At 40.7% G+C, this 144179-nt stretch overlaps 4 protein-coding genes across 5 annotated transcripts; 3 read left to right on the top strand and 1 right to left on the bottom strand.

Moving 5' to 3' along the window:
* The first annotated feature begins 45273 nt into the window (after positions 1–45273).
* Positions 45274–53258, top strand: LOC133404636 (sodium channel and clathrin linker 1-like). 2 transcript variants are annotated; one of them, XM_061680712.1, is made up of 16 exons: positions 45274–45493; positions 45598–45733; positions 46056–46181; positions 46604–46674; positions 48005–48095; positions 48838–48929; positions 49045–49222; positions 49652–49750; positions 50305–50376; positions 50506–50580; positions 50708–50847; positions 51035–51227; positions 51473–51669; positions 51858–51936; positions 52341–52433; positions 53072–53258. In XM_061680712.1, the coding sequence occupies exons 1-16, from the start codon at positions 45450–45452 to the stop codon at positions 53108–53110; spliced, it is 1725 nt and encodes a 574-aa protein (XP_061536696.1). In that variant the 5' UTR covers positions 45274–45449; the 3' UTR covers positions 53111–53258. The 2 variants fall into 2 exon arrangements, with proteins under 2 accessions (XP_061536696.1, XP_061536697.1); XM_061680713.1 differs by lacking the exons at positions 52341–52433; positions 53072–53258 and having other exon boundaries at positions 51588–51669; positions 51858–51945.
* Positions 53259–53544: 286 nt separating this feature from the next.
* On the bottom strand, positions 53545–55208 carry c6h4orf33 (chromosome 6 C4orf33 homolog). Its single transcript, XM_061680384.1, has 6 exons — positions 55144–55208; positions 54882–55075; positions 54638–54698; positions 54470–54521; positions 54175–54374; positions 53545–53641 (listed from the first exon to the last, which is right to left on the bottom strand). The coding sequence occupies exons 1-6, from the start codon at positions 55206–55208 to the stop codon at positions 53545–53547; spliced, it is 669 nt and encodes a 222-aa protein (XP_061536368.1).
* Positions 55209–55728: 520 nt separating this feature from the next.
* LOC133403788 (sodium channel and clathrin linker 1-like) lies at positions 55729–78291 on the top strand. Its single transcript, XM_061679041.1, is given in 23 exon segments — positions 55729–55780; positions 56097–56144; positions 56308–56375; positions 56564–56616; positions 56770–56842; positions 57393–57448; positions 60023–60158; positions 60832–60873; positions 60875–60955; positions 61110–61175; positions 62034–62104; positions 62289–62379; positions 67410–67501; positions 67657–67834; positions 68628–68726; positions 69840–69911; positions 70045–70119; positions 70236–70378; positions 70535–70727; positions 70856–71052; positions 71413–71491; positions 75944–76039; positions 76240–78291. Coding segments are annotated over 22 exon segments (2055 nt in total). The 5' UTR covers positions 55729–55780; positions 56097–56110; the 3' UTR covers positions 76300–78291.
* Positions 78292–79612: 1321 nt separating this feature from the next.
* dnah6 (dynein, axonemal, heavy chain 6) lies at positions 79613–141782 on the top strand. Its single transcript, XM_061679043.1, has 81 exons — positions 79613–79662; positions 81093–81157; positions 81330–81509; positions 81853–82209; positions 83889–84023; positions 84842–84920; positions 85007–85079; positions 85169–85355; positions 87479–87580; positions 87668–87775; positions 87914–87994; positions 88070–88190; positions 88352–88503; positions 88626–88778; positions 88880–89128; positions 89701–89829; positions 91882–91995; positions 92104–92247; positions 92956–93111; positions 93305–93355; positions 93985–94077; positions 94160–94279; positions 94575–94755; positions 94872–94968; positions 95140–95365; positions 96145–96309; positions 96970–97080; positions 97174–97299; positions 97454–97609; positions 98290–98451; positions 100399–100536; positions 100625–100792; positions 100962–101110; positions 101983–102090; positions 103680–103806; positions 104077–104289; positions 104560–104781; positions 104902–105024; positions 107586–107768; positions 109458–109601; positions 110098–110319; positions 110580–110727; positions 111679–111836; positions 112410–112541; positions 112624–112795; positions 112998–113144; positions 113275–113348; positions 113766–113920; positions 116099–116330; positions 116403–116555; positions 118186–118326; positions 118764–119006; positions 119110–119277; positions 119385–119620; positions 120572–120716; positions 120942–121058; positions 121220–121343; positions 121507–121703; positions 122112–122315; positions 122739–122864; positions 123684–123848; positions 124111–124178; positions 124318–124498; positions 124975–125154; positions 125270–125503; positions 130127–130262; positions 130350–130526; positions 133487–133673; positions 133884–134044; positions 134186–134274; positions 134485–134631; positions 134729–134867; positions 136315–136434; positions 137592–137713; positions 138069–138198; positions 138336–138463; positions 139520–139705; positions 140466–140538; positions 140813–140964; positions 141326–141548; positions 141652–141782. Exons 1-81 carry the CDS (start codon positions 79653–79655, stop codon positions 141753–141755), a joined length of 12054 nt encoding a protein of 4017 aa, XP_061535027.1. The 5' UTR covers positions 79613–79652; the 3' UTR covers positions 141756–141782.
* The last annotated feature ends 2397 nt before the right edge of the window (positions 141783–144179 follow it).

The raw sequence follows: 144179 nt of genomic DNA, 5'->3' as shown, positions 1-144179 counted from the left end.
CAGCTGTTCAACAGTCCGGGGTCTCCATTGTCGTATTTTACGCTTCATAATGCGCCACACATTTTCAATGGGAGACAGGTCTGGACTGCAGGCAGGCCAGTCTAGTACCCGCACTCTTTTACTACGAAGCCACTCTGTTGTAACACGTGCAGAATGTGGTTTGGCATTGTCTTGCTGAAATAAGCAGGGGCGTCCATGAAAAAGACATTGCTTGGATGGCAGCATATGTTTCTCCAAAACCTGTATGTACCTTTCAGCATTAATGGTGCCTTCACAGATGTGTAAGTTACCCATGGCATTGGCACTAACACAGCCCCATACCATCACAGATGCTGGCTTTTGAACTTTGCGTCCATAACAGTTATTTTCCTCTTTGGCCCGGAGGACACAACGTCCACAATTTCCAAAGACAATTTGAAATGTGGACTCGTCGGACCGCAGAACACTTTTCTACTTTGTATCAGTTCATCTTAGATGAGCTCGGGCCCATAGAAGCCAGCGGAATTTCTGGGTGTTGTTGATAAATGGCTTTTGTTTTGCATAGTTGAGTTTCAAGTTGCACTTATGGATGTAGCGCCAAACTGTATTTACTGACATTGGTTTTCTGAAGTGTTCCTGAGCCCATGTGGTGATGTCCTTTACACATTGATGTCGATTTTTGATGCAGTGCCGCCAGAGGGATCAAAGGTCACGGGCATTCAATGTTGGTTTTCGGCCTTGCCGCTTACATGCATCTTTGCTTGTGAATGATTGAGCAATTCAGGGAAGCTCCTTTTATACCCAATCATGGCACCCACCTGTTCCCAATTCGCCTGTTCACCTGTGGGATGTTCTAAACAGGTGTTTGATGCGCATTCCTCAATTTCTCAGTCTTATTTGCCACCTGTCCCAGCTTTTTTGGAATGTGTTACAGCCATCAAATTCTAAGTTAATGATTATTTGATACAAACTATAAAGTTTATCAGTTTGACCATTAAATATCTTGTCTTTGTAGTGTATTCAATTTCAATATAGGTTGAACAGGTTGCAAATCACTGTGTCCTTTGGGGAGTCCTGTGGATGGAGGTAGGGCATTATGGGATACCAGACCCCCTCTGTCCCTATACGACCGGTGTCACAGTTATGTCCACATTGCCAGCAGTAAATCTTTTTTCATTTCCAGTGAGATTTGGACCCTGCCAAGGCTGCCTTTTGTCACCAATTCTGTAATCAACAGAATTTCTAGGTGCAGCCGAGGTGTCAACCAGGTCCGGTTTGGTTACGTCAGTATTTTGTCTTGCTTTTCACAGATGATGTGGTTCTGTTGGCCTCATCAAGCCGCCATCATGAACTCTTGCTGGAGCTGTTCACAGATGAGTGTGAAGCAGCTGGGATAAAAATCAACACTTCCAAATCTGAGACCATGGTACTAAGTCGGAAAAGGGTGTTCTCTGTGTCGAGGAAGAGATCGTGCAATATGTGGAGGAGTTCAAGTATTTTGGGTTCTTGTCCACAAGTGATAGAAGAATGGACTACTATTTGCTCCCTCAAATGCAGACTGTTTGTTCCTCGGGTCTACCAGTCCATTGCTTTGCCTTTGGAGCATCCAGCTCTTTTTCAGCAATGTGCTTAACAAGGTAAAACAAGTAATATCATAACACATCGTTGTTTTGTTTGTAGCAACTATCTTACTCTGGACCCCAATAAAGCCAGTTTTCCTTTTCCAAGGGACATTGGACTCTCAGAACCTGATGTTTCAGAAGTCAAACAAATGGGAACTCAACCTAAAATTTCAAGAAAGGTATGGACTCAAAGCATTTTTTTCAGTGTTTTTGCTTGTGTTTCTTTCTTTCTTTGTTGTTATTTTAAATATCATTCATTTAAGAGCACATCTAAAATGGCAGGAGCAGCCTCCTGGAAAAGGTTGTGTGTGGTGTGTCTGCCCAGGGTCCACTGTAAATATGATGCCATAAATATTGTTGATGTGACATATTTATTTGAAGCTTGACTATTGTCTTTGTCCCAAACAATAAAACAGGAGTGTGAAAAGCTACTCTGGCTTTCTTCCAATGGCTATAAAAAAAACAAGGCAGTCATCACAGGGCTGAGGGGTGTCACATTTTTTTTCACACAGTAGGGAATACAACACAAACAGTCTCTAACAAACATCTAGGTCGGGGTGGGTAAAAACAGATTTTGCCCTGAGGCTCAAGTGGAACCACAAAATTATTTTAGCAACTTCTAGCTTAGAGTGTAAAGGCTATGTGACCATAATGGAGACCAAAAAGGATTTGCAGCTCTTTAAGAAAAAAAATATTCTCACTGCACAGTTTTATTTTAATATACTTCAGCACAGTGGTTACAGTTTTTAGTTTAGTTTAGTTTGCAAAAGAGTCATAAAAATCCTTCTTGGTGTTAGGCCTTGTTCATATAAAAAAAAGCAACTTTGAGTTTCTATACTTCCATGACTGACTCTTATTATAATAAAGTCTCATAAGAAAAGTCACTACAAAACACTCAAGCTTTTTTTTCATACAATCTCATGGAATAATAGTTCGTAATCCATTATCATAAGCAAATATGACATGAACCTTGGAGTATGAGCTCTTCTTAGTGCTGTTTTGCACTTGTCTTCAAATGCAATTTTATTGTATTTTCTCTGCAAATGTAATATTTCAAGGGATCAGAAAAAAATCCTGATAAAATGACTGGTCAGTAGTGTTACTCAAAAGATTATGTGATTTAATATTTGATCACCTGCAAGGACTTTATTACCACAATGTGAGAAATGTTGCACATCATTTTCCACATATTTGTGCTGCTTGTTTTTTTATATACATTGAAATGTGCAGAATGGACCAACCAGGTGATACAGTAAATACTGTACTTTATATGGGACACCAACATTAAAAAGTTAACAAATTTTCTGTATAAGAACAAAGGATGAATGTCATTTAGTATGCTACATGATGAAAATAACATGAGCTGTGTGAAAAGATGTAATATCATGAACAATTTACAATGTACATACAATTTCTACCATGTGCCGGGGCTTTAGACATTGAAGTTGTTTAATGTTAGAGTTAAATGATACAATTTTACTTCCCACACATCCATTCATTGTACCATAGGTTAGATTTGAAGGGCCAATGGACGGGAAACTAATGCCAAATATTAGGAGCAGACCCTCATGATGGACCATATTCTCCTATTTGCAGAAGAGGGAATACAGTATGTGAGCAGTTGCACGCTTTTCTGTGAGCGCACATTATCCCACGTCATCTATGCACCACCATGACCGATACACACTCTGGATGGAGCAACCCTAAAATGTTGGCATTTCCTGTTAAATGTGGCCTTGCTCATATTCTCCTTACAACTTAAGCACTTTTCCTTTCCCTTGTGCTTCAGGGTCTGTAGTAAGTCAAGCACCCCGGGAAGGTTAAACTGTCAGTCTGTCAGCCAATCACATTCTAGCCAATCATGTTCTACTAGCCACAGTGATACGTCCCCTATTTAAGGCCTTGTGGATGATGCAATCATGACGCAGCAACACGAACCAGTGATAATTCGGCTTCATCACATTTGCCTGTTCCTGTCCCTGTGGCTCTGAGGAATTCTGTTACATGGTCAACAAGGTGTGAGCGTCCCTATTTCTCCTCTCTATGAAATAATTGAATCTCTGTGGATTAAGACAACAGTGAAATGTGAGCCTTTGCTGACCTGCTATCTGTGGATTGCGGAACATTGGCCCAAGACAGTGCTATCTTCAAAGCCTGACCCTCTCGACTGTGACATGAAATCCACTGTATCCTTGTTTTGAATTTACTTGTCACAGTTGATCTTACATTTATTATTAAAATTAATTAAAATGTTTTCCAAATTTTCTGATGGCTCTGTGTTTTTGCACTTAGGTCCTTCATCACACTCTCCCCATGTCATAAACATTATATTGCACATAGAGTTTGAATGCAATATACAGTACAATTTACATTGACATGAAGGCTCAATATTTTTCACGGCACTTTATTTTGCCTCAGGCCATTGTTTTAAATGAGCTGTCTCTCTCATTGCATCAACCATGTCTTGTATTGCCACAAAAACCATGACACTAACATCTGTCATATTACATGGAAAAATGTGGGAAAAAATGTTTTTGGTAGAGTTGCAAAGGAAATAATGACATTACAAGGATATAGATATGAAAACAGTCAGTATCAAAGGTGGACTTTTGCGATGAGGATTCTTCTGAAGTCCACAAGCCTGTTGAATGAGGAACTCCGGTCCTTCCCTACGGTGCTTCTTTTCTGTCCATCGCCAGTACAAAGGAAACTGTTCAACATGTCTCTGGCACATCCCAATTAAGCTGTCTCATTTTTGCTGCAGTAGCATCATTAGGATTTTTAATGAAGGAACAAAGTGCCCTTTGATGTGAGACGCAACAGGAAGGGCATTCTTGGACTGCTGCTGGAACACATTCTTCCTGCTCTCTGGGCACTATCCATTAAATCTTTAGTATGCCACGAGGTGGTTTTTCACTTTTTTGTGTTCTAAGTTGGCAAATTTCTGTTGACAATTTTGCAGTGTACGATAATTGAAAAGTGTGCACCTAGAGGTTTTTAATATTATTGGAACGTTAGTTAATTTATTTATTATGTGACACAAACTGCTGACTTGAGCAACAGATTGGAAAAAAGATTAGATTGAGCTGTCAGATGCTTTAGCCATTCATAGTAATTTCACATTGACTGAGATATTTAAACAAATTTTATTCAAACGAGACCTCTGAAGAGTTGATTGTTGTCTGCATTACATATGTGTCTTCTTAGAAACTAAAGCCAGGTCACTGTAGCTATCTCTTCTACAGTACAAATCTTAAATTTATTGGTTAGGTTCTTCACTATCAAACTTGCACAAAAAAAATGGCAGGGGGGCAGGGGGTGTTGAGTAGTGGAAAAACTAATGGAAAATATTAGTATAATTGATAGTACAAATTATGTCTAAATTAGTGTAGTTGACTATGAATTATGTCTAAAATTACAGATTGGGGACAGGCCCAGGAAGACCTTGTTATGGAAAACCAGATGTATCGTAAACGTCCACCGGATGGTGCCAAAGATCTAACAGGTCATGACGTGTCTTAAGCAGACATGCCGATACAGTTTTATACTCGCACACATCCAAATTCTTAAAAGGTTGTTTCGGCTACAATTTAAACAACAACGGGTCCTGACTGTCGTACAAAGACCTAAAGTGTCAGTGTCAAAGGTGGACTTTTGTCATGTTTTTGGGATGTGGGATTCTCACCGTGCCTGCGTGGGTTTTCTCCGGGCACTCCGGTTTCCTCCCAAAACAAAACATGCATGGTAGGTTAATTAAAAAACTCTAAATTGCCCGTTGGTGTGAATGTGAGTGCGAATGGTTGTTTGTTTGTATGTACCCTGCGATTGGCTGGCAACCAGTTCAGGGTGTACCCCGCCTCCTGCCCGATGATAGCTGGGATAGGCTTCAGCGCTTCCGCAACCCTAGTGAGGAGAAGCGGCTCAAAAATGGATGGATGGATAGTTCATGAGTAGGGACACAGCTTGTAACAAACTTGTCTTTTGGCTAACCAGAGTGCACATTAAAATTTTGAAATAGTCTCTCTTTCCCCAGCATAATTAAACCACCATTGCTCCTGCATTGGTTCACCACCTGAAGGTACCCACCCACCACCAGCTACCCTGCTAATAGGAGGTTTCTCTCATAAAGGCATTGCTACTTTGAGTTCCACTCCACATCATCAGCACCAGTGTGTCGGCTACGGGGGAAGTCTGCTTCTGCTTCAGTGGAAGCGCCTAATTCATAAAACTGCTTCCTAAGGCGCGTTGGGATCTAAGTGCTTAAGTCTTTTCCTCACCATTTTAAATATGAATTGCACTCCAAACCCCCTTTTTAACAATAATATTCTTATTTTGTTTTAATTGAAATACATGCATTAATTTCGCATATCTTATTCACCTTACAGCAACATTAGAATGTGTCACCAAATGCCTATTGCCAAGGGCTACTCCATCCCAGGCAGCCCAGCAGATGATGTACTTTCTGCAGCTGCTGAAGAGGCAAGGCCTGTTGCAGGAGCTTCTAAATAAGTTCTATACAATATCAGAGGGAAATGAGCAGTTCGTACTCTTGAGGACTTACACGCCACAAGGACTAAGAAGCAGGCAGGCAAAATTCTTTTGGATGCATCCCACCCAAGACACTACCTTTTCTACCGCCCAGTAATGGTGCTGGCTTGAATGACGCCCTCTGTGACATCCCTGCATGCCGCCCCAAATTATGTCAATTTAAGTACGGCACTTATGAAAAGCAGAGGTGTGAAGTAACGTGCTACGTTTACTCCATCACATTTACTCATGTAACATTTTGGATTAATTGTACTTGTCAGAGTAGTTTGAATGCATCATACTTTTTACCTTTACCTGAGTAGTTATGTTGAAAAGAAGAGGTACTTTTACTCTGTTACAATGATCTACACGCCGCTCGCTCCTTTTATTAACCAACTATTGCGTGCGCGATCTATTTTTCAGACTTTGACTTCCACTTCTGCGTTGGGTGCTGTTTGCACCAATCCACTGTTACCACTAGTCCATGATATTATTATTATTATTATTATTACCACATGTCCAGATGTTAATGAATTCATAATAGGAGTCAAACAAATGATATCATAATGAAAGGCTGAGGCTGTGGTTTTAATATGCTGTTTTCACAGATTATTATTGATATTTGTGTTGATATGTGTGTGTGTATTTGTATGTAGAACCCCAATTCCATTGAAGTTGGGATGTTGCGTTAAACATAAATAAAAACAAAATACAATGATTTGCAAATCATGTTCAACCTATATTTAATTGAATACACTACAAAGACAAGTTATGTAATGTTCAAACTGATAAACTTTATTGTTTTTAGCAAATAATCATTGACTTAGAATTTTATGGCTCCAACACATTCCAAAAAAGCTGGGACAGGTGGCAAATAAGACTGAGAAATTGAGGAATGCGCATCAAACACCTGTTTGGAACATCCCACAGGTGAACAGGCTAATTGGGAACAGGTGGGTGCCATGATTGGGTATAAATGGAGCTTCCCTGACTTGCTCAGTCATTCACAAGCAAAGATGGGGCGAGGTTCACCTCTTTGAGAACAAGTGTGTGAAAAAATAGTCAAACAGTTTAAGGACAATGTTCCTCAACGTACAATTGCAAGGAATCTCTTTCCACCTCTCCTTCGTCTTCGACCCATAATAGCTGAATTTCCACCGGCGCCCTGCAGGTTAACGATGCCGGGGGCGGACGTTGTTAACCCGGGCCACGACCGATCCAGTATGGAATTCTTTAGATGAACACTCATATTTCTTTGGCAAAGTTTTATGCCGGATATCCTTCCTGACGCAACCCTTTGCATTTATCCGGGCTTGGGACCGGCCTACAGTTTGCACTGGCTTGTGCCCCCGATAGGGCTGCATTATTTGTAAAATATACTATTATGTAGAATGTATAAATTGTGTATCCACGTTCAACATTCTGCTCTCCCAAAGCTTTGGGCGACTCCTTTTTTCTGTTAGACATTATTCAGTGTGGCACGGTGGCCGACTGGTTAGCACATCTGCCTCACAGTTCTGAGGACTCTGGTTCAAATCCGGCCTCGCCTGTTTGGAGTTTACATGTTCTTCCTCTGCCTGCGTGGGTTTCCTCCCACATCCCAGAAACATGCATGCTAGGTTATTTGAAAAACTCTAAATTGCCTGTAGGTGAGAATGGTTGTCTGTTTATATGTGCTCTGCGATTAGATGGCGACCAGTTCAGGGTGTACTCTGCCTCTTACCCAGAGTTAGCTGAGAAAGGCATCAACACACCCGCGACCCTCGTGAGGAAAAATGGATGGACTTTTTTGTTCCAGAAAAGGACGAGGGGTGCTGTTTAATGCTAAGTGCCAATTACTAGCACTTCAAGGTCAGCAGGCCAAGCTAGCCCACTCTCTGTCTGCACTCCAAGCACTTTGTCTCTGAGACTGCCAGCCCTCTGACACACACACGGACTCACACACACGCGCACATACACACACACACACACACGCGCACACACACGCACACACACATACACACACACACACTGCATAGCTGTCGCTTTGTTTTTTTTAACACTGTCATCCCCACGATGCTTTCTCTTCTTCTTTTTGCCTTCTCTTGGGCTTTAATCAGCTGGCTGGCTTTCGCTCCTTGATAAAATGCTTCTCCCCGCTTCCTTCAAAGATGAGGAGTGAGAGTCCTGTTAAGCACAAAGGAGCATTACTGTGATAAAACAGATCCAAAACCTGGCCTGTGTTCTTGCATATGTGCAAATAGGTATGTGTCTTTGTGTCTGCCTGGGTCTAATGTTGGTATTTGTGCACACTGCTGAGGTGTGTGCATTCAAGAGCATCTGACGTACTGCAGGAATAGCAAGTTTCCCTTTCAAATGTGTGCGTGTTTGTTTAATACGTTGAACCATCCCGCATACATCCCTTGGGCGATCCAAACTAATAGGCCCTCATCATCTCCCACTGTGCTCATTCAAAGACGACAAGCGGTGATTGACAGGTGCTGTAGGCACTGCAGACATACAAACAAAAAGCCAAAACTTTTTCTGTGAGGGCAAAAAAAGACAGTGGAACTGTTACTTAGATCCATACTCGTTTTCCATTATACATCTAAACGTGTAAACAAATCAGCGATAAAGATGACAGGAAAGGGAAGTGTGGCCTTTGTTTCCTGATTTTCATAAGAGTGTGTGTAACCTTGTTTAGAGCAAATTAAGAGCCCGAAACAGATAATAAAACAATCTGGTATGTTGGAATTAACATGCATCCATTTTCTGAGCCGCATCTCTTCACTAGGGTCGCGGGCGTGCTGGAGCCTATCCCAGCTATCATCGGGCAGGAGGCGGGGTACATCCTGAACTGGTTGCCAGCCAATCGCAGGGTACATACAAACAAACAACCATTCGCACTCACATTCACACCTAAGGGCAATTTAGAGTTGCCAATTAACCTACCATGCATGTTTTTGGGATGTGGGAAGAAACCGGAGTACCCGGAGAAAACCCACGCTGGCACAGGGAGAGCATGCAAACTCCGCTCAGGTTAGAACGGATTTGAACATGGGTCCTCAGAACTTTGAGGCAGATGTGCAAACCAGTCATCCAATGTGCCACCCCCAAGATATATATTAATCATATTTTTATCGGCATGTAGTTAAAAATAAATACAGTACAATACCGATAAAAATAAAAGCACTTTTATGAAGAAATAACAGTGTGTTCAATAGCGAATCACTGTACAATGTCTTTGCCTCTTTGCATAGTCCTGTTTACATTTACCGTAGATACCTCAAGCCCAAAACGGCCAACACGTGACACAAAGCAGTGCAGCTTTGCATTGCGGGATGTGGCGGCAATTTTGGACTGGGAATAGGTGAATACAAAAAATACAGAATCGAGGGTTAAGGTGTTTTTTTTTTTGTTTTTTTTTTAACTTACTAAGCATTTGAGAAAATAATTAAATAAATTTGATTTGCTTAATTACAATAAGGCGGAGCATCAGCCTCACAGTTCTGAGGACCGGGGTTCAATCCCCGGCCCCGCCTGTGTGGAGTTTGCATGTTCTCCCCGTGCCTGTGTGGGTTTTCTCCGGGTACTCCTCCCACATCCAAAAAACAATGAATGAAGTCTCTAAATTGCCTGTAAGTGTGAATGTGAGTGTGAATGGTTGTTTGTTTATGTGTGTCCTGCAATTGGCTGGCAACCAGTTCAGGGTGTACCCCGCCTCCTGCCCGAAGATAGCTGGGATAGGCTCCAGCACTCCCGCAACCCTTGTGAGGATAAGCGGCTTGGAAAATGGATGGATAATTACAATAATACAGATTGTATAGTTCACCAAATCAAACTGCACAGCAAGATCATAAATGAACATCATTCTCATGGATTAAAGGATTAAAGGAAGGAATAAACTAGGGTGCGACAGACACTCTTCAACCACTGTGCAGAGTCGGTCGGTCTCCCAGCGTATGTATTGAGAAAATACTGTCTTCTGGTAGTTAATGTTACTATAGCAGGCATTCAAGAAAAAGATCCAGTGGGAGTTTGATGGAACTTCACAGTATCTACTACCTTATTTACCCAGATGAGGTGGCTCAAGCATCTAGTTAGGGTGCCTCCTGGATACCTTTATGTTGAGGTGTACTGGGCACATCCCACTGGAAGGGGACCCCGGGGACAAACCAAGGCACGCTGGAGAGACTACGGGCTCTTTTTTCGCAGACGGTACATCTGTGATGCAAATGCGGGCGTATCCTGATTTTATGTAAGTGCAAGGCAATTTGGCAGACCGGTTTACACCAAAGTGGGCATTCCGGCGCAGAGAGTGTGTGTGCCTGGTGGAGCAACAATATGGTGGCAGAAAGTCCGTCTCAACTTATGCCTGGTGAGACCATGTCTAACTTGAGTTTGGTGAATTTATCGGGGGACAGGCAGACAGATACTCAGGTCCGTGAACGTATTTAAGCCACCAGTGGTTACCACCAGCTCATTGTGTATTTAATAAGGGTATCCGCTCACATTGTCTACTGCCACACCAGCCAAGAGAAGTGATAATGCTCCAATCACACACATATCGCTGCGATTACGCATCGTCCTCTTCCGCATCGAGATGTCTCCAGTTGAAACTGTCATTGCGGCACATTTAAAGGGAATGAAAGGAGCCGCTTTTATTGGCGTCATATGAAGTCGGCTCCAAACACACCCACAGTGGTATACTATCAGATCCGCCGGGCTGCACTGGTCAAACCCAAGTTGCACCACCGGCCGTGTCATTTTTACGCCGGTCATAAAAATAGGGCCATATGTCTCCATTTGTAGACATATGCCCAATTCATTACTTCCACAATCTGTACAAATAAAGCAATAAAACTATGTAATAATTTTTCCAAATGTTGGGGGTATTTTCCAAATGTTGGGGGTATCAACAATGTCACCATGACCAAGCACACCGGCGTGGTAAGTTTGGATAAGCTGTGAATGTTTCAAACATTTTCAAGCTTTTTTTGTATATATTTACAATAACTTTGTACTGTACTGGGCTAAAAAAAAAAAAAAAAAAATTGCTTCAATATAACGAAAAGTGCTTCAATGTAATGGATAATCGGAAAAAAAAACCTGCCCCTATTAATCCGTTCTATTCAGATTTCACTGTATGATTTCAGATCTTGCATTTTGTACATCTTTGGAGATATACTTTAGTAATCCCATGAAGGAAAATTAAAGCATCATTTATTTAAATTAATCAGTTTACAATAAAGTTGAATCTAATGTAATTTTTTTTTGCAGTTACCTGCTCAGCTGTTTAATGGCAAAATGGTAGGACTGTGGTTGTGCCAGCCCACCCTGCCATCAGCGATGACTACAAGGAGGACCATGATGATGTGGTGGACCCAAACTTTGTCCCACCCAGTACAAGTAACATGAACCCCTCTGCCAAGAGTAAGCGCATACAGCCTGCTGTGGAGTTGCTAGACCAGGATGATGATGAGGAGGAGGATGACGATGAAGATGGGCAGTCAGCACCATCAACAAAAAGGTACACCAGAACCAGAAAGACTCCAGACCTGCTAACACCTAGCGCAAAGATGACCTGAACAATGAAGCCCTGCTAGAGTAACAGCACTCGCCACTCAACTACAATGAATTCATCTTTGGGTACTTCAAGAGTTACTGAGGCCCTTAACTCATTCGGTGTATCACAAATCAAACAAACTTTTATGCAGCTCAAAGCCATCCTTTATGTGAATTTCTGAGTGCCCATCAATAGAAGACCACTGAGGTGTGGATACCAGGATGCCTCAAGTTGCAAAAAACTAATGTCATCAAAGCAGTTCAGGCTGCTGTAAAGGCTGGTTTACTTTATTGACAACACAGACATCCTTGATTTTCATGTCGGCTACGTCAAACTCCAGGCACTTTTTAGCATCTTAAGTACTGCTCCAGGCATGTCCCACAGACCCCCAAACATCAGGTGATGGTTGCCTACACAGTAAACACAGATGGCAACCTGAGCATCAAGAGCAAGCTAGACAAGTGGATTTTGAAATTGTAATCAAGGGCTGGAGTCCCACGCTATCCTTTGAGCCTGTTGTAGGGGTCAGCGGTTCCCAGTTTGGAGTGTGTCCGCCTCCCACTCTCTTGCATGTATGCCTGGCACTGGCTCAGGGTGGGGTGGGGTTGTGTCGCCTGTGTGTCATGGGTGTGGGGCTGCATGCGGCTGCTGCCTTCTAGCCTCCTATATTAACACATATCTGCAACCAACACTGCATACATTCCGCACTTGACACTCTGAGCCACATTCATATTCACAGTTCCCGGGAGGGCTGATGCGGGGGCATTGGGATGTGGCTGGCAGACCAGGTTGCAGTTTAAATGGTGCTTTGGTCCTCTACCCTGCCCATCCCCTGGTTATAATGTGTTACACACATCTGAGAGGATTGGAGACCTGCCCCTCCTGCCCCATGGCTCCCCTTGTGGTCCCCATCCTCATCTCTCCCTTAAGACACCCCCACCTGTCTTGTTTACCAACTGGCGCGGGTCACTGGTTGGGTGTTTACAGTGTCATGCCCCCTTGATGGGCGGGGGCCTCTTGTTGTCCTGGGGGGTTGATAGTTGATCCCCATGTCCTCCTCCTGGCTGGTCAGGTCACCTCTATGCGGCTGGTGGACTGCCCTGGGTTCCTGAGCGTGGGGGTGGACTCTTGACCAAGTGCGCACATAATGTGCGCCCTGGTGCGCCCTTCCCTCTCCAATGTGTGTGCCCGGATCCTCCTGTACCCTTCTGACTCAGCAACTAAAATGCAAGTGTGACGATATGAACTCGTAAATATATCTCCATAGACACGCCTGTGAGATGTAGTAGCTTGACACAGATTTTAACTTCCTGGAATGTCCTCTTCTTTGCACTCTAAAGTACCTACAGGATTTAGGCACTTCTTAGCCCTTCCCAACACAAACCGGTAGCACTGCCAGGGTCATTACCTGTGTCCTGTCATTCTTGGCATTTGGTGCAACCCTTCCTCACAGGGTGTGGCACTGCATTTACTCCACAGACTAATACGTCACCTTAAAGTCATTATATACTGTGTTAGTCTGCTATTGTTCTATTGTTGTTGTTTTTTTTATTATTAATTTTTCCTCTGTTCTCTCTTTTCTTTCTGTCTTTCCCTTCAAAAAACCTTGTTCTGTCAGACTGCATTCCCAATAAGTTTCACAAGGGAAACTACCACAGAGGGAGTATTTCAAATTCCTGTTGCACAGACAAACTGTTCCAACATAGAAAGGAATACAGAACCACCATTCTGCATGACCAAACAGCTGAACACAACAGGTTAAAAATATAATTAAATCAAGGGCTTTTGAGGATGGCTTCAACCTTGATATGGTGCTGTACCAAGACCATACTACTCAGGAGCCCTGCGATTGGCTGGCGACCAGTTCAGGGTGTACCCCACACCTCTCGCCCGGAGAGAACTGGGATAGGCTCCAGTGTGCCCGCGACCCTAGTGAGGATAAGCGGTACATAAAATGCATGGATGAATGAATAGTCACATCTGGGCACACACACATATCCAGGGTTGCTGGGGGACTGGTATGGGGTCTGGAGGGTGCGGGTGTCGGACCAGGTTTCAGTACGTCAGTGCTGTTTCCCGGTCCAGGCGCCCTGCCCCACCACCCTGCCTGCCCCCCAGGATTTTAATGCATCACACACACTCATCCCCATTTCTTTTAATACACCACATACACCCATCTTTGGGGGGTGCCTTAGAAGGCAAATAGTTATGTAAAAGACAGAAGGGTGAGTCAAGCTTTGTTTGTGTACTAGCACACTAGTGGCATATAGTATGAATGATGAGGCTTCAAAATGGCTTCTATACTGAATTGTTTATGAACTGATTGTAATCCTGAAAGCAGAGTGAGCAGGTGTGTGCATGTCAGATTTTTTTAAATTCATGACATAAAGGATTCTCAGCATATGAAAGCCTTCTTGCATATTCAATCAATACACCCCAAATCCCATCCATGACCAAGATGTGTTATGCTGTGACTATAAACCATAAAGCCAGGCTGAACTGGATGATTTCCTTACTATCCAGTGATGGTGGCCCATGTATTATAAAAATCTACGCCACTATTTCTTTTCTAAATAATGAATGTACAAACAGGATTGCGTTCGAATACTGCCACAAATGTTGATGGTGTTAAATATTTTTTGATTTGGTAAAAAAAACTTTAGATTGCTCCTTTCTTTCCCCCTCAGATCACCCTGTGAGCTGAGTTAAACCCTCAGTCTTACAATCCCATTACCAGATCATTGTCAGATATGAAAAAGCAAAGCAAATCTGCGAATAAGGAGTGTCTGATGGAGAATAAAATGAAGTATAAGTTTCTGTATTATTGTAAAAAGCATAAATCCTATTATCTGTGCTTCGCATTCTATAATGCTGCTGTCATTGTATCGTCACCATCCTCAGGGACACGCTCTCACCCAGACTGACACTTAATGTCCATCGTGCACACACAAACACCGCTGTCACTGTGATACACACCAGCAGCTGAGTATATACTCATATGCAAATTCACTTTGCTTACCGTTTCTCACCTCATCAAAATCACCATAACATATTTTCTCCTGTCCTTCCACGCAGCATGCCCACAGCGGGCCATCATTTCCTATTGTGTTTATTGCTATGGCCTGTGTCGTTCTTCCTCCTTGAACTGTCATCTCTCCATCATATTGTTTTTTTTGGGGTGTTCCTCATCTTGCAGCTTTGTACTTCCTATCTTTTTCTGTATTTTCTGCATTGTTCCTTTAATTCCATCCATTAACCCCACTCAACTAAATTTGTTCTTGTCCTGTCATTAAATCCAGCAATTTTTTTTTTATATTATTTTCCATTTCATTTTCCCTCTTTGTTTACATAGCCTAAATCCCCTCCGTTCTCAGCTCTCATCTCTCTTGCGTTAATTTTGGAACAACAGATCAAGCAGATTAACATTCAGCACCAGGGACAGATCCAACCATAGCGGAAACGTGGAGTGGCTTTGCCACCTGTTGGTCACCATAAGCACTACAGGGCACACATGAGATTGGAGTATATTTGGTGTTCTTTCTTCACGATGCGAGACAGATCGCCTCCACGTGACTATACATCAGTGGCTATGTCTTACGTAGAACATATGTAGGTGGATCTATGAGAAAGGTCAAGCTGGCAGGCCTCATGGCAATCTCACCCTATACTTTCATCTGACCACCTCTCAGTGTTCCTATATGCAGGGTTGGCTGAGCCAAAATAAGGATCGCATGTCTCATTCTAATCATGCCAGCAAAAGGGAGGGAACAAAAACATCTGCACTCCTCTGAGACCAAAAATTGAATCGCAACCACAGCCAACATAAGATTTGAATATAAAGTAGCCTATCTTGTGTTTGTGTGTGTCTAAAAGGCTAAAAGATATTTATGTTGACATTTAATAACCAAATATCAACAGTGCAAATGGATAATACAGATACCTGTGTTAAGTGTAAGAGATGTAGAAGTGTATCTGTTTATGCATATGTTGACAGTTATGATTAAAATGAACACACATACACACATTTCTCAACACAGAAACACACGTGGAAAGGTGATTTATTGCAGCGAATATCAGTGATCCATGACAAGGTTGTACACACATGCTTGTCTCAGGACTCAATCTTACTGGGAAGCCACATCTTATATTTTGTTTGTAAATAAGCAAGAAATAGAAGAAATCAGGAATCTGTAAAGAAGGGTAAAGTAATAAAAGCGAAGCCCTGGCAAAAAGGAATTAGGGATTGGCACATGTTTAAAAAAAATGCTATCTTTCTCCTAACCCATTAAGTGTGATGATTATAGAGAGGTGATTTCAAAGCTTCAACAGTTAAAAGGCAGTGAGCTGAAAGAGAACTACAAGAAAAACAGACGGAGAGCTTTGGTTAACTATCCTTCAGGTTTGCATGTTTATAGCTATAGAGCATTTTATTAATGAGCATGGCAGTCAATAACACAGATAAACACATCATTTGTAAATTTTTATTCAGTGTAGTTTACATCTTCATTTTTCATGCATTTTCTAATTTATTAAATTCACCAGTTGAATACCTTCTAAGCTAGTTAGACTTTGTCATTCATTAGGCATACCGCCGCAGAGGAATAAAATCAATGCTCATCTTCAGCTACATTTTATGCAATCATAATGCAACTAAGAAGAGGAAATTGCAGGTCATCCATATGTACATTGCTGTTGATCAATATGAAAAGAAAAAAAATAGAGGAATTCAGTTTGGTTCATTGCAAATGAATTAAATATGGAATAGAAAAGCTGTTAAATCAACAAGAATTATTATTTGCACATTTGGATGGGCCATGCAATCTGCATTGCTGTTTAAGGCATATCACCTACACATGCAGGCACATGGAGAACATGCTCACTTAAAATCTTTACTGCAAACATAGCCAGCTTCTCCTGTAAATGCATGTACTGTGTTGCATAGAAAGCAGATTTCCTACAGGATTTGGGGTTGGGGGGTGTTCCTGAAGAAAACGATAGAAGGAGCTAAATAGATGAGAAAATCCTTTAGCTGCTTACAACTGGTAAGGAAAATATGATAATATCATATCATTGGTAACTAATAACTAATAGTATTAGCTTGCCTTAACCTCACTGAATCTGAAATGCAGTATCAGAGTTGACACACCATAAAACGTTATTATTTAGTCCCAAAGTAAAAATCTAATAAGAATTGCACCCAAGTGCCACATACACCCATTAAGCCATCCATTTTCTTTCCTGCTTATCCTCACAAGGGTGAAGTGGTGAGCTTCAGCCTATCCTAGTTGACTGGGAAATTACAGGGCACACAACAACCATTCAGACTTACACTCACAATACCAGAAAAAGAATACTATCCAAACACCATTTTTTTAATTCTCGAATCTTGGTGAGGTGATTAGAATACTGAAATTTTTTTTAAGTGTTGTCATTGAAATAAATTTGGTGTCAAGTTCTTTGAACACTTTATAACTTCCATCCATCCATCCATATTCAGAGCCGCTTATCCTCACAAGGGTCGCGGGCGTGCTGGAGGCGGGGTACACCCTGAACTGGTTGCCAGCCAATCGCAGGGCACACATGAACAAACAACCATTCACACTCACATTCACTCCGGTCTCCTCCCACATCCCAAAAACATGCATGGTAGGTTAATTGACAACTCTAAATTGCCCGCAGGTGTGAACGTGAGTGCGAATGGTTGTTTCTTTGTATGTGCCCTGTGATTGGCTGGCAACCAGTTCAGGGTGTACCCCACCTCCTGCCCAATGATAGCTGGGATAGGCTCCAGCATGCCCTAGTGAGGAGAAGCGGCTCAGAAATTGGATGGATGGATGGCATTCACACTTGTATTCACACCTATGGGCAATTTAGAATCTTCAGTTAACCTACCATGAATGTTTTTGGGATGTTAGAGGAAACCGGAGTACCTGGAGAAAATCCACGCAGGGACGGAGAGAACATGGAAACGCCATACAGGTGATTTGAACCCGGGTCCTCAGAACTGCCAGGCAGATGTGCTAACCAGCCGCCCACTGTGCTGCTCCACACATACAATATTTTAAAATTTTGCATCAAAGAGTTAAACATTTTTTTCCTAAAACTTAGTTTATTTCATAGATTTTAGCTCCTTTCAGTGGCAAGTAGAGAACCTTCAGCAGAGACACCAAGAATATCATCAGGATGAGGGAAAAACTGTCTGAAAATCCATTTAGCCACCTTGGAACACAACCTACACACACAGATGTGCAAAGTGAAACCCGCTTTGAGGGCAAAGGAACGGTGTGAGTCTGTCACACAGTGTTGACCACAGTGGGCCTTGCTCTCTCTCTCTCTCTCTCTCTCTCTCTCTCTCTCTCTCTCTCTCTCACACACACACACACACACACACACACACACACACACACACACAGAGACGCACAGCTTGACTACCCATCACTGCCCACTGATTACCACCAGCTTCCACAGCCACCCGCACTCCTTCTCCCCGTCGCTCCTCCTCACCCCACTGATTCGCTCTATCCTCGCAGCACCCCCACATTCATCCACCTCCCACTATACCCCCTCCCTCTCCCTCTCCAGCATCCTCCCCCAACCAGCTTCCGCTTTTTGTCACCATAGCTTGCCTTCTTATTTCTTGTCACACCACATTCACTAGTACCTTTCCTCTCTCCCACATTAACATATAAAACACCTCAACCGCTTCTTAGGCTTTAAGTGCTTGGTAGCTTAATCAGTCAGATGCATAGTCACTTACTAGCTCATTTACTCACTTGATTAGTCAACTGCTAACTCATTTATTTCTTTACTTTCTTGTTACTTTGCTTCTGATTCTAAATCCCCTTTGAGCAGACATTGTCATTGCTATAAGTTTCTAACTGACTCTTGGCACAGCATCACTGTCAAACTGATTCCCCTGCAAGCTTAAAGAGTATTTTTTTCCCCCTAACCTTTTCAAAAACTGAACATCAAATGTTCCTAGGCTAGGTTTGACAACTTTCATGCTTTCACTATCTGATTTATTCTTTCATCTTGTCAAACATCATACCACCCAAACAACTCTCAGACTACTACTTTGCATCTGTAAAAAGAATATAATATTAAACCTGCAATCAGAGATGAACTGCCCCCTTGCATCCTTACACCAGACAGAGTTTAAAGGAATGTCAAGAGGTTGTAAATTATTGCCAGTGGATGCCATGTATCAATCTGTTACAATGACACCTTCATCACAAACTAAACTCTTGTGATCTGGTCAAGCTTTGACCACAAATTTGGTGGCAAGCAGAGAAAATCTCAATGCATTTTTGGCTCTTTGAAGAATCTATGGAAATGATCAAAATGACCATAAAATTGCTGCTTCAAATCAAAATGGCAGACCTCCTGTCTCTTTGCATGGGTTCTTGAAAATCTTTGTGGGTTTACTCAAGATACACCAGCCATCCATCATTTTTCTATACCTATTACCCTCATCAGGACTATCTCAGCTGACTGGAGGCAATAGCTGGGATACACTCGGGACTTGTCACAAGTCAGTGACAGAACACACATAGAAAGGCATGACATTAACCCCTATGAGCAATTTAGAGTCTTCAAATAATCTGAAAGACATGTTCTGGAATCTGGGAGGAAACGAGGATAGCATGCAAATTGTTGCAGATGTTCAATATATAGATATACTGTCACGATACTAATCGTATCAGCTTTGACTGGACCCAAAAGCAGACTGAAGCGGATAGAGTAGATTTAGAATGGTTTATTTGGGGTTGGCTCAAGGTAGGGACATCCAAGGCAAAATGGTGGACCATCGGGACAAGAAGCGTGCAAGAAGCGGGAGCGTGAGCAGGTGGGAGAGCTTGGCGGCATGGCTGGAGCGGAGAGCGAGGCGGCGGGCACGGAAGGAGCACTGGAGATGAAGGAGAACACAAGGAGCTAAGTACGATTTCAGCAAGTCGAGTAACTTACAAGAGTGATACTGTGTACCACAATAACGTGTTAATACTCCGGCAAAGGTTTCCTGGATCCGTCAGGCTTTTATGCAGGCAGTGATGAGTGTTGATAGAGGACAGGTGCACGGCCGAGGAGATGCTGATTGCTGGGAGAGAGAGAGAGGCGAGGCAAAAAGCGTCACCCAAGCTCCAAAAAAGGGGACTGCAGGAAACAACCATGAAAGTATCCACCTCCACCCCCAAACCCCCCCCCCCCCCCCCCCCCTCCCGGCATCCTCCCAGGCTTGTCAGGGTGTGCCTCATAAAAGTCCCTAATAAGAGAGTCATCCAAAATAAGCTTGCGTGAGATCCAGTAACGTTCTTCTGGACCATACCCCTCCCAATCCACCCAAAACCGAAAGCCCTGCCCCGAGGCTGCACATCAAGGATGCGTGACACTGTAAAGGCAGGGTGATCATCGGTGACATTGGGGGAGGGGGGGCTAAGGCTGAGGATACTGGTGGAGACAGGCTTAAGCAGGGAAACATGAAGAGATAGGGGAAGTTTAAACTGTACAGAGGTGGCATTGATGATTTTGGTGACCAATGAAACGTGGAGTGAGCTTACGGCATTCAGTTTGTAGAGTCAGTCACGGGAGGAGAGCCAAACCATCTGACCCACCTTGTATTCTGGCGTGGGAGAGCAATGAGGATCCACCAACCGCTTTTTCTTTTCAGCTGACCGAGTAAGAGCAGCCCTGACGTCCTTCCACATGGATTGGACTCATCAAAGGTACCGTATACTCCTGTTCCTTAAACAAACGAGGTTGGACACCGTAACATGCCAGGAAGGGAGAATTACCTGTGGCGGTGCTGGTGAGGGAGTTATGGGCATACTCCACCCAAGGAAGAAAGGTGATCAAAGAGGCAGGATTGCGGGCAGCAACGCAACGAAGAGCAGACTCCAGGTTTTGGTTTGCCCGCTCCGTCTGGCCGTTGTATTGGGGGTGGTAGCCGGAAGAGAGACTGGCCACGGCACCTACCGCGTTGCAGAACTCCTTCCAAATTTGGGAGGAGAACTGAGGACCCCGGTCTGAGACAATGTCAATAGGGATGCCATGAAGTCTGAACATGTGGAGGAAAAGAAGGTTAGCAGTTTCCAAACCGGCTGAGAGAAGACAGTGAGAGTGGCAGAATGGACTCCAACCAGTGATGGACAGCTGAGTCCAATCGATTGTGTTTCTGGAGCATGGGGATACCAAGGACTAACGGAGTCTCCAGGGAGGAAATGACAAACAGCTGGATGGTCTCACAGTGATTTCCGGAAATGAGCGGGGTGAACGGCGCGGTTTAGTGGGTGACAGGGAAGATGAAATGCTTTTGGTTTGAGGGTGCAGGTGGCAATGAAGTGACCTGGCTGTCCACAATAAATGCATAACCGCTGAGTAAGGCGGCGCTGACGTTCCAAGGGGTCTAAACGAGTCTTAATTCCTCGAGAGAGGTGGGCTCATCCCTGGCTCTGAGCTAGTCTTTGAGCTGTTCTGATAATTATTTTAAAGAAGTTCCTCTTAAAGTGGCGTCGTACCAACCACATTCACTTGCAAGTATTCTGAAATCGATGGAGTACGACGCCGCACAACATGAACCTTGGGTGAGGGCGAGGATGCACCGAGCGGCTTCCCTACCCTTGACAGGGTGAACGAAAACTTTATTAAGCTCATCCGAGAAGGAATTAAATGACGCGAGGACAAGAGAGGAATTCTGCCAAAGTGCAGTAGCCCATTTGGCAGCTCTTCTGCACAGGAGGTTAATGATAAATGCGGTTTTGGATTTGTTCATGGGGTAACTAAGCAGTTGTAGGTCAAATACTAATGAACAGTTTAATAGGAATTGGCAACATGAACCTAGGTCCACGGAGGATGGTTCGGGAGGAGGAACGTGAGGTTATTTGTGCGGGAGGTGGAGTGGGGGGGGTTGGCCGAGGCACAAAGCACCACCCAAGCTCCAAAAAAGAGGATTGCAGGAAACAACCATGACATATACAACTCTAATAGAAGTAGTGTCTCAATTAGTCACAAAGGCCCTTTTTTAAGGACCTGTACTTGTGCACTTTTCATATATGCTAATTCTCCCATCCAGACTTCTGACACACCCGCTGCACATAAGCCATGAATGAACTCAGAAACACCAAAAAGACGTAATTCATTGACATGGTCCTTCAAGTCATGGAAACATGGAGTTTTCCTGAGACTTTTGGATGTCATTGAAATCTTTGTAAAAGCTTTTTGTCACAACCTAACTGATTCACATGTATTATTTACAAAGTAACAACATTTTATTTTAAAAATAACAGAAAACTTTATCCCTTCATATTCAGCATAAGATTAAACCTTTATTGTGACTTTAAATGGTGTATTATGCTCTGTTCATGATTACAATTTCAAGAGAATTGTAAACAGAGGCATACGGGCAAATTCAGTGTTTTCCAGTTTGTCTCTGGTTAACACGGCTAACACGTTAAAACTTGATAGTGGAAACACCAATAAAAGTTTTAAATTTTTCATGAGATCAGTATGTTGAGCAGAAGTGGTGTACAGTTTGTCACAAATTGTGGTCAGCACACCATTGGGGGTGTGGTATGTGTTATGGGTACCGGCTAGCCAAGCGGAATGCAGCTTTGGTGGTCGCTGAAGCAAAAACTCGGGTATGGGAGGAGTTTGGTGAGGCCATGGAGAAAGACTTCTGGACGGCTTCGAGGAAATTCTGGTCGACCATCCGGCCTCTCAGGAGGGTGCACTACGAGTTCATGGCTTGACTCCTGGGGCCCATGCACATCCCTACTTATAGCTGGTGCATGGTACAGGCTCGCTGGTGGCAGGCTGTCGCCTTCCTGGGTGGTGGCTGGCCCCTACGTTGGGCCCTATTGACGGTTGGGGTCCCTGTGGTCTTCTGGGGGGTTTGTGGCAGTAGCCAGGCATGCTGAGTGGCAGGCGGGCGTGTGACTCAGACAGTGGCTTGTCAGGGAGGTTCGGTGGGGCTGGGAGAATGCCTGGGTCATGGGGTGTGGGTGATATTCCCCCTTATTGGACCCCCCCCCATGGGAGGGGCTCAGTGGCTCAAGTGTTTCTTTGTTACTTTGGTTATCTGTTGTGGGACTTTGTTTAGTTTGCTTTATCCATGTTCCTTGTTTGCCTTTTTTTGAAAATTAAATATAATTTTTTGAGAGTCCTGCACTCCTGCCGGGCACTCCGGTTTCCTCCCACATCCCAAAAACATGCATTAATTTGGGACTCTAAATTGCCCGTAGGTGTGACTGTGAGTGTGAATGGTTGTTTGTTTGTATGTGCCCTGCGATTGGCTGGCAACCAGTTCAGGGTGTACCCCGCCTCCTGCCCGGTGATAGCTGGGATAGGCTCCAGCACGCCCGCGACCCTAGTGAGGAGAAGCGGTTCAGAAAATGGATGGATGGATGGATGAAAAGATAAACAAGTTACCAATATCAACCAATGGCAAAATCTTTTCACAGAGTACGAAATGTGAGAAAACGTTCTGGGAAAACGTAATAACCACCTGGATAACTTTACACCTTCAATCAAAATGGTGAACTGAGAACCTTTTTTCTTGTCTGCCTGTGAAATAATGTCATCCAGAAATGTATAGTATAGGAATTAAAATGTATATTCTCACCTTGGACTCCTATGCATGCCAAAGGGTCACTTGCATGTATTGGTACTCCTATCCTGGTGACTCTGGACTTTGGGCATCTGAGGGGCTGGGCTTGTTTCTCCTCCTACTTGTGGTGGGGTGGTGCCTGTGTTGCCCACATGGTATGAACCCGTCTCGGATCTGCACACCTGCCTTCTGATCTTAATCCGCGGGCTTCTTCCTGGCCTCCAGGGAGTGGGGCCCTTTCTTACAGGTGATTGCACAATGTATAAGTACTTTCCCCATACATCAGTAGCACTGCCTTGCTCACTACCCCCGTCCTGTCCTGCCCTGTCGTTTGTTGTCCTCCCCACCTCCCGTCCGATTGGCTAGTTGTTGCATATTTTTCTCATAGTGTGTTTCTTCCGTTTACAGATAAGAACGTGACTCGTATCTAAAATTATTGTAGTCATATACAGTATCAGGATTATTCATCTTTTATTCTGATGTGTTTTTGTATCCATGTTTCCCACATCTGTTCTGTTCTCTCTGTCTGTGCCCTCAAACACTTTTCTGTCTGGCTGCATTTTCAATAAACATCACAATATAAACAACTACAGAGGAAGTATTTTAAACTCCCTTGTTGCACAGCAAAACTGTTCCATCATAAAATGTATACAGATCCACGATTCTGCCGGACCATGAAGCAGAACAGGACAGGTTGAAAAAAATAAATAAAATAACAGCAGGACAAAAGTAACAGGACACAGCTAGTGCTTATTTACTTTTACTCTCTTTTATATGCTTATTTTTTTATTATATATTGTTGCCCATCTTGTCTCATTTTATTTTTGTTCCTTCAACCCTCCTTTTAGAAAATCAAAATAAAAATCACAGGAAAGAGCAAAACACATCCAGAGTTATTCCTTTTGTATGAAAAGAGTTTGAGAGTAAGAGTTCTATGAGGTCGAATGATGTCTTCTATTCTATGGGGAAAACATACATTATGACAGTATGATGTCCAAACTTTTGTGTGATACAGTATTTAAAGGTGTCATATTTTACCAAACCAACTTTTTTTCTAGTATTTGGGATGTAATATTGGCTCTGTGGTGCCTCAGTAAACGTGAAATATTAATTAAAATCGTCCACACATTCCTGAGGTCCAGACGTTTTTCAGCCGAGAGGCCTGAAAACAAGTCATTTGAATTTCCCGAGCCTATCTACGTCACTAGCGAAGCTCTCCGCTTACCTCTCCCGAGCCAGCATTGTCAACATAAACACGTGTGCTCTCACAAGTGGGTCTTCTACACGGAGGCAACCAATCAGAGGAAGGGAGCTAAATATGGACAAAGCGGATACAAAAGTGGGAAAAACAGACAAACAAACAGAAGTAGATGTCAGAGGGACCTTTTCTGGACATTCGTATGACAAAACCAAGGTTTTTTTTTGTTGTTTTTTTTTAATGAAATTGACACTTTTATAGTAAGTCCATGTTAGAGAGTCACTTTATGGAGGTCTAAATAGCCAAAATATGGGATCTTTAGAGCACATTTGAACCCCAAATTTAACTGGGATAGTATAAGGCTACTCAATGCTTGGTCCAGTGACACTCTTGATGTAATTGGGGTCTGGGTATGATTCTTGACTCGTGCATTCTGTGGTTCTCTCTTCCTCTCACGGTGCAAAAAGATGTATTAATTTAATTGATTAATCCAAATAGGTGTGAATGTGGGTGTGAATTGTTGTTTGTCTATAAATTCCCTATGATTGACTGGTCCCGGTTATACCCGGCCCCCAGGTAAAACAGCTGGGATAGGTTCAGGGCTGACACACCTCAATCTAACGAAATAGTTAACCAACATTTTAGAAACATCTATCATTGTGATATTGTAATGCACAGTTGTGTGCGTCTTTGCAACCAGACACAATATTGCTAAAATAATATCTCCTTTGCAAGTGTAGCCTACCAAATTAATGTAAAGGTCTGGAAATTGATGTTCCAAATTAAGTCTGAGGCTCCATGTGAACACTTGACAACTGTGATCATAGCCTGTCATAGAGTATTCTATTTATTTATGGTGATATTTTCTTTTAATTTTAATTTTCAACAATTTCTGTTATAGCATAATTATTGACAGTCAAGCAGCCAATCGGATGGGCCAACAGCTTGAGCTTGGTCCAGATGGACAGTTTTTTTGGGCCGGATAACCTTGCTAGTCTGAGGTTGTCACTGATATGAACCCCTAACAAATGTTTGATCGACCTTTCTTTCTTTGATCTACACCACTGTGTCATCTCCGATGCTCTTTTCCCTGAAGCGCACACATTTGAAGCCTCCCAGCACAGCAGAAAACGCGCACACACACACACGCACACGCACGCACGCACGCACACACACACACACACACACACACACACACACACACAATTTCTACGTCATGAGGAAAAGGTTGTCTCACCTTTCAGCACATTTTCCCATCTTATTAATATGCCTCATTGCGAAAAGGCAAGAAGGGAAAATGTCTCATTTAAATTTGGAGCGACGATGAAAAAGATGTGGTGTTCCATTAAAGGTACGTCTCTCTTATCATGATACACACAAAGTACACGCTCACACTCATATCTACACACTTTTGCAGTATTCCGTGCTGGGTTACATGAGCCAGTGATTAAAAGGAATGGTGGTGAATTGCAATCTAAGCACGTTCATCCCAAACCTGACATTTCAACTTCTTGGTCTTCTCTAATCTAGTGTCTGCAACATAGTATTAACTAGCTAGTGGAATATTTTACGAATCTATTCTTTGCAAAGCCAGTTTATGAACTATAGTTTTTGATCTTTCATATCAAATTAATATTGGTTTGTGTTTTTCCCTACCTCATCTTTCATTTTACTCTAGAGGAAGTCCTCGAGTTACGATGTACTCGGCCTATGACGTTTCGACTTTACGACGCCCGTGCCTCGTCCGCCATTTTGTCCCCAGCACCATAGAGTTTCTGCTTAGCTAGTGCATAGTGATTGTCTGTGTCTGTGCACCAGGAGTATCTTTGCATTTTTCGCCCTCCTTTTTTCACACGCTCAGCAATAATGGTAAGTACAGCATCTTATTTTTTATTTTAATGTATTTTAATTTCTTTATACAAAGTGTTAACCTTTCCTGCTACGGTCACTTGACCGTGGTCGGGAGACGCCTTCTCCAGGGCCGAGGTTGTCCTCCTTGGGGTTAACTCCCTTCTCTCGTTTCACAACTGAGCTGGGTGGCGGCAACAATAAAGGCACGAAGCACCGATTTGCTGCTTTAATGGCTTAATTAGCTCCTCTGCACATTCAACGTCAACGGGTCCTCCGCTAATCGCTACTCTTCCCCGGTCGCCGTCACTACACTTGGCACACACTCGCACCTGTGCGCACTCCTTCCTCCTTCACAGTCCCGCCGGACGACGCCTGCGCAGTCCCGTCTCACTCACACATCGACACACACGCCCACAGACACTGAGCTTGCTGTCACATTCACGTGGGACAATACCCGTAACGGAAGTATTTCGACGTAAATTTCGACTTTAACGTTGAAATCCGACTTGCGCGGAAATTCGGGTTACGTCACCAACGTAGGAACGGAACTCGTTCATAAATCGAGGATTTCCTGTATTTAATTTTAATGTGCACAATACCTTCTTTTCTTTGTATCTCTGTACTTGCAGAGAATTATTCATTCCCCTATACTTATCTGGTCACATTGGTAATTTTAAGATAACTTAGATTTGTTTCAGTATTATTAACCTGAAACAAACAATGTGATAAGACAACACACTGTCTGGCAAGTTTGTTAAACTTTGGTCTGTATGACTCTTCAAAACTACAATAACAAGGTAATTTGTACCTCTCCCTCTTGATCCAGTTCATAGAAAGCACAGTTATGATTTCTTATAGTTAACAGTTCCTATACCTTCACTATTTTAGATTTTGCTAATATTGTCAGAAGAGCTTATGAAGTATCTTGTTTCAGATGTTCTATCTCATGCATTTGCAACAAATTACATTTGCAGTTTTTTTTTTCATTTTTGATAGCGTAAAGAGTTCCACTGCTCTGAGTCCTACACCCAAGAAGAGAAAAGCAATTCCTGATCCTATTGAAGTAGCAAATTGAAAGCACACACCCTTGCCAAGGATCCCTAGATTAAGTTATCAAAGTTCAAACAAAAATGTTGAAAAGACTCCCTAAATTCCCTAATGCTTAAAAATAATAATTAATTATTGGATATGATTTGTTCTCTGAATAAAGACTAAAATAGTAATAGTGGAATGTTTGTAGGCCATACCCGATCCCTTTGGGGACAAGGTACTTGGAGTAGTTGCTACGTAACTTAGTGCAAGACACACCATAGGCCCCCCTCCTTGAGCTGTCACCTTATCGTAGTAGAAGGTTTTGTGTGTCCCAGTTATGCTAGCAGCTAAGTTATCTGGGGGTTTATGCCCCTGCCAGGGTCACACATGGGGCCCGGCTGAGGGTCGTTGTGAGCCGGTGGGGAGAGTACCTCAAAGACCTCCTCAATGCCACCGACAAGCCTTCCCATGGGGAAGCAGAGTCTGTGTTCGACTGTGTCCCTCGGGGGGTCCTGTGGGGGGTGCTTCGGGAGTATGGGGTACCGATCCCCCTGATACAGGCATAGAGGGGGTCCTGTTTGGTGGCCTCAGTATTGCATCTCTGCTTTTTGCAGATGATGTGGTTCTGTTGGATTCATCAAGCCGCAATCTCCAACTCTCGCTGGAGCTGTTCGCAGCCGAGTGTGAAGCGGTTGGGATGAGAATCAGCACCTCCAAATCTGAGACCATGGTCCTCGGTCGGAAAAGGGTAGCGTACCCTCTCCAGGTCGGGGATGAGATCCTTCCCCAAGTGGAGGAGTTCAAGTATCTTGGGGTCTTGTTCACGAGTGAGGGAAGAATGGAACGGGAGATCGACAGGCGGATCGGTGCAGCGTATGCAGTGATGCGGACTTTGTATCGGTCCGTTGTGGTAAGGAAGGAGCTAAACCGAAAGAACAAGATCCCGCATACAAGCGGCCGAAATGAGTTCTTCCGCAGGGTATCCGGGCTCTCCCTTAGAGATAGGGTGAGAAGCTCGGTCATCCCGAAGGATCTCAGAGTAGATTCGCTGCTCCTCCACATTGAGAGGAGCCAGATGAGGTGGCTGGAGCATATGATTCGGATGTCTCCCGGACGCCTCCCTGGTGAGGTGTTCCGGGCACGTCCCGCCGGGAGGAGACCCAGGGGACGACGCAGGACACGCTGGAGAGACTACGTCTCTCGGCTGGCCTGGGAACGCCTCAGGATCACCTCGGAAGAGATGGAGGAAGTGGCTGGGGAGAAGGAAGTCTGGGCGTCCCTGCTGAAGCTACTTCCCCCGCGACCAGACCTCGGAAAAGCGGTAGAAAATGGATGGATGGATATTTTTTTACTTTTTTTTTTTTTTTTTTTTTTTTTTTTATATATATATATTTTTTTTGGGGGGGGTAAGTTGTAATTATCAGCAACCTATACATGACGATTTCGATCAGCCTCCTTTAACTTGCACATATACATGAGTTGACAGACTTGGCACTGGCTTGGGATTTGGGTGGAATTTGGGGAGGCGTTGTGATCAAACTTTGATTGCTCCTCAAGAGATAAGATGAATCTGCTGTAAAGCAAATGAAAATCAAAATGAATGAGCGTGAGGCAGAGAGGAGACAGATGATGTCAACTCCAGTAAAGTCTGTAAAAAGTAATTAAAAAAAAAAAAATGGAGGCGATCTGAGCACATAAATGCAATGACTGGTGTAATGATAGAAAACGTCAAGGTGCTAATAGTGCTAATAGTAAAAAATGGGAAGAAAATAACTTGGGAGATGTTTTTGTGACACTTTTTAACAGAAGGAATGATAAAATTGCATCCTTTTGCTGGCCAATCATTCATGTACATAACATTACCAACTATTGGCCCAACATGCATTTGAATGCTTTTTCTGTTGTGTTTGCAGATCAGTGTGCACTGTGATTGTTTTGACAATGGAGGTGACTGTGAGTAGAAGGTAAAAAATGCAAAGCAAAGATAAACTGTTGTTTTGGTGTAGAGGGGTTTAATCACAGTCCCAGCAGTGAGCTAATAGCATCACCATTTCTAACTTGCTTTGGTCTCGTTCTCCCCGATTCTGTGACACAGACTGTTGACTCCAAGCAGTTTCTATATCCACAAAGCTTCCTGCTGAATGGAAATACTAAAGGTGTTCCAGCCCATTCCACCTTCCATCTTAGTCTAATGTAGTAACCTTGTGAGACGTGTTTATTTTATTTATCCCTTGAGCGCTCAGATGAATGTGTGTTTTACTCCTAAAGTAAATGTTTTGTTTTTTTGTTACCCCAAGAACAGAGCCATCAAATGTCACAGTGTGAGGTTTTCACAGCCATAAAAAAAAAGTCAGTCACAGCAGGAAATCAGATTGGAGCAACACGTCAGACATCAATGCTCCTGACCTACTCCTGTAAAGTTTGAATAATGCATAAAAGCCCTGAGGGTGTGGCAATGTACATCCCGGTGTTGTGTGAAATGCTTTAAGCTTGATTAATAAATTGTAAAATCCAACAAACCTTGACTATGATCAGCAAAGAAAATGCCAAGTGTTGTGATCAGATATCTTATAGGGTCTTTTAACTCTTTTTTTTTTTTAACTCTCTACCCCTCAGTACTGTTTTGGTGTTCTTTTATTTTTTTAAAAATGTATCCAGTTCTGATATAACGGCCTATACCATCAATGGCAGCCTGTAGTCATTTCTGGACATTGCCCATAGCTGCCCCCTTTAGAAACTGTACATAAATTCCTTTACTAATTTAGATTTTCATCAATCATGTCAGCTTCATGATGAAGTGCGTGTTAGTTGTCATGGTCAAAACTGATCCTCCAAAAGTTCCAAGTTCAGTGGGAAAGTCTCTGCAGTGAAATACGCCAAATTAATTCCTCAACAGTTAACCATGAGGCTGAAGTTGATGTGTTATCCAGTATAGGTACCATCCCATGATCTATTCTTGTTGTGGTCATGTATAGAAATGTGATAGATGTGAGTACCTTGTAATAAAGATGATTAAAGGTGACAAATTCAGTTTCATTCGAGTCTCATCATGGTCAGGTGCTGACATCTTTGACCAATGTAAAGGCCTCTTCATACTCCCGCGGTCGTGCGGCCGACAACGCCTGCATTGCATCACGTGACCGTCGAATTGCCCCGCACGGCCCCTCTGTGTAGTTTGACGCGCACACGGCAAAAATTGTTGCTGCGCATAGAACACCGCGGAGATCATCTCTCGTGATTGGTACGTCACATGCTGTGATGATGTACTCAGCGTGCCCCTTGGTTCTGCATTCCATCTACACCGCCGCTTTCTCGATTGATTTTGCAGCATAATTAAACGTATCATCTGGTCATATAGTTCCATTTGTTTTAGCAGACACTGTTCCACGATCGCCATTGTTGTTGCTTTGTTCCTTGTTAATGAAAGGAAAGGAAAAACGGCCACCGGAAATGGCCAAAAGAATGAAGAGGAAACTCCACCCTGTGGTGTCCTAGCCAATACCAGCTGTAGCAACACCCCCGACTTGGAGGTGAACTGCAGTACATTTTCAAAACTGCGCGTATGGGTTGCGCTCGAGTATAAAGGCAAACTACGCGAGGGACAGCCGCAGTGACGTCAGCGCGGTTGCCGTCCGCGCAAGTATGAAGAAGCCTTAATATTTTATCAAAATTAACCTATCCTAAGATGAATGCACATTTGTAGATACTGTACTATTTAAAATAAATGTGCCAAATATGGCATACATGCAATGGTAATGATAAAAAGTGGTGAGGCTAGCCCTGTTCTGGGTGGGCTCAAGAGCAGTGATGTTCTGCTAGGGATCACTGCAGGTGAGGACCCTAGCATCTGAATTGTGGACGTATTGGAGCCTGTCCAGGGCTTTGATGGGAAGCCCGAACAGGACTCTGTTGCAGTAGTCTAGTCAAAATGTCTTTTCCTCTGGTATTAAATGCTCATATTGGTATTATTAGTTAAACTGAGGTTAAACTGTTACAAAAGGTCTGTGCTTTTCTGATAATAAACGCGGCTGTCAAAAGTGTACATTGATTTGGTTAAATAGATGGATAGATTATTATTATTATTATTATTATTATTATTATTATTATTATTTACCACCTATTAAGATTCCCACCATAATGACTTGAGGATCTCCACCAGATCACCCTAAAATGCAGCAGAATGTAGGAAATCACATCCATGATATTCAGTCCATGCCCCCCGTCCACCCCCACCCCCACCCCATGTTATATACCTCTGAGGCTTCCTGTGGACTGAGCCCCCCCAAAGGTCAGAACCAAGAGTCGCCCCGGGTGATATACATCATATTGCTTCACTGTGCTCAAATAAAGCACATAATAATACACTGTACTAAGATGTCAAACATTTCCTATTAATATATGACATTGTTTCAGGTTGATTATCACATCATACAAGTTCATTTTCAAATGTTTTATGTTCTACGTTTTGTAAATGCTGGAGAAAAAGATCTCCAGTAAATCCCTTTACTCGTCAACCAAAACACTGATCAGTACCTTTACATGAGAGCATTTATATAATATTCCCACTGCTTGGTACGGTTAAATTTATGGATTGAGAATGTTCCTCTGCTCTGCTTCCCCTTTCTTCTGTCCTCTTCCACAAGCAGAGCCTGTTTATCTGGAGGAAGATGAAAAGATGACTTTTTGCTCATTGATATAAATAAATGGAGCTAGAGAGAGGGATGAGATGAAGCCATGTAGGAGGGCAGATATCCTTGGGGCAACAGAACAAGTAGGAGAGAGCGATATGGACCTTACACAGGAAAGAGAGGTGGAGAGGGAATGTTGTTAAAAGAGATGAAAGAAATTGAGAGGGAGTAAAGAAGGGAAATAGGGATATGAAAATATCCCCCCCACCCAAAAAAAAAAAACACACACAAAAAAAACAAAGCCAACGGAGTAAAGTGTGGTGTTGAGAATGCTCATAAGAAATTCATTCCAATTTTGACCACATATTAGTATGTAAGCGATAGTGTATGCCTTTACTGTATGTGCAGACATGGATGTACAGGATTTGTTAAACGTTGATGATGATGACGATCTATCTCGCCTAACATGCATCTGAGAGTCTGCCTGAACTGTCCTTGATTGTTTTTTATGAGCTTGTCGGTCTAATTAACCCACGAATGTGCAAATGTTACTGATGTTTTGTGTGTACATTTTATATATTGTGAATTTATAGTGTGTGTATATTTGCACACTGAGGCTTCATCCCCTCCAACTGTGCTTGTTGAAATACAGTACATTTATTTGAAGCACCAGTTAACCTTTCTTCCCTCTGAAGCCAATGCGTCATGGCATTTTATTAACTGTGGCAGGTGATGTATTACCACACATCCCCCTTGGAAGATTACATTACCTCTTAACTTTCTCCTTCCTTTCTACCCTCCCTTATCTCTGCTCTCTCTGACTTGCTCCCCATACCCCTTTCTGGACTCTTACTCCCAGTAATAACATTAAAGGGTGGGGGAGGTGACAGCAAGAGAGAAACAGGAGCAGCGAAACGTGCTACAGAAGAGGGTTCTCAGTGTGAAAAGAGAAGATGTCCAAAGACAAACGGAATTAATTGAGCTTCACGAGGGGAAAGAAAGTGGAACTGGCACAGTTTAGCTTTGAAATGACAGGTTCTTAAAACAATCACTTTGCGGCCTGTGATGGATGCCGTGGTCTTAAAGACGGGCATTAACATTAGCTTCCAACACAGCACATGATTGGGGGTATGTGAGACTGTAAAAGGCAATGTTGCAAAAAAAAAAAAAAAAAAAAAAAAAAAAAAAAAGCTAAACACTGGTCTCTTTACATGTAATCTCTTACATTGCCAAAATATGTCTCAGCCGTTACCGGTTTTGAAACATTGCGTTACTCTACACCAGTGTTCGATCGAACCCCAGCGGTTCGGTGAGGCAGTCGCTGGGGTTCGACGGAGGACTCCACACGCACCGTGTGTGCGTGCGTGCTTTATCCGTAAAAGCCTGTACAACCCCTATTCCAATGAAGTTGGGACGTTGTGTTAAACATAAATAAAAACAGATTACAATGATTTGCAAATCATGTTCAACCTATATTTAATTGAATACACTACAAAGATATTATTTTATATTATAAGATATTAGTTTGATATTTAATGCGCAAACTGATAAATGTCATTGTTTTTAGCAAATAATCATTAACTTAGAATTTTACGGCTGCAACACGTTCCGAAAAAAGATGGAATTGGGCTTGTAAACAAGTAGCAACAGATGAGAAACACTGAATGGTTTCCAAATGAAATATTTTTATGTGTGTACTTTTGGGGTGATATGACATATGAGACTCTGTGCTACTTTGATTTATTCTCATTCTAATTCAAAAGCATTGCATCTGCTGCCTCCTACTATGTTTACTGGCTCACAGAGCAATGCAGTGGAGTCTGATAAGATCTGTAATGCAAGATGAATGCGGCGATGCATGTTAATAGCAAGTTTGAACAGCCTCTCACTGCAACTTCTGAGTACTGAGCCTTGAAGATGTCGGCAGTCTTCTGCATTTGAATGTGTTTTCATCCCTCCTCTTTCAAGAGAGAAAGTAAGGTGTCACAAGTGATGGAAGGTAGTGAAAGACATTATAGCCTTTTATCTGTTTATATTGCAGCATAAGGAGTCATGACACATAACCCAGATAAATACTATCATTAACAGTTCTGCCCCTCACAGTTCACCCGTCTGTCGATTGTCTGTCAAATCCATCATACCCATACTTTCACTCCTACACAACCACACACACTTTTTTTCTTTAGTCAAATCTGTATCCATCATAGCCTGTGTTATTAAGTCAAAGTGAGATTTAGTACCATGCCCGGGATGAGTAAGTGCACTGTGGGTGAGTTCATATTAAATTGTCGACAGATGTGGGCCAGATTGTGTTTGACCAGTCAATGCATTCATCTACGCTAATGCTCCGTTTGCATCCATCCATTTTAAGAACAGAGAACTATAAAAAGAGAGGAGGACAGGGCTCTGCTCAAGAATTGAGGGTGGGAGGGAACAAGAAGAAGCAGGGTGGAAATTATTTTTATATACAGGAAGTCCTCGATTTACGACATACTCGACCTACGACGTTTCGACTTTACGACGCCCGCGCCTCCTCCGCCATTTTGTCCCAGCACCATAGTGTTTCTGCTTAGCTAGTGCATAGTGCTTGTCTGTGTTTGTGCGGCGGGATTATCTTTGACTTTTTTCACACTCTCAGCAGTAATGGTAAATACAGCATCTTATTTTTTTATTTTAGTTTCTTTATACGAAGTGTTAACCTTTCCTGCTACGGTCACCTGACCGTGGACGGGAGACGCAGGGGTTAACTCCCTTCTCGCGTTGCACAGCTGAGCTGGATGGCGGCAACAATAAAGGCACGAAGCACCGATTTGCTTCTTTAATGGCTTTATTAGCTCCTCTGCACATTCAACGTCAACGGGTCCTCCGCTAATCGCTCCTCTTCCCCGGTCGCCGTCACTACACTTGCCACTGTACACACTCGCACCGCATGCGCACTCCTTCCTCCTTCGCAGTCCCGTCTCACTCACACATCGACGCACACGCCCACACACACTGAGCTCGCTGTCACAATCACGTGGGACAATACCCGTAACAGAAGTATTTCGCCGTAAATTTCGACTTTAACGGTGACATCTGACTTACGCGGAAAATCGTTTTACGTCGTCATCTTAGGAACGGAACTCGTTCGTAAATCGAGGACTTCCTGTAGTTGAAAAGATGTGGTTAAAGTGGCCAAGGGCAAAATATCAAATCAAGAAAAATCAACCTTGTACACTTTTGATAATTGAGACTCAAACATTTTCGCAATATGTAAATCAAATAGATTTTTAAAATAACAATTGTACAGGTGAGTATAATTGTGACAAAATGACAGAATGGAGCAATCTGCTATTCGTGCACTTTGCAGGGTTTGCATCGTTAGGGGCCCTAGGAAAAACAAGTTAGTGGACATAGAAGATTTGAATAATTGTTGCTGAGGCACACAGCATGATTAATTTCCCAATTCATTCCAAGTAAATGTATTCACTTGTAACCGGTTGTAAGAAGCTGCACATAAATTATTAGCATGTGTAGTGCAGTCTTTATACCATTCAAAACAAACAAATAATATCGCTTTGTATCCCACAGACCAAAAAATATTCATTTGTATTTTCATTTTACAGTACAAAATAAGTTGAATGTGGATTTATTTGCTACAAAGGATGAGATTAAACAAGTTTCTCATCCAATATCAACCTTTTTCATCCATCATAAATGAAGATAAACAATATTAGAATGGATGAGACTCCGTTGACAGGTGGGGAATTAAAAAGATATCAGTTTGTACACATGATTTATATTTTGTATTGACAGCAAATAATGCTATTCTTTCTTCCAGGTATCATTTGTTTTGTGCTGTTTGTGTTTATGCAAGGATAACATTAATCTCTCTCGCTTTGCGGCACATAAATGAATCAGTCATCTGTGTTTTGATTTCTACGTTCATGTACATTATGGATGCATGTTCATTGGATAAAAAGCCAAAGTGCAGTAACTGATTTTCTGTGTTATGTTTCTGCATAGGCGGCACGGTGGAAGACTGGTTAGCACATCTGCCTCACAGTTCTGAGGACCAGGGTTCAAATCCCAGCCCCGCCTGTGTGGAGTTTCCATGTTCTCCCCGTGCCTGGGTGGGTTTTCTCGGGGCACTCCGGTTTCCTCCCACATCCCAAAAACATGCGTGGTAGGTTGATTGATGACTCTAAATTGCCCAGTAGGTGTGAATCTGAGTGTGAATGGACTGTTTGTTTCTATGTGCCCTGCGATTGGCTGCCAACCATTTCAGGGTGTGCCACGCCTCCCGCCCGAAGATAGCTGGGAAAAGCTCCAGCAGCCCGCGACCCGAGTGAGGATAAGGGGTGAAGAAAATGGATAGATGGATGTTTCTGCATATATGGGGTATATATTTGTGATACTTTGATATCTTATAACTATAAGAATAGAAAGACAATTGTATTTAGACTCATTAATTTTGAATCAGTGCACTTGTGCTACATATGGAAAGATATACTAGAATTACAGAAAAACACATCATCTCGTGGGCATTGACCTCTGGCCCCAATGCAAAGTCGCCCCTATGGTCCAGTGGCTACAATAGTTCTCCCATCCTTCACTACTGCAGTTCTCTCAGTAGCAGCGCTCCATTTGACAAAATAAATCAGAGCTAATAGGCATTCAGTACATCGAAGGAAAATAGGGGTTGATGTATTCCTCACCGTTATCTCCTTTGCAGATAATATACTAGCACTGCGACCGTAGGTGAATTATCACTTTTGAGACTATTTTAGCCAGGGCTGTTTTGGCGATAATATCCTTAGTATGGCACTTTGTAAGATAAACTCTTACATAAACACTGATCAAAGTTTACTTTTGTTTGTTCAATATATCACATTGGAATCAAGCCAAGTTGGTTTTGTGTACTGCCCAGTGTTGATAAGTACAATCGCGATGTACAATCTGGCATTTTTCTGCAAAGGATACACATTGTCCCAGTATCTTACTAGTTTCAGCATAAAAATCATTCGTTTGGGTTTAGAGTGTATGACAGAATCTCAAAAATTAGGCAAAGCAGTTAGAAATTCCACATTTTCGATCGTTTGCTTGTTTCATGTTCCGAGACCACTCCTTTATCCCTCTTCATCACAAATTTATCCTCATTCATCGCTTCAAACACTCTTCAAACTTGAAGAAATGAGACCTCGAGCGCCTGAACAGAAGAGCTAGGTCTGGGTGAACACCAGAAAGTTTCTAACAAGCACAATCACCCCTAAGCTGATTCTGAATGTTTTAGAGGAGGCAGGTCTCTTTTCTGTGGGGGATGAGAAAATTCTTGTTCCTGCCTGTCTGCCAGGGATTTGGAATTAGACGAGAGGCAGCTACCTGTTCTTGCCCTCCCCTCTCATCTCTTCAAACTAATTAGATAGAACTAGCCTTGAATCATAGTCAGGACACAAATCTCATACCTTCACTTGGGTTTGCGTTCATGTGTTTCATAATCTGTGTGTGTGCGTGCATGCGTGTGTGTGGCAGGTCACCAAGGGATGATAGGAGTGGGATTTCTTAGCCTCACCACTGCACGTATTTCAAAGCTGAAAGTGCCAATTAAAACGGATCAGTCTCAATATGGGCTTTTGGGCTGTTACAGAGAATAACAACATATCCAGCATAAAAATCAACCAGTCCTTCCTTCCTGTTCAAGAGACATCATTTGCCAGTCCGTGATGCCAGAGGAGACCGAAACAAACAGGCTGTCTAACGGCCTAGCAAGGACAGGTGGGAGTGGATTTTCAGAGTGGTGAAAAGAAAAGGACAGAGATTTGTTGGTCTGTAATCCTAATCCTTTTTTAAACTGTTCTCCTAGCCTCCAGCTCCCCGAGTTGCATTGATGGAAGTCTGATTTAGTATGCTTCAAGCTCAACAATAAAAAAGAAATAAGAGTTATCCATCTTGCATTAAAACAAGCTACACAGCATTCAATAAAATTATTCAAAACAAAAAAATAATAATTTAGAAGTAAAATGACAGCAGATATGCACTTTTCACCCCTATACCTATAAACATATCTATCAGATGCCGTGGACAATTACCTTATTTTCCATTCGACGCAGACATTGACTTTTCAACTCCAGCAAGGAAAAGCCTCTTCTCATGGTGGCCAGGCTGGATTTTGCATCAGCAAGTATTTGCTGCTCTCTGCTGGACAACAATGAAGTATATCAAAACCATCCATTTGAAGACGTTATTTAACAACTGCTCTTATAAAAAGAAGCAAATGATGAGGGACTATGTCACTGTTTTCACCAAATTACTGATATTTTGATTAGAGGTTTTGCTTTTGGTCATTTCATGTGGATTCTAAAATGTCCCTCAAATTACACAAGAGCAGAATGTCAAAGTGATTTGTTCCCACATTATTACAAGATGTAACCAATGTCATAAGCTACAGGACAATTTAATATGTGCAAGTATCACGTGTTGGGGTCTCTGAATGGAGACAAGCTCATAACATTTTACTTGTCATATCACTTTGCCATCATTAATTAACAGAAATGGATTGCTCTTTGCTCTACGCCAATGAGCAATTTCAACTATTGTTTTGTAATCCGTGTGTGCGTGCGTGTGTGTGTGTGTGTGTGTGTGTGTGTGTGTGTGTGAGAGAGAGAGAGAGAGAGAGAGAACAAGAGAGAGGCAGAGTGAGTATTTTTGAATTGCTCATGCAATAGAGCTACTGTATTAACTGACCCAGGGCTCCAACACAGATCAACCCAGCTTTGCATAATAGCTTCTTCTGAATAGATGGACATTTTGGGAGGTGATTAAGGCTTTTCATTGTTTGATATTGTGCCGCATTTTCAGCTCCCTGGTCTCATTGCATAATTATGTGCACAGTAGATGCATTTCAATGTTTATATCTGTTCAACGTATTTGAATAAGAGTTGATTCAGGCAGTTGGGAATAGGTAATGTGCACAGTCAGTGCATCTGCCCCCTACTACTAGATGGAGAGGCAGATGTGCTAGCTGTGCTAAAAACAAGGCAATTACAGTTCTCCATAGGTTTGACTAATTTAGATAACACACAGGCACAGGAATTCCCAACCAATAACTACTTATCAGTGTTGGAAAGATTACTTTGGAAATGTAGTTGGTTACAAATTACAAGTTACCCTGTTGAAAATGTAATGGTAGTGTAACTATTTCAATATAAATCGATATATTTTGACAACTTTTCTTAATTTTAAATGTATGCATCAACAGGGAGGCATCCCTTGGATGTTTCCTCTAAAACAAAATGATTAAAACCATTATTATGGAATTAACTACTCATTTGTTATTTCAACTGATAACAAAACACAATGAAATGTAAATACATGTGCTTGTTGCATAATAAGTGTACGACATATGGAAAACCAGCATACCATACCATGGTGACCTAATGACGAATGTGCTCAATTCAGACAATACCTGACAACCCAGATAACTGAATGTTTCATGAAACAATCCAAAATTAGAAAGATGAAACTGTTAAAAAGTTATTTTATGTTTATAAGTATAACTATTGTTCTAACCTTTTCAAAATATCAGACAAACTAATATATTGCACCACAAGGTTATGCTTTGAGGTCGTATTTGGGAAAAAAGTCTGTCACATTTGAGACAATTGCAGAATGGCACATGGCCAGAGAGAGCCAGTCAAAAGCATTGGCTTCAGTAGGAGGACCTAATATGAAAACAAATCTGCGCTTTTCAAATGTAATTAAAATTGTAATCCTGGAAATTGCCAAAAGCAACTTTAATTTACTGGTAATTACAGATTTTCTCTAATGTAATGGATTACAATAATTGTTTTAATAAATTACATAATCTTCTTACATGTAATTAGATAATGTCCTCTCCAATAGCTGCTAGGTATTAACACTTTAAAGAGCCGTAGTTTGCTTATAATGAATGGGCAGTGTTGTTTACATAATGTATGTAGTAATGTATTTTAGTCATTTAACTTGTAGATTATATTTATGACATTTAAATTTTCAGTTTGACAGTAAGCTCGAACATCGGGTAACTCTGAAAGAGATACTGTTGGCATGGTAGTTTATCATTACAATGCATCACACGTACAGTTTATGTGTTTAATAGTTGTATGATACAGCTATACTAAAGAGCAAAATATTACAGCCAACTTAATTTCAGTCTGACACAGACCTCTTCAACCGCAATTCCACAAACTACAAGCACAATAATAAACACTTTGTTAAACTAATACTGCTCTGACAGTGAAAATCCAAACCAAGCAATGTCATCTTTGTAAGCAACATTGTACCACAGCTCTTGCATCCAATTTAATGGATCTAAGTGCTTTCCACTCAATGGACAATGGACACCACTTAGATCGTGCGCGTTACCACTAGACATGGCATTGATGCATGACCAGGCTGAGCTTAATGAACAAGGCTACATTATGATTTAAAATGGGCTTACATCTAACCATTTTACGACACAAAGTAAGAATTTCATTTGGTAGTTTTGCTTGGGTCACAGCACACCCTCCTTGTCGTGATTGTTAAGTGTAAGGTGGTGAGCTGAGCTATTTCGGATCAGGCTAAACCGAGTCTTGGCCTTGTAATAATACATTTCTGTTTGATATTGTCATAAGTCTGATATTTTAAAGGTTCCACATTTTGGCTATTTAGACCTATATAGAGTGACTCTCTAACATGGACTTATTATAGTATCAATTTCATTTCAAAGAACACCTTGATTTTGTCATATGAGTGTCCAGAAAAGATAGCTGCTTCTGTTTGACCCAGTTTTGCATCCGCTTTGTCCATATTTGGCTAAGACCACCCCCTTTCCTCTGATTGGTTGCCTCCGTACGAAGAGGTAGGCGGAGATCTTCGCTAGTGATGTAGATAAGCTTGGGAAAATTGGATCACCTGATTTCAGGCCTCTCGGCAGAAAAATGTCTGGTACTCAGGAATGCGTGGACGATTTACTGAGTACTGAGTTTACTGAGGCAGCATAGAGACAATATTACATCCCAAGTACTTGTACTTTGGTTTGGCAAAGTATGTCACCTTTAAAGTATTGAATGTAAAGGTGATAATATTAGGATTGTCAATGCTCCTACACACGCTTGCACCCTCACACATGCACGCACAACTCACTTTGTTATTGAAGTGCTAATACAAATGCAAACATTAAAATACTGTACAATACTTCATTTTGACTTCTCACAGGAGGACAACATATTTTATTTAGTGGAGATGATTCTGGTTGATAGGGGTCCAGTTAACAGCATCTAACAGCTAGGAACCATCCACCCATCCATTTTCTGAGCCGCTTCTCCTCACTCGGGTCGCGGGCGTGCTGGAGCCTATCCCAGCTATCATCGGGCAGGAGGCGGGGTACACCCTGAACTGGTTGCCAGCCAATCGCAGGGCACATACAAACAAACAACCATTCGCACTCACATTCACACCTACGGGCAATGTAGAGTCTCCAATTAATGCATGTTTTCGGGATGTGGGAGGAAACCGAAGTGCCCGGAGAAAACCCACGCAGGCACGAGGAGAACATGCAAACTCCACACAGGCGGGGCCAGGGATTGAACCCGGGTCCTCAGAACTGTGAGGCTGACGCTCTAACCAGTCGGTCACTGTGCCGCCCAGCTAGGAACCATTTAAGTTCATTTATAAAGCGAGATGTGTCTAACTTGCTGTCTCTTGAGAATTCATGACTCTTCTGGGTCAAGGGAGTGGACTAGTTTCTACTCTTAATAATGAGCTCACTGCGTATGGATTTTCCCTGAAAAGTGAGACAAAGCCAAGAGGGTCAGAGACACAATTTATTACCGTTACAACACCTCACAGAGTAAAGTGTTTGAGTACTCTGCTTCTTTGACGGTCAAAAAATTGAGTTCCCAAAGAAGAAAGTAAGTAAGCAAGTACTGTTATTTAATTATATAGCACATCTCAAAGAAATGAATCCAAGTGTGTCACAGACAAAATCCCACACATCATGGAGTTAAAGGTCCATTGTATTTTTAAATTCCTGCTGCATAAGTAATATAGACTACATATGTTCATTTTTATTTTGTTTTATATTTTACACTTTTTAATTTATATTCTAAACACTGTATTGTACCAAATGCAACAAAATGTTGTCTGTATACAGTCATGAATACCGGAATAACAAGAGTAAAACATTTTTTTTTTTTTATCAAAACAATTACATTTACTGGAATGCCTGCCTGAATAGTACATAGTGAGAAGAGTGATTTTTGGAAGACTGAGACTACATGGCATGGGCAATGAGTCTGCCTCAAGTTACACTGTGATCTTGGCTTTGAAAGATGTCCAGGACTTCTTTTCGGTTGGCTGTGATTTTGTGCAACCCCAGATTGAACTGTGGGAAAAATTCCCACAGTTCAGTCTTTTGAAGGAGGCTCACTGAAATTTCCCAAATAGGAAAAGATTTGAGACCATCATCCACATACAAATCTCAACTGTCACAAAGTGTTGCTTGGTTCAATGTTACTCTCACCAATCTGAACAGACTGATGCAATCCATGTATCCCTACTTTGGCAGAGGGTCCGTTCTTGAAGACATGAACAATACACTCTTAATTTATTTTTTTTGGGGGGGATGGGGGATTATTTTTCTTGAACCCACAGGAAACACAGACAATTTCTGTCCCTTCTTTCCACATAAAAGCAGTTAAATATCTGATGATGTCCGATTTTATGGCTACAGTGTGTGTAGTTTCTTGAAGCACAACAAGACACCAAGAAGTGAGTTATTGAGGCCAGGTCTCATTAAACAGAGTTCATTGAGTGAGTGCCCAGAAGACTACTCTGATATATTTTGATTTCCTGGGGTGGTAGATGCTGAACAGTGGAAGGGGGGGGGGGGGGGCAGATGTACCCTTTTGATAGAGTAGTCCAGGCACATCATATCCATTTTTGTCAATGGGGGGGCTTTCAGAGGGGGCCAAGCCATTGTTGATGCAAGGGCCCAGGCATTGTGGATTGTCTTGGAAAGGCAAGATAGGATTTAGCTGCTCCTGCTTTTGCTTTTTTTGAACCATTCATTCATGCATTCATCCAGCAGCTGAAAAACATTAGCCCAGCTTGAAGCACAGGACACTTCTGGTTTTGCACGAGGATGCTTTATGCTTTATCCATCATGATGGTGTGGAGTACGGATCATCCGTTAAGACTCTTCTTACCTCTTCTGCCGTCCTTTCCTGACGCGTCAGGACGCCTTCAGTAGTGTCTGTTGTCTGCCTGCACCAGCATATCTTTGTTAGAGGAGCATTTATTCTTTTACACATGCATGAAAATAGATCCATATGTTTTGAAAGCTCTGCACGTCCGTGCTCTCATACTTGCATGCGTTAATTGCATTGGAATGAACGTTGAGAATTTAATCTGCCAGAGGGCTCTGCTCTGAATGAATATGTCTCCAAATATAACAAAGCAAGTTTTTGACAAAAAAATATGGAGAAGATGTAGGTTTAAGTGTTTATTAGGAAGAAAGAAAAATCAGGGGCAGTGTAGCATGCAGGCACAAGTGTTCTGTGAGGTTGTTGTGCAGTGTGCGGCTCCAAAACTCTGGAATGTGAGGGTGCTGCGAGAGCGAGGGAGCAGTTGCACTTGTAGTAGTAGTTCTGTGCGCCGTGAACATACAGATAATTCCACAGAGGAAACCACAGCCGGAGTCTGTCTATTATTTCCTCACGGAGTGGAAAACAGGAATTAGCACCCCTGTCCAGACCAATGGAGCGCTGTGCATGCATCAAACAGGTACTGATAATGCCAATAAATCAAGGCATGTCGATGTGGGATTATTTCCAAAGTATTCACTTTGAATTGCAATTCAGCCCCCCAGTTGCTGTGGTGCTGCTACGTTCAGTTTGTATTTGTAAGGTTCCAGGTGATGGATGACAATACAAAGGGAATGCAGATTACACGAGTGGCTCCAAGCTGTAGCCATATGTAAATCGTGCATGCAGTTTAAATGAGCCTTTAGATGCTATCCTTACACTGTGACATCTTGGATACGTGTAACCCACTGACCAGCTACTTCCAGTGTCTTGGGAATGAGGAATGCTCCAAAATGTTGTGAAACTGCTCAGAAGAGGATGGCACTTACTGGCAGTAACTGAAATGTATTTTCTCTTGAAATAGACATTTTCCGGCTTTGCTATGAACAACCAACTCAAGCAGCTTAACCCTGACCTGGCAAACCTTGAAGCTTGGCCTCACAATTGCTGTCTCTTACAAGGAATACAGGGATGCTGTCCAGGCCTGCAACATTGAGAGACATTAATACGGATGGACTCTTATGAGTAATATGGCACTGTGGAGGTTATTCTTTGGTCCGCAGAGATCGAAGGATGCCACAATGCCGACTGGTACTTGAAACTGTTTTCTAAAAGAGATGAGACACATTTGTAAATATCTTTTCCATCCCATTCAGAAATGCACACACAGAACACCTCTATTCTATGTGGACGTCAGCATGGACAAATCAGAGGAATCGACTGGACATGGGCAGTGTTGAGGCAAAATTGTAGATCTGTGTCAAATTCATCCATCCATCCATCCATTTTCTTTTCTCTTCTCCTAATTAGTGTCAGCTACCTTGAGTGAGAGGCATACCCTGGATTGGTCGTCAGTCAATCGCAGGAAACATATATACTAACGACTATTCACACTCGCGTTAAAACCTATGGACTATTTTACAGTCTTCATTGAACCCAACATGCAACATGTTTTTTTGTTTACTTGTTTGTTTTGGTTTTTTTTGGGGGGGGTGGGCGTGGGAAGAAACCTGAGGTCCCATACAAGCACGACGAAATAATGTAAACTCTGTACAGAAAGGTCGGAGCCGAGATTCAAGCCTCAAACCTCAGAACTGTGAGGCAGACATGCGGGCACCTTAATTGTCAAATTATAGGTAGTGTCTGGAGGAGTCGGAAAAGTCGCAAAACGGCGGGAAAAGTCTGGCTATGGGTTGTTGACGTCGAGGTTTTTGTTGTTGTTGTTTTGTTTTTGTTTGTTTGTTTTTTCAAACCGAGTTATTGTATTTTTAACAATAGTCACGAAACACCAGCAGATGGCAGTGTCACTGTGGAAACAGTTTGCCAGTTTCTCGCCAAGCTTCACTGCCAGATGCATTTTGGGTCGATTTTAATCATATTCAACACATCATTCGGACAACGTTTAGCATCTATTTTGACCAATTAGCGCACCGAACAAAGATATAATCACGTGACCTCAAAGGTGCTCGTTTTAAATGGCCAAATTGATGTAACAAAGGAAGGACAGTCAAATGGAGCTATAAAGCCATTGTTTAATCTTTAATCTCCAATGTATGTATTTATTTTCGCGTGGACATACCCTGAAATTACTCACCACTATAATGTAAAAACAATGGTTGACTCTTTTTAAACACCTATTTGCGATTGTTGGGTGACAAGTGACCATGCGAGTGTCGAAGTTGGAAAGTGATGTCAAGGAGAATGATTGGTATGGTAACGTCTTCACTTCAAATCTTTTAGTTATGAATCAAAACAAGATTGTATTTTGTTTTTTGATAATATTTAAATATAATTTTCACATTACCTTTGCAGGCTGCACAGAGAGCTGATGGAGCCAGTCGCAAATCAGCTTCGGTTGCTACCATTAACTTTGGGAGCAGAGTGTGACATTGTTGAGGAGAATAAAATCATGAATAACTATGAAACTCAAGTCCAACTTTTTAAGCAGGTCTGCATGTGTTCAGATGTGATTTTACTTTCATCCTTTAGTGATTGCAATATATCGACATAAAATATTTGGTAGGGTTCAAAGACAGACATAACTTTAATGAAGCATCTTTTAAAATTAGAAAGGTTTCTTGTACTTTCAGTAATAACTTTGGACTTTCCGTGTTTAACTTAATCATGCATAATTTAAAATTTATGTTGGACGTTCTGCTTGTGCAAAACGTTTTTTTCTGAGCTGTGGATCGTAAAATATGTTTTGGTCTTTCACATCCACATAAATAAATGGCTTAGAATGTGTATCAGTGTCTTGTGTATTTGAATAGGAGCGGATGCAGGTCACTGAGTTGTGGCGTACAGCAGCGCAGGAGCTTGACCATCTACAGGAGTCCTACCGGAGAATGTTCACTAATGGACTCAATGCCAATGCTACAGGACAACAGCTCATACAAGTATTTCCATTTTAAGATGTACAGTATTGATCCAATAACTGTTTGACGATTGACTCTGGCAGAGTGCTCAAAAGAAAGATGCCCTTTCTAATATGAGTTTTGACTGTTGTTACATTTGTCAGATATCCTAAAAAAATATTTCACACAGAGTAAGCCTACATAGTCTGAGGATTTAGTGTGATGAAAAATGTCCGGATCTGGTTGATCGTGTGATGGAACGGAGACTTCTACCCCTATCTCTATCTCTGTTACGCTATTATTAAAATTTTTGCATTGCTTTAGAGGTGGCCCTATAACATATGATTGTACTTTGCCAACAGCTCTCATACAAACACCAAGAGACAAATAAGGAACTGCAGTCAGAAGTAGTGGGTGTCATCATACCACACTAATGGCAATCATGTGTCTTTTGTCACTCACAGACTAACTGCAATTTCTTTAAGACAATGATGGGGCACAGCGCAGAGGTGGAGGACCTACAAATCCAGCTCAGGTAGCTAAACCTGGAATATACTGTAGCTTTTGCAACATCCATCCATTTTCCGTACCCTTTATCCTGACTAGGGTTACGGGTTTCCTAGAGCCCTCATAACTGTTTGGCAGATGTGCTAACCAGTCATGCACCATGCTGCTGCGTTTGCAACATTTATTTTGAAACCAGACAACCCTTTTTATGTTGCCAGCATAGCCACATTAATTACTGTTTCCCTGCGATTGCCCAATCTCTCGCTCAGAGTCAGCAGACTCCAGGTTATCTGCAACCATAATGAGAACGTTTATTTATTTATTCATTCCTTGATTCATTCATTCATTGTCTATATTACTTGTTCTCATTACAAACAATTGGGAAAACAATTGTTGTTGAGTTAGGTCTGACAGATGTTTTTCACTCATTTTAGGGTGCGGAATCCAAAACTGATCTCAGTTTTTCTCTAACACGTCAAACTTTGTGAACTATTGAGCCCAGTTTTCTTAAAATAAATATGATATATACTGTGCTTAACAGATATGTGCTTGCTTTATAAAACTTTTCAAATATGGACATACAATGAAATATGAAAGAAAAAGGCATAACTGCAATGTTTATTTAACACTATTATGTTTTACAAAGGATATGGCACAAATCTTCTTAATTCCTACTATGTTAGCTATCTGTTTGCAGATATTGATGTTACTGACCTATTGGGAGATGCACACACCTATCAACGCAATGTCTCAATTGTGACTGCAAAAACAAGTTGCCACGTAGCTGTAGATGAGTCCAATCGTAATCAGCTGGCAAGTTTTACTACAGCTCATCAGTGGAATTTTGCTTATCTGGAGGGTAAGCTGTGGAGAAAAAACTTGATGTGCTAGAAAAAAACTGACTGCAATTTTGGAATCAGTATGTCAATTTTAGTTTTAATCAGCATAAAAATCTAACTCAACAGATTTTTTGTTTTTTTTTCAAATTGTTCCCCAGTCTTATGGTTGCAGATGACCTGGAGTCTATCCCAGCTGAATATACAACAAATACAATAATGATTGACTATAAAACCTCACAATTGGAACGTTTCTCATCCTTTTTCCTGGTAATGTTGCAAATTTACCCAGCCACTTGTTTCTTGGCAGAATTCATAGAGCATGATCATTAGTGCGCCCTGACAATAATTTGGTTTATGCTAGCCACACCCATGGAATGTTATGATGGCAAACGGTGTCATAGCCCTGGAATGAAAGCTATCAAGAACAGGAAGTCAGATAGACTCACACATAGTAAATGACTTAAAAGTAGTCACCAAATAAAACCAGGCTACTATTGATGTGTGTGTGTTGTGTTGTAGAACAACCAAGACTGAGCTGAGAACAGCCATAGCCAAAGTGGATGAGATGACCCAACAGCTCCAGTCTGTTCAGCAGCAGCTAAAGAGACAGGTGAACAAGGAAATTGTAGACAGTGTTGAGTAGGATAGGATAGTCACGGAGAATTTCACATTATCAGAGTAGAAGTTAAAACAACCATTTCGTAATTAGGTTTTTTATCCTTAACATTAACAAGACAGTTGCTCAAACACATTTTTTAAAAAGTATTTCAATTTTAGACAAATGAATGTGATTTCCAGGACAAAAGTAGTTGTTACGGTGTTCTTCATATTCCACATTTCTGTCAACTCTTTTTGCAAGAGTAGCCTTCCATAGGTTTTTGGTGACAAATTTAGTTCATTTATTATAGAAGCACTTTGCGTCGTCAGAGGTCACTGGTGTTGGATGAGAGGGGCTGGCTCACGCTTTGTTGTAGTTCTTACTGAAGATATTTGGTGATATTCAAATCAGTGCTGGCCTGTCAAGTTTATATCTTATCTTATCACTTCTGCTTTGTGCAGCGGGGATCAGTCATGCTGGAACAGAAAATGGGCCGTCGTATCCTGTTCTCACACACAAAGTTGAAAGTATAACACTGTTCAAAATACTCTTGGGGGCTAGGAGCATGAGTGAGGACTAAGTCTTGTTCAAACCCTGATTGATTGGTGACGATCCCAGGAAAGTGCCAATATTATAATATTCAATAACATTTCAATAATATTGAAATCTATGTGAATAAAAAGCTCAACATAAAATTTTGCACCATGCAGATTTGGCTTTTGTTGTTGTTGTTGTAAATGCCATGCATCTTTAGGAGGAAAAGGAGACAGAGGCCCAGAGTCGAGAGGAAGCAGCACACAGACAAATTCAACAGCTTCAGACAACCATCAGTCATCAAGAGACCAAGTGATTATGACAAAAACTGTTGTATCCTTACTTATATTGTTATTTTATTTGTGAAATGTATGTGAAGGTCATTCTGGGATTTTCTCAACAGCTGTTGATGTTTACATTCACTCAGAATAAAAGGTGCATCTCAGGAGACAGAGACTGCATTCAAAGATCTAACTATGTGGGAGACTACAGCAGGGAACCTAAAGGTCCGTTGTGCTACTTTAGAACAGGAGAAGTATGAGGGTCTAGACAAAGTGCGAGAGTGTGTGCAGATGGCTGAAGAGGCAGCATTGCAGAAGGATGAGGTACATAAATTTGCTCTTTTGCCCTCTTAGTATCTTTCACCTTGGGAACTTGACTGGACTTAAATTTAATCAACCTATTGGGTATGACTGGCATATTGCATTTGTTTGTCTTTGGCCTATGTGGCAGTTACGATGGTGCTAAATGAGCTCTGCTTGGCAACGACTGACCAAGAAATGCAAACAGTGCCTCGGCTCATTAAAAGTTTGGAAAATATGCTAATAGATACAGTAGGAAATAATTTCTGAGTGATTTTGCTGTCTGTCCAATTTAAAATAATGTTATCTGATGACAATTTGGAGCGGGGACTCCCTAAAGGGGTTGGTAGCCTTACCAGTTTTTCTAAACGCACGCATCTGAATATCAGATGTGCCAGTGGAGATCCAAGCACCAACTCTTTAACCTGATGACTCTCCATTTATTCCCCTCAGGCCCAGTTAAGAGCAAAGCAGTTGACCGAGGAGCTAGAGAGGACAAAAAAGGCCTTCCAACAGTTGAGCCAGGATGCTACTCTTTGCTCCAATAAAGAGGTAGAGGATGCTGTATGTGGTTAGGAAGCAAGAACTGCTGGCAACTCATTCAGCAGAATCGGATATGACAGTTACACGTTTTAAAATATACTTGTCAATTTAAAATTGTAACCCATTTGAGAGTCTGTGGCACATCCTCAAAAGAGCTATTCACACCAGACATCCCAGGAATCCTGCTGAACTGCAGTTTTGGAAAGGGAAATGGCCCCCTAATCATCCTGATCGTACACAGGGAACGTTCGGTTAAGGTTATTGCTGCCAAAGGAGAGTCAACTAGTTATTAAATCCAAGGGCTCACTTGCTTTTTTCTCCCTGTCGTGTGAATGTTTAAATTAGATTCACTAAAAACATGAAAACATACAGTATAATTGTTTGTGTGGTATCAGTTTAAACAGGCTCTGTTTATTTTTGTGATTTAGATGCTCAGACTACAGTTGATGACCAATTTAGGCAGACATTTCTTTAAATTTCATAGGTTTCACATACTTTTTCCTCCCATTGTACTCATGAACTAAATTTGCTACACTGACAGAACTGTACTACTTCTTCAACAGCTGAACAACATGCGTCAGCAGTGCAACACTGAAATGCAAAGTATGGCTGAGGAATTGTCTCTATTGCACCTGGCAAGTTTTTACCCAGCTTAGTACAAATTCCTCTCAAAATCACCTGTCATAAATCTCATTCATTCTAAGCATTGTTTTCTAACACCTGGCTTGACCTGAATTCTTGTTACTCTCCCCACTTGTGTGTAGGAGTGTGTGGACAAACAGTCTCAGATTGAGAGGTCTAAGCGAGAGAGAAAAGCTTTAGAAGAGGAACTATCGAAGGTAGATGTTTAACTAAAGTACAGGAAACAGCTCAATCCAGATCCAAAGTCTTTTTTCCTGTTTTATTATGCAGAACAGTTGCATTAATAAGCTTACGCAATGGTTTAATTAGATGTGCTTATTTTAGGTGACAAAGTGCAAGGTAGAGCACGGGCTTGGGACAATTGATGCCCTTCACCAGAAGTGTCTAAAGGCAGAGCAGATGAAGGATGAGATAAGCTTCACTTTGCAAAGTACCCAAACCAAACAAAAAAAGTTGGAATTGGAGTAGGTGGAATAATTACATCATAGATTCACAGTTTTTAAAGCCAATTAGTGATTAAATCATGTTGTTATCACTACAGTGTATTGTAACTACAATCACACACAAACAGCCCTTCAAAGACAGCAATTGCAGAATGTATATAAAATTGTGTTGCATTATTCTTTCATTTATCCATATTTCTATCTGTAGCTACAGTGTCGAGTTGTCCCGATACCAGGAGGAAGTGCAGACACTAAATGGTTTTTTTAATGCAGCAAGAGAGGACTGTGTCAGAATCAGTGACGAGCGACTCCAGTTGCAACAGGAGAATGTTCAGTTCCGCAGAGAGATGGATGAGCTGCACAAGGCCTCCTTGCAGGGCCAAAAGAAAGCCAAACAACAGGTAAATATAAGGATTGAAGAAATAATGTGGGGAAGGATATCACTGATTATAGAGAACAATTCAGCAAAAGCAAGCAGAGAACCTAGTCTTTTGTCATATTCATTTTACTTTTACATTTTCACAGATGCCTGGACAACTTTTGGGATATTGGCAAGAGATAAAATGATAATTCTCTATGGTTTAAAACTAGAAAGAGAAATATTAATAAGATAGCATTTCCCAATCAAGATGCTACACTTTCCTAGATTACACAGATGGAGCAAGAGTACAGCATAAAGGAGAAGGCACTAAAAGCGCAGATTACTGACCTGGAGGAGAGCAGTCGCAACTCAAGTGCTGATCTGATGCGTCTTCTCACAGCACAGCAGAAAAGTATCCAGCGCTGGAAGGTGGAGGCCCCAAATATGGCCCAGGCTTTTCAATCCAGAATTAAAAATCTGATGTAAGAACTGAAAACAGCAGATTGAAAAGGATAGGCACTGACACAGAAATGTGATGATTGAAAAGGATGGGTACTGACACTGAAATGTGATGTGAAACTAGACAGTTGCTTGTTAAAAGGGACATGAAATATGTATTTGCACAATTTAAAAAAGGGACACAAGTATAAATGTTTTTTTTTTTTTTCAGGGAAGAGCTAAATCAACACCAACAACGTTCACATGTGTTTGAGATCCAGCTCAAGAAAAACAACGATACTATTGTGGAGGTTTGTGAATGAGTGAACAAGTGAGGTGGTGAATGATCTCGTCCTGGTGTTTGAGCTTCCTCCCACATTCCAAAAAACATAAACGTTAAGACTAAATTTCCCACAAATGTTAAACTCAATGTCGGTGTGAATTTTTGGTCTGACTCTCTGACCTGCGACTGACTGGTGTCCAGTCCAGTGTGTACCTTGCTATCACACCATGTGATCTGAGATAGGCTCCATCTATGTTTTGACCCTGAGCGGTATCAATAATATATCATTTATTTATGCAATCCTTTAATATGTGTATTGTATTAATATGTCTAGGATCATAAGAGATAATTAGGATTTCACTGTCTTTAATATTTCTCGCATGCTCAGAAAACAAGAATGCGACAGTATGGTTACATATTCTGTTTGTACAGTACGAAAGACAGCTAACAGAGTTTCGAGAGAAAGCCAGTCGCCTCCAGAGACGACTCACTGAAGTTGAGCAACGCACGACGCCCTCACAACAAGTACGACTCATGATCAAAACATTGTAGTGCTTTAACGACACAGTGTAATGTCCACATAAATCCGATATGTGGTGCAATGGCCTACATGACAACAGCTTAGCCATACCTTCGACCTTTGTGAAGTATCTTACACACTTTCAGAAGGATGTTAATTTAACTGTTTATAATGGAGGATTTTGTGGCGTTAAACCGCACAGCTTCATGTTGTCTTGAGCTGTGTTTTAAAATACTATTTGAAAGAAAAAGAGGGAAGACCTAATCATAACATTCATGTTTGACCAAACAGGAAATTGAGGGTGGCATGTACATGATCTGAAGTATACAAGTATATATTGCAAGAAAAAGTAAATGAACCCTTTTGGTTCACATCACCTATTCCTAATTAAGCCTTGGAGAAGTCCTGAGCCTTGGTTTTCAAATAATTTTTGAATGTTTACATGTTCTGTCCAACAAAAGCATAAGTTTTAGTTTAAGCAGACTGTGTCTATTTTTGTGATTTAGAAAAGATCAGATCGCCTTTTCATGACCAATTTATGCAGAAATCCATGCAATTCCAAAGGGTCCACAAACTTTTTCTTGCAACTAACTGCATGTATGTGTAAATTGAATTGATGTTGATTCTCTTCTTTTATCGACAGTTCTGTTTTGGCATCTCCACGGGGGAAAACCAGTCTTGATTCCTCTGAAGCATGAACAGTCACTCTTTAGTGTTTAGAACATTAACAATAAACACGAAAATACAAACTCCAAATGTGTACAATGTAAAGTTCATGCTTAATGACTTACCACAAAATCTTTCCAGGCTTACAATTATTACTGAACCATTCCCTTTTAATGGACAGGAAAACACCCCAAAATTAGCAATTAAATTAAGTGAAAAGCATTGTTACAGTCACAATAACAAATGTAAAAAAAAAGTGTGCCACCAATATTTAAAATGTGGCATTAATAAATAGAGGAATGCACTTTGTTAAATTACATCATAGGACTTTGCCAAAACCACTGGCACACATTACTGAATGATGCATTTCCATATTAGTGATTTGGGAACACAAGGTGATGCACGTACAGGAAAGAGATCAGGAAGAGGATGAGTGAGTTTGTCAAATGCTCATGGTTTCCCCGTCCACAGATCAGACTCTGGCTGGTGCCAGCCATCCCCCATGATGCTTTGAAGGCGGAAATTGCCAAAATACTTCAGGGCGTGGCTAAGAGAAAAAGAGAGAACATAAAATCCAATGCAAGATGTACACATACACATACATTAACTGTTGCCTTACAAGTCAAAACATAGACTGTCTATATCGATTTGTAGTCTGTAAAGTTTTTAAAACATATTCATAAATGCTTTGCAACCAAGTAAAAATAGTTGTAAACATCATTATGTGGTCCTGGAGATGTATTATGGATTTTTGAAATATACAGGTAATCCTGATATTCTCACTACGTATATTAATTTCAAAAATTCAAACTGTGCGGCACTGTGAACGCACTTCTGCCTCACAGTTCTGACATCGGCTCCAGCTCACCCGTGACACGAGTGAGGATATGTGGTGTATAAAATTGGACGAGTGGAATTGTGCCAATTCACTGAAATACATGGGATTTCACAATGATTGAGCAGGTTCAAAACGATTTTGCAGTTTCAGGGAATATCGAATTGTTCTTTGTCCTAATTAGCTGCAAAAGAACATAGGTTTGCTGTGAGTAATACAGTAGGTATATCGAATGGTATACTCACAAGTTTGGCTTTTGTCCCTCAACAAGCTCATCACTGGGGATGGGATAGAGTGCTTCATATATGCGCTTCTCTCCAGAGCCATGAATGGCATAAGAGTTCATCTTGTTCACATTTGGAGGAAAGTACATCCAGGGAAGAAGAGCCTCACCCATCCATTTGTCTCCGATGATTGTAGCATTAAAATCTATTGGCAGTTGTTCCTGGAAGGAGGTACAAGGGAAATATTTTAAAACATGGCACAGCATATTAATAACCCTTTATGAACCCTTTGATTACTTCCATTACATCTGTCTACCTGGAATGCTTGGCCGACCCCTGACAGCAGTAATACCAAGTGCTGACCGTGTCTGAAGTGAAATCACAGAAAGCAGCACAAGATAAAGCGGAAGCCTCGGTAGCATGCTTTCATTTATTAAATGTCTGTGTGGCTGTAAAAATTAAAGCAACTAAAAATTTGACTTACGGGCAAAACTCCACCTCTAAGTAATTGTCTGTAGTACTATCAAGAAAGAAGGACTCCACAACTAAGGACATAAAGGAGTAATATTCAAATTGTCAGGACCACATTTCTAAACACAATGTAGATTCATGCATACAGTTTGAAACCTCATACCAAATATGTTGTTGATGCATTTGTTGACTATCACTTTAAAGTTTTCCCAAATAAACACATAGTATGGCCTACCTTAGTCTGAGCTCTCACCCACCTTCATAATCCCAGAGTCCAGGGAAGGGCTGGCCAGGTGGTCCTGCTGGGGCCTCAGGGTCATTGAAGAAGGGACCAATGGCCTTCATTTTTAGCCCTCTAACACCAGGAGAGAACATGATCCTGATGGGGTCATGAGTCACAGGATTGCTGTCCCAGGTGTGCAGGATCTCAAACTCTGCATGCATATTCGTGCTGAAAGTATATTGCATAAAGACAGAGATTCCATCTGGCCCAAGTACAAGAAGTAAGAGCATACTTACCGAGAATCACAACTCAACATCATGCATATGATTGTCACAAACTGCAGTCCATGAACTAACCCCATTTTGTCCATTCAAGAAACTGAATGAGTAATCCTCTCGCTCTCTTTTTAACCACTTGAACTTCTCACATTCTTGCTGTTAATTCCTTTACGCAATGCCTTATCATATTAGGTTAATGTCCAATTCCTTTACGCAATGCCTTATCATATTAGGTTAATGTTCAACGTAGTTCATTCACATCTTCTCAAGCTCGTGAAATGAACCTGCTCGAGTAAGAAGCAGAAGAGTAACCAACATACTCTTTCAGACAATATGACATCACAACTCATCAATGGACAACATAAGTAGGAAAATTAAATGTCACACCATTTGTTAAAATTTTTTTAATATATGTGTTGGTGCAGTTGCGCACAGTGCTTATACGCAACAAAGTAAACTGCTGCAGTCAAGAGCATAAATGCTATTGGTATATATCTCTATGGTCAACAGTACGGTACCTGTACTTCCTTGTTGCAGAGCGCAGAACCATTATGTTTGGTAAGTTGCACACATCGGAACAATTAAACGGTGCACACAAAGCTTAGCTGTCATTGGCTGCTGTTGTCTTCAAAACGGACGGCGCAACTCTATTAAAGTAATGAGCCCAGACATTTATCATTTTTAAAAACAATTGCACAAAGTTAATCATGGAATTTATGAGTTATTTTAAATAGCTGACCCAGTGCTAGCGACATCGATTAGCTTGCTTCCTGTCTGCATCTAAAACAAAAGTAGCAGCAGTAGCTAGCGTCGGTCTTCTCCATACGTTTGGTTCAGCCTTTTTTCAATATTGATACTTTATAACGGCATAGCAATGCTTCGTATGCTAGTACCGTAAGCAATGCTGATGTTGTTCCTGCGTCCGTTTGACGCACTACAAGTTAAAGCATTTTTTTTTTGCTTACGTCTAGGCTGCACCCGCAACATGGAAAGAGAGCTTGAATTTTTGCGTGATCAAGGTAAGGGAAATTGAAAAGTAAAACTAGCTACAATTCGTCACCATACCGTTGAACAACACGATACCATGCACTAAGAAGACATTAACATTGACAAAATTCATGGCGTGAGAAATGAATCTGTGCATATTTTAAAAGGGAAAACGTGAAACATTTGTGTTCTTAGTCCGCAGGCTGAATTCTTCTCTCAGCCAGTATCAACATGGGGAGCATGCTCACACCAAACCATCACAGGTATAAAATAAATTAATATTAATTCAACTTATAGATTGTGTATTTTAGTTGAGTTAAGTTGGGGGGGGGGGGGCTGATGGAAGTAGGAGAGATGTCATCATTCGTAGAATCTTTATGTATGTTTGAATTTAGTCTGAATGAAATGTGAGTACTGTGTTGTAAACTCACCACAAACCTTTTTCTTTTAGGTTGAAGAGGAAAAGAAGACTAAATTTGCAGCTCCCTGGCTCTATGATAGGAGGTCTGACACAACAATCATGCTGTCTCATTGTAAATTTTAGACAGAATTTAGTAACAAAACACCATTAAAGATATTTGTAAGTTGAGTTGTATCATATGATGGTTTGAATGTACTGTTCAACCACTAATAATTTAAGATTTGTCTGTATTACAGTATAATGGCTCCGCTCGTAGCCGAGTACGATCAGCACATTGAAGAAATGTCTCAACAGCTGCAGAAATACCAGGTAAACACAAGATTAGCTAATTAACAAAACAAGCCACTCAAAGTAATGGAGAAAAAGTTTGAACTTACCACTTTAATCATGTATTTAAATTAGGTACATTTTAAATTACAGTATATTTGAGCCAAAGACATTCTTTTTATGTATCTTACTGTAATTCCCACGAAGTGACAAGACTACATGTGATCAGGCTCACTGTGTCTCTTATTTAGATTTGAATGATCTGACACGAGATGACCAGATTAGCTAAAGTTCCTTTTCAGCCCTCTTCCAGTCACAATTATTAACCAATCCTCCTCATTTGTATTCATATTATTGTCAGTCACAGAGTTCCTACAGGTGCCTGGAATTGTCAATGGTTAAAACTGATTCAATATTCAAGATTTTAAAAGTGCTTCCATAAAAGTCCCTGGAAATGTGTAAATATTTTTAGAGGACATCTTACTTTCAAGTTTCATCTGTTTTACTGCTCATCTATAAAAGTTTTCTAATTGAATTATTATTCCTTGTTTCCATTTGCTTTGGCTTCATGCACTTCTACTCATGTCTACAGGTGTCCATGACAGATGTCAAAGAAAAGTTGGAGACGGTTGTCCAGGAAAATGAAAGGTATCTGGGATCTGTTGGTGTCTGATGTTTGTGTTATGCAAATAGAGAAGCTGGATCAAAACATTTATATACAGTCCCTTCCAAAAGTATTGGAACGGCAAGGTCAATTCCTTTGTTTTTGTTGTATACTGAAGACATTTGGGTTTCAGATCAAAAGATGAATACGAGACAAAAGTTCAGAATTCCAGCTTTTATTTCATAGAATTTACATCGAGATGTGTTAAACAACTCAGGACAGAATACCTTTTGTTTGAACCCACCCACTTTTCAAGTGAACAAAAGTATTCTAGTTTGTAGTTGCTCAGGTATTGCATTGTCCATGTATCCCCCTCAACATGCTGGCATGCGCATTTATATTCCAACTGGTGACACTGTGAAAGCGAAAAGAAAGAGAGCTCCTGTTTTTGTTGTTTGTTGTTCTGTTGGATTGGAATACCGGCGAATAACCTCATACAAGCGCTCCTCAAAGTAGGCGTCCATCCGCCGGTATCTCCATCTTTATAATTCAAATGTAAAGCAATATTATGACAGCCATATGGTTCAAAACTCTTGTCAGCATGCTCATACTTTCTATGCCACCATCTCCACCAGTGGACCAGCAACTGGTGCACTGCACCTCAAAATGACCTACACACACTAAACGGGCAACCGTTCCATTTGCGCTGCAGTGTCACACCGACACGCCAACACGATCCTCCTCCTCAGTGGTGGCTAGAGAGATTTCCACAGCACTTCCGTCACATTGTGAGAAGCCGTTCGCTACCGCGGCCCCTGCCACCGGGCGCGAGACCACCACCATCCCCCATAGCACGTCGAGAGTGCTGTGGTGCAGTCCCTCGCTGCCTCCGAAGAGGACCAAAAAGCCCAATTGGCACGGCTCGTGAGACAAGTGCCCGGTGTTTACAAATCACTGAAGCACAATTCACCAATAGAGAACGTAACCTCGCTCAGACGTGAGAGAGGTGGCCACAAAATGGCTTACTTTAACAAGGATTCCTCTCTGTACATTGACCACAGGTAGAATCCTGGTTGGGTCTGTTTTGCACTCTTCGTCGTTGCCATAAATCCTCACGGAGTGTACCAAGCTGCTGCCTTTCCATCTAGCCAGCAGGCTGGCTATTTAACCTGCTGGCTCGCTAGCCATGCTAGCTTCACGCTGTGTTGGATCAACTTTCTCCCTTTTGCTCATAAATCTGCCTCTGTGCTATGGTTTGGTCCCACTCTCCAGTGATGCCTCCATTTCTGCTTCAGTGGTGGGGCTTCCATGTTACCCGTGCAGCTCATTGCAGAGCTATGTTAAACGCAAGCCTCCTCCTGCAGAGAGCTCGTTTTCTGTCTTTTTATTTTTTATTTTATTTTTTTCTCAAACAAACTTTACGGAGTTCTCTGTGAAGCTACAATGCGTACATGTGTAGAAGCAATGCGCACGAAGTCAAAATGTCAGCGGTTGTGGGCAGCATTGCAGCGCTTGTCAGAGTAAAGTAGTTTATGTTTTGACTTGTTTTGATTCGAATGCAAATATTCTGATTCGGGATTAGTTTTTTAATTGGAATAGCAAATCATTTTTTCCTAGCACTAATTTTAACTAGGCTTTACACAATCAGGATTTTTGGGGCCGATCACCGATCCGATCACAAGATGTATCTATTTAAATTTACATATATGTAAATGTAAATTTATATACATTTACTGTATATACTTGTACTTAATTGCTCAAAAAATTATATTTACAATAAATAATGTATCTTTGTTCATCTATTTATGCCAGTGAGGCATAGTGACAGACAGAACAAATGATAAATGGTCTTCTATTAGATGGCAGGAAGTACATACAGTAATTAACGTATCCACTTTTTGTGACATTTTTGTTTGTTGGTGTGCCGTGATTCAATTGTAAAATATGTTCCTTGGCTCCATAAAGGTTGCAACTGACTGCTCTAGTCAGATCGTGTATTATAATCAGTCAGGTCAAACCAACATTACATGACAGAAATAATGGGTGCTAACTTACTGTAATTAAATTACTTCACCCACACCGAAACTTGAGAGCATAATTCGACAGAACGGCGGGATATTTACGTCCAACCGTTCGTGTTACCACTAACTTGCTAGTCTACATAACGTTTTGTTGCCTGCTTGCGAGCCGTATCGTATTCAAAGTATGGGAACATACCTCAAGCAAGCCTTAAACGAACATCCTGTCCTGAGCACCGGTGACCACCAACACACGTTTTTCTCCATTTTGTCCTTATAATACAAAGTCGGCGCGGTCCACTCTTGTTGTCATCGCCACGGTAACGAGTGTATCGGGTCGCATTTGAGTTGACAAGATAAAGCCCAATGATCGTAAAAGGTGCAACTAACTGAGAAATTTGGTCGCACTAGCACATGATTGGCAAAACTGCAGTAATGTAAAGGCTGTGTTTTGCTGATGAATGTTGTTTGACAATGTTTGTATGACAATGAAGGATTCTGTCTTAATGATATTAGTTATTTGACCATACTGCATTTGATTGTAATCTAGACTAGTGGTTATTTATTCATCTTTTTTCAATATTTACACTTCCCTGGCAGGCTGCATGCAGAACTGAGGGAATCAGTTGAGAAGCAGCTTGAGTCAACCATAAAGATCTCTGGAGAAGAGTTAAGCACAGTGGAGGAGGAAGCAGTTGTTAAAAACCTCCAAGATCAAATCAAGCTGTCAGAACAGGTCTGAAGACTTTCCTATTTGCTTACTCCCTGATTTGACTAGCAGCAGAATTGTGTTTTGTTTGTTTTTTAAATGGAACGGAAGCCAAATAATATGGTTAGATTCCTTATATCTAACCATATTATTTGGCTTTTTATTGGCACTTCTGATTTCAGTTACTGTTTAACATGTGCAGCTTTGTGGTATGCTTGTTAATAGTTGTATGAAGAAAATGTCCACCAGCCTTTATTCCTCAAAGCGCAGACGCAGGACTTCCAAGGGGGGTGAATGTGTCAATTGTCTGTGCATTTTGTATTTGATACTCTGACCTATCTGCAGTAATTCATCTTGTTGCAATGTACCATGTTTGTCACTTTAACTTATGTGAAGTTATTACTGCTAACACAAAAAAATTACCTGCTTTTGGAGATGTTTTAAACCAGTCGTCTCACCATCACAATTTGGTCCTTCTCAGAGTCTCCTAGATCCTCACACTAATCTGGACATAAAATTTGGATTTCTATTTCTTGCGATTTGTGCCTACTATATCACACTCCCTGACCAGCCCCTTTAAATGCCTTCATAATGGGAAAATTGTTGTCATTCTACTGTTTATAATGTTGTTTGGTTGGTGAATGACACTTTCCCTTCACATACATGCATGGCTTTGAACGTGTTCTGTGCATTTACATAGGAGCGGATGCAGGCCATGGAATTGTGGCAGACTGCAACACTAGGAGCTTGATCGCCTCCAGGGGTTCTACCAGAAGAGCCTCGCTGATGGACAGAATGCAGATGCTAAGGAACAGCAGTTCAAGGTCATCCTCATACAATGAGATTCACAGCCATCATATCTACTACTTTACTACTTGGAGTAAATGTCACAGCACTCTTAAAGCTAACTGAAAGAGTTTGACCTTGCCTGATTGAAAGCATTTAACAAACAATAACAAACACTTTCTCTTGTCATAGGATCAAATTCTAGTTACCCAACAGCACACACACCAACTCCAAGTGACCAATCAGGCGCTACAATTGGTATGTAATTAGATAAGATTACCTTTATTCGTCCCACAATTGGGAAATTTGCATCGTTTCAATGGATACAGGAAACAAAAAGTAGCATGCAACAAGGAATAAGTCTGGTGTTGGCGCTGTTAGCCATGACGCCATAAAATGCAGCAGGCTTGCCTCCCGGAAGTCCATCTCATGCCGGTCAGCAATGCAATGCTGTTAGCGTTTGCATCTTATTGGGTTTAATGTTCCCATGATAACAGACTGACATCATATCCTCCTTGCTCCATGCCCTGTCCCGGGACGACATTCCTGTCTCCTCCTCCTCAGCTCACAGGGAACATTGAGTCTCGCTGCGGGAGCCATCGTAGTGGTAGCACGAAATGCAAACAGATAATCCCGACTGCAAACACAGGAGCTATAGCACTTAAGCCATATGCATAAAGCAAAAGAAACACACTTGGGTCATAAAACCCAAACAAACACGGCAAAAAAGATGAGAAAAGAAAAGCTGAATAATGAGCTGGTGCTGCCAAAAAAGGGGGAAAATAATGTGTAAAAATAATCATATTTAATACTACCTATGCATGGTTGATGGCTCTCACGTTTGCACCTTCACCCAATCAAGCTATACGGTAATACATATGGAAACCTGAGTGGAGTCGAATAGAGATGCGAGAGTAACCCTACACGTATCTGATGTATTTTTAATGAGAGGACAAATCTAGGGCTCTAACTTTTACGATCTCCTATGTAACAACAGTTGGAAAGTAGCATTTTTGTGAATGGATTTTGAAAGTCAGTACTGTTTGTTTTTAATCAAAGGGTGCAATAAGAATCATGCCACACACATGGCAAACTTGTGTCTCTTGTCACACACAGACCAATCAACAGCTTCTAAAGACGGTGACAGAGCAGAGTAGAGAGATGGAGGGGCTACACAGCCAGCTCAGGTAACTAAATGAGTTTGATTTACAATCGCTGTCACTGACGATAATCCTCTGCAATTATGTTCTGTCGAAGGTTGCTAGGTACAGGGTCCAGCAACACCGATGGCTGTGTTGTGGTATGCTAATAGTGGTTATAATTCAGAACATCAACTACAAACCTAAATGTTCTATGGGTGTTGTGTTGTAGAACAACCAAAGGTGACTTGGGGACGGCCACAAACAAAGTGGAGGAAATGAACAAACAGCTCCAGTTGGTTCAGCACCAGCTTAAGAGACAGGTGAACAAATACATGTTTTACAACATGATGACTTGTGAGTAGAATTGCTGGAACAACTGTGTTTTTGTTATTACAACTTGTGTAATATTGCTAAGACATTTTAACCACATTGCGTAATTAAGACTTGTTGGCATATGTCTTGAGCCTACATAATATACAGTATGCCCCTGAGATGTTACGGTTGAAGGAAAGGAAATTATCTACCTTTGTAGTAGTGCTTGGCGATGTGGCCTAAATTTGATATCACAATTTTTTTCATATTGTCAATATTTGATGTGACTGTGTTAACGTTCCAAACCAAATTGATTTACCTTATAAAGCAGAAGGTTTATTTCACAATTATAAACATCACAAATATGAACATTACTTTTCCTGCAGGTATTTAAAAATATAATGTTCTCAAAATAAGAGAAGCCACTGTAGCAACCTGTCCTGGTTTTCTTAGTCCAGCTTCTTCGAATTTAAGGCTTATTTGTGCAATTGTCTCGCCAATATGATCTTTGGGTGCATAGCTTGTCTACAAACAGGTACTTTTCAGCTCCCGCTCTTCAAGGTAGTGAAGTACATTGCACTGCGCATCTACTCCACTGGTCAGTTGTCATAGATGTGATTACAGCTGGCAGACACACTTGTTGTAAATTTCTCCCTGAGATTATTGTAACCGATATTGGATAAAACCTGTACACTTTCATTCCAATATGTCCTAGCAATCATCATTCCAATATGACCTAACAATGTGTCCAAAAATAGTTTCCATTTGTCACTTAAAATGCTGCGGACAAAGTCTGGTAGTTCCAAAACTGGCCGCTGTTGTTTACTGGTGTTGTGGCACAATGCAGACAGAGAATGGAACTGGCGTATTTCCGGGTCACAGAGATACAATATGACTAGATCCTATTCCAAAAGACGTGGCGGCCATGTTGGATGTGAGGCATTGATGTGGCCGCCATGGTTGATGATGGTTATATCAATTGTCTTTTGTGTATACTAAAAAACTGCTTCAATGTAACCGACAATCAGCTATATCGGACAACTCCCCGCCCCTATTAGTCCTTTATATCGAGGTCCCACTCTATATACAATGAGATAGTTGAAGTTACCTCCCTCCATTTGGTGCTCAACCTCTCATAACGAGAGGAGCTGAACTTAGATCCTGGTAAGTTAGTTTTGTTGAGGTTACAGGAGCGGCACAGGGAGTTGTGGCTCTCTTTAGCTTGATACATGCATTGCTCTCGATAACGTGCTTCATCTTCAGGTGATTTTACACGGATATGCTTGTCTTCATCGCAACATCTTTCATACACATTTTTCAGACTATGGTTGTTTCCAAATGATAGCTGTTATGTGCCCTATTTTGCAACTATTTCTGACTCGCTAATCGCTATCCGCAAGCATGGTGTTGTCTCCGGACAACAAGAGTTGCCACAGAAGTCTCGCGGAGAAACGAAATCTCGTGCAGTAGCAAAAAGTATAGAAAATAAAATCGATGACCCCCTTTTCCATATGGACCATTAATAGAATACCAATGGAATCAAGCTTCACAATATATCTCCCAGCACTACCTTGTAGCTACAATAACTTTCACTTTAATGGAATGGCTTTCTTCAAGATTTTCCAGTGTGTGGCAGTCAGTCATCACTTATCGTTAACTGAACCCTTTCTTTTGGAGCAATTTTCTAGTTATAGAAAAATTTAAATGACTAATTTTTTAACGTGGCGGATTTTATGGAACATTATCATTGCTTGTGATCCATCATGCCACCAGTCCATGTACTTTGTGGCGATGAGAAGGTATTTCACCGTGTGCCCTCAGAGTATTCTATGGGAGGTGTGCCATGAGTATTTCGGTACCTGTACAACCAGTGTTAGAGTTTGGTCCGCATTGCCCGCAGTACGTCAGATTTTTTTCCAGTGAGGGTTGGACTCCCCAAGGGCGCCCGTTATCACTGATTCTGTTCATAACCTTTATGGACAGAATTTCCAGGTGGAGCGAGGGGGTCCAGTTTGGTATTGTCTCTGCTTTTTGCAGTTCTGTTGGCTTCATCAAGCCATGATCTTATGTATGACGCACCTGTGATGAGACTCAGCACCTGTAAGTCTTAGTCTATGGTCCAAGTATCTTTGGGTGGTTTTCATGAGTGAGGAAAGATGGGCATGGGAGCTCCACAGGTGGCTTGGTCTGTCGTGGTGAAGAAAAGCTTAGCCGAAAGGCAATTTTGGCTGATATACTTCTGACACACACTTATGGTCATGAGGTGATGATGAGCTGGCTCAGGTCTCTGGTTAGGATGTATCCCTGGTTGGGCCTGGCCAATTCTGATATTTAGCAGATAACCAATTAATCAGCTGATTAATTTGCAAAATATATAATGATACTTTACTTTTATACTTTTTTTTGGTCCTTAATGCTTACAACTAAAGAGATGAATTACAGGCAGAATATTTGACTGTTTTGCAATACTTTGTTCCTTAGTACCGTAATTTCTCGTGTATAATGCGTATCCAGTTATAATGCGCACCCCCAAAGTTGACCTCAAAATTCTGGAAAACCCTTCAACCTATGTATAATGCATTTTTACAATGGCTGATTTTGCTTCTACCCATAGAGTCAAAACATTTATTATCTTTGTTTAGTTAGTTTTTTCAAATAATTATTCTGAAGTTAAGCACTTTATTTGAACACATAATCCATTCATCCATCCATTTTCTGAGCCGCTTCTCCTCACTAGGGTCGCGGGCGTGCTGGAGCCTATCCCAGCTGTCATCGGGCAGGAGGCGGGGTACACCCTGAACTGGTTGCCAGCCAATCGCAGGGCACATAGAAACAAACAACCATTCGCACTCACAGTCATGCCTACGGGCAATTTAGAGTCTCCAATTAATGCATGTTTTTGGAATGTGGGAGGAAAACCGGAGTGCCCGGAGAAAACCCACGCAGGCACGGGGGGAACATGCAAACTCCACACAGGCGGGGCCGGGGATTGAACCCGGGTCCTCAGAACTGTGAGGCTGACGCTCTAACCAGTCGCCCACCGTGGCGCCTGAACACATAATACTTCGTTTTTATTTACTTGCTCTTATTTTGAAATTCACATCCCTACTTTTATTTAGTAAATGATAAAGCACACAGCTGTGCTCATATGTTTGATTACCCAGGCAGAATTTGTAAGATGGGTACAATTCTTTAAAGAAAACATGAAAGGCGAGGCGAAACACACTTAATTGTATTTTAATGGGATTCAAATTAAACTGTCAGGCATTTCAGAAAAGCATTATCATTAAACAAAACATAACCGTGAAGAAATTAATTATGGTTGTTGTTCAGTTGTATTTAAAAAAAATAAAATAATAATAATTATATTTCACATTCTCCCAGGGTATGTAAACTTATGAGCACAACTGTACATATATGCAGTCGTACGTACCCCTGTCCTATTGTAATGATAGCATAGGCTACCCCTTTTTCATAACCTCTAGATGGCGGTGGCATATTAGAATGAAAGTGTACACCTTTCTCACAACCTCTGGGTGGTGATGGCATATTGGAATGAAAGTGTACACCTGTTTATCATAACCTCTAGATGGCGGTATACATTTATAAAATGTGAAAGTTTTTTTTCATATTCATACATGTAAATCAGTCTCCTTTCGGCGAAATTCGCCGTTTTGACCTCAAAATAGGCCATTTACATGAATCGTACAGATCCGATGAGTTTTTCCTGGGGTGAGTTTGCCATCGCTGTCGTCATCATAAGCTGTTTCATACTCTTTGAACGCTGGCAGCTAGATCCATTCCACACATCCACACACAGATGTAATTTCTGAATATTAATCCATGGCGGACTAATATGCGAAAGTGCATTGGCCTGAGGTTCCGCCTTTGCGCTCGAGACCTGCTTAGTAGTCACAGGATTTGACGACGCCAGACAAAACACTTCAGCCGCTTCAGCTGTTAAGAAGTAACGGTACTTTTACTCCGTTTCAATGATCTAAATGTCGCTTGCTACTTTTATTGATCAATTCTTGCTTATTTATCAACTATTTCGTGCGCCAGACTTCGACTTCCACATTGGGTGCTGTTTGCGCCAATCCAGTTTAAGCGCTAGTGACGTTTAAGTCTAGTTCACCAATCAAACGACACAAAAGTCACACGACCTCACACGTCGTCTTCTATTGGGCTTCCCGGGCATAAGTATTAACACTAGAAAAGCCAGCCCGGCTGATTGTTGTGCCTACGTGTCAGCCCTTTTGGGAAGGTCGTCGTAACCATGAAGGCAAGGGCGCGCTACTCGTGTTTACATTTCGATGAACAAAAACAACAGTTTTCATGTATTGTAGTATTTGTCTGGCACTATCTGCCCAAATGTGGATATTTCAGCACACTTATAACTTGAGAAAACAAGTATTATTTTGTTATTTTCATTTTATTTATGTTCATGCTGTGGTTAAAAAAAACATAAATTCCTCACTATATACTCAGTACTTGTAATTATTTCACTGTGTACTTTTTACTCATAGTCAAGTAATTTTTTAGAAGACTACTTTTTACTTTTACTTGAGTCACATTATCTTCAAGTAACAGTACTCTTACTTGAGTACAATACTTGACTACTCTGCTCACCTCTGGAGCAGACATCCTCTATTGCTACTCTTACGTATAAGCAACATCCTTTGCTCATCAGATCAGCCAGTCTCATATTTGTTCATGAGAAAGTAATAATATGTTCGGTGTTTAATCAGCAAAACTGGCTGATTAGGATTATTTTGAAAAGGGCTAAAAACTGACAAATCGGTCGGGCCCTGCTCCCTGAGGTGTTAACTGCACGTCCCACCAGGAGACACGCTTGAGAGACTTTTGGCTGGCTGAGGAAACGACTTGGGATTTCTCCTGGAGAGCTGGAAAAAAATGACCGGGGAGAGTAAGCTCTCTGCTTAGGCCTTTGCCTTGCGACCAGACCCGGGATAAGCGGAAGAAGATGGATAGATGGTGAGCCTGCTGTAAATGCCATGCACGTACTGTGTGTATTCAGGAGGAAGATCTGATCGAGGCTCGCAGCAGAGAGGAAGCAGCAGAGCGACAAATTCAACACCTGCAGTTAACCATCAGCCAGAAAGAGACCAAGTGAGTACACGAAGAACTCTAGCTTCACTTGACATGGCTCATCCCATAGTCTCACTTAGTTGCTTGAGAATTTGTACCACAGTATATATCATTTCATTGTACCTTTGTCATTGGTGCAGTTCACCATCAGTTTCTTATTTTGTTCATTCTCTGAGGCTCAAAACGACATCCCAGGAGGCAAATGATGTTCGAGGAGAGCAAACTATGTGGGAGCAAATGTCAGGGAACCTTAAGGCCCGATGCGCTACCTTAGAACAGGAGAAGTATGAGGCTCTGGACAAAGTTCGAGAGAGTGTGCAGATGGCTGAGGAGGCGGTACTGCAAAAGAATGAGGTGAATTGTACTCTTTTATAGCCCCCATGAATATTGGCATTGCATGTATTTGTCTGTGAACAGGGGACTATAAAAGGTTTTGAAATCAGTCAATACTGCAAAGCTGCACATTAAGTCAAGTTATTATAGCAAATTATCAATGTTGCATCAAGGGATGGGTGAGCACTGATACCAGCTATCAGTATCAGGCTGATACTGACCTTAATTCAAGGTATTGGGTATTCATAAAGCCTGCTGATACCAGCCACTGATACTAAAGAGAGAAAATCTGACATCGAGTAAATCGTCCTCACCAGTAGTTGGCGCTGCACCGCAGCAGTTTGACATCGCTGAATCATAATGTGCGTCAGAAAGAGAGGTCTTTTTCTACAATTTTCTGTCATTGTGTTAATTGAAAATGTATGTATCAAAAGTGCTACTGGTATCGGTGTGTACTCGAGTGAATGTACTGGTATCGGCCTGAAAAAAAGTGTTATTGATCATTCCTAGTTGGATCCCACCAGGAAAACCCTGGCAATCCACTGGATTCATTCATCTCTGCCACCTCAGAGATTTTTTGTGAACACAGTAGTTGGACCCCTACTCTCCATTTCCATATTTTCTGTGTGCTAGTTATTTAATATGTCATGTTATTCTGTGTATATGATGACTGTAACTACGCAAAGTACAAACCATAGCTGTATATGTCTGTGTTGTGTACCATTCCAAGTATGCGTGCATATATTTTCGTGAAAATATAGGTGAATTTGGAACAATCTACACATCATCAATGGTGTATGCTTGTTTTCCTTAGGCTCTATTAAGAGAGAAGCAGATAATAGAGGAGCTTGAGAAGACAAAGAAGGTCATTCCACAGTTGATTGAGGATGCTGCTCTGCGCACCAGAAAAGAGGTAAGGGTATTTGTAAATAGTTTTGGAATAAAAACTACTGTGGTATTATTTCTGCAGATATTTATATAATGTACTCTTTCAACACTCTTCTTTTTTTTTTTACCCATCCCACATTTATACTCCTCATTTACAAACTTATTTTTCTCTGCTGTACCTGATTCTCTAGATCCCCTTAATGTATTCTAATAAAGCATAAACAAATTGGGGGGGGGGGTTTCTCGGCATCAAACCATTTAACTGGTTAATCCTGCTAAAATTATTGTCACTGGAAAGTGAGCTCTCAATCCTAGTCACTGTTTGGACTTCAACAAACAATCAGGTCTGTGAGAAACAGCCTTGGCGACTGAGGCCTTGAGCACTGGATGCCTTTGGCTTTTTATCCCCAGGGTAATTAAATATCTAATGAAAAGGCTAACACTAGACATTGTGGCAGGTTTAAAAATTATACACCAATCAACTATATAGCCCATTTTTCTTCTGAAATCTCATAAATGCAGGTTATCTCTGTGCTATTGTTCTAGTGAAAGCACACATACACTGATACATCAAATGGTCTCTCTCATTCCTCTGTATGATAACTACAAAGTCCTCAAAAAGCCAATACACCCTGTAGAGACTGCTTCAAGAAGCATAAAACCAAGATTTCCTCATAATTGCCTGCACTAATACAGGCTATCTGCAAGGGAGGTTGTCGTTTTTGGATGGGTTTTGTCTGGTTCACTGACACGAAGATCACACAAAAAGGTTTTGATGTACTTTCAGATCTAATGGTGAAAATTGAGGTCGCAGGAAAATGTTGACATTTTATGGCACTAACTCTTAACTCTGAGAATGATATCCTTGTGATTATAAATATGAGAAAATACTAGCAGGTAATATAAAATTTAACATATATTACATAATTTAAAAAGTATTAACAACTGAAGTCGAAAGGACAGCTACACATTGATTGTTAATAGTAAAGATCACTCAAATGTTGTCTTTCATTTAGAACATAGAATTACGTCACCAAATGTGATACATTTTGTATAGTACAATTTATTGCCAGCCCTTGAATTCCAATGGTACATTAAATATTATATTGGAACTGCATGACGTATTTATGTTAAACAGGTGGATAATATACGCAAGCAGTGCAATGTTGAACTCCGTCATATGGCTGAGGAGCTGTCTTTGTTGCAACTGGTAAGAATCTATCTCACACTCAAAAATGTTTCCAAATCATCTTAAATCCAATTCAATTTTTTGTGCTCTGCTTATCCAGTCTGTAACTCCTACTACTTGATTGTTTCTGTCATAACTCTCCCCACGTCTGCAGGAGTGTGCAGACAAAGAGTCTCTGATTGAGCGGTCTAAACGAGAGAGAAAAGCTTTAGAGGAGGAACTGGCAAAGGTATCTTTGAACTGAAGATTATCCCAAAGACAGCCCCACAGTTTTTACAGTGTTTAATTATGCGCGCGTCCTCAACCATGAGGTTGATGTTTTTTTTGTTGTTGTTTGTGATGTAGGTGGTTAAAGAGGGCAGGGCAGAACCAGATCTTGGCAAATTTGATGTCCTTCACCAGAGGTGTCTCAATGCAGAGAGGATGAAAGATGAAATAAACATCACTTTGCAAAGTACGCAAAGCAAACTAAAAAAGATGGAAATGGGGTTAGTGGAATAGCTTAATACTTGATGGTGTTTCTTCCCAATGGTTAATAACTTCCTATAATCTGCAGGACAGATACTCAGCCAAAATTATTCTGACCATCTAGTTGTATAACTCTTTGCCCAATAATTCTCGCCCATCTTTCCATATTTCTATAGCTACAATGAGGAATTGTCCCGCAGTCAGGAAGAAGTGCAGCGGCTGACGGGCTGTTTGGCTGCAGCAAGAGAGGACTGTGTTAAGATCAGTGATGAGCGACTCCAGCTACAACAGGAGAACTTTCAGATACGCAGGGAGATGGATGAACTGCGCAAGGCCTCCTTGCTTGTCCAAAAGAAGGCCAAACAACAGGTAAATGTGGAAGAAAAGATGTACTACAAGACATAAAAGACATACTACATACTACTAAGTATGCTTTTGAATTGAGATGAATAATGAAATTTTGTAGCTAACCTGTGAACGCTGCTGTCTTTTTCCAGGTGTCACAGATGGAGCAAGAGTACAGCCTAAAAGAGAAGACACTTACTGCACAGATGAGTGACCTGGAGGAGAGTAGTCGCAACTCAAGTGCTGATCTGATGCGCCTTCTCACTGCACAGAAAAAAAGTATTCATCGCTGGAAAGACGAAGCAAAAAATATGGCCCAGGCCTTTGAAAATAAAATGAAAAGTCTGAAGTAAGAACCGATTAACTAATGACTGAACCAAGAAAGAAATATTGTAAGGATCTGTAGTACAACTTCATAACCTCTAGGTCGCATACAAGAATGAATGTGTATGACTTCTTCATATCCTCTAGGGGGGGCAGCATATTGGAATGAAAGTGTACAGCTTTTTCATAACCTCTAGATGGCGGCATACATTTATAAAATGGGAAACTCTTTTTCATTTTCTCATAACTATGTATAATGCGCACTATTGACTTGATAATTTTGGGGGGGAAATGTGCATTATACATGATAAACTACGGTAAATCCAGGCGTGAGGTTATAGTTTCAAATCTGTGCGATGTCATGACAGTTTACTTTTTCTTTCAGGGCAGAGCTGAATCAACACAAGCAACGGTCACATGAGTTAGAGCTACAGCTTGAAAATAACCTCAAAATAATTGAAGAGGTGTGTGTGCAACACAAACAACATTCATTTTTAGTCAAGAGGCTATGCTTTAAGCATAGTTTAACACGTCTTGCATTTTTAAAGTAAACCTCAGCTTCATGGGGCATCTTAAATAATACAAGATTAAAGTAATATATATTATAATATTATATGATTGAATGAGTACCAAGAGGTGTGTGTGTGTGTGTGTGTGTGTGTGTGTGTGTGAGTGTGAGTGTGTGTGTGTGTGTGTGAGTGTGTGTATATACAGTGGGTACGGAAAGTATTCAGACCCAGTATTCAGATATTGCAGCCATTTGCTAAGATCATTCAAGTTCTTTTTTCCCCCTCATTAATGTACACAACGCACCGGTACGGTATTGTTGAAATTTTTGCATATTTATTAAAAAAGAAAAACTGAAATATCACACAGCCATAAGTATTCAGACCCTTTGCTGTGACACTCATATATTTAACTTGGGTGCTGTCCATTTCTTCTGATCATCCTTGAGATGGTTCTACACCAGGGGTGGGCAAACGTTTTGGCTCGGGCCACATTGACTTTTAAAATTTGACTGGCGGGCCAAGCCAGGACCAGATGCTTATATATAAAAAATAAACAAGAATTGGCATTGTAATGTTAGATTTACTTTTAATGGGGATAGTCTTGTTTTGTTGATCACCTTTTTTTGCCCGTGCATCAAAGTCTGGTGTTATGTTTTGTTGTGGCAATTATCAGAACACATCCTTAGGTGTTCATCACTCAGCTGGGAGCTGTAGGATGTTTTGTTGGTGTTCATCACACTAAAAGTCTTTTCACATACATATGTAGAGCCAAACACCACCAGCATTCTCTGTGCCATCTTCCAAATTTTTGGAAATTTGTCTGTGCTTAATGAAGCATAAAACTCATCCAGTTTGAGAGTTGAACTCCTCTTTTAAGACAATATCACATTGGAGATCAATCAGTTCCATCTGCAGCTCTTGTGGCGCTGTTTAAGGGTCTTGTGTGACTGAATCCTGGGTGGCAGTTTGTCAGAGAGAGGTGTTTTACTGAGCCTGCAAGCTAGATTTTAACCGCTGAGCCGTAACCATCAGTTCCTGCGTTGATTGGCTGTTAGCATAATAAGCATGCTTGGTAGAAAAGTGACAGCTGATGTTATATTCCTCTAAAACCGCAATGGTTTCTTAACAAATTGTACATACACCCTTTGACCGGACTTCAGTGAAAAAGTATTTAGTAGTCCATTCTATATTAAGCACTCAGCACTCGCTGTTGACTTTTCCTTTCTTTGGCCCACTCATGGTTGAAGAAGGGTTCAGAGCAGTACCAGAGTAAAAACACAACAGCCAAAGTCAAGTCAATGTATCACTGTACCTACTGCACTACCTGGTGGAACCACTGGGCATTACAGGACAACCTGGTGGAACCACTGGGCATTACTGCACAACCTGTTGGAACCACTCGGCCAAGGTCAAATGAATGTAGTCATGAGTTTGATATGATTTGGGCGATTCTGTACCAATGTTTGGCGGGCCGGATTAAAATGATCAATGGGCCGGATGTGGCCCGCAGGCTGTAGTTTGCCCACCCCTGTTCTACACCTTCACTGGAGTCCAGCTGTATTTTATTATACTGATTGGACTTGATTAGGAAAGCCACACACCTGTCTATAAGACCTTACAGCTCACAGTGCATGTCAGAGCAAATGAGAATCATGAGGTTAAAGGAACTGCCTGAAGAGCTTAGACACAGAATTGTGGTAAGGCACAGATCTGGCCAAGGTGACAAATAAAATTCTGCTGCACTAAATTTTCCTAAGAGCACAGTGGCCTTCTTAATCCTTAAATAGAAGCCGTTTGGGATGACTAGAACCCTTCCTAGATCTGGCCGTCCGGCCAAACTGACCAATCGGGGGAGAAGAGCCTTGGTGAGAGAGGTAAAGAAGAACCCAAAGATCACTGTGGCTGAGCGACAGAGATGCAGTCTGAGATGGGTGAAAGTTCTAGAAAGTTAACCATCACTGCAGCCTTTATGGCAGAGTGGCCCGACGCAAGCCTCTCCTCAATGAAAGACACATGGAAGCCTGCATGGACTTTGCTAAAAAAACACCTGAAGGACTCCAAGATGGTGAGAAATAAGATTCTCTGGTCTGATGAGACCAAGATGGAACTTTTTGGCCTTAATTCTAAGCGATGTGTGGAGAAAACCACGCACTGCTCATCACCTGTCCAATACAGTCCCAACAGTGAAGCAAGGTGGTGGCAGCATCATGCTGTGTGAGTGTTTTTCAGCTGCAGGGACAGGAAGACTGGTTGCAATCAAAGGAAAGATGAATATGGCCAAGTACAGTGATATTGTTGACGAAAACCTTCTCCAGAGTACTCAGGACCGCAGACTGGGCCAAAGGTTCACCTTCCAACAAGACAATGATCCTAAGCACACAGCTAAAATAACAAAGGAGTGGCTTCAGAACAACTCCGTGACTGTTCTTGAATGGCCCATCCAGAGGCCTGACTTAAACCCAATTTGGCATCTCTGGAGAGACCTGAAAGTGGTTGTCCACCAACGTTCTCCATCCAACCTGACAGAACTGGAGAGGATCTGCAAGGAGGAATGACAGGGCATCCCCAAATCCAGCTGTGAAAAACCTGTCGCATCATTCCCAAAAAGACTCATGGCTGTATTAGCCCAAAAGGGTGCTTCTACTAAATACTGAGGAAATGGTCTGAAAACTTATGGCTGTGTGATATTTGAGTTTTTCTTCTTTTTTAATAAATCTGCAAACATTTCAACAATTCTGTTATTTTCTATCAATAGAGGGTGTTGTGTGTTCATTGAGGGGGAAAAAATGATTTTATCAAATGGCTGCAATATAACAAAACTTTAAGGGGATCTGAATACTTTCCGTACCCGCTGTATGTGGATGTGTGTGTGTCTGTGTGTGTGTGTATCGATCTACATTTACAAAGCTGTCCATACTCAATTTTGACAGTTTCATCAGGTATTAATTTACCTATGTACAGTGGGGCAAAAAAAGTATATATATTTTTTTCGTCAGCCACCAATTGTGCAAGTTCTCCCACCTAAAAAGATGAGAGAGGCCTGTAATTTTCATCATAGACATACCTCACCTATGAGAGACAAAATGAGAAAAATAAAATCCAGAAAATCACACTATCTGATTTTTGAAGAATTCATTAGCAAATGATGATGGAAAATAAGTATTTGGTCAATAACAAAAGTTCATCTCAATACTTTCTTATATACCCTTTGTTGGCAATGGCAGAGGTCAAGTCTTCACAAGGTTTTCACATACTGTTGCTGGTATTTTGGCCCATTCCTCCATGCAGATCTCCTCTAGAGCAGTGATGTTTTGGGGCTGTCGCTGGGCAACAAAGACTTTCAACTCCCTCCAAAGATTTTCTATGGGGTTGAGCTCTGGAGACTGGCTAGGCAACTCCAGGACCTTGAAATGCTTTCATCTGACCATATGGCAATCTCCCAGTCCTCTTCTGGATCATCCAAATACTCGCTAGCAAACTTTAGACGGGCCTGGACATGCACTGGCTTAAGCAGGGAGGCATGTCTGCCACTGCAGGAATTTGAGTCCCTGGTGGCGTCGTGTGTTACTGATGGTAGCCTTTGATACTTTGGTCCCAGCTCTCTCCAGGTCATTCATTAGGTCTCCCCGTGTGGTTGTGGAATTTTTGCTCACCATTGTTGTGATTATTTTGACCCCACGGGGTGAGATCTTACGTGGCGCCCCAGATCGAGGGAGATTATCAGTGGTCTTGTATGTCTTCCATTTTCTAATAATTGCTCCCACAGTTGATTTCTTCACACCAACCTGCTTACCTATTGCAAATTCAGTCTTCCCTGCCTGGTGCAGGTCTACAATTTTGTTTCTGGTGTCCTTTTACAGCTCTTTACTCTTGGCCATAGTGGAGTTTGGAGTGTGACTGTTTGAGATTGTGGACAGGTGTCTTATACAGTGATAACGAGTTCAAACAGGTTCCATTAATACAGGTGAGTGGAGGACAGAGGAGCCTCTGGCATGAACCTTAAAAGGCTGTTCACGCTCAAACTCTCCATTTTTGCTGAAATGAAAAATATCTGCAAGGAAGAGTGGGCCAAAATATCTCCACAGAGATGTGAAAACCCATTGCCAGTTATAGAAAACGCTCGAGTTCAGTTGTTGCTGCTGAGGGTGGACCAACCAGTTAATTAGATTTAGGGGGCCATTACTTTTTCACACAAGGCCAGGTAACTTTGAAAAGGTTTTTTTCCCCCCTTAATAAATGAAATCCCCATTTAAAAACAGCATTTTAAGTTCACCTGAGTTTTATTTGCCCAATAGTAACATTTGTTTGATGATCGTAAACAAACTGGGGAAACTATGCAAAAATTTAAGAAGGGGGCCAATACTTTTTCACGGCACTGTAGATAAAGTCAATATTGTGTTTGTGCAGTATGAGAGACAGCTAGCAGAGTATCAAGAGAAGGCCAGTCGCCTCCAAAGACGACTGACTGAGGTTGAGCAACGTGCAACTACTGCTTCACAACAGGTACAATGTATGTCAAGCACATGGTAGCCATGGTGATAAATTGTAACACTCTGACCTACATCTTGAATACTGAGGTGCAGGTATGAATGAACTGGAGCATACAGCATCTATCCTTGTTTTTTTCCCCAGCAGCATTTATGAATGTTAAAAATGTGGGAATGTGCAAATAGTAATGTAATTTTATCTGTCCTCCCCTACAGATTACAGTTATGGCATCGAAGCAAAGAAAAAACTACTTTTGTGATCCAAAGCATGAATAACGGCACTTTTCTCACACCTAGTGGAACTGTGATGGCTGTCTTTGTATAACATATTGTTGATATAATTTTGAGTTTAACAAGTTGCTTAAGTTTACACGTTAGGCAAGGTCCAGTCCACCGTTTCCTAATCTTTTTCAGCCCAACAAATTAGAAATGTGGTTCGTACCCAGATCCCAAACTTACACAAATAGTATGTATTGATGTAACATCAGCATACACACATCATTTGATGACATAGAACACGACAGACAATTAATTCACATCAATTTATAACAAACATAATTAAAAATGTGTACCACTTCAGCCCCCCAAAAATAGTTTGACATTTTACTCACAAATCAGTGACCCAATATAAACTGACTTGAGACAACTTGTGGACCTTATTCTAAGTTTGGAAAAAGCAAGCCTTGTCTGATTTAAACATTTAATTAGGTGTATTTGTACAGTATTTATAATCTCGTTTTGACACTTAGTATGTAGCATAAAAGTACTACAACCCCAATTCCAATGAAGTTGGGACATTGTGTTATACATAAATAAAAACAGAATACAATGATTTGCAAATCATGTTCAACCTATATTTAATTGAATCCACTACAAAGATATTTAATGTTCAAACTGATCAACTTTATTGTTTTTAGCAGATAATCATGAACTTAAAATTTTATGGCTGCAACATGTTCCAAAAAAGCTGGGACAGGGTCATGTTTACCATTGTGTTAATCACCTTTTCTTTTAACAACATTCAATAAATGTTTGGGAACTGAGGACACTAATTGTTGAAGCTTTGTAGGTGGAATTCTCTCCCATTCTTGCTTGATGTACAACTACAGCTTCAGCTGTTCAACAATCTGGGGTCTGCGTTGTCGTATTTTACGCTTCATAAAGCACCACACATTTTCAATGAGAGACAGGTTTGGACTGCAGGCAGGCCAGTCTAGTACCCGCACTCGTATTCTATGAAGCCACGCTGTTGTAACACGTGCAGAATATGGTTTGGCATTGTCTTGCTGAAATAAGCAGGGGCGTCATTGGCAAAGACATTGCTTGGATGGCAGCATATGTTTCTCCAAAACCTGTATGTGCCTTTCAGCATTAATGGTGCCTTCACAGATGTGTAAGTTACCCATGCCATTGGCACTAACACAGCCCCATACCATCACGGATGCTGGCTTTTGAACTTTGCGTCCATAACAGTCCGGATGGTTCTTTTCCTCTTTGGCCCGGAGGACACAATGGCCACAATTTCCAAAAACAATTTGAAATGTGGACTCGTCGGACCACAGAACACTTTTCCACTTTGCATCAGTCCATCTTAGATGAGCTCAAACCCAGAAAAGCTGGCGCCGTTTCTGGGTGTTGTTGCTAAATGGCTTTTGCTTTGCATAGTAGAGTTTCATGTCGCACTTACGGATGTAGCGCCGAACTGTATTTACTGACAATGGTTTTCTGAAGTGTTCATGAGCCCATGCGGTGATGTCCTTTACACATTGATGTCGGTTTTTGATGCAGTCCCACCTGAGGGATCGAAGGTCACGTGCATTCAATGTTGGTTTTCGGCCTTGCCGCTTACATGCAGTGATTTCTCCAGATTCTCTGAAGCTTTTGATTATATTATGGACAGTAAATGATGAAATTCCTTTCAATTGTACGTTGAGGAACAATGTCCTTAAACTGTTCGACTATTTTCTCACGAACTTGTTCACAAAGGGGTGAACCTCACCCCATCTTTGCTTGTGAATGACTGAGCAATTCAGGGAAGATCCTTTTATACCAAATCATGGCACCCTCCTGTTCCCAATTAGCCTGTTCACCTGTGGGATGTTCCAAACAGGTGTTTGATGATCATTCCTCAACTTTCTCAATCTTTTTTGCCACCTGTCCCAGCTTTTTGGAACGTGTTTCAGCCATAAAGTTCTAAGTTAATGATTATTTGCTAAAAACAATAAAGTTTATCAGTTTGAACATTAAATATCTTTGTAGTGTATTCAATTAAATATAGGTTGAACATGATTTGCAAATCATTGTATTCTGATTTTATTTATGTTTAACACAACGTCCCAACTTCATTGGAACTGGGTTTGTTGATCACTTTCATAATTCATGGGATTTTCAATAAAGTTTTCAATGTTTCTACACATTGTAGATATTTGGTATTTGGAGGCATTCAAGCCTGCAAAATGAAACTGTTCACCATAGGATAGTGTCTTGGTGACATTGATTGGTGTTATTTGTTTTGTATATCTGTTTAATAGCAAGTCCATCATTAGTTGTTTTTATGCATATGTTTTGTATATGATGTAATTTAAATGAAAAATAAGTTGCATATAATGTTGCCATTGTTGGGCCCATTATTTCTTTGTGTGTGCCTGCATGCATCCTATCTACATTATTACCATGTATTAAATTGGATATTTTGTATTTGGTTTTCTAGAAATGTCCCCATTAAACGATGGACAAAATGAACACATTCATGTTATGGTAAAACTCTCATTTTAAAATGATCACTGTCCGTTTTAGATTGGTTGAGATTAGTTTTATTCTAATCAAGTTCTAATTAGGTTTCTTGATGTAGGGGATTAACAAAAAAACAACTGCCCCTATGATTATGAAGTGACTACAGTGTTTAAAGTAACCTTGTTGCAGGTATGTGCTTTCTGTATGATATAATAGATTGCAGCAAAGTACAGTTGCCCATGTATGGAAAGGATAATTACTTTTTCTGTACTGGCTTGACAGACTTCTCCAAGCAGCAAATTAATGACGCATCGTTTACTAGGAGCACCACTTTGCCACATCCAATATGGTGGCGATGTTGAAACGACTGAGAGTTCATGGTTGTCTTTATATATGCTTGTGGCATTAACTATTATATTGCAACAAATGTGGAGAAACGCCATATTCCCCCTCCATGGCCTTATAAGAGATTTGTTTTGCTGTTGACAGCCTTAAGAATGATTCGAGACGAATGTGTCGTCTTGTCATCCTAAAAGCACCCTTTCTTTGATTAGCATCATCTACTTAAGTTTTTTTTTTTTTAGCTTTTACTGAAGTTGAATCAGAACTTATCTGACCAAATTGTTTTTTTGTTTTTTTTTTACACAAAAGTAGTACTGTACCTCTACTTAAGTACCGAGAGTGATTACTTTTGCCACCTGCAGTTGCCCCTATCTTTTTTAAAATGTGACAAGCGGCTGAAGATTGGAAAGGGGCTCCGACTATTACTGTGACCTGTTGAGGCTCTTTGTCGGCAATGCATGTCGGGAAAACCTAAAGTTGCTAGGAGACCGGAAGTATGAGCTACTGACGCAACCCTGACGTGATACGCGTTTGATACACGTATTCTGGAACGTATGCTTAAAGGTAGGCGTAATTGTCTTAATGCTCTGGTTAAATAATTATGCTTATGCCCCGATAAAGCAGTGTTCACAATAACATTGTAAATGTTCTTCCCCTACTTGATATTGGGATTACTAAATCGATGTTAAACAGTTAAGAAAAACCTGACATTACTTGTCAATAGCTTTGCCTCATGAGTCTTTTTAACCCCAGCAAAAAAATATTTGTATTTTTCAGTTGGACGATGGACATTTTGTCGCGCAGAAGCGTTTCATTTGCCAAGGCAAAAAGCATGTTGCCATGACAACAAATCGTACTATAGGAAGTGCTGTAACTGTCCAAGTGTCTGCCGTAGCGACACCTTCCTGATCATTTTCAATCCACATTTTCGTAAAGGTTTCAGCTTTATACATTTACCGAATAATTTAAATATGGCTTTCGTAGCCAATAACCAATAAAAGCAAGCTATTGACTACGTGTATAAATACACGCCCAAGGTTTATTCACTGATACACTCTGGATTCAGCTAATTGTTCTGCCGAAATGATTTTGGGGGGAATACTGCAAATTCCACCAAGTCGCGCATTTGCCTTACACAGTGAAATCTAAATTTAGCAACATACGTCAGCGGCATCCACCCACCAGCATCCGCGTAACTTTCTTTATTTAGTTTATTGGCGCGTTATCTGCGCGTGTAACATCCCATGATGTCAGTGATCATTGCATCTCTGACGTATGCACAATCACACACCAGTGTCCATAATGTCCGTTTTCGATCATGTTTAGTAATTTGCGATGGGATGGAATAACTATGAGTTGAAAACAAAGCAATCCAGCCCACGTTGTGTAAGGACTTTTATTTTATTTTATTTTATTTTTAACCTACGGTGGCATCGACATCATGTTCCTCGTCTGGACATAGTGGGGATGATGATTGCATGGGTAAAAACTGACAACATACACTAACAAAATCCTTTGGGTGCATGCAAATGTGCATTTACCGTAATGAGACCCAATTTTGTTTACTACAATTGTGCTTTTACAAATATATTCAGTTACACTTACATAGACTCAATGTAAGTGTGAGCTTCAATTTGGACAATATGGTTATTATTGGGGTTAAGTTTGGCATACATCCTATATATACTCTCCACAATAATCATAAACATTGCTTAATGAATGCAACACTAACATAACTGATCGTAACATATCTAATCATTATACAGCTGTCTACAGTACTCTAATTCCATGTAATGTACTGTGTCTGCATGCGTACCTAATGAAGTGGCCAGTGGTTTGTTACTGTACTTTGAGAGTCATGTTGCTTATATTCCAGCTGACATGGTCAAGTCTTGATTGTAAAGCAGTAGTGTGACCCACAAGGAGGATTTCATTATTTTCTGATTCTGACACTATACATCAATAATATATCCCATGTCCACATTTCATTTCAGAGCTAGGTCTCCCACAGCAGCAAAGCCCCACCATGTTACCTCCACTCCATGATAAAGGCACACAGGTATGAACAAGCACAGATTATGAGTTTATTGAAACAAGATTAAAAAAACAAAAAAAATCCAGTATATATCTATTTAATAGTTTTTAATGGTTGTAATTTTCATGTTGCAACTGTCTCATTCTTAGCGTTGTTATACACGTTATTGTTTACTGATGTCTTCCGCATAATATAGGCCCTGCTGAAGAAGCGCATTAAACGGAAATTGCCAATTGAAGAGCACTTTAAATCCCAGGAAAAGAGATATTTCCCAGGCTGGCATTCTCAGGCACCTTTATCCAGTGTAAAAGAGCCACCACAGAGGCGTAGCTTGCCATCACCTGTAAAACTGCCGCCGTTGCAATCTAGCACGAAGGTCAGTGACACTCATGTTTAGAAGTAGAAGATGATAAAGAATTAAGTGAACCCCCTGCGACATACATCCCTCCCCTTTACATGCAGTGCAAAACGGGGACACTGTATAGGTCCATTTAGTAAATCATAAGTACAAAAAAAAAAAAAACGTGTAATTCTAAAAAAGGTTTTTTTACAGCTCCACCCATGAGCCGGATTGAAATAAGTTTCTTCACTGATTACTTTTCAATGAGTCAACCAAATAACTAATGTGACACACCTTCTAATATTTTTTCATCCTTAATAAAGACCATGCTCCCTGGAAGGTTTTTATTTTTGCTTTTGCATTCTCTTACTTTTATCAGGATCAACCCTCCCTAAATGAAGCATCAACCTCTTGTCCAGCAAAAAGACCTTTTTCCCTTAAGAAAGACGCAAACCTGGAAACCCCCTCTGAAGTCCGAATTTTTGAACACAGCAAGGATGACTACACGATGGTTAGCAAAGACGGCGTATTGTCGACGTGTCGGGAAAACTTTGATTTTGTAAGCCTTGAACGGTTTGAGGAGGAATATCAACTCCACCGCAAGCTGGTTCTCATCCCCTTCTTTGCTCGCTTCAAATTATTCAAACCTTTCTATATCTGGCATAAAAAAGTCTGTGCCAAGAAGATGCACATGGCTCAAGAGGCTCTCAAAGAGAACTTGTTCATGATCAATCCGGTAAGTAGAGTAACTAGTCTGTCTAGTTGTCTGTAAAAATACAGTGGCAAGAATATGTATGTGATCCTTTTGGAACGTCATCGTTTTCTCAATAAATTTATCATAAATTGTGATCGTGATCAAAGTCAATGCTATTGACACATATGTCTAAATTAATAACAAAATGTTTTGATCACCCATGTCTTAATTGGGAACAACCCCACCCCTTGCCCCTCAAAAATGCTCTTATTGCTTACGGGAAAAGTATATGAACCCTTAAATAAATGTTATCAAAACATTTAATTGGAGTCAGGTTTTAGCGTACTTGGAATCTTGATAAAATAATGAGTTTGGTAGTGTGGACTACAGCTACAGTACTTCGGCTGATAAACCCCCCTCAAGCTTTTAGATTTCGCTCTGCACAAGAAGAGCAGGCTTATGAGCCTTGCGTCACCAAAAACATGCCTCAGATGATCTACAATCAAGAATTGTTGATTTACATATAGCTGGCAAGGGTTAGAATGTATTATAGAAATTTCAAAGACTTGAACATTTTTGTCAGGCAAACAATTTAAAAATGGAGAAACTTTGAGACTGTTGCTACTCTACTAAAAAGGCCTAATGAAAACTCATCTGCTGTGTTCATGAGTCCACAATACGTAATACATTGAACAACCAGGGTATCTACGACAGGGACACCACAAAGGAAGCAACAGCTCACTAAAAAGAACATTGCTACATGCCTGACGTTTGAAAAAAGATCACATTGACTCACCACAGCGGTGTTGGCAAAATGTTTTGTCGATTGATGAAACTAAGATTGAACTATTTGGAAATACCACACAGAACTACATCTGACTTGGCTGGCGACCAGTTCAGGGTATACCCCGCTTCTCACCCAGAGTTAGCTGGGATAGGCTGTAGCATACCCGCGACCCTAGTGAGGATAAGCGGGACGGAAATGAACTAGATCGGATGTAAAAAAAGGCACGACATATCATGAAAATATCATCCCAAGAATAAAGTATGCTGCAGGATCATGATTAGGGCCTGCTTTGCTATGTCAGTGCCTTGCCAGCTTGCAATCATTGAGGGGGAAGATGAATTCCCAAGTATATCAGAAAGGTGGGTGATGCAACAGGAGAACAACCCTAAATATCAGATACAGAAGGGCTTCAGAAAAACAAAATCTGCCAAAGGGTGTGGGCAAGTCAGAGCCTCAGACCTCAACCCAATAAAAATGCAATACACACGAGATGTCCAAAAATTATCACAGAGCTAAAGCAGTTTTGCCTGGAAGAATGGGCTAAAATTCCTCCGCAAAGATGTGCAGGTGGGAGCCACAGATGAGGAAGCACTTGTCTGAGGTTACTGCTACCAAGACGGGTCAACCAGTCATCAATTCTAAGGGCTCACATAATTTTTCCACAAGTGCTGAGTTTTTTGGGTTGTTTTCAATAAAAACATGTAATATAAAAAAAGTTTATTATTTTAGACATATTTGTCAGCTCCTTTGACTTAAAGATCAGATCACATTTTATCACAAATTTATTCCAAAAACTGTGAAATTCAAAAAGGTTGGAATGTGCACACTTTTTCTTGCCACTATGTCGAGATGTGTAAAAATGTGCCCTGAAGTGGTCACGTCACACTGGTTTTACATATATAATGTAATTCAACTTTGTCCTGTGGCCCCACAGGATCTAAGTCCAGCACTGTCAGACGTCAGGAAAATGTGTTACCAAATCAGAACAACAAACTTGTGTCGTATTGAGAAGAAGTACACGTATACTCTCCAGAAATTTCACGAAGCTCAGTTCACACAAGTAAAAGAGGTACAATTGTTTATTTCTGAAAACACTAGTGTGGAATGTTTATAGTATGTAACTTTTGGCGCCTTCATAAGCTCAAATTCTGTATTACAACAAAAGAACAGAGCCGCCACTTCAACATGACATAGGCTATGCATGTTATGCCCCTTATATGTAATTCTACAACATTTTTATTATGTTTTGAAGGAAATGCTTCATTTCCTGGCCTCATTTGCCGTGCGCCACTAACCGGGCCAGCGTGGGAAATGAACAGGGCATTCACTAAATAAGATACTGATAAATACGGCAAGATGTTAGAGGAGCTGAATGACTTAATCACCTTTGTGTCATCTCCTCTAGCAGTGGCTTGGGTGAAAATGCCTTTTTTTTTTAAATAAAAGAAGTTGTGAATTATAGATTTAAGTGACTACTAGTATTTTTGTTGGTTTTCACATAATTTTCTGCTTCATCTAATCATCCATTTCCTTTACCGATTATCCTCACTAGGGTCGCGGGCTGCTGGAGCCTATCCCAGCTATCTTCGTGCGGGAGGCGGGGTACACCCTGAACCGGTCGCCAGCCAATCGCAGGGCACATAGAAACAAACAATCATTCGCACTCACATTCACACCTACGGGTAATTCAGAGTCTTCAATCAACCTACCACGGATGTTTTTGGGATGTGGGAGGAAACCGGAGTACCTGGAGAAAACCCACCCAGGCACGGGGAGAACATGCAAATTCCACACAGGCGGGGCTGGGATTTGAACCTAGGTCACGAGAACTGTGAGGCAGCTGTGCTAACCAGCCGGCTAATTTTCTGCTTTGTTTGCTTTAATTAGGCACTGAGTGACTTGCAGAAATTCCAAGACCTGGTGAAGGAAGTGACACTGTATTCCTGTAGCAGCTTCCTGTCAGATCGTGTGTGCATTTTTATAGTCTTGAGGTATTTGTACCCAAATGTATCAGGCTTTTTTTTTATGTAGGTTTTTATTTGTCTGTTACAGATAGCGACAAACTAAGTGAAATCCAAGTTCTGTTGGGGATTAACAAAGGCTTCTTCTGTCACCGCCTCAACTGGTATGTTTTCTTGTGTAGTTTTCAGTTGTGTTTCCAATAAATGTTTCACATTAGCTCAGTTGATCCCCCTGCATTTCACACCCACACAGCTTCATCCGACTTGTTGACTATTTGGTGGTCAACACCTTGCACACGCTGTTTGTGAGTGCAGTGGACAAGCTTCTGGCTGCGTTCAAAGAGCAGCTTAGTCAAACCCCCAGCCATGATATCATTCAAACCTGGGGCCAGCAGCTAGAGACTGATGCAAACCCAACTGAGGAAAAGGTGGATCGAAAGGTAGGGCATTACTTCTGTACCACTGACTCCACTTTTTAAAAAATTATATATGTGTGTATATATATATATATATATATATATATATATATATATATATATATATATATACACACACACACACACACACACACACACACACACACACACAGTGGGTACGGAAAGTATTCAGACCCTATTAAATTTTTCACTTGTTGTTGTATTGCAGCCATTTGCTAAAATCATTTAAGTTCATTTTTTCCGCATTAATGTACACACAGCACCCCTTATTGACAGAAGAAAACTGAATTGTTTAAATTTTTGCAGATTTATTAAAAAAGAAAAACTGAAATACCACGCAGCCATAAGTATGCAGGCCCTTTTCTCAGTATTTATGCAGCCCTATGGGGGGCACAAGCCAGTCCAAACTGTAGGCTGGTACCAAGCCCTGATAAATGCTGAGGCTTGCGTCAGGAAGGGCATCCGGCTTAAAACTTTGCCAAACAAATATGAGCGTTCATCTAAAGAATTCCATACCGGATCGGTCGTGCCCCGGGTTACCAACGTCCGGCCCCGGCACCGTTAACCTGCACGCCGCCGGTGGGAATTCAGCTACTGTGGGTCGAAGACGAAGGAGTGGTGGAAAGCGGGATCTTCGGCAGAAAGAGAAGAGGAAAGCACAGAGCCTAGAATTGAATGTGGGGACTTCAAATGTAGGGACTATGATAGGAAAATCTCGGGAATTGGTTTACATGATGATTCGGAGAAAGGTTGATATATTGTGTGTCCAGGAGACCAGGTGGAAAGGCAGTAATGATAGAAGTTTAGGGGCAGGGTTTAAATTATTTTACCATGGTGTAGATGAAAAGAGAAATTGAGTTGGGGTTATTTTAAAGGAAGAGTTGGCTAAGAATGTCTTGGAGGTGAAAAGAGTATCAGATTGAGAGATGAGGCTGAAAGTTGAAATTGAGGATGTTATGTATAATGTGATTAGCGGCTATGCCCCAGGATGTGACCCAGAGGTGAAAGAGAGATTCTGGAAGGAGCTAGACGAGCATCCCAGACAGAGAGAGAGTCGTGATTGGTGCAGATTGCAATAGACATGTTGGTGAAGGAAATGGGGGTGATGAAGAAGTGATGGGTAGATACAGCATCCAGGAAAGGAAATTGGAGGGACATAGTGTGGTAGACTTTGCAAAAAGGATGGAAATGGCTGGAGTGAACACTTTTTTCCAGAGGCTGGAACATAGGGTAACCTACAAGAGCGGAGGTAGAAGCACGCAAGTGGATTAAATCTTGTGCAGACGATGTAATCTGAAGGAGTTTACCGACTGTAAGGTAGTGGTAGGGGAGAGTGTGGCTAACCAGCATAGGATGGTGGTGTGTAAAGTGAATCTGGTGGTGGGGAGGAAGATTAAGAAGACAAAGGCAGAGCAGAGAACCATGTGGTGGAAGCTGAGAAAGGAAGAGTGTTGTGCGACTTTTCGAGAAGAAGTGAGACAGGCTCTCGGTGGACAGGAGGAGCTTCCAGAAGACTGGACCACTACAGCCAAAGTGATCAGAAAAACAGGCAGGAGAGTACTTGGTGTATCATCTGGGAGGAAATGAGAGAAGGAGACTTGGTGGTGGAACCTCAAAGTACAGGAAATCATACAAGGAAAGAGGTTAGCAAAGAAGTGGGACACTGAGAGGACTGAGGAGAGGATTGAGATGTGACGTAGGGCAAAGGTAGAGGGACAAAGGTCAAACAAGAGGCATGTGATGACATGTATGCCAGGTTGGACACTAAAGTAGGAGAAAAGGATCTATTCAGGTTGGTCAGACAGAGGGATGGATGATCAGAAGGAATGGACAGCACCCGAGTTAAATATATGAGTGTCACAGCAAAGGGTCTGAATACTTATGGCTGTGTGATATTTCAGTTTTTCTTTTTTAATAAATCGGCAAAGATTTCAACAATTCCGTTTTTTTTCTGTCACTATTGGGTGCTCTGTGTGTATATTAATGAGCAAAAAAAATGAACTTAAATGATTTTAACAAATGGCTGCAATATAACAAAGTGTGACAAACTTAGGGGGGTCTGAAAACTTTCCGTACCCACTGTATATGTACCCAAGTAAAAAGCTTTATTATGTGTGTCTTAATAGGCTGGGGAGTCCGAATCTTCCCAGAGCAAACCAATGTTGATCAGTGAACTTGTACTAGACACAAATGCGCTGTCCTACAAACCCTCTGAGGAGAATTTTCAGGTTAAAAAGAAAGATTGATTCAGGAACCATTTTATACAAACTGAAACTAAACTTCCAAGTAGAATAAATATTTTTTCTTTCCTATAGGAGACTGTTGCAGAGATCATTGGGAAGTTCCAGAAAACTGTGTTGTCAGTTGAAACACTAACAGCAGATCCAGATTTTATTTTACTGTTAAGTCACGAGTCTTTTCAGGTAGAAAAATAACACTCGACTGTGTTTATGTCACAGTTGTTGTTATGCTGTCTGCATTTTGGGAATTATTTTTTGGTCTTTTCGAAATTTATTTTTAGATACCACTTTGTAATTTAATGTGTGTCTGTTAACTTTCAGAGTCAATATAGAGATGCTCCCAGTTTGGAATCGGTCATTGAAAATGATGGATACATTAAAAGTATCTGTCAAAAAATTAAGGTCATTGACACTTCACATTAGTTCGAGTTGGAAGTAACACTCCAGTTGACACTGTGTGTTTTTTCTTCTCTTCAGGAATCACTGCAGTTCACATTTGAAGCTGCACAAGTGTGCTCATGCATGTTTGAGCGTTTTCAGCTGTTTTACAAGGAGAATGAAAGTCTAGATTTGAATGCTCTACGACAACAAGATCACGGTAAAGGCTAGAGTACATGATTATAATTTTTTATCTGAAGTGGTCAATACTGGCGCCTGACACACGAGAAGTTTTAATCTTGGGCTCAGACATTTCTTTGAGATCATTATCTCCCTGTGCTTGCATAGGTTCACTCTAATGTTAACTACTTTGTTGAACAGGTTTGGAGTTTTTTAGAACATCACTGGACTTGTACCACAATGAGCATGAAGAAGCTGTGGCTCTCCAGCCACAGAGACATCTTGGCCTCCTCCTTGTGGACAAAACAGAGATGAAAGAGATGCTCATCTCTTCTCCTCTCCGCTGTCTAAAGGTCAGAACAGTGCACGATCTTACTGTCCACGCAAACACAAATACAGTGTCCATTTACAATACAGCCTAATTATTAGTGAATGGGGCAATAATGCGATGGTAATTTTCGCTTCTCTTTTATAGGTCATTAATGAAATACTGACACAGCAGGCCAAGCGGAAGTTAAAAGCTGTCATGGCAGAAGCTGGTGAAGCTCAATTTAAACTAGAACTCAGTCCCACTACAACAACCGAGTTAGCCAGCTACCTTACTTTCCTTGATGAGATACCAGAGAGGGTAAAATTTGTTAATGTGTATATGTTGATAAACAAATCATAAGAAAACATTTCTTTTCTCCTTCTTTCTCATTCTTTCTTTCTTTCTTTTTCGGTTCACAGATGAAAGTGCTGGAGCAAGAACAGGAGACAGTGTGTCAGATGTACAATCTGATCAACCTATCCTCACTTCCTGTCACAGCTGACGATGTGGCCTTTGCTTCCATGGAGCCTTACATGAACTCATTACACACTATGATCAATGATGCAATGTTTGACAGGTACAAAATGATGGACAAGTTTTCCAAGTCTCTGCAGATAGACATAAAAGATCTGAACCAAAAAGTCAAGAAAATCAAAGAAAAGTCACAGGTATGTTGAGAACTTACATTTTGTCTTAAAGGTCCCATATTTTGGCTATTTAGACTTCCATAGAGTGACTCTTTAACATGGACGTAGAATCAAATTGTCAATTTCACTTAAAAAAACACCATAGTTTTGTTTTGTCATTGCCTTTCTTCTGATTGGTTGCCTCCATGTAGAAGACTCATTTGTGAGAGCACACGTGTCTGTTATGTTGACAGTGCTGGCTCGGGAGCGGCGAGGTAGGCGGAGATCTTGTGGTTAGTAGATCGTAGATAAGCTTAAGAAATTCGAATGACCTGATTTCAGGCTTTTCGGCAGAAAAATGTCTGGAAATCGGGAATGCGCAGGCGATCTTAATTCATATTTCACATGTTTCCTGAGGCACCATAGAGCCAAGATTACTTCCCAAGTACTAGGAAAAGTTGGTTTGGCAAAATATGGCACCTTTAAATTTCAAAAGTGATCACATTGAATGTATCTTTGATTTGGTTGCCAAGTTTGGATGGGGTTCCCTGATGCATTTTTATCCTGTGTTCTGTTACCTGCCTACCAATGCCAATGCACTTATCTACGTGTAGGATCCACAAATCCTGGAAGTCACTGCTGATTTTTCCCAAGTGCGTCTTCTGCTTGGCGAGCTTCAGATTTCCATAGATGAGCTGCAAGCCCAGGCCTCCGCATATACTTCCTACCAGAAACAATTCAAGGTAATGCACACATTAAGGAAAACATCTGAAAATCAAGCCATAATAATTTCCCTAATCTAATGAATATGTGTTTATTACTTTACAAATATTTGGCTTTTAAACTTTTACTGAAGCTTTTCCTCTCGGGTTTCATAATTTCTTTCATCTGCGGCTACTTTTATTTTGAAGCTTCTCTTCATGTCTCCCCTTCAATTGACACCCTCGCTTGCTTCACTTTTCTTTCCGGATGCTCCTTTTGTGGTTGCATCTTGTCCTCTTTCTTAAGTCAATTTAAGGTTATAGGCAGGTTTTGGTGACTACACACTTATTATTATTATTATTACCGGTATTATTATTATTACAATAATAATTTCCTTTGTTTAACCAGGTAAGGCAATTCAGAATCAGAATCATCTTTATTTGCCAAGTATGTCCAAAAACACACAAGGAATTTGTCTCCGGTAGTTGGAGCCGCTCGAGTACAACAACAGACAGTCAATTGACAGAGAACACTTTGGAGACATAAAGACATTGACAAAAAAAACAGTCACTGAGCAGTAAAGGGTTGCTAGTTATCTGGTAATGCCGGTACATTTTTATTTTTTATTTTTATTTTTATTTTTTTGACAATTGTGCAAAAAGATTCAGAGTCCTCTAGCACTTAGAGCAATTCGAATTACTAATATTGCAATAGTCTGGTGCAATGACCATTGTGCAAAGGGCGCCGAGACTTCAAGGAGTGTATACGGTTTAAAGTGACGAGTAGTGCGATCATCTGGGACAATGTTGGTTGTGCAAATGTTGCAGATACTCCTCAATCAGTGTGAAAATGGAGCAAATGCTACTCTGGCATGAGTGGCCAGTATATGCAAATAGTGCAGCATGTCGAGACAACTACAGTGAGTGCACGAGTAATGTATGATTGGCCCCACAGAAATGTGACAACAAACTCAAGTCAAAAACAGTTGAGAACAGTTTCTCATTTACAATGCTATTACTACTACGACTACTACTACTACTATTAATAATAATAATAATAAAAAAATGTTGATAATATAATGAGCCGGCACGGTGGTCGACTGGTTAGCACATCTGCCTCACAGTTCTGGGGGCCGGGGTTCGATTCCAATCCCCGTCTGTGTGGAGTTTGCATCTTCTCCCCGTGCCTGGGTGGGTTTTCTCCGGGCACTCCAGTTTCCTCCCACATCCCAAAAACATGCGTGGTAGGTTGACTGAAGATTCTAAATTGCCCGTAGGTGTGAGTGTGAATGGTTGTTTGTTTCTATGTGCCCTGCAATTGGCTGGCGACTGGTTCAGGATGTACCTCGCCTCCCGCCCACAGATGGCTGGGATAGGCTCCAGCAGCCCGCGACCCTAGTGAGGATAAGCGGTAAAGGAAATGTATGGATGGATAATATAACGAATAAAATTTCCACAGTGCTTTTCTTAACGCTCAGTACCTATAGAGATAATTGTGCAGTTTTTGCATTACTAAGACTGTCCCACTCTACAGTGTATATGTTTAGTTCTCCATTACAAAGTGTTAGGCCTTCACTATAACCAGTTAGCTGCACTTCTATCAAAGGTTTTGGAAAGAAATTTGAACACAGCAGTTTCTGCGGTTTGCCCACCCCCCAGTTTATTTGGGCAGCTGTGGCTGAGTTGGTAGAGCGGGTCATCTGTATGCCCAAGCGTTCTTGGGCAAGACACTAAACCCTAATTTGCTCCCAGTGGGCCTGCCAGCGCCTTGCATGGCAGCAACCACCGATTAGTGTATGAATGTGTGTGTGAATGTGACACTTTGTAAAGCGCTTTGGGCACTGTGATGGTGTAGATAAAGTGTTATATAATTGCAGTCCATTTACCATTTGATTAATTAAATAATTTACTTAAGAAAGTATGCGTCTCAATAGTTTTGTTTGCTTTTGCTTAATCAGGTGCCCTGGTCCAAGTATTTGATCCTTACTAAATCATATAGTATAATAACTGCGCAAGTCATGTAATTAAATTCTAACCAACCACAATTCCTACCAACTTTATACCATTTTTCTGTGAATGCTGTAATAAATTTAGTTGGAGGTGACCAAATTTGATGACCTGGATGAGCTAAAAGCAGAGTTTCGGCTGAAGAAGCTTCTGTGGGACTGTATGGAAGAATGGGACTTATTGCAAGATGGATGGCGACAGGTGAGGCACTCTTAAATAAAATGCATGAAGCAATATGGCGATACTTCAAATGCTACTTACTGTATATCCATTAATCTTCATTCATTTGTGTGTTTGTTACATCTTCAGACCATGCTTGAGAAACTGGACCTGGAACAGTTAAACTCGCAAATCAACAAATACACCAAGTACATCAACCAAATGGAGAAAGGCTTGCCACGTAATAATGTAGTGCCATGTCTTAAGGACAAGGTTGAACTTATGAAACTGAGGGTGGGTGTGCAGTAAATAACCATTGTCATGCTCCTCCATAAAACCATACCATATGTGGATTTCCATTCCAATGGATTACCGTAATTTCTCGTGTATAATGCGCACCCATGTATAATACGCACCCCCAAAGTTGACCTCAGAATTCTGGAAAACGCTTCTACCTATGCATAATGCATTTTTACAATGCATGATTTTGCTTCTACTCATATGATCAAAACATGAAGTATTTTCTGTATTTTGTTAAGCACTTTATTTGAACACGTAATCCTTTTTTTAATTTACTTGCTCTTATTTTGAAATTCACAGCCCTACTTTTATTTAGTAAGTGAGAAAACACACAGTTGTGCTCATATGTTTGATTATTAATTTGTAAGATGGGTGCAATTCTTTAAAGAAAGCATAAAGGGCCAGGCGAAACATTAAATTTTATTTTAACGGGAGTCAAATTAAACCATCAAGTATTTCAGAAAAGCATTATCATTAAACAAAACATAACCATAATGAAATTAATGATGGTTGTTGTTCAGTCATCAGGTGAAAGTTTTTTTCCGTTTGTCCCTATACCTATGTATAATGCGCACTATTGACGTTTGACAATTTTTTGGGGGAAAAAATGCGCATGATGCACAAAAAATTACGATACTTCCTATTGACAAATGGTGAGCTGGTTATTCACCTGGTGATTGAGATATACATATTCCCGTTCAGGTGCCTGTGATCACAGACTTGCGTAACCCATGTATGAAACCGGAACACTGGAGGAACCTGGAATCTGTTGTGGGGAGCTCCTTGAATGTGGAGCAGCTCACTGTGGCTGTTATGGAGGAACTCAATGTATTCTCCTATGGCACAGAGATACAGGAGGTCTCACCTAACTTCTCTTTTGCTTGCTTGTTGTTCAACCTAAACATTTTATATTTCAGTAAATTGTGGGACATCTATCTATATGATGTCTTTATTTATGGTCCATCCAGACTACGAATTTTTTAAAATTTAATCCAGTATTTTAATGATCTTTCAATGTTTGATATAACTGTTGCACATTGAAAAATTTTAGGTGTCAGCACAGGCTTCAGGGGAAGCATCAGTGGAGACCATTATTAATAAGGTGGGTGAAAAGGGGACTTCATGTTTTCTTCTTCTTCACAGATGTTCATTGCCTTTCTTCTTTTGGACGGTTGGCAAACCATCTTATTTGTGAATCACCAAGTTTATTAACAACAAAAGATATTAAATAACTGAAAAAAATGCTAATTTACTGGTCGCACATGCCAGCGTAGATGGAAAAAAACGCAAATTTCAAGGGCAAATTGTGAGCATTTTGGGGCAGTCTGGAGTCCATTGAAAAATAATAGAATGGCACAGGGATACAGACCTCCAAGGCCGCTTCATATATAGTAGATTACGGCTTCCTGTATATGACTGAATTTGATCATCAATATTCATGCATTATTCATTGAAAAATTGAGGACTACGGATGCACAATTTTACCCACTTGCCTTCTGAACACATGATTCTAAATATAGAGCCAATATTGACCATAATCTTTTTTTTTTTTTTTTTTTTTGCAACAACACACGGTAAATGCTGTAATTTTTTCTTAAATCTCTAATTCCATTTCTGTCCATTGGTTAGGGGATGGTGATTATTAGTGAATATTTTAGCGGTTTCGATTTTGATTAATCAGTCATTGAAAAGTGTCCCCTTGACATGTGGCGCATTTCGATCACCCTGCAGGTGGAGGATGTGTGGTGGACCACTACTTTCACTCTTTTGCAGCATGGTGACTCCAAAGAGGTCTTCATCTTGGGAGGCACAGATGATATTCAAGTAAACATGAACCACACATTCTGCTATGAAGTATATAATGTTTTTGATTCTTCTATTTTTTCTTTTTTTTTTTCTTGTTGAGGTACTCTTGGATGACAGCATTATCAATGTGGGTACAGCAGCATCTTCGCGTTATGTTGCTCCCATCAAAGCCAGAGTGGACAAACTCCTGTTGAGACTGATCCGCTTCAACCAAACTCTGGTAAAGGCTTGGAAAAATGAAAAGGGAAACAGTATTTTTTATCTGCCTCCATGAAGCTTAGAAAATATCTGTCTTCTAATACAGGAATATACTGTTTACTAGTAGCTTTCTCTAGTGGATGCAAAACAAAAAAGCCCAGATGCCTATAGAAATACTATGTTTGTAGTCTTTGAATGATCCATTGCAGTGCATGAATGGGACTAACTTTTTTTTTTTTTTATTTCATTTTTTTTTTAAACCATTTGTAAGATACAATTATAGCACCTCGTTATATCTACATCCTCTTCCTGCACAGGATGAGTGGCTTAACTGCCAACGAAACTGGCTATATTTAGAAAGTATTTTCTTAGCCCCAGACATCAAGAGGCAGCTCCCTGCTGAGTCCAAAATGTTTCTCAAAGTGGACAAGTCATGGAAAGCCATTATGGCTAAGGTCAAAAAGATGCCCAATGCACTCAAAGCGGCCACACAGCCTGGTAGGTAGCCATAGGTTAACTCATGGGAAAAAAAGATAGAGGTACACATATCAAAAATACGTTTGTATGCATTTAAACAAAATATACACCCTTAAAGATTATCTTATACTACACAGATCTCTTGGAAACATTTCAAGAAAATAATGTTCTTTTGGAAACGATACAAAAGTGTCTTGAAGACTACCTGGAGTCCAAGAGAGTTATATTCCCCAGGTATGCACATTTTTTATTTGTTACAAATTAAAGATGTGACCCTTATAATTCATTATAATATGTATTTGGCCTTAATGTAATATGTATTTATGCAGTAAATATTTCATTTACCAGAATGACTGACATGAGTGTTGGATACTTTGTAATGTTTCCTCTGTTTGTCCTTTACAGATTCTACTTTTTATCCAATGATGAATTGCTTAAAATTTTGGCACAGACAAGAAACCCCCAGGCAGTGCAGCCTCACTTGAGAAAATGCTTTGATGCAATTACACACCTTGAGTTTGCGTTAGTGTCTGACCAGTCAACTACTGGGCCAGCTACACTGGAGCCTGGAGAACAGGAGAAGGTCTACACCAAGGACATCTTGAATATGGTTTCCCCTGAAGGAGAGAAGGTCAGCTGTGGTTACATTGAAGCCTGTCAGTCTGTTTATGGCTAAGTGACTTAAGGGGGGCAGGTTAAATACTGGGTGTGGATGCAAAAGAAGTAAATTGATTGAACTGAGATGTTACTGTGCTTCTCGAGGTGCCCTTAAGCATGGCACAGAGATCCCACACTGCTCTTATCTCTCCTTAGTGTGAAAAGAAATTGAAGCTCAGGTCGAAGGGACAATAGATGCCAATGTCTGTTGTTTTCCCGAACCTTTTCAGTTTATCGAAAATAGTCTGGCATCTGTTTCTATTACTGACTGTTTATTAAAAAATAATAAGAAGAATAATCAAAATCTTACGATGTTGTTGCCGAAATTGTCCTGCTGCCCATAGCAAATTAAATGCAATCAGGGTTTAGTCAAGTGAAGCCATTTAGATTGTCCTAAAATATATCATTTGCTGCAAGTTATTTCCGCAAATATTCCTCTTAGCACCTGTTTCTGCTCTTGGTTGCCTGCATTGTACTCTGACAGTCTGAGCTCTCTTGGACACTGCGGGATAATGACACCTGTTACAATTTCTGTAACAACAGAGGCAAACCATTTCTCAGGCCAGTAGTCAGAAGCCACTTTAGCATGTCCAGATTGCTCTGTCAGACATGATGTATGGTAGCTTTGATTACAAGGGCTATCTCGCCTGTAATCTTTTGATCACGTCAAGCGAATACGTACTGTTTAAAATGGACACGTTTCACATATCACTGCTATAACAATTGATATTGTCCTTTTATGTGCAAGTGTAGGTGGGTTTAACAAAAGGTCTGAAGGCAAGAGGCAATGTGGAAGATTGGCTTTGCAAGGTGGAGGAGGCCATGTTCAACTCACTCCGACAGCTCAGCAAGGCTTCTATAGCCGACTACCAAGTAACGTCAAGGGAGGAATGGGTGGTGTCTGGGTATCCTTCTCAGGTATACGTACACACACACGTACACACACACGCACACACACACACACACACACACACACACAGTTTATATAGTTACAGTAACCATCATTAAATTTTTTTATACCCAAACTTGAGCTGGCTCACTGGCCCCCCAGGTTTTCTCAGAAAAGTGAGAAATTGATCAAACATACATTCAATCAAACAAACTGTCTGTTTCAGTAATGCAAGTAAATATTGAAAAGCATTTGATGTATAGGCCTGTGCATGTTTTATAAGAAAGTGTCCTAAACTATTTTTAACTGTATTATGAAAAGTTTGTTTTCTGTGGTTGCTCACAGTCCTCTATTCCTGCGGTGTATCCTTCACAGGATTTCCTTTAGATTTTCCTTTGGTGCACCGTAATTTCCCATGTATAATGTGCATTCCCCCCATATATATGCATATGCATATATATATATATATATATATGCATATGCATATATATATATAGATATGCATATATATATATATATATATATATATATATATATATATATATATATATATATATACACACACACACCTTCTCAAGTTTATCCTCTCTCCATCCTACTCTTCCCCTACCCAGCTCTCATTGTTTATCAGATGTTTTTTGTGGCATTTTTAATCAGCGTTTTTGTGTGTGTGTGTGGTTTTCCATCAGGTGGTGTTGATAATTTCCCAGATGATGTGGTGCAGGGACATGGAAGCTTGTTTGGAGGGAAATCATGACCACTTTGCTGCCTTACAGAAATTTGAATACACCAACTTTGATGTAAACGACAGTAGCTACTTTTTCCTGATTATTTTAAAAAAACATTTAAACAAAATCTACCTGTCCAGTATTGACTACGCTTGTATTTTTCAGAGGTTAAATGCTCTCGCAGCTTTGGTCAGAGGGAAACTACCTACTTTACACCGTAATATCATCACTGCCCTCATCACCATTGATGTGCATGCCCGTGACATTGTGACAGATTTAGTCGGGCAGAAGGTGGAGTACTGGCATACACACGGACTCAAACATGCAGGCGATAAAGCATCTTACTTTTTTTATTTGGCTGAGTACAAGTTTCATTCATAGCCTGTGTCTTTTCATAGCATTTAATATATGTGGTCAAGTAGTAACTTCAGCCGTTCTTTTTTAGGTGGACTGCGGGTCTAACTTTGAATGGCAGAGACAATTACGCTACTACTGGGATCTTGATCTGGACAACTGTATAGCCTGCATGGCCCTATCCACTTATATTTATGGCTATGAATACCTAGGAGCCTGTCCTAGGCTGGTCATCACTCCACTTACGGTAACACAGGCTACATAATACGCACATGCATAAAACAGGAGTCATATAAGAATAGCCACAGAAGGTGTAGGGCATGTTGAGCTGTGTGACTGTTTAGTACTTAAATTACACCACAGTGTTCATGGATATGAACTATAAATTGTCCAAGCTTAAATAAATGATAAAATACAATGTGGCCTTCTAGTTAAAATGTCTTAACTGCAAACAAACGTTTTATCAAGTTGTTTTGAATGAAAGTTGAGTATGTACTGAATACACAGTATACAGCCCAGTCTATACATGACAATAACAACGCTTATTATACATGAGAGGGAACAACAGTTCAGAAAAAAGGATAAACGTCCCTTACAGTTTCTGTGTGCACATTTGCACCTAATCTCTCACCATGCCTCTTAACAATATGGTGGATGAGGCAGAAGGAAGGTCCATGGTTCGATTCCAGCTTTGGCATATTTTACAGCTGACTTTCTCTGTGGAGTTTGTTCTCCTGGTATCTGGGTGGTGTTAATTTCCAGTCAGCTTCACTGACCAAAGTTCTGAAACAAGATCTGGATCCACAGCTTTTTGGGGTGGGGTTAAATGCAGAGAATAGATTTTGCCATACGTTGTATATGTGACAAATTGTGTACCTTTTGCCTTTACTTTTTACTCTTACCTTATCTAAATGTATCCACATGTAGGATCGATGCTATTTGTGTTTAATGGGAGCCCTCCAGCTGGACTTGGGAGGTGCTCCAGCTGGACCTGCAGGGACAGGGAAAACGGAGACTACGAAGGACTTGGCTAAAGCCTTGGCGATTCAGTGTGTGGTCTTCAACTGTTCTGATGGACTCGACTACAAGGTGCAATGTCACTAATTGTATTTTTGTATTCTTTCTAACATCTTTGCTTTAAATGGATATAAAGTAAACATCCCCTATTAAATGTGATTTATTTTAAAGTGTAAATAAAATAAATGTGGATGAGAAGATTTTTATACTTATACTTTTATACTGAAATAAAACATTTACTTCTCTTAACAAAAGCAATTAATCAGGAAAATTAACCACATTCAAACAAATGATAAATAGTGGTGTGTACACCTGACAGCAATTCAACTGAGTTGGATGAGGCCCAAATAAAACGGGAAATAAAAGCAGGAAATTTCTACTTGCAGCTGACTGAAAAGTACCAATCACAAGAAGGTTAAAAGCTATTTCGAAAGCACTAAAGACATGACACCGTGTTCCAGTGATGAAAAAAAAAAAAAAAAGGGCTATGTACAAGAGATTTGCAATCACATGGATTTGGAGCACATTTTCAAGTGGACAACTAAATGTGTTAGCTCTATTCACTGTTGCAGGCTCACAATTACTGCATGTATTATATGGTCCTGTTAGATGGCACTGTTGCCAAAGCAATCAAGGCTTATGCCTTTCTCCATTTCATCATACTGAACTAATGAGATGCTGTACGTTGTTGTGTATCTTATTTTTTCCTGCAACTTCCTGCCCTTCTAGTTATGACGACAGCATCAGCCTAAGGCTTCAATACATTAATTTGTAAATTTATAGAAATAATCAGTTGACAAATACCCATCGGTTGACAAATACCCATTCAGCTAATATTTCCATCAATATACACAATTTTCAAAATTTTTCAAAATATGCTGTGTTAGTATTCTTACAATGTCGGTATGATTGACATCAAATACAATTTTTTGAGCATCAATTATATTATTAAATCAGGATTTTATTGAACGAAACCACAACAATGACAATAGTTTTTTTTGTCACCTGATTTCACAAAGCAACAGCAAAAACTCCAATACTGGAGCATTACATTACATTATCACAAATAAAATGTATTATTTAAAAAAATCTTTCCAATCAGGTTGCATGTTAAGATGAAGCCCCTCTTCGATATCACCTTAATTCTCTCCTATTGGCTGGAGAAAAGTCCAGGGTATACGCCGCCTCTCACCCAAAGTCAGCTGGGATAGGCTCTAGCTTACCCGTGACCCAAATGAGGATAATTGAGATAGAAAATGAATAGATGGATGACACTCTCTTATCCATTGAAATGGTATGTCATTAGATAGTTTCTGCCTGTTTCTCATTTGATTATGCAAGTGTTGCTATTTTCAGGTATACTGCCATCCAACGAAGTGTAAAATGGCCCCAGTAAAACTAAATCTCAAATGTTTATTCAACTTTAATCATATGTACATAATTATTTTGTACACAGTGTGGAGTCCATTCATCCATTTTTGTTATTGCTTACACTGTTCAGGGCAAGGAGCGGGGTAGACCTTGACTGGTCCGCAGCCAGTCAGGGCACATACAAACGACCATTCGTACCTACTGTCTGTTTAGAGTTTTAACCGCTAAATGAACTAAAAAAAAAAAAAACGTTTTTTGGAATGTGGGAGGAAGGCCGAGTACTAGGAGAGCCAGGGAAAAAGTCCCCAGATGAGATTAAATCCCAGAATGGTTTTACTGTGAGGCAGATGTGCAAACCACATCCCACTCTGTGCTCCCTCCGTTAATATGAGAAGAAAATTTTAAAGAATCCATCCATCCATCCATTTTCCATACCGCTTATCCTCACTAGGGTCGCGGGGGCGTGCTGGCGCCTAACCCAGCTAACTTGGGGTGATATGCGGGGTACACCCATAACTGGTCGCCAGCCACTTGCAGGGCACTTATAGTTAAACAATAATTCACACTGACATTAAAAAAATCCTGTAAAATAATAATATATATTTTCCTATCCTTTATTCAGTGTAACAAACCATATCTCTCCTTCAGATGATGGGGCGTTTCTTCAGTGGACTCGCTCAGTCTGGTGCTTGGTGCTGTTTTGATGAGTTTAATCGAATCGATATTGAGGTGTTGTCAGTCATTGCACAGCAGCTCATAACCATACGGAATGCCAAAGCTGCTAAGGTACGTACAAATGTTCAGAAATGCAACTGTAATCAGACATTTTTGCAAGTCGTAACACAAACGTATCAGCACTTGTCTTTGGTTTTAGATGACAAAGTTTCGATTTGAGGGCCGAGAGATCAAGCTGGTGATGACCTGTGCTGCATTTATTACCATGAACCCAGGCTATGCTGGAAGATCAGAGCTACCTGATAACCTTAAATCTCTCTTTAGGCCCGTAGCCATGATGGTGCCAAACTATGCACTCATTGCTGAGGTAATAGTTTTACTGAACATGCCAAATGTTAACATTGAACCGCTTATACACAACTTTACAATGGAATACAAAAACATCTCACGTGTCTCACCACATTGTCTACCATTTGCTAAACTGCATGGCCCCTTTACCTGTGTTTGTACCTTAATCTCACTCTTTCTCTATGCAGGTGATTTTATACTCGGAGGGATTTGAGTCCAGTAAGACTTTAGCAAGAAAGATGACCCAAATGTACAAACTGTGCTCTGAGCAGCTGTCCCAGCAGGACCACTACGACTTTGGGATGAGAGCCGTCAAATCGGTTCTTGTCATGGCAGGGTTAGAGAATCACACATGCACTATATAACACCGATTTTCCTGAAAAGTCACAGAGGGATGTTGTTATTTATGTAATACTCAATGCATCTTTTTTTGTTTTGTTTTGCATGAACACAGAGCAAACAGTACATTAAAAAAGTATATTACTACGTAAGAGTCGTTAGAAGAAGTCATATGACAGGCCTTACGAACAAAACGATTGATAGATTTTTTCAAATATTTTTTTTGAAGGCTGTAGTGGTTAACACTCTAAGACTGAGCTTTAAAGCAATATCCACAGTTGTTCTTGGGCTGCTTGAGTGCATTAAAGGCAGATGCTCATGACACTCTTAGTTGGTTCGTGGCTTATTAGGGAACTTTAGCAATTGACACAATTCATTGCAGGTCTTTTCCTTGTTGGTCCCACATTCTGTCTCCTTTTTAGTCTGCCAAATCCACACATTCATTAGCCACCACTTTGATAATATATTGCCCTGAGTCCTTTCTTGGATCGCAAACTTGTTGCCACGATCAGAAGAAATGTGCATTATTAAATGATTACCTCATTTTAGTTGAATGCGTGCATCTTTTATTACATTGAAGTCAGCGCTGACTTTGTTTCTTTCCAGTTGTGATAAACAGACCAAACCTTATTGATCTTCTCTGAAAAAGAACTTCTTCGTAACATATAACAATATGTATTGTTAAATATATTTCAACAAATGTATGATTATTTTCTCAAAAGGAAAATGTTTGTGTGGTTTTGTTCCTTTATCTGTACTTCTGTATATAGTATAGTATAGTATAGTATGGTAGTACAGTGCCATGCAAGCTACTCAAACTAGTCATGCTTATTGTGTGAACGTGCATATCATCTGATGATCTGTCTTTAGGTCTCTTAAGAGACAGAACCCTGACCTCATTGAGGATGTGGTTCTGATCAGAGCTCTGAGGGATTCCAACCTCCCCAAATTCCTAACAGATGATGCAGAACTGTTCGGGTAAGAATGCAATTCTATTAGGAGGTTTCAGTTTGATCATTCTCTTTCTTGTTATTTCCAGTAAAATTGGTTATTCTGTCATTCTTAAAGCATAAGCTACTATAAAGCAAGCTACTATAACCAGTGTATCCAGAAAGGTTTAACAGTGCATCAATTTTTCCATATTTTATTATGGTACAGCCTTAGTCCAAAGAGGAGTTACTGTAATTTATATTTTTCAAAATTCTACACACAATACCCCATAATGACAACATATAAAACATTTTTAATGCACCTTTGGCAGCAATTACAGCCTTAAGACTTTTTTTAATATAATGCAATACATTTGGCACACCTACTTTATCTTTGGGCAGTTTTACCCAATACATAGTCCTCTTTGCAACACCCGTCAAGCTTCATCAGGCTGAATGGGGAGCATCGGTTTTTAACCGTCAAGCATTGCAGAAAAGCAATTTTAACTTTCCGAAAATATGTTCAATTGAATTCAAGTCTTGGCTCTCGCTGGACCAGTCAAGGACATTCACAGGGTTGTCTTGAAACCACTCCATTGTTATCTTGGCTGTGTCCATGGGTCGTTTTCCTGCTCAAAGAGGAACCGTCGCCTCAGTATGAGGTCAAGAGCACCCTGAAACAGGTTTTCCACCAGGATGTCTCTGACATTGCTACATTCATCTTTTCCTCAATCCTCCTGACAAGTCTCCCTGTTCCTGCCTCTGAAAAAACATCACCACAGCATGATACTGCCACCACCATGCCAGGCGATGAGCAGAAAAGAGTTCAAGCCTTGTCTCATGATACCAGAGAATTTTGTCTCTAACTCTAAGTGGGCTGCTATGGGCATTTTAATAAGGAGTGTCTTCCATCTGTCACTACAATACAGGCCTGCTAGGTAGATTACTATAGATGGTTGTCCTTTGGAAGGTTATCCTCTGTCCGCAGAGGAACGCTGGAGCTCTGACAGGAACCTTCGGGTTTTTGGTCACCTCCTTAACTAAGGCACTTTTCCCTGATTGCTTAGTTTAGACGGGCGGCCGGCTCTGAGTTCTGGTGGTTTCAAATTTATTCCATTCACGGATTATGCAAGCCTTGGTGCCCATTGGAATCTTTAAAGCAGAAAAGATGAGTTTGTACACTTTCCCAGATCTGTGCCTTGAGATAATCCTGTTTTAGAGGTCTGCAGAGAATTCTTTTGACTATATTCTTGGTTTGTGCTCTGACATGTGCTGTCAACTGTAGAACCTTATAGAGACAGATATTAGCCTTTTGAAATCATGTCTAATCAATTGGATTTATCACGGGTGGAAATCCAATTAAGCTGTAGAAACAGCTCAACGATGATCAGGTAAAACAGGATGCACCTGAGCTCAATTTTGAGTTTCATGGCATACTGTTTGAATACCTATGTACTTGTGATTTCTTAGTTGTTGTTTTTTTAAATACATTTGCAAAATTTTAAAACAAAACAAACAAAAAAAGGTCATTAGGAGGAGGATTTTGACAAAAGGCTGTCACATAACAAATGTGTAAAAAGTGAAGCACTGTGAATAGTTTCTGGATGCATCTACAGTAACTGTATACAAATTTTCTAGTGGTATCCTGTGTGACCTGTTTCCTGGTGTGGCCATTCCTGAACATGACTATGGTATACTGTACTCAACCATTGTGGACTGTATATTGAAGCGAAACCTGCAGCCTCTGGCCGCCATGGTCAATAAGGTACAAATGACTAAGGGAATTATAAATGTTGATTTCTTTTTTCATCTCTAGGGAAAATAAATATAGCTATAATCAGATGGCAATGAATAGTGATCAGACAGTATTGCTGTAGTCAATATGTGTTGTGTGACCAGGATCCAATCCCTGTCAATTCCTAGGGCTCTGTCAATTTAGATTTACTGGTAATACAGTATTTGGCTAGTTTTGTAAAAACTTAATCTTGAAAACTTGTCCACATTGTCTGCATTACCACTGTATCTTGAACACCAGGTTATCCAACTGTATGAGACCATGATCGTGCGTCACGGTGTCATGTTGGTTGGACCCACTGGTGGTGGAAAGACCACCGTTTACACCATCTTGGCAGACACACTGGATACCCTTTATGACTCTGAGTACAAGGATGAAAACCCTTTCTATCAGCCTGTCAAGACCTATATTCTTAACCCCAAATCTGTCACAATGGGAGAACTCTATGGAGAGGTAATATGAACAGTGGGGATATAATGGCCTTTTGGCACATTCACTAACATTCAGAATCAGAATTCAGAGTCTTCTTTATTGCCAAAGTATGTTAAAAACACACAAGGAATTTGTCTCAAGTTGTTGGTGCCACTCTAGTATTGCAGCAAACAAGCCACTATGACGAAATATACTGTACACTTAGGACATACAGTAAACACTTAGTCTGAGTCTACTGAGTCTGAGTCTACTAAGGTCGTCATTTGCTTTTTAAAAAAAATATGCATCCAGGTTAACTCACTGACCCTAGAATGGCGTGATGGATTAATGGCGCTGAGTGTCCGTGATGCAGTTGATAACGCCACCGATGACCACAAGTGGGTTATTTGTGATGGACCCGTTGATGCCCTGTGGATTGAGAACATGAATACAGTGCTGGATGATAACAAGATGCTCTGTCTGGCTAACAGTGAACGTATCAAACTTTCACCATCCATACATATGGTGTTTGAGGTAACACCTTTTGCAGAACCATACTTTTACATGTACATATATTATATATTGCTAACATATTTTGTCTTTCCATCAGCATGGCCTGAGACATTTATAAATGGCATTTTTTCTGTTTCTTAGGTCCAGGATTTGGCTGTGGCATCTCCAGCCACAGTCAGTCGCTGTGGGATGGTCTATATTGATCCAGATGACCTAAAGTGGATGCCCTATGTCCAGACGTGGATCAGTGGTCTAGGATCCAAAGTAGGCTTGTGTTTGAAACATTTCTGGCAAATTAAAATTTTTAAAGATTGGCAAAATACTCTAGTTTACAATCAATTCTACTGTACACGATTTACATGTTGGATTATGTTCCCAATGTGACAGTTATAAAACAAGATGTGTTTCCATTATGCACAGTTCATTTCAGTTTTCCACGGTATGATTTGGAATGCCTCCTACAGTATGCCCTAATGGTAGTGACTGACTTCTAATGATCCTTGAGATCTCAGGATTGCCCTCAATGTTAGTTTGGATCAATAAAAAAATATATAATCTCCCCTCCAAATATATGGACGAGTGAGGTTTTTTTTTTTTTGCTGTAGACTATAACATTTCGGTTTGACATAATCATGTGAATATGAGACAAGAGATTAACATTTTAGCTTAAAGTTTTTTAGGCTCATATCTGTATTTTTGTGGCAAATGCCTGGCCTTTCTATTCTTCTCGCTATTGAATGATTTGCATCAATTGGTGTAGCCTTGTACTTTTGTCCATTAAGTCTTTTTTTGTTTTTTTGGTCCTGTTTGGCTGTTAGGTCAATCAGAATGGAGGATCTGTTTGCCTTTTATGCCGGAACAGTTTTACTGTGTCACAGTGGAGTTTTAAAGCTGCCGCTGTGGTTTCTTTAATTGATGTTTATTGAGAATCAGTCGAAAAGAACAAAGTTTCTAGAAGGGAGAGAGAAACAAAGACAAAAGTTAAAAGCACTAATTGTAAACAGGATGAGAGAAGTAAATCATTACATTATCTACAACAATGAAACATTAAATATGAGTGTTGCATGGGGCTGTAGTGCTACACCCTGTGAGGGAAGGACAGGACAAGATAGAACAGGACAAGGATAGGAGAAGAAGCAAGCAGGACAAGGGTCGTGGACCCCACTGTACAACTGAAGTGTGGTGGCATTAATTATGTGAATTATAAAAGTCTACAGGACGAGAGTATAACTGAGGGGATACACAAGCGATTTGCATATTCATGAGTTATTTGTCACAGTAAGTGCTTGACCCCACACCCAGTGAAAGAGTCCTAGGGATGTGTGTCTGCGGATACATGAATTGATACCGTTTTACATGCACAAAGACTGACAGAAGTGTCCTATAATTGCTGTGGCCGCACCGCGGCATCTGAGGACCTCACCCAATCAATCGAGGGGCGGGATCAGGCCCAGGGGTCCACCCGAGAGCAGCCTGGCGGACGGGACATGTCCGACACCGAGGGATCCAGGGCGGCCCGCCGGCCCCACCGAGGTGCCCCGACAACTGGCCACCCGGTGGGGGCCGCAGAGACCCAATGCCACCCCCCCCCCAGCCAAACCGCCCCACACGCCCCGCCACGCAACCCCACCCTTCACCCCAAGGAGAGCAAGACGGCCCCCCAACCCGCAGGGCCCGCAATGCAGCCAGTCCATGCCCAGCCCGAGGGCGGGAGAGTGTCCCTTGTTAGTTGGAAAGGAGGGTGGATAGGGGCACCCGACAAGGGAACCCGTGGGGACCGGCCTCAGGAGCACCGCCACGCAAGTAAGTGAGACCCACCCCCCTTCCCTGTTACTATGACTGCCAGGTCCCCCACTGGCAGTCATTGGCCCTACCCCGTGTATCAGTGCCCCACCCCCGAGTGGTGTGGTTCATTAAAATCTGGAGAGGTCATTGAGCCGATATATTAATATTAATACACATCATTAATTTCTTTATGGTTATGTTTTGTTTAATGATAATGCTTTTCTGCAATGCTTGACAGTTTAATTTTATTATATATATTCCATTAAAATACAATTAGGTATGTTTCACCTGGTCCTTCATGTTTTCTTTTAAGAATTGTACCCATCTTACAAATTCTGCCTGGGTAATCAAACATATGGGCACAATTGTGTTTTCTCATTTAGTAAATAAAAGTAGGGCTTTGAATTTCAAAATAAGAGCACGTAAATAAAAAGAAAGTATAACGTGTTCAAATAAAGTGCTTAACTTCAGAATAGTTATTTTTAAAAAACTAACAAAATAAAGGTAATACATCATGTTTTGATCATATGGGTAGAAGCAAACTCATGCATTGTAAAAATGAATGATACATAGGTAGAAGAGTTTTCCAGAATTTAGAGGTCAATTTTGGGGGTGCGTATTATACATGGGTGCGCATTATACATGAGAAATTACGGTAATAGGCATTTTTCACATGAAAAATGGCTGGGTTAAAACAAAAAGATGCTCTCCTAAGTTGTGTATGAGATTTAGATGTAAATACCTGAAAATATAAGCTAAAATGTTGATCTCTTGTTGCATATTCATCTTTTGATGTCAAACCCAATATATCAAGTTAATCGATGCCATAATTTTCACGTTTATTTAACATTTAAGGAGACAAACTGTTTTTAGTCTCTCTCAGTTTCTGGTCATTTGAGAGTAAATAAAAAAATGCAGTGTTATTTTATGCACTTGTGCAATTGGAGAGTTTGTTGATCTGTCCAGCAGATATAAATGAAGATTACAAATTTCCACAAATCTGTAACCTTACTGTGAATCACATCTTGCTGTCTTTCAAGCTTCCAGACTCAGTGAAGACGTTATTGCTTGAGTTATTTCAGCAGTATGTGGAGGAAGGGCTCCAGTTTGTGTTGAAACATTGCATCCAAGCAATTCGCCAGGTGGACATAAGTAAAGTCTGCACTCTTTGTTCGCTGCTGGAGTCACTGTTGCTTGGCAAAGATGGGCCAGACTTTAATATGGTACTTGATCCTTAGACAATAAAGTATCTATGAACTGTTATAAATGACTGTATCAATAAGACTGTATCAATAAGATTGATACAGTGGGAGGAAAAAGTAAGTGAACCCTCTTGATTTTCAGTTTTCGTATTTTTATGAAAACTCTAGGCTACAGATTCTCTAAGAGCTAATCAGAGTCAGGTGTGAACCAACCATGAGTCAAATTAATGAGAAAAGATTGGAGGTGTGGCTTAAAGCTGCTCTGGCTATTAGAAAACACAAATCAGTTTAAAATTGTCTCGTCGAGAAGCATTGCCTGATGTGTACCGTGCCTCGCTCGAAAGAGCTCTCAGAGGACCTACGATTAAGAATTGTTGACTTGTACAAAGCTGGAAAAGGTTACAAAATTATCTCCAAAAAGTCATGATGCTAATTAGTCCACAGTTAGACAAACTGTCTATAAATGGAGAAAGTTCAGCACTGTTACTTCCTTTCCAATGAGTGGCCTTCCTGTAAAGATGATTGCAAGAGCACAGCACAGAATGCTCAATTAGGTTAAATAAAATTTGCCACACATGCACCGCCACCCCCCACTCCACCCCCAGGAGAGCCCCCAACCTGCGGGCAGGAGAGTGTCCCTTGTTTGTTGGAAAGGAGGGCGAATAGGGGCACCCGACAAGGGAACGATAAGGGGGGCAACCCAGGAAGCAGCCGCGAGTCATGAGGGGGGAGCCCCAACGCCAAGCAGTCATCCAGCCCAGGGGGGGCCCGGCCGCAGGAGCACCACCATGCAGGTAAGTGAGAACCCACCTCCCCCCTTTTACTATGACTGACAGGTCCCCAACTGACAGTCATTGGCCCTACCTACCCCGTGTATCAGTGCCCACCCCCGAGTGGTGTGGTGCATTAAACTCTGGAGAGGTCAGTGAGCCGAGGAGGTGGGGGCAGGGCTGCCAGGCACTGCTGCCTAACATCCAAGCCACCACAACCATTTGATGAGGTATTGTAATTGGTTAGCTAAATAATAAAGTTTAAAGTTGGGAGCCTTTAGGCCTCCCGCCTGTTTACTTTTCTGAAGAGTGGCTAGACTCATTCTATTTTTCTTATTGAATAAAAATTTATTACAGCAGAATCTAAGGTTTGAAACCATTTAAATGTGGGCTTAAATAAATAATTTATTTGAGTTAAGGTTTTCATTTTTATTGTAGCTATTCTTCCCAGTAGTGGTATTAGCAAATTATTCCAGCATCTTAAATCAGCTGAGATTGTTTCCAAAAGTGGTGTGTAATTTAAATTGGTTAGCTCTGTGAGTTTTTGACAAAATATTAATACCTAAATACTTTATGTTTCCAAAATTCATCCTGATCGTTGTGTACGTACATCTGATCTCCAACAACAGTAAACATTTGGTTGAGGTTATTGCTGTCAAAGGAGGGTCAACCAGTTATTAAATCCAAGGGTTTACTTTCTTTCTCATCCCTATCCTGTGAATGTTTACAATTTGCTCTATAAAAATGTGTGGTATTACTTTAAGCAGACTCTGTTTATTCTTGTGACTACATTTTATGACCAATTTATGCAGAAATATAAGAAATTCCAAAGGGTGCACATACTTTTTCCTCCCTGTGAGTCAATTGGTTCATTGTGTGTACATCCAACTAACATTCCACTATGTTCAGATGACATATTTTATGTTTTGGTGCATGGCAGGATTCCAAGCGCCTCACTGATGTACTTTGTCAGACTTTCATATTTTGCTACTTATGGTCAATCGGAGGCAACCTGCCCAGTAGCTACTGGGATGATTTTGACAACTTTGTCAGAGAGCAATTTAAAGACAACACCAATGCAAAGGTACTGCACAACATATTCACTGGTAGAAATGACCGTTGTAAACTGAAGTTTAGTGTTATTAAATCAATTAAAGCGAAGGAATAGGAAAGTTTAAGGCATGTCGTAATAATGTACTGAATCCTGCTTGTAGTAAAAGAAAACAATAAACAGTTCAGACAAAAAGATCTTTGTTGGTAGAAATGATGTGCTCCTCAGCCCAAGAGCAAGTTGAAATAAAGGCTAATTTCCTTTATTTGATAAAACAAAGGCAGAGCCCTCCGTATCGTCCTTAACTGCAGGCATTGTGAGAATCTACACTGTGTTGAATATGTGAACAAAAAATAGAACACAACTTGATGTAGCATTTGTTTTAAGTGCATGTAAACAAAGCAAACTGTTTATTTAATGCTGAATATTCTTTAGATCTACTGGTAATTTGACATTGATTTGTATTTTATATTGTATTATAAGTATTTGCATGCATTTTAGTGATTGCCTTTTTATTTTATCTTTATAGCTTCCTACCAATGGAGGCCTGTGGGATGTGTTCATCAACTTTACCAAAAATTCATTCGTGCAGTGGGAGAAAATAATACCTTTATTTACATACGACAGCGAGCAAGCCTTCTTCGAGATGCTGGTTCCCACCGCAGACACTATCCGCTATGGCTATCTGATGGAGAAACTCCTCTCAGTCCGCCATTCTATACTCTTCACTGGTTCCACAGGAGTGGGGAAAGCAAGTAGTAACACAACTAATCTTGCTGTTTCAGTGGTAGACCAGGTTCCTAAGGATGGAAGTCAATGATTATTCTGAAAATATTTAGATTAATAGCCCAAATGTATGTGTATACGTTTGACTTGGTTCACAGCAACTTAGTGTTGTACTGTTTACTGACGTTTTACCATTTCTCAGAATTCACTCAACTTTATAATTGATGTAGAATGCAATGAGCTAACCCAAAAGTGTTATTTAAAACAAAGTTATGTCTTTTACAGTCAGTGATAGCTCGGGGCCTTCTCAACAGTATCCAAGAAACTTGTGGCTACATTCCTGTCTATATCAACTTCTCTGCTCAGACGTCCTCTGCCCGCACACAAGAAATCATTGAGTCTAAGCTGGAGAAAAAAAGGAAGAACATGCTTGGTAAATAGGACAGCACATGAAGTCACACACCACAGTGTGATAAATAAAAAAAGATCATAATAACAATAGTTTTACAACCACACACTGGATCTTCAATTTATCTGCTCCCACATTCATTTTTTTAATCGCTGGTTATAATGTTTGTCATTTTCACTGCTGTATCCTCACTCAATTGACACATTAATGTTCCTTGCAGGTATGTGCACACATATCCACTAGGTCAGGGGTCTCTTATGTAGTAGTAGCCCCAAGGGCTACTCATGTGGTCTTTGGGGACCACATGAGTAGCTACCACATGAGTAGCTATAAGTGCAGCTATTTTTAGAAAATAAGTTTTAGTCCTTCTTTAGCTATTCTAAAAACATACCACCACTTACCAGTGAGATGCATCTAACTTTTTTGTTGGTAGTCTTTTTTAAGTTATACCTCACCTGCATCACTGGACGAAAAAGTGCCCTTTTTACTGCAGCCCATTTGTTATTCACCAATATTAAAACATATATATATATATATAAATTGCTCTCTCTTTGATCAATTTTACCCAGAGTGTTTTGAAATCTGACAGGCATTTATTTGGGTCCTTGGGAGAATTTAGGTCTATATGCTCCTGCCTTGCCCCCAGCCCCACTCATTTTCCTTTGATTACACGTCATTTGAATAGGGGTGTGTTGGCTTTTTTCATTTTCACTGTAGCCTCCCTTCAACTCGTTTAATAGTTGTATTTTTGCCTGTGTTGATTGTGTTAAGAGAAATAAAAACATAAATACGTACTACTTATTTATTTTTTTTTATGAATAATTTTGGCGATGGATGCCCTTTTTTGGCTTGAGCACCTGTCACCAAAAATGTCTGTGCAGGGGGCTGGTTCCTTCTCATTCTTCTTATTCTTATTTCTTTTCACTCGTTTCATTGACCTCGTATCCTCATTTTGTTCCCTCTCACTTTGTGTAGGTGCGCCTAAGGATAAGAGGATCGTGGTGTTTGTGGATGATCTAAATATGCCCAAATTGGACAGTTATGGTTCTCAGCCCCCCATCGAACTTCTTCGTCAATTTCAGGACTTCTCTGGATTTTATGACAGGGAAACTTTCTTTTGGAAGGAGATACAGGTATACAGTTGGTCAAATAACATGAAAAACTTAAGAAAAAATTAGTATTGCGTTTGTATGCATGTGCTTTAAGCTCAAAACCAGTCAGCATGTTTAAAGACCGTCAACATTATATATATATATATAGATAGATAGATAGATAGATAGATAGATATGCAATATATATATATATATATATATATATATATATATATATATATATATATATATATATATAAATGACTAAAATGTATGTTATCATTAATCAAAAGGTTACAAATGCTGTTATAATTACACAAGCTTTCAATCTATGTAAATTCAAAATTGTGCTATGAATTTTTAGTATTATTCTTAGACCTTTTATACATGTACATATTGTACATATATTCAAAGAAGTATCGTCAATTTTAACTCTTCTGTAAATATCCATGACTAATATACAAAAATAACTCGTAACTTGAGAGGTGAAAACCTCCGGCCCTGGAGGGAGATCATTCTAAGGAATTCCATACATTAATAATCATTGTCTAGTAAATATAAAAAAAATCTAGACCCTGCTTCCCTGTCTTGGCACTTCCTCACTCTCTTCTCCAGGACATGACTATCGCTGCAGCATGCGCTCCGCCAGGAGGAGGACGCAACCCTGTGACTCCCCGATTCATTCGCCACTTCAGCATGCTTTGTCTGCCCACACCATCAGAGCAAAGCCTCAAACAGATAATCATTGTCAGGATACACATCACCCAAACACACTCATAATTACTATACTTCCCTGTGCTAAATTGCTTTTTTATCAACTTTCCTCTAGGCTATCTTGTCAGGTTTCCTCAAAGAGTTCCCTCAACCAGTGAAGGACTGTGCAAAACAGATTGTAGATTCAGCTGTAGAGATTTACAACCGCTTAAGTGTGGATCTGCTTCCCACTCCAGCCAAGTCTCACTATGTATTCAATCTCAGAGACCTCTCCAAGTGTGTTCAAGGTAAGCATTGAGTATATAGTACATAAATACACCCTAGCCTGCTGTTGTGGGCATGTATTTTCCCCCTGGGTGAGACAAAAAAATATTATTATTATTAAAATTAAAATTATCTGACCTTGTAATTGTATGTGTAATTTTATAAATATATAGATGTATGGTTGTACACATGAATTTTTCTCTCTCTGTATCTCTTTATTTTAAGGTATGCTCCAATGTGAAGCAAGTCAAGTGAGAGATAAGACTCAGATCTTTCGTCTTTTCTGCCATGAATGTCAGCGGGTTTTCCATGATCGACTCATCAATGTCCAAGATAAAGAGTATTTTAACACCATCGTCTGTGAGACAGCCAGTAAGAATGGTCACACTTAATACACTGTCCAACTGCACATTTGAAACTTGTACGTCATTATTTTGATCATTATTATTTTAATACTAGTTGCAGAATACTCCCAGCTTTTACTTGTGTCTCTTTTGTTCAGGCAAATATTTTGGTATTAATTTGGATCCTTCATACTTTGTGACTGAGCCAATAATATTTGGGGACTTTATCAAGGTATGATTCTACACAGACAATCAACATTCGGATTCAATCTGTTTCAGAGTGTTTGACCTTTGATTTGTTCAGATTTAGAAATTATTTTCCATGGGAAAACTTTGAGCTAATGTACTGCTAATGTTTTATGTAACATTTAAGAAAGATTAATTGTCATAAGGGTGAGAATGTTTTTTATAACAAATAAAATAAAATAATGTGGAGCGAACATTCTAATTGATGTGTACAATAAAGGAAAAAGTCCAAGAAAACGCACACAAAAAACTGATCCCAACTCACCTCATCCTGTCCTACTTCGTTTGTGAGAATCCATTTTTTACATAAATGTTTTTGTTAACATTTGAGACCCAACCATTTAAAGGTCCACTGTATAGAAATAAAACAAAAGAGAAACAGCTGAACCTGTTATGCTTTTAGGTGGGTGCAGAAAAGGAAGAACGTCAGTATGAAGATCTTGCAGATCTAGATAAGATCCAAGCGGTTCTCCTGGACTATCTGTGTGACTACAACATGACTTACTCCAAGGAAAGCAAGTTGGTGTTCTTCCAGGATGCAATTGAGCATGTTTCACGGTACTTGTGAACAAGCAATTCCCAAACACTGACCATATTTATTTATACCTAAAAAATGCTGCATTGATTGATGCCAAGCACTGCTAAAAAAATAAATAAAAAGTTTTGTTTTGTATCACAAAACTTACTTCCTAGAATAATCTTTGGGGCAGTATGGTGATTATCTTTGGGCTTTTAAAAAGCAAAACCACTGTTCTATGCCCACTTTGTTTCGTACTATTAAAATGATTAATTTATCCTTTTTTATGCAAAATATTGAGGAAATACATTCACTCACCGTTTAGACATAGCCACCCACTGTTGTATAAACACCTTTTCATCTACCTTTCAGTGTAATACAACCCCAATTCCAATGAAGTTGGGACGTTGTCCATCCATCCATCCATCCATTTTCTGAGCCGCTTATCCTCACAAGGGTCACAGGAGTGCTGGAGGCAATCCCAGCTATCTTTGGGCAGGAGGCGGGGTAAACCCTGAACTGGTCGTCAGCCAATCCTTGGGACGTTGTGTTAAACATAAATAAAAACAGAATACAATGATTTGGAAATCATGTTCAACATATATTTAATTGAATACACTACAAAGACAAGATATTTAATGTTAAAACTGATCAACTTTATTGTTTTTAGCAAATAATCATTAACTTAGAATTTTATGGCTGCAACACATTCCCAAAAAGCTGGGACAGGGTCATGTTTACCACTGTGTTACATCACCTTTTCTTTTAACAACATTCAATAAACGTTTGGGAACTGAGGACAATAATTGTTGAAGCTTTCTGGGGGAATTCTTTCCCATTCTTGCTTGATGTACAGCTTCAGCTCCGGGGTCTCCGTTGTCGTATTTTACGCTTCATAATGCGGCACACATTTTCAATGGGAGACAGGTCTGGAATGCAGGCAGGCCAGTCTAGTACCCGCACTCTTTTACTACGAAGCCACGCTGTTGTAACACATGCAGAATGTGGTTTGGCATTGTCTTGCTGAAATAAGCAGGGGCGTCCATGAAAAAGATGTTGCTTGGATGGCAGCATATGTTACTCCAAAACCCGTATGTGCCTTTCAGCATTAATGGTGCCTTCCCAGATGTCTAAGTTATCCATGCCATTGGCACTAACACAGCTCCATACCATTACGGATGCTGACTTTTGAACTTTGCGTCCATAACAGTCCGGATGGTTCTTTTCCTCTTTGGCCCGGAGGACACGACACCCACAATTTCCAAAAACAATGTGAAATGTGGACTCGTCGGACCACAGAACAGTTTTCCACTTTGCATCAGTCCATCTCAGATGAGCTCGGGCCCAGAGAAGCCGGCGGCGTTTCTGGGTGTTGTTGATAAGAGTTACAAGTTGCTCTTACGGATGTAGCGCCAAACTGTATTTACTGAAATTGGTTTTCTGAAGTGTTCCTGAGGACATGTGCTGATATCCTTTACACATTGATGTCGGTTTTTGAGGAATTGCTGCCTGAGGGATCGAAGGTCACGGGCATTCAATGTTGGTTTTTGGCCTTGCCGCTCACATGCAATGATTTCTCCAGATTCTCTGAACCGTTTGATGATATTGTGGACCGTAGATGATGAAATCCCTAAATTCCTTGCAATTGTACGTTGAGGAACATTGTCCTTAAACTGTTTGTCTATTTTCTCACGCACTTGTTCACAAAGAGGTGAATCTCGCTCCATCTTTGCTTGTGAATGACTGAATAATTCAGGGAAGCTCCTTTTATACTCAATCATGGCACCCACCTGTTCCCAATTAGCCTATTCACCTGTGGGATGTTCCAAACAGGTGTTTGATGAGCATTCCTCAACTTTCTCAGTCTTTTTTGCCACCTGTCCCAGCTTTTTTGGAACGTGTTGCAGCCATAAAATTCTAAGTTAATGATTATTTGCTAAAAACAATAAAGTTTATCAGTTTGAACATTAAATATCTTGTCTTTGTAGTGTATTCAATTAAATATAGGCTGAACATGATTTGCAAATCATTGTATTCTGTTTTTATTTATGTTTAACAAAACGTCCCAACATCATTGGAATAGGGGTTGTAGTTCTCTCAGCTACGGCGCACCTAACTAGAAAGTGACTGGCCCCTTACTTGAAATCCACTCACCTCTAAACCAGAAAGACTGCTGCAGTCCTGCTTTAATAATGATTTTGCTGATCGCATTTGTCTAGAATTGCCCGCATGGTGCGCCTTGAGCGAGGCAACGGCCTGCTTGTAGGAGTGGGAGGCACAGGCAAGCAGTCACTTACTCGATTAGCGTCCCACATTTGTGAGTACCAATGCTTCGAGATAGAGCTGAGTCGAGGCTACAACTACGAAAGCTTCCACGAAGACTTGAGGAGGCTCTACAGGATGGCTGGAGTGGAAAGAAAAGACACTGTGTTCCTTTTTACAGATACTCAGGTATGACTAAAATGAAAAAGAAAGAACTTATGCACGTCTTGAGAAGTGTGTCTCTTAACCTCTTTGTTTTAGATTGTGGTGGAGGAGTTTTTGGAGGACATCAACAACATGTTGAACTCCGGTGAAGTGCCCAACCTCTTTGAAAAAGATGAGCTGGAACAAGTGCTCGCTGCAACCCGCCCAAAAGCCAAAGAAGCTGGAATCAGTGAGGAGAACAGAGATGAGGTAATCATATGCACATACACTTTCAAACAGTACAGTATCTCAATCGTTCAGTAATTACAATACAATTTTTATACAAATGTTTCAGAACATTTACATGTAGACAGATGACTTCACATTGGGTGAGGATGAAGGACAGGGTAGTTGTTTTTTGGGGGGGCACCTTGGATGTCCCTATTCCGAATTGAAGTGTAAATGTTTTTATCCGCTTCCGTAAATCCAAAATGACAGCTGTAAACGTACATTTGTTAATCAAGAAAGACATAGTCACATGTTTGAGAAGACAAACCAATGAAAGTTTGTAACACTCATCAGGAGATGTTTTATTATTTACATTATGTCATAAAATCATATATTGAATATTGTCTGATCACTTTAGCGTGAAGCGATATTTATATAATCACTGCAAACGGCTCTGAGTAGTGATTTCAACACCAAATATAATGATAACGCAATGTGAGGCATGTAAAAAATTTATCCGGCAATGTTTTTGCTGCCAAGGTAGGCGATCCGGATCACCATGGTAGTTACGGGGACACTATTCTCGCTCTGTTTTTCAAACGTAGCTTTTTTCAACTTTTTGTTTGAAGCAAAATCACCCATTTGGAGTTATCAAATCTGGTGTCAAACTAGTACCATCTCTAGGGTCCAGAGGGAAGACTTCTTGAATGGCAAAAGGTAATTGCCATTTCACTTGCCATTTCACAACAACAAGGCAGCAAGCTCAAGTTACACACTGCTTTGTAAACATAAACACACAGTCACATTATAGACGATATATTGGTGACCTAATCCCATGAATCTGGGTTGGCCCGCTGCCATTTATAAGCCAAATGGGTGTATGGAGGTTTGTACGGAAGCAGCTCAGTGTGAATGGGATAACACACACACATGCACACGCGTTTGGTTTTCAATTCCAAAAACAAAACCTGCTATTTATTAATCACAAATACAGTATATCTTTGTTCATCTACCTATATGATGAGTGATAGGGAGAACAATTAAATGCTCTTCCATTTGATGGCAAAAGGATGGCTTCCCATTTTCCCAATTATGTTAAATTAAGCAGGCCCAGATTTTACACAGTTAATTCGTGAGTAAATTGAGCCGAGATAATCATTATTTTAGTATTTACACTTTTTGTTACATTTTCGTTTGGTGGTTTGGCGTGTGATTTTTCTCAGGTAAAATGGGTGCCTTGGCATACCCATAAAGGTTGGGAAACACCACAGAAGTACTCATTGTCTTCAATATAAGAAATAAAATAAATTACTTTCATGAAAAAAAATGGTTATTGTAAATTAAAAACGGTCTAAGGCACCAAAAAAAAATAATTTAAAACTTTGTTCAAACAATTATAAAAAGAAGTTGTTTTTGAGCTGAAAAACAATAATGAGTGATCATCATTGTTTATTGAGTATTTGGGGCTGAGATAAATCACATTAAAACTTGAACTAAAACTAACACAAATGATGTGGACAGCTTTTGAACACATTACAAGGGTTCAAAGAAAGTGTAGCAAAGAAAATTTAATGACATCGAGTCAGAAAGATGATTGAACAGAAGAGTTGATATCATATCTCACACTGAGTTTTTGGTTGTGTCAAACATGCTGTGTGTTTGTGACCTTCAGGTGTTTCAATATTTTATCTCTCGTGTACGGGAGAAGCTGCATATTGTACTGTGTATGAGTCCAGTCGGTGATGCCTTCAGGTCGCGCTGTCGCATGTTCCCCTCGCTGGTCAACTGCTGCACCATTGACTGGTTTGTGGAGGTATTCGCAGATCACTCTGACATTTCTATCCCACAGCAATGAATTTTTTTCTACCCATTTGACATTTGTGACTTAGTCAACTAGTGTTTTGTTTCTTCTTCCGGACATTCCAAATGATTGTACTGATATTTGCAATGGCTCTAATTGATTCTCCTTTTTAATTTCTTGCTCATAGAAACTCTCATTTTCATGTTGGCTACATTTTGAAATATAGCATACACACGAGAAACCCTAATCTGAAGTCAGTCCATGGAAAGGAAAGCTGATATTGTGATTTGTGTGTAACTGTTGATGTAATACTAATATTTTCAGTATAAATAAAGGAACTGACCCCACTGTTCCAATACTTTTCGAGGGGAGGGTCTATAAATAGCTGATGAATTATGCCATTTGTTTAACTGTTTTCCTTTTCTTCTCATTTACTATGTGATGGCCAGTGGCCCCGTGAGGCCCTTCTTTCCGTCTCTCGGGCCTTTTTCCAGAGTGTGGACTTTGGTACGGAGGAGCTCAAGCAGAGCTTCTCAGATTTGTGTGTGGAGACACATGTCAGTGTCTCTGTCATGGCTGAGCGATTCTACTCAGAAGTGAGACGTCGATACTACACCACACCCACCTCTTACTTAGAACTTATCAACCTGTACCTGTCCATGCTAGACAACAAGAGGCAGCAGTTAGTGCTGGTAAGGCTGAATCAAAAAAAGAAATGTAAAAATGTGTGTAGAAAATAGTGAGTGTTGCTCTTATATAACGGCAATTGGCACGCTGTCATGTTCACGCATATAGGCAAAGGACCGTGTGAAGAGTGGTCTCACTAAGCTCCTGGAGACCAATGAGCTTGTGGCCACAATGAAAGTGGACCTTTCTGCTCTGGAGCCGCTTCTCAAACAGAAAAGCATTGATGTTGATGCCTTAATGGTAAAACTGTCTGTTGACCAAGAGAGTGCTGATGAGGTACATTTTTTCCCATTTTATCTAGGTGCGTTGAAATATATAAATTGTGGTAATAAATCCCAGGATTTAGTGTATTTGATGCATGTATATTTTGAACCTTATTCTAGACACGTAGAGTTGTGAAAGAAGAAGAGGCAATGGCAAAGGTCAAGGCTGAAGATACTCAGGCGATAGCTGATGATACCCAAAGAGACCTGAATGAGGCTCTGCCTGCCCTGGAGGGTGCTAACCAGGCTCTTAACTCTCTGGACAAGGCTGACATTTCCGAGCTCAAAGTGTTTACCAAACCTCCTGACATGGTCATGACCGTCATGGAGGCTGTCTGCATCCTGCTCAACTACAAGTCTGTGTGCTCCGCCACTCTCTTAAAAATAAGAGCTAAATTCCAGTAAAAATCTCATGACGAGAGAGCCAAAACCAAACTTTTACTGAAAGTCACAAACTGTATTATGGTTGTTATTGTTGTGATGATCACTATATAGACAAACTTTCATTCATGCCATAACTGCACCCACAGGAAATGAAAATATTGTTGGTCGACCACTTTGTAGCTGTAACAATTCCCACTTTTCTGGGAAGAGTTTTTACAAATGGAGAGTCTGGGAATTTTTGTTTAGAACAACATTTAAAGGGGTAGAGATCACTGTCGTCTGGGTCACGATCTCTGTTCTTGTTTATCCCAAGGTTTTAGTCTTGAGGTCAGGGTTCTATGTAAATTCTTCCACACCAAACTCCAAAATCCAATTACCGTATACCTTTATGAACCTAATTTTATGGACTGAAGCACAGTTCGGCTAGAACAGAAAGGGGCTTTCTCCAAACTGTTGGAAGTATGCAATTGTCCAAAATGTTTTGGTCGGTTGAACAATTAAGATTCAGAGGGAAATAAGGGGTCAAGACCAACTCAAATTAATGAGGAAACGTCTGAATTCGTTTGTCTATATAATGTCTTATATAGTGTATCAAATAATTAGTAAAAAAAAAAAAAAATTACAGTAACTAAACCTGTCAATACATACACTGTACACATACAAATTGTGTATTTCATGAAGTAGCCTAAATTAGCGGCAATATTTCCTGTAACCTAATGTATTTAAATCAAAATTTGGATAATGTACTTTTTTTTTTTTTTTTTTAATCCAAAGTGATTAAATAACAACTAAGGTCAGAATCATAAATATATAGTAGCACTACACACAGGGCACTTCATCTTATTTATCAGAATGTAGTTTAACTTTCATTTGTACACTATGATTTTAATTGCATTTGTCGTTTCTTATTTTTCCTTGCACAGACCGGACTGGCCCAATGCCAAAAAGTTACTGGGTGATTCCAATTTCACCCGATATTTGACAGACTATGACAAGGATAATATTAAGTCTCAAGTTCTGGCAAAGCTGCAGAAATACATTAACAACCCCGACTTCATACCTGAGAAGGTATGTTTGGATTTTTTTGTCAAAAACGCTTATGCAATAGTTTTGATTGGAATTGCCATTGATATAATTTCAACTGATAGAGTCACAGATGGAATAAAGTTAAATGTATGGCTCCTAGATTATTTACATGTAACTAAAACATACCATTACAATTTTGAGATGAGAGATATTTCATCATTCGCTTTATGCATTTTTGTCTTTGTTGGACCTGTTTTTGGTTTTAAGGTGGAGAAGGTTTCCAAAGCGTGCAAATCCATGTGTATGTGGGTTAGAGCTATGGACATATACTCCAGAATCCTCAAGGAAGTTGGTCCAAAGAGAGAAGCATTTGCCAAGGCACAGGTCAGCAATTTAGTCTAAAAACATGCCCAATCCCAATGGGGCTGTATGTATTCACTTAAAACACTTAAGTTTCAATGTCACTGGCGGACCACTCTTTCTGCACACTTAACTAATAATAATTATATGATTTATAATAATTGATACCTCCACATCCAATACAGGCGGAGCTGGAACTCACAATGGCAACACTAAGGGAAAAGCAACAACTGCTCCAGAATGTGGAAGACAAGATTAGGGTTCTACAGGAATCGTACGACAGCAGCCTTAATGAAAAGCAGGATTTGGGTGATTGCCAAGTTCTTTGTACCTGTACCAAACTAAAACTCTTTAATACTGTATTGGCTATGGATTCATTCCTGAATGTACCCCAAGAAGCCATTTTGTCTTGCAGTGTATTTGCTACTAGCAAATTTCTGTCATTTTCTCTGACTCCTTTCTTTTTGTACAGTTAACACAATGGCAGTGACGCAGGCACGGTTGACCAGAGCAGGGAAGCTGACATCAGCTTTAGGAGATGAGCAAGTGCGCTGGGAGGAAAGCGTTGCCACATTTGAGCAACAGATCATCGATGTTGTAGGCAACGTCTTCATCGCCGCTGCTTGTGTGGCTTACTATGGAGCATTCACGTCTCACTATAGAAAACTGGTAGGAAAAGTCTTGCCAGAAAACTGTGAATTACAATATTCACAGCTGTGTAAACGTGACCACAAGCTGCAGTTTCACGCAATACATGGTTTACTCTGTACATTGCACATACTGTACGTACATATGTACGCATCTGCCACAGATAAAAAATAAATAAAAATTTGTGTGTAGAACCGAATCACGCTTTTATTTGGATCTTGGAACGTGTGTGTTTATAAAAAGCTCTCAACATGGACCAAAACATTTTATCTCATTTTGACAAACAAGGCAGCATTGATGAAAATGTAATCTATCCATTTCCTCACAGTGTAGGCAACTTCACTGTTGTGGTACATAATACAACAAGTCTGTTATCAAACCAAATACATTTCCTTCATTTAAGTTTTCACATTTGCCATTTTTCCTCAGCTTGTTGATGAGTGGATAATACAGTGCCAGAACCTGAAAATTCCTATTAGTTCCAGCTTCAACCTTATCACCATTTTGGGTGACCCATATGTTATTCAAAAATGGAATAATGAAGGTTTACCCCGGGACACAGTCTCCACAGAGAATGGAATACTGGTGAATGAGGGTCGCCGCTGGCCTCTCATGATTGACCCCCAGGATCAGGTGACCTATTTAATGAAGTGTCCCTAACCTATTGTATAATAATGACTGAATAGTGTCAATTTATCAATTATGAGTCTACCCAAAAATACATGAGTAAATCAGATATATTGCACCACTTTCCAGGTCTTACTCTCACCCGAATAGGTGTTGACTTTAGAACTGCTCCCCTTTCTGTGGTCCTTTTTGATTATGCATTTTAACTTTGTTATACTATAGATTTGTTGTCAGCATAAATGTTTTATGTACAGACAGATTTAAATGTTTACACAAGATCATACAACAAATCATCTTACCGTTTCTACTGACAGTGAAATGTGGACATCTCATTGAAATACTGTCACAGCTTTAACTAGACTTTCTGGTAAAACATCATTCCATGTTCAGACATGCGTTGTTAAAAATGGCCCATTCTTTCTTCATTAGGCTAACCGATGGATACGCTCAAAGGAGACCAAGCATGGTCTAAAAGTGATCAAGCTCACTGACCCAAACTTTCTTTCCAAGCTAGAAAATGGCATCCGTATGGGCATGCCTGTTCTCCTGGAGGAGGTAGAAACACGCTATCTTGAACTTTGCACATTACCGTTATTTCAGACTGAAATGTGCATAATTAATCGGGAATATACAAGTTACTTTAAAAATTTCTGTTTGGTTGGAAAGATTATTGCAATTATTGCTGCAAGACAAATTTGATTAATGAATTTATTACAACTCATGCAGACTAACTACAAAGCATAAAGTTAGCTCCAGAAGTATTTTGGAAAATGAGTTTTGCTTCATAATTGTAATGAAAATATCACAGTGTGATTGAAATGTTGACCCATTAAGCTAACCCTTACGTCAAAAGGCCTGGAAAGCCAGGCAAGACAACTCAAGTGGATGATGGCAGGAAAATCTGGACAAATTGTTCTGGAAGTGAATTTTTTATAGCTTGGCAGCTCTGCGTCAACCAAGGTCCATACATGGTGTGTTATGACATGGGCATTTATGCTGCGAGTAGAACAGGCTTACTGCTGACAGAAAAGTGGAAAAAAGAATTGAGGCATAAAGGTTATGCTCTCTGCCTGCATTTAGCCTAATGCTGCACAGCTGAAAGTTTACACGGCATCTTGGTTGATTTATTTCAAATCTGCTGTGGTGCTGGTATCAAGGCAAAATCACAAAACTCTTGACTTTGTCCCAATACTTCTGGATCTAACAGACTGAACATACCATACACAGATATACAATGAGTAACAAAGCACAACTACCATCTGCCATCCAGAAAATTGTACTAGATTATCATAAAAATGGCCTCTACAAAGTGAAATTATGAGCTTCACGAACTAGTTGACATGTCGACATTTGTGTTTTCTCTTGTGCGTGTAGTTAAAGGAGAGCCTGGATCCTGCTCTGGAGCCCGTCTTGCTAAAGCAGACATTTGTGGCGGGTGGACGCACTTTGATCCGACTTGGAGACTCAGATATTGACTATGACAAAAATTTCCGGTTCTATATGACAACTAAAATGGCCAATCCACACTACCTACCAGAGGTAGTGACAACACCTGTTCTCATAATTTCGTTAATTTTAATCATGCTTGTAAGTGTTGTGATACATGCTGCTGCCTTTAATGGAGTCTGCACAGGTTTGATTCCCACCCAGCCTTGCTCTAGTGCAGGGGCACTGTTGAGTTTTTCCCCTGGCATTTGCTAAATATTTTCGTAATTACAGTTGGTATATCATGTGAGGAATGTGTCCGACATTTTTGTTGTTGTTCAATTAAAGTTTCCGTATGTTTGGTTTCACCTTTCAGGTGTGTATAAAAGTTACAATCATCAACTTCACTGTGACCAAGTCTGGCTTAGAGGACCAACTACTTGGGTATTACACAACACTTTTATAAAAAAAAAAAAAAAAAAAAAAACAGCTTGCAGCTGGAGATTTTTTTTATAAACACTAACTAGTGACATCATTAGAGTCTACTAAATAATTTGAGCTCATCAAATCATTTTCTTCTCAGTGATGTGGTATGCCTTGAAAGTCCACATCTGGAGGAGCAGAGGAACGATCTGGTTGTGCGCATCAATAATGACCGCATCCAACTGAAGAACATTGAAGATCGCATTCTGAAACTTCTCTTCACCTCTGAGGGAAACATACTTGACAACGAGGAGCTTGTTAGCACTCTCCAGGAATCAAAGGTAAATCTAAGTTTCGACAAATGATGATTAGACTACTTTAGCATTAAATTTGTACAACAACTTCATAGATAATTTCCAATCTGGATGTTTGGATTGCCACATCGTATTCTTCAACTTCACTCAACTCCAAAAAGTATTGGAACAATGAGGCTCCATTCTTTTTGCTGCAGACTGAAAATATTTGGGTTTGATATCAGGAGATACTTTGCTCACCTATACCTGTGGTCTTTCATTACAAACAGTGTTAGAAATCTTCTAGGGCTAAAAAATTAAATCTGAAATTGAGTTAATCTCTTGTCGTATTCATCTTTTGATGTCAAACCCAACTGTTTTAAATCACATATGTAAAAGAATCAGTCACAATTTAGAGGGGTGTGTGCTTGTGTGTGTGGTTTTCCAATTTTCACGTTATTGTTTTATCATTCTGCTCCTTTATTTATTTATTTATTTATTATATGTTTTTCCACCTTCCTCAGGTGACATCAGCAGCAATAAAACAACGACTGGAGGAGGCAGAGGCCACTGAGTTAATGATCAATACTGCAAGAGAGGGTTACCGATCTGTAGCCACCCGAGGCTCTGTCCTGTTCTTCGTCGTCGCCAGTCTCTCTGAGATTGATCCAATGTACCAGTTCTCACTCAAGTACTTTAAACAAGTGAGAAAGAATATATTTGCTTTTTATTAAAGCCATGGGAAAAATTGAGTTTGATTTTGTGAGGAACACATGAAGATATATTTTTGTTGTTGATCCTTTCTCCCTCCAACCGCAGCTCTTCAACACCACCATCGAGACATCTGAAAAGAGCGACGTGTTGGAAGAGCGTCTCCAGATCCTATTGGATCAGATCTTACTCAACTCCTACATAAATGTTTCCCGGGGCCTTTTCGAGCAGCACAAACTCATCTACAGCTTCATGTTGTGTGTCGAGATCCTGAAGCACTGTGGTGACATCTCAGAGGCGGAGTGGCAGAATTTCATCAGGTCTTCTGTAGGCATGGAAAAGGTGAGCTGGGGAATGAAATAACGCCTGAAACAGATTGTTCAAAAACATTCTGCCATTCGAGGGTCTTAAAAAATATATATCAGCTTCTCGGCCGTGGCTGGTTTATTGCTGAGAATTGCTCAGGCTAAAGCCAAACAGTAACGAGGAACAATGACATTTGGATTGTAGAATCAAATATACAATCCTAATTCTCATAGGTAAAATCCGTGTTGCCCACATAAGGAAATTAAATTCAATCTCTGATTTAATAAATTACTGAAGATTGCACTGTTCATTTCTTAAAAAGTTAAATGTCACATCCAGTTTCATCATTAACTGACATTTAACACAAATGGCTTCTCTGCAGGCATTAATAGATTACTTTGTTAGGTAGGTTACGTTAGGTTAGGTTAGAATAGAACTCTGCAGGCAGTGGAAGGCGGAGATGGTCTAGATATCGGGTAGCACTGCATGAATGAGCTCTCTATCTGTTTTGATGAGCCTCTGGATAGCTGCCTGCCACAAGCATGTATACAGCTGGAGAACCATACAGTCCCACAGTATACAGTACTGGTACACTCCCAGTTGTGCAGCAGTAGAAAATGACTAGCGGCTTCTGAGATGGAGCATTTGTGTCCGAGGACCTCTCCTCCATCTCTCACTCCCAATGAAGTGACATGTTCCTCTTCATGAAGTGTAGTGAGAGATGATTTCTCTGATCAGATTTCCCATTGTCTAAAATCATCTCGAACGTTTTGATGTTCAGACTGATGTTGTGTGGAGCACAGTTTTCAGAGTAGTAATACACTGAGCAAGCAACATTGCTGACTGTGAAGGTTAAAGAGCTACGTTTACCAAGTTATACTGTTGTGTAAAGTTAATAATTCAGCTCTACAGTGAGGTATTGTGTTTTGAATCTTGAATTTGGCCTGGTAAGATTGTGTTGAAAGCTCAACTGGAGTCAATGAAGAGTGTGTGAATAATGTTTATGTTCTTTCTCTCCAGGTGCTCCAGTGCAAAGTGGAGCAGTAAGGCATGTGTCATCCTGTTAATTTATGTGTACCCATTGGAAAACTGCTAATGGGTAGCTTGTGTGTTGGTTTTGATGTGTTTTATGACCATGCACTCCCTCCAAACATTTAGCGGTTTGCAAGTGAGAACCTCAGGCCTCTTGTCATTTATGCATGCGACAAGTCTTTTTTTTTTAAAAACTGGTATTATGGTTAAACTGGTTAAGGACTCGTTTAAAATGGCTTACATCAGCACAGTTTTTTAAAAGACAACCTTTTGGTGTGGTTGATACTCTGCAAGCAGAGTCTGACCTTGTGGAAACTCAGGACAGGTGTAGCATTATCAGTTCACTGGAGCCGCAACTGGTCTTTGTTGTCTGTCAAACTAGGAATACAACTGATTCAGCTCTGGTCAGGGTGGTACTACTCTGTAGTCTGATATGGCCCTTATTCCCTCTCATACTTTTTGTAGTTGTTGAAGTGATTTTTTTTTTTTTATGCCTCTTGTCAGTCCTGCTTTGGCTTCTATGCTGGATAACAAACCAAATACATTTCCTATGGTAATGAGGAGCGCTAGAGGGAACTTGAATTTACAAGGAAATTGATTTACTATCACAAGTGCCAACTATTCTTTTTAAGAATCTTTCATGAATCTGTTTTAAACTTCTCTTGGGAAAATTCTTTCAAGCTCCATCCAAATCCAATTTTTTTCTACTATTTTATGCATAAAATAGGTCAAAATGAGTCCGTGACCTGGTTTAAGTTTGACATCTATGCGGTTTGGCGATAGAATGCAATAGCCTTTGAACACCACACCACTTGGAAACGAAAGGATTTGAAAGTACTATTTAAGTACCTGCCCACTTTGTGGTTACTACATGCCCAGTCATTTCAGAAAAACTGGCTGAGTGACAATGTGGCTGCATCATGTGCAAAGCCTTGCTCACCTGCCAAACTCAGATGACTTGAGGAATAAATGACTTGAATTTATTTTTGGATGAAATTCCTAAGGACGGCACGGTGGGCGATTGGTTAGAAAATCTGCCTCACATTTCTGAGGACCCTGGTTCAAATCCGGCCTTATCTGTGTGGAGTTTGCATGTTCTCCCCGTGCCTGCGTGGGTTTTGCCCGGGTACTCCAGTTTCCTCCCACAGCCCAAAGACATGCATGGTAGGTGTGACATGTGAGTGTGAATGGTTGTTTGTTTCTATGTGCCCTGCGATTGGCTGGCGATCAGTTCAGGGTGTACCCCGCCTCTCGCCCAAAGATAGCTGGGATAGGCTACAGCACGCCCCGCGACCCTAGTGAGGATAAACGGTACGGAAAATGAATGAAGCATTTCGGAAAGGGAATTGTGCTGTGTTCGGGCCCATTTCGTGGAGGATGACTAACATAAGCTTTCACACACTGCTGGAAGTGCATTTCCAGATTTGGAACGAGTGCCGAACGACACAGTTGGGCAGCTGCTGCCAAGCAATGGAAATACAGTATATAAAAGCATACAGTGTGTTGTAGTTTACCATAATGTTTAACTATATTTATAATGTTGAATCTAACTGTGAGCGAAGCTTGCACTCATTGTCGCCAAAATGTGCACGAGAAAGGAACGCCGTAAGCCGCCTGGTTACGTTATAGTGATTAAATGGGACCTGACTCTCAAAATATCCTCCTCTCTTTTACTTTACCCACATTTCCTCCTCTGTGGGTTGGGTTGTGCGTAGTGGGCGTACAATCCAACACTTGGTGAATTCTGCTTCACGATGAAAGCAACAGCTCACATCGAATGATCCAAACACAAGTTCGCTATGAATGCTTGGCCGCCACAAGACGCTGTTATGTTGCCATGTACCAATTCAGAGCAAAGCTGTTTTCCATATTTAAATTGGAGAAGGTGAGCAATACAATCACAGTAAAGCTTATTTACGTCACATATTAATGAGAAATCCGTCCGTCTCAACTGCCAGGTGAAAAATACCAACTGGAATGACTTGAAAAGGACATTCTGTGCATTTTCAACCCAAAATCATACAAACCCGATAAAAGGACAAGATGATTAAAAACTAATGATGGAAGGGAATTCTAACAAAAGATTATATTAATTATTAATATGTTGAATAGAATTAGGCGGCACGGTGGCCGACTGGTTAGAGCGTCAGCCTCACAGTTCTGAGGACCCGGGTTCAATCCCCGGCCCCGCCTGTGTAGAGTTTGCATGTTCTCCCCGTGCCTGCGTGGGTTTTCTCCGGGCACTCCGGTTTCCTCCCACATCCCAAAAACATGCATTAATTGGAGACTCTAAATTGCCCGTAGGCAGTGACTCTGAGTGCGAATGGTTGTTTGTTTCTATGTGCCCTGCGATTGGCTGGCAACCAGTTCAGGGTGTACCCCGCCTCCTGCCCGATGACAGCTGGGATAGGCTCCAGCACGCCCGCGACCCTAGTGAGGAGAAGCGGCTCAGAAAATGGATGGATGGATGGATGGATGAATAGAATTATAATATGTTATGTTATGTTAATTGATTTTGCTCAACCTCATCACATGCAAATGTGTATATTTGAATGCCAATTTTCAAATATATATTGGTGGATTCCACATTTTTCCCAAAAAGAGAGTCATTTGGATTTAAGAACAATTAAGAACTGCTGGAGAATGTGTCACATTATCCATCCATCCATTTTCTGTACTGCTTATCCTCACTAGGGTCGCGAGCGTGCTGGAGCCTATCCCAGCTATCTTCGTGCGAGAGGCGTGTTACACCCTGAACTGGTCACCAGGGCATATTGAAACAAACAACCATTCACACTCACCTTCACACCTACGGGTAATTTAGACTCTTCAATCAACCCACCACGCATGTTTTTGGGATGTGGGAGGAAACCGGAATACCCGGAGAAACCCCACGCAGGCACAGGGAGAACATACAAACTCCACACAGGCGAAGCTGGGATTTGAACCCTGGTCCTCAGAACTGTGAGGCAGATGTGCTAACCAGTCGCTCACCATGGCACCCGTCACATTATATTTTAGTTATATATTTCATTATTAATATTAGTTCCTTATTATTTCTTGATTTGCTTAGGGTTCTTATAATGTAGGCACACCCACAGTATTTTACAAATATTGTTTTCTCCCCATCACCTATGTATATTTCAGAAATCTTTACAACCTTGTATGCAGCATACTGATAGATGTGTAACAATAAATGCAAAAAAAAATGCTGTTAGTCAAAGCCTCTTTGGCCACCCCTTAAAGTCTAGAGGGGGCATTTCCAAAGTCATTTGGACTCCATTAACCTCAGACCATTATCTACTTGCAGTCGGTGAGTAGAACTAGAGAGCAAGTAATGAAAGGAGCTAATTTGATGGATGGGTTTGGAGACAGCTATACAAACTGACCTGGGAGTATTTCATTTCTATGATCACTTTATGCAATGATAACAGGTCTGGGGATGCAGGCTGGCTGGTGTCCTGATTGTCATTCTAATAGTGGCCTTCCTTCTCTGTTCCTCACATTTGTGTCAACGTGTTTTACACTCATCCATCAACGTCACTACTTGTGCGATGTAGGTGGTATAAATGTTTAAGTTGATTGTCACCCCATTCTTGTAATCATCGCTGGTCTCATATCTCTTAGGAATATGCAGAACGGCCAGATGTCCCCTGGCTAAGTGATTATTACTGGCAGACATGTTGTGAACTGGAGGACTCATTGTCCTGCTTCAAGGGGATCTCCAAAGAAATCATTGCAACACACATCCATGTTAAGCTCGGTAAAGTCACACCCCGGCTACTAACTCTTTGATGTGAAAACTTGGAGATTTCTTGAGTATTAACTAGTACCTATTACCTTTACTTAGGACGTTTTGAGACATCTTTTAATCCAGAAAACTGGGAGGGCTATGTGTCAAAGTTGCCTCCTCTTGATATGTCTGAAGAGGGGCAACAAAAGAGTGGAATCCAAGGCCACTGGAATGAAAGGTTGAGCTCTTTCCAAAAGCTGGTCCTTATTAAGAACTTCATGGAAGAGAAGGTAGGTTAGAATAATCAATATAGAATTGTAGTATTATCATAAAAGTATATTTTATGTCTAGTGGCACCCGAGAGACTTTGTGTGCTGTACTCTTATTTAGTACATCCCACCGCAGATTTTTTTTTTTTTTTTTTTTTTTTTTTTTTTTTTTCAAAAAGCCGTCACATTCATAAATCTGTCCCTTCAAATGACACATAATCATTTTTTTAAAGGTGCCTAAATCTTTTGCTTCTACAATACAAGACTTGAAAAAGGGCCTTAAGTAAACACTGTTTCCTGTGTGTGTGATGACTAATGATCCTTACAAGGTAAAATCCTGGGCAACAATAAAAACTGTTGATTACAAGAACAAGACTAGCCTTGTTTGAGGTCATTTTGTGTTCTTCCCATTCCAATCCTGTTGTCGCACAATAACATGAAGTTTTATTTATCCCCTCCTGGAAGCCGTCACCTTATCGTGGTGGAGGGGTTTGTGTGTCCCAATGATCCTAGGAGGTAAATTGTCTGGGGCTTCACGCCCCTGGTAGGGTCACCCATGGCAAACAGGTCCTAGGTGAGGGGTTGGACTCTCTTCCACTCTGGAGTTGCCCATGTGAGAGGCGCTGAGCAGGTGTGGGTATACTTATTGCCCCCTGACTCGGCGCCTGTACGTTGGGGTTCACCCCGGTGGACGACAGGGTAGCCTCCCTCCGTCTTCGGGTGGGGGACGGGTCCTGACTGTTGTTTGTGCCTATGCACCAAACAGCAGTTCAGAGTACCCACCCTTCTTGGAGTCCTTGGAGGGAGTGCTGGAGAGCGCTCCCGCTGGGGACTCCACCGTTCTGCTAGGGGGCTTCAATGCTCACGTGGCCAATGACAGTGAGACCTGGGAGGGTGTGATTGGGAGGAATGGCCCCCCCGATCAGAACCCGCGAGGTGTTCTGTTATTGGACTTCTGTGCTCATCACTGATTGTCCATAACGAACACCATGCTCAAGCATAAGGGTGTCCATACATGCACTTGGCACCAGGACACCCTAGGTCCCAGTTCAACGATTGACTTCGTGGTCATGTCATCGGACTTGCGGCCGCATGTCTTGGACACTCGGGTGAAGAGAGGGGCGGAGCTTTCAACTGATCACCACCTGGTGGTAAGTTGGCTTCCATGGTGGGGGAAGATGTCGGTCCGAAGTGGCAGGCCCAAACGTATTGTGAGGGTCTGCTGGGAACGTCTGGAAGAATCCTCTGTCAGAAGGAATTTCAACTGCCCACCTCCGACAGAACTTTGCTCATGTTCCGGGGCAGGTGGGGGACATCGAAGTCCGAGGGGACCATGTTCCGCGCCTCCATTGCTGAGGCGGCCAGTGGCCAGGTGGTCAGTGCCTGTCGTGGCGGCTATCCTCGCACCCGTTGGTGGACACCAACGGTGAGGGATGCCGTCAAGCTGAAGAAGGAGTCGTATTGGGCCTTTTTGGCCTGTGGGACTCCTGAGGCTGCTGATGGGTACCGGCTGGGCAAACGGAATACAGCTTTGGTGGTCGCTGAAGCAAAAACTCGGGTATGGGAGGAGTTCGGTGAGGCCATGGAGAACAACTTCCAGTCGGCGTTGAGGAGATTCTGGTCCACCATCCGGCGTCTCGGGAGTGGGAAGCAGTGCACCATCAACACTGTGTATAGTGGGGATGGGGCGCTGCTGACCTTGACTCGGGACGTTGTGAGTCGGTGGGGAGAATACTTCCAAGACCTCCTCAATTCCACTGACACGCCTTCCCATGAGGAAGCAAAGTCTGGGGTCTTTGAGGCGGGCTCTCCTATTTCTGGGGTTGAGGTCACCGAGGTGGTTAAAAAGCTCCTCGGTGGCAAGGCCCCGGGGGTGGATGAGATTCGCCCAGAATTCCGAAAGGCTCTGGATGTTGTGGGGCTGTCCTGGTTGACACGCCTCTGCAACATCGCATGGACATCGGGGATAGTGCCTCTGGATTGGCAGACTGGGGTGGTGGTCCCGCTTTTTAAGAAGGGGGACGGGAGGGTGTGTTCCAACTACAGGGTGATCACACTCCTCAACCTCCCTGGCAGAATGGACAGAATTTCTAGGCGCAGCCGAGACGTAGAGGAGGTCCGGTTTGGTGGCCTCAGTATTGCATCTATGTTTTTTGCAGATGATGTGGTTCTGTTGGCTTCATCAGGCCGTGATCTCCAACTCTCACTGGAGAGGTTCGCAGCCGAGTGTGAAGCAGCTGGAATGAGAATCAGCACCTCCAAATCTTAGACCATGGTCCTCAGTCGGAAAAGGGTGGCGTGGCCTCTCCAGATCGGGGATGAGATCCTGCCCCAAGTGGAGGAGTTCAAGTATCTTGGGGTCTTCTTCACGAATGAGGGAAGAATGTAACGGGAGATCGACAGGTGGATCGGTGCAGCGTCTGCAGTGATGCGGACTTTGTATCGGTCCGTTGTGGTGAAGGAGCTAAGCTCCGCAGGGTGTCCGGGCTCTCCCTTAGAGATAGGGTGAGAAGCTCGGTCATCCGGGAGGATCTCAGAGTAGAGCCGCTGCTCCTCCACATCGAGAGAAGCCAGATGAGGTGGCTGGGGCATGTGATTCGGATGCCTCCCAGACACCTCCCTGGTGAGGCGTTCCGGGCATGTCCCACCAGGAGGAGACCCCGGGGATGACCCAGGACATGCTGGAAAGACTATGTCTTTCGGCTGGCCAGGGAACGCCTCGGGATCCCCCCAGAAGAGCTGGATGAAGTGGCTGGGGAGAGAGAAGTCTGGGCGTCCCTGCTAAAGCTACTGCCCCCGCGACCCGACCTCGGATAAGCGGTAGAAAATGGATGGATGGATGGATGGATTATCAGCCAGTCAATGGACTGCAGTATGTCGAGCTCCACCCTTCTGTGGTTGATAATGTGAAGGCACTTTACCAAACTTACTGTATATCAAGATCAAATATTGTTTAAATTGTATCTTTCTTCCTTCTACAGGTAGTTTTTGCAGCAACAGAGTTTGTAATTGTCAGCTTAGGGAAGCAGTTTGTGGAAAACCCTCCCATTGATCTGGCTAATCTCTACAATGACATGTCTCCATCTACGCCACTGGTCTTTATCCTCAGCACTGGATCCGACCCCATGGGTGCCTTCCAGCGTTTTGCAAAAGAGAGGGGTTGTCTTGATAGGTAAAACAAAGTAAAAGGTGGCGCGATTGCATAAGTAGATGACTCTCATTAGTAACAATGTCATACTCAAAGCCAAAATATTTATCTACCTCATTATACCCTCTGGCAAACATTCAGTCTACGAAATGTGATGCAAAAAAATATTATTTTGAAATGATATACTTTATATACAACCGTATATGAAATTAATCCTTTCTCTGTAACCATTAGGGTTGAGTCCATTTCATTGGGTCAAGGACAGGGACCCATAGCTGAGAAAATGATTAAATCAGCATTAGAGAATGGAGGCTGGGTTTTCTTGCAAAACTGCCATTTAGCCGTCTCTTGGATGCTCGCCATGGAGGAGTTAATTAAGACCTTCGCCGAGCCTGGTAAAAAAAAAAAAAAAAAAAAAAACCTCATTCTCTTTTCTTGTTTTAGTGCTTTATTTTTAGTTAAGAACTATTGCAACACTTGTTTTTCAGTGTACTCTATGTTCTGTATCTAGAGTGAGGCATTCTTTTTCTGCACAGACACATCAATCCATGAGAACTTCCGTTTGTTTCTCAGTTCCATGCCGACTAAAGTGTTTCCGGTTACAGTGCTACAAAACTCTGTCAAGGTAAAAATAAGTTTTAAGTGTATTAGAGACAAAATGTAAGTGGAATACATTAATTTCATTCCCGGTTACGTATAAGAGTGTCAATAGTTGCCACATTTGCCTTTCCAGTATATTCTTTCCTTTTTCTGGTTGCAATATAGGTAATCATCAGACAAAACAATGATCTATTAGGAACCAAAAACATTATTATTTAATTATTGTTTTTCTCAGGTGACAAATGAACCTCCTAAAGGCCTGCGCGCTAACATTCGACGAGCTTTCACAGAGATCTCCAACAATTTCTTTGAAGAGCACACTCTGGGGCTGGATTGGAAGAAGATGGTCTTTGGGATCTGCTTTTTCCACGCAGTCATTCAGGTTCCAAAACAAAATATGCATGCATTGATGCATTATTTTGTTTATTTTGCTTTCTGTTGTATAACTTAACTGTTTACCTTGTTTAAATGCACTTCAGGAGCGTAAAAAGTTTGGTCCTCTTGGCTGGAACATTCCCTATGAATTCAGTGACAGTGACAGGGAGTGTGCTCTGCTCAACCTCAACCTCTACTGCAAAGATGCCACTATTCCCTGGGATGCTCTTACATACATTACTAGTAGGCCAACCATAATACACGATTGTATCACAATTACTTTGTTTCAAAGGTTTGACTCTGAAAACCCTAGCTTGACGATTATGTTTTTTCACATAATTTTATCCACCTGTTCCATCAGTCAGTATGAACTAAATTAATGACACTGGTGTCCAGATTATTTATAATTAAGTTTTATATTTATGTGTAACATTCAGACACGGGAATGTGAGTGTAAGTGGTTGTCTTTCTCTGTACATTACACTGGGGAATGCATTTTTTGTTGAGTTAGGTCTGACAGCTGTTTTTAACTAATTTTGGGTGCGGAATCCAAAACTGATGTACATTTTTCTTTTCACGTCAAGTTTTTGAACTATAGATCCCCGTTTTCGTAAAGAAATTTGAAAAATACTGTACTCAACAGATATGTGCTTGTTTTATAAAACCTTTCAAATATTGACATACAATGAAATATGAAAGAAACAGGCATGACTGCAATGTTTATTTCATACTATTATTTTTTACAAAGGGTGGCACGGTGGACGACTGGTTAGCACATCTGTCTCACAGTTATGAGGACTCGGTTCAAATCCCGCCCTCGCCTCTGTGGGGTTTGCATGTTCTCCCCGTGCCTGCGTGGGTTTTCTCCGACTACTCTGGTTTCCTCCCATATCCCAAACACATGCGTGGTAGGTTGATTGAAGACTCTAGATTGCCCGTAGGTGTGAATGTTAGTGCAAATGGTTGTTTGTCTATATGTGCCCTGCGATTGGCTAGCGACCAGTTCAAGGTGTACCCTGCCTCTCACCCGAAGATAGCTGGGATAGGCTGCAGCATGTCCACGACCATAGTGAGGAAAAACGGTAAAGAAAATGGACGGATGGATGTTTTACAAAGGTTATAGAACAAATCCTCTTAATTCCTACTATGCTAGCTTTCTGTTTGCAGATATTGATAGTACTAACCTATTGGGAGCTGCACACACCTCTCACCGCACTGTCTCAATTGTGACTGCACAATCAAGTTGCCACGTAGCTGTAAATGAGTCCAATCGTAATCAACTGGCAAAATCTTACTACAGCTAATCAGTGGAATTTGTCTTATCGAGAGTGTAAGCTGTGGAGAAAAAACTTTACGTGCTAGAAAAAAACTGACTGCAATTTTGGAATCAGCATGCCAATTTTAGTTTTAATTGGCATAAAAATCTAACTCAACTGAAAAAAAAATTCTAATTGTTCCCCAGTGTTATTGACTCTCTACCAATCCAGGGGGTACTCGGCCTTTTGCTTGAAGTCAGCTGGGATAGGCTGCAGTCCCCAGTGACCTTTAAGAGGAAAAAAACTGTACTGAGTATGGATGGATGAATTTGTGAAATAGCATATGATGAAATACTGAGTGCACCAATGGAAAGAAAACATTTTTGTTTTTAACTGTGTCAATGAATCCAACATGTTAACTGATGCTTTCCCAGGTGAGATCACATATGGAGGCAGAGTGACAGATGTCTGGGACCAACGCTGCCTCAGAACGGTCCTAAAAGGCTTCTTTTCACCTAAAACCCTGGCGCCTCACTACATCTTCTCAGCATCCGGTAACCTCAAAATTTCCATTTGGCCCATGACTGTTCATGAACTTCAAAGTTTAGTCAAATTGTGTGCATATACTGTATACAGTTCTGTTTGAAATACTAACAGTGTTTTTGAAAATGTGAGTAGAGGTAAAAAGGTTTATAATAGTTTTTATTTCAATGCATTGGAAAAACTGCCCCCTACATTTATTCAAAATCTAAACTGGAAAACTTTTTATCAATTGTTACATTGGTTTACAGAAAGTGGAGAAAAATTAGTATTGCAGGGTGGAGATTTTGTTTACATACTCAAAAACTGTATCAGCTTAGAAGTCTTTTGAATTTCACTTTCCTGTGAATCATTAAACTAATATTTAGTTGTGTAGTCACCATTTCTGAGAACTGGAGTACATTTGTGCTGCATTAAGTCAACCCAATTATTGGACCTGTGAACATGTATTCCAGCCCAGGATGACTTGACAACTAAAACACAGGATACAGTGGTATCGGAATGCATGTCATGTCGTGTTGCCAGGGGCTGACGGAGATATGACGAGATTTTATGGCAGTAGTCTGACATAGTGCCATCATTGTGAAAGACCAAATCTGGGTTGTCGTCTGATGCAGGAATAAGAGAAACATTACCATATCATAATGCTTGCACCATCATGCTTAACTATCATCAGAGTCTACTTTGGCTTGAATTCAGTGTTTCGTGGTCATCAGACAAATTGTCTGTGGCCTTTGGACCCAAACAAAAAAACAATCTTACATTCATCGGTCCACAAAATGTTTATCCAATTCCTCTCTAGACATTTTGATGTGTTCTTTGGCAAATTGCAACATGTGTTGCTTCATGTTTCAATGAGGGACACCTGATTAAAAACATGTTTTTTTTCACAGAATGAATTAACTCGCTACTAAACTCCACAGTGGTATTATTTTGAAGTTGGACCTTTCAATTAATTATTCAATTACACAGAATCAGGAGCATGAATATGATGAATATTTGGTCTGTTGGTTTTCTATCACTCTACTAGACCTCACTAGTAAATGGTTTTGCCATGTAGTAATACAATTTCTACCGAAAATGTGATTGAGCTTGTTAGTCATGTTGGGCTGCTATTATTTTAAACACAACTGTATGTTCCTCTGATTTAATGGTCTCCCCTGTTTATTAGGTGTCTACTATGCCCCGGCGTTAGACACACTGGATCTGTACATAGAATACATTGAGAACCTTCCTATCATTGATGACCCTGCGGTCTTTGGCATGCATGAAAATGCCAACCTGGCCTTCCAGGTATGGAGCTTACCGCTGTAGAAAAAAAGACAAGTAGGAATAGTCAGCATTCATTTCCCAGCCATTATGTAGCCATTCTTTTCATAGACACGTAAAAAAACATTTAACATTTTGTTGTACATATACTGTAGTTAATGTATTATAATTTTGTGTTTCATTGAATTTAAAAAAAATAATAATATTACGTTTATTTAGTGCCCATTGAAGATATGAAAATAAAAAAACAAATGATTACAGTGGAAACACGTCGGAATTTTCAATCTGTCGTTGAAATGAATGTTTACAGTAGAAAAAAACAACTGTGGGCCAATCACGTCCTCCATGTACGACAGTATACATGTTTTTGTCTCCACAGCGCCAAGAAACCATGAATCTGATCAACACTATTCTGGATGTTAATCCTCGCTCTTCAGCCCAACTCGGAGCCAAAAGCAATGACGAGATTGTGTGTGACCTTGCTGAAGCTATACTTGCTAAGCTACCTGGTACACAGACACACAAAGCGCTTTTTGTGATGGGAGAGACTTTATTTGTCTATCATGATTAGTAAAAAGCATTAAAAGGTATTATTGTGTTTCCACCAGTACAGAACATCTGACATTGTGTTTGTGCGTGTTTGTAGACCGCCTTGACATGGACGAGGCGCTCGAATCTCTATTCGAACGAGACGATAATGGTCGCGTCAACTCTCTAACAACTGTGTTGGGCCAGGAGGCCGACAGATTCACCAAACTGGTTCGATTACTAAGGGTATGTGCGCCTTTAAATGATAAGATTAATTTTATTCATCTCGTGTTCCAAGGAACTGATGGAAATTTGCAAATTATTTACTCAAACTATTTTATATGCACCTGCTGCGCAGTTCAGTGAGAATTTTTAGCAAGGCTTCACAGCTGAACTTAAACTTAGAAGAAATTGAAGCAACCTATTGATTCTGGAACAATTGTGTTCCACTAGTGGATTGATTTTGTTCATATTCATCTAAGCACCACTGCTGCAGAGATTCCTTGTGCACAGAACACAGGTGAAAATTTTATTTGGATCACCAAATAAAAACAGTGACAGTACTTGAGATTTTCAATGCGTATTTAAAATGTTCTGTTTTTTCAATTTGGGTTAAATTGAGAAATTGTAATGGAAATTGACCATTACATGCTAGATTAACTGTAAACAATTGAATGTTGTGATCACAGTGTGATCCAGTGTTTATTTTTCGAATATATTAAATATTAGCCACGAGTTTTTATCATTGATTTAATGCCATTTAAAAAATAAACAGTTAACGATTTCATTGAGGTAAGCGTTTTATTAGAACTGAATTGTTTTGTTGTTTTGCGGTGCATACAAATACACAAACTGTGGTGGTCTGTGGTGTATTTCTTTTTCACCTTTTATTGTCTGTAAATTATCAAGTCATTCAGGCCATGGTAATCTAGGAAGGTTGAATAAGAGGCACATGATGTAACTTATGTTGTGCCAAATCACAACAATATGTAGGTATCTCAAAACATGCACCTCACATACTAAAGAACCCCAACTGAACCCAACACGAGCAAACATTCTATTTATATAGGCAAGGAAAAAAGATCTCACCTTTGGGAGAAACCTTGCTGACATGGCCAAGACTCAGTGTTGGGATAGCTTTCTCCCTTCTTCATTTAGTTGAGCAAGAGAGACAAAGGAAACGGAAACATAGAGAAAGAGAGGAAAGGGATTGGGAAGAGGAATGGAAACTATGAAAATAAATTATTAAACGGTATAGAATACTGTAGCTTGAAAGAGCTGAAACTGTTTTTGTGTTCCTAGGTGTCTCTCATAACTTTGGAGAAGGCCATTGCAGGTCTGGTGGTAATGTCCGAGGAGATGGACCGGATCTACACAAGCTTTGTTAACAACCAGGTTCCCGCTCAATGGTCAAACTCCTCCTACCCATCTCTAAAAGGCTTGGCTTCCTGGGTCAAAGACCTCTATCTCAGGATCTACTTTATCGAGGTTTTTTTTTATTTTATATTTTCTTGATCCCCAGAAAGTAAACTCTTACTCGTGTACAATCTTGTTTAGTTAAGTTGTTGTTTTGTTTTTGTTACATGCTTTACACACACAAATCCTTTGCACACCCATGCACACTGGATTCTGTGGCATACAGGACAATGGAGAAGTGGTTGTATTTTTAGTCTCCAACTGGTCTTGAACCTGCAACCCTCCAGTTCTCAAGCCAGGCACTTACTAATTGATCTGTTGTGGGCTTTTTTTGTGCACCAGAAAAGTAATGTGTAAAAAACAAAAACACTGTTTAACAGTGTGAAATACTGTGAAATCAAGTGAGCAAACTTCATCTCACTGAGCATATAAAACGATTCAGTTTTTCGGGCTTGATGATCTGCTTGTGTCAGAAACTCACACACAGTGAAGTCTTCAGACTGCTTCTTCAATTGTACGTGCCTGCATGTACTCGTGCGCATGTGTACATTTCTCTTGGAAGTTGCACACTAATAATACTTCTGGTCTCAACATACAGTATGTATTGCACATTTGCAAATGTGGGCCCTCTCTCAAAAAGAGCCCCACGGAAGAAAAAAAAATGCCACCGGACGGCACATACTCTGTGCCAGTTGCACCACTCCTCTCATTGTCTTTCATATGCCATTAGATGGCTGAAATACATGCAGGCATGACTTGGTACACATTGAGCACATTGCATGAGTTGTAAAAACAAGTTTAATTACATTTATCTATATTGATCCCCTTTTAGACTTGGATCACACGTGGTCACCCCAAATCTCTTTGGATATCTGGATTCTTCTTTCCTCAGGGCTTTCTAACTGGTAAGATACTGCTGCACTAAAAACATTTCCTTTTCATGCTTTAATGGACCATGGTGTTATGGCAAATCTCGAAACTGACAGAATATATTCTACCATAATGGCCATTGCATTGTTTGGTAATTTATAGTATATTTTGAGTTTGTAAAAAAAAAAAAAAAAAAAAAAAAAAGATAATACTTTTTCACAGCTAGGAATATTTTGTTGAAAAGAATGTTGGCTAGAGAAACACTTTTCAAGGTAACATGGATGTTCTCTTCTAACTGTTGACATGTAGCGGTTCTGCAGAATCATGCCCGGCAGTACAATTTGCCCATTGATGAGCTGAACTTCCGCTTCAACGTCGTGCCTGTGTACAGGGACCAGAACGCAGTGGCCGAGGCACTGCACAATTTGAACAGCAACTCTCAACTTCCGATGGACTTAGAGGTACGGCAGAGTTGCCACATATTCTTCATGCCTTTTTAGACACTTTTTAGTTTTTTGAGAGAGGTAAAATCAGTCTTGTATGACGTACCTGAAGATGTTAATTGAGCAAAAGTACAAGTATCGAAACAAAAAATAAGCAGCTGACCTTTGGTGTACTTATTTATTGAAGAAAACGTAAGCATTGTAAGTAAAAGTATTTATAAAAAAAAACGTGAGTTGTTAAAATTTTGTTTCAGTGTGTAAAGATTTGACTTCAAAATGTCAACGGTTGTTCAGAGGATCAGATCCTGGTATTTGTCATGAGTGTTAATATGTGAACAAAATAACATTTCTATCAATGTTTCTTTTTTTGTGGATGCAGCTGCCAATGCCTGAGAATGGTGTGCTCGTCCACGGCATGTTCATGGATGCGAGTCGCTGGGATGACGACAACATGGTGATCGAGGATTCATTACCTCGAGTGATGACTGGCATTCTGCCAGTGGTGCACTTTGAGCCACAACAGAACTACGAACCCGAGCCTGAGCTCTACCATGCGCCACTGTACAAGACCTCAGCTAGAGCAGGAACTCTTTCCACCACAGGTGCATACTTCATCCAGGACACTCACCTTTTGCACCTAATGTGCATGATAAAATTGAAGCATGACAAGTTTATTCCTCATTCTTTGTTTTTCTCTCCCTATAGGACATTCAACTAATTTTGTTGTGACTGTAATGCTTCCGTCAAACCGGCCAAGCGACTATTGGATAGCCAAAGCATGCGCTCTGTTGTGCCAGTTGAATGACTAAGTCTTATCCAATATGGGCACACATTTCTTGAGAGTTGAAAATAAATAAAAAATACAATAAGAAAATAAATAAGATATACAATAATGTAGTGGCTTGAATTCACATTTTAAAGAGATTTCACTCATCGTCACTCTGTCATTGCACATTAAATGTGGTGCCAAGTGAGCTGTGAATGATCCGAAAAGGACTATTATCTGTTCGGGCTTTCATGGTATTGGAAGGCAAGACAAAACCTGGAAGACCCAAGTGCAGGGAGGCCAGGCAGGAGTGCAAGAATTACAAAAAAAAATATTTATTTACAAAAACAGGCAACCGAGGCACGTGGAAAAATTTAACCAAAATCAATAATCAAAGTAACAAAGAAACAATTGCGTAAACCCAAAACAGGAAACAAGTCATTACTAATGACATGACTTACCGAAACAACAAACGACATCAACAATGAACCCACAAGCACTGAAGAAATGAGGGAACTAAATACAAACAAACTGACGAGACAACGAGGAACACTTTGAAAAGACACGAGTGGCTGGAGGGAGCTGATCGGTTGACACAAGGTGGAGGGTTGACGAGAACAGGTGGACACAATAACTAAATGAGCACACAAGACATGAACAACATGGGACCACAGGAAAACAAGAAACACAATTAAATATAATCTAAACTAAAGCACAGACCATGACATCAGTTAGTTAACACTTGTGTGCAGTAGTGCATCCTGATCATCTCCCCCCATGGTGAATTTGTCTACTTGAGACATCCAGTCACTATTTGTGGAAGGTTTTTGGAATCGTATGCTTATGAGATTTACAATAACATGTCTAGCCTCAGGCAATGGGAAAAAATAGACATTGGAGTTCATTGAGCAGAGATGGATAAAGCGAGCTTGCTGAGCAGACGCCACAAATGTAGATGGTTAACAAGCAGGAGCGCTACATGGAGTGCTGAAATGTTTCCACCACAACTCCCACATGCAGCAGCTTCCTATTTGTGTCACTTAGGGCATGCACTGCAAACACATTGAGTATGTGCATCCACCTCAGTGCTATGGCAGGGAACAGACGAACACAATCTTTGTCTCACGCACACAAACACATACACGTGCACGCATACACACGTACGTATGTCTCTATTCTGTTCTGTTGCCCACGCCTTATCATATTATATACCATGACATGATTGCACCACTGTTGCTTTTCTGTAAATGTTCAGGAAGTCAATGGTCAGTACAAAGGAACTAACAAATGGAACTTGTTTGGATTACGAAGAAAAATCACGCACCTCACTTTTTAACATTCCCACTTGTTAAACACGAGTAAAAATAAGTTCATTCACCTTCCGTATTGCTTATCCTCACTCGGGTCGCGGGCATGCTGGAGCCTATCACAGGTGACTCCGGGCAAGAGGCGGGGTATACCCTGAATTGGTCGCCAGCCAATCGCAGGGCACATATAAACAAATCAACCATTGGCACTCCCATTCACACCTACGGACAATTTAGAGTCTTCAATTAACCTGCCATGCATGTTTTGGGGATCTGGGAGGAAACCGGAGTACCCGGATAAAACCCATGCAGGCACGGGGAGAACATGCAAACTCCACACCAGGCGAGGCCGGGATTTGAACACTGGTCCTCAGAACTGTGAGGCTGATGTGCTAACCAGTCAACCACCGTGCCGCCTGAAATACATGTTGCAAACATTAAGTAAAAAGTAAAATAATTCAACATAACCAAGATCTAATCTTTGATTGATTGATTGATGCTTAGTGAACTGGGCTCTTGTAATTTTCAAACAACAATGGTTGTTTTTGAAACACGTTCATGATGAAGAGTGAATCACAGTCGTTACATTTAAAATGATCTCAAAAGAGTGGGAACAGGAACCATGAGCCTATCAATATATTTTGGGTTTTGTTTTAGTCTGTATGAAAAAGGTGCATGTATGGGACAAACCGACATTGTTTAGTTTGCAATATAGCGTACATGTAAGTGCCGAGGTTATTTGAGGCTGTTACCCTGTGCGTCTGCGTGCGTGTGCACAATGACTCTTCAAAGCAAATGATCTCTGAGGGGCAGGTGTGTAACCTTCCTTATTACACTCAGTCAACTGAACAAAGTCCACTGAGATCTCTTCCAGCTGACCAGGCACAACAGTCCCACCAAAAATAGCCAACAGTATTGGTATGTTCCTAGTCCTGACTTTATGAAATGTAACTTTTGATTCAAAAACTCATTAACTCAAAATGCACCTTAGATACTGCCACCCATCTGTACGTTTATCTGTCTCTGTCTGTCTGTCTAGCATATGTGCATCTGTTTTCTACGACATCAAATTAGCAATACAGCTAAGATTGATATAAAAAGTCTACACACCTCTGTTCAAATGCCTGGTTTTACTACTGCTCACATCATTGGCCAGTTTG

The sequence above is a fragment of the Phycodurus eques genome, chromosome 6, assembly GCF_024500275.1.
Source record: "Phycodurus eques isolate BA_2022a chromosome 6, UOR_Pequ_1.1, whole genome shotgun sequence".
NCBI classification, from domain to species: Eukaryota; Metazoa; Chordata; class Actinopteri; order Syngnathiformes; family Syngnathidae; genus Phycodurus; species Phycodurus eques.
This window is presented reverse-complemented; position numbering and strand designations above follow the sequence as displayed.

Bases quoted from the DNA above. Each gene is read 5' to 3' on its own strand.
- c6h4orf33 (XM_061680384.1), bottom strand. From the start codon at position 55,208: ATGGGGTTAGTTCATGGACTGCAGTTTGTGACAATCATATGCATGATG. The intron at 54,699-54,881 runs GTGGGTGAGAGC...TTATGTCCTTAG, and splicing joins TGGACTCTGGGATTATGAAG to TTGTGGAGTCCTTCTTTCTT. The intron at 53,642-54,174 runs GTGAGTATACCA...TTTTTCTCTTAG, and splicing joins GAGGGACAAAAGCCAAACTT to CCACGCCCTGAAGTATTTTG.
- dnah6 (XM_061679043.1), top strand. The intron at 87,776-87,913 runs GTAGAAAAATAA...GTTAACTTTCAG, and splicing joins TAAGTCACGAGTCTTTTCAG to AGTCAATATAGAGATGCTCC. The intron at 110,320-110,579 runs GCAAGTAGTAAC...TGTCTTTTACAG, and splicing joins GTTCCACAGGAGTGGGGAAA to TCAGTGATAGCTCGGGGCCT.
- LOC133404636 (XM_061680712.1), top strand. From the start codon at position 45,450: ATGCGAGTGTCGAAGTTGGAAAGTGATGTCAAGGAGAATGATTG. The intron at 45,494-45,597 runs GTATGGTAACGT...TTACCTTTGCAG, and splicing joins GATGTCAAGGAGAATGATTG to GCTGCACAGAGAGCTGATGG. The intron at 46,182-46,603 runs GTATTTCCATTT...TGTCACTCACAG, and splicing joins CAGGACAACAGCTCATACAA to ACTAACTGCAATTTCTTTAA.